Source organism: Dromaius novaehollandiae, chromosome 2, assembly GCF_036370855.1.
Source record: "Dromaius novaehollandiae isolate bDroNov1 chromosome 2, bDroNov1.hap1, whole genome shotgun sequence".
In the NCBI taxonomy this organism is placed as follows: Eukaryota; Metazoa; Chordata; class Aves; order Casuariiformes; family Dromaiidae; genus Dromaius; species Dromaius novaehollandiae.
Window position 1 is genome coordinate 120,603,542 of NC_088099.1, and position 144,179 is coordinate 120,747,720.

Below are 144,179 nucleotides of genomic sequence, written 5' to 3' on the forward strand. Positions count from 1 at the left end.
TACCAACAGCTAACACGCTCTTCCTAAGCCTGGCTTCAGACAAAGGATCATTTAACATTTTTATATTAACTCTAAACAATCTCAGTGCTCCTGGATGTGCTGAATCTTCTAGGCCATATTCTGCAGGATCAGATGACATCTGTTGCAATACAGGCAGCACACAGACCTATTTAGAGACTACTCATCTAGACATAATCTTCCTAGGCACTACGTATTTAACAAAAGACTCTCTTAAGTAGCACAGTGAAGGCAATCAGTGTTTTCTTGATTCTCACAACCATTCTTAGTTTTGTTTTGTCTTCCTCTCCCTCCCCCCAGACTTCAATGTTAGTTTATCGAAGTGATAGACAACATATTTCCTTTTCCTGTTTCCAAACATACTTATTTTGTACTAGTCCCTATTACTAGGCACTGCCATTGTTGACATGGCAAAGAAAAATGTTAAGTCATCATAATCTATTGAAATCATCATGAAAAAAACCAGTTCTGTTTGTTATATGTCAGCTAGAAAATTTAGAGAGGCTTTTTTACACTGTCTTTCCAGAAGCCATGCAACAGAGACTAGAGAGTTTCTAGTAGATCCTGACTGACTGGCAAAGGCGGCTTGACAAATCAAAATAAACTTTTGTGAGATGAAGCTCTAACAGAGGAGAAGCACTTATGTTTAGATGAGTCCTAGCAGACCTCCTACTTGAGACTCTTGGTGTGGTCTACGGAGGAGATGTGGATGTGGATGGATCCATGGATGGATCCATGGATCCATGGATGTGCCGACCCTTAGGCTCTGTTTGCCATCTACCTCTGACCACAGAGTAGGGTTAGAGGTTGACGCTTTCTGTGCAGGTTGAAGAGGCCAATACTCAGTAATACAGAGGTGATGTCCAGCAAATTTCCAGTGCATTCCCAAATTATCCATTGATAAAACATCATCTCATAAGTGGGGCAAGAAAGAATTTGAGTTGGAAGTAAAGTAATTGGCCACCATCTTGTCTAGAGACTCGTATAGGTATAGTCACTGAGGAATATAGTTTCCTGAGGCCAGCACAGATGACATTTCATTGGAATCATAAATCCGAATGAAAAATAGGTCCTATTTATAGGAGAATATAATATAAAACTGGGGGGAATTAAGTTCTCTTAGCTATTACCTGGCATTACTGAAGGTGAAAAACACAATGGTAGAAATATTTAACATTATTTTGAATAGAATATGAAATATAGATCCATGTAAAGTGGGTGACAAGAAGACCATTAGTGATGAGAAAATAAGATAACCTTCAGGCCACCTAAGAATTTAACTTATCTATGTCTCTGTTCTGCTCGGCCTCTTGAGAAGTGAGGTTTTGCTGAGGACATTTAATATCTTCTACATTTTACCCAGGTTTTGTTTTTGTTCATAATATTCTCAGGTGTGCAGAACCTGGCGGTTGTAACAACGGTTCTACGTGAGTTATAAAATGGTGGACCTTCATAAAAGAAGTCCTTCCTTCCTTCCTTTTCAAGAGCATATGCACTAGGACTCGAACGGGATCTCGTAGCACATATACCTGATATGACATCAGAGGTAGGGAGGTACATAAAACCCCGGATTTGTGGAATGTTGTAACAGTCTTCCTGATGGTCGGGGAGTGTCAGTGACATAAGCCTGTTTCTCATCCTCCTAACACCAGATGGAAATGCCAGAAGTAAACAAATATTTCAGTTCTGTTTAAAAGTCCTTGGGAAAGGCCAAGACAGATAAAATATTGGGGAGGAGGGAAGAAGCACAATGGAGAATGAACCAAACAATAAATGTGATCATGTGCACTGTGAACCACCTGACTAAACCAGATGCCTCAGGAGAGGAAACAGCAAAATACCTTTAAATCCCCTGGAGGCATCAAAGGAAGCCTGCAATGCAGGGCATTGGTGTTATCCTCTCAGGTTTAATATCTGATGCATTTGCATCTGTGATGGGGGAGCAAGTCAGAATTCCTGTTACAAGAATACAATAGTTATAGCCCTCCTACAAGCTAACACTGCCCAGGCCAGTAGTTATGCTGTAGTACACGTCTGACTCAGCTGCGTCAGGAGGAGACTTGGGATTTTTTTCCCCTTGGTGTTGGAAAAAGCAGTAAGTAGAATCAGACTAATTCTCTGTATCTGCTGTACCTTGAGAGAAAAGTTTCAGCCTTGTCTGAGACACATCACTGTTCATAAACAATGCTGTTAGTTCAATTTCATTCTCTTTATGGTTCATTGTTATTTTAATAACTCTTTTATTTATAGTATTATTTCAAGACAGCAGGGCAGCTGGTAGATAACTTGACAGTGTTCATTTAAACTTTCTGGATGTAGAAGGTTTCTAATAACTCTTATACAAAAAAGGACAGGAAACTCCCTCAAGGAATTTACTACAGACTGCTCCATCAGGAAGGCATTGCCTTCCCCTGTTCCTTTTGGAACAGGCAAGGCAGTTCAGTTCTGGGAACCAGGGTATCTCCAGGGATCTGCCAGAGGTCAGTCATTTCTGCCTAGAAACCCAAAGCCTCTGTGCTACTCATAGTCCCTGCGGCTCTTTCTTAGTCCTGGCAGTGTAGTTCCAGAATACAGCCAAGGCATGGAGAGAACTTCACACTCATGTCACTTATCATTGATTCTTTGTTAGTATCACTTCATATATTTGCAAGTGGTTACTTCATTAAACTTTGGTTTTCTGTGCCTCACGTCAGTGGGAAGGAGCTTTTGCAAGAAGGAAGCTCTGGAGAGGAACAAATGTTCTAAGGTGATTGTAAACTGTGGACACGTGGAGAAGTCAGTCAAAATAAAGGCAGCATAGTGGCTTGAAATGCCAAGACGGATGGACATCTTGTCTTTCTTCTGTGTGCTTTGCTTAGGGTCACGTAAGTAAGGAGCACAACATTTGTCCCTTGGTCATGGTAAAACTAGAGATTGCTCAAAAACCAAGAATGAGTGGATGAAGGGTCATATCATCAGAGGAAAAGGGATATGGCAAAGAGCTGAGGAATTTTCTTCCTCTCCAAACACAGCATTCTGTTTTCTTCAGGCTAGTCTGTCCTTCCTTCAACTTCATTTTCTTTTCTCACAGCAAAAGGCTGTCACAGACAACAGGTATCTTATCATCATATAAAATGCAAGAGAGAACAGTAAAAAAAAAAAAAGTTTGGGGATAAATAATTGATTACTTGAGGAAGTACTGACAAGGAACAAGTATTTTCTCTGTAAATACATTATATGTTAGAAAGGAAGAAGGAATTGCTCTGGAAGGGCAAGGACAAGAGAGAGTTCCCACCAGAGGGTTGGGGAGAGCACTTAATATTTAGCCTGAGGGACAAGAAGTTTCTCCCCATAGATGTTAATAGGAAAAGAGTATTTTCATGTGCTCTGTGATCCCCAGTCACGGTCTTGTCTGGCAGTTCTAGAACCATCAGCCAAGAAATCATGATGGGGACAGCACTCAATCTCCAGGCAGACAGCAGCTGGTGGACAACCTCTCTCTTGCAGTTTGGAGGACGCGATACACAACTGAACACTCCCTCTGTACCACCACAGCCATGGCAGGCAGAGTGACTGCAATCTGCCCCAGGAAAGGGGCAGAGCCCTCACAACCAGCACTGCAGGGGGAGGCAGGGCTGCTCAGGACATGCCTGGGACCACTGAGGCTAAAGTCCAGGCTTCAGAGTGGGATCTAGGGACAGGCACCTCCTGGGTCTGGTCCAGTACCAGCAGTCAGTAATTGAACTATTTATTTTTATCTTGTATCTCCTTTAAAGGAAAGCTTTGGGGGCAAACTTGCACATCTGTGAGGACAAGGCAATCACAGATTGCTACCCTCTCTCTCTCCTAATCTAAATAATTTATCTGCAGAGAAAAAGCTATAATCTCAACTACAATGTGCACTGTCATACAAATACTTCATTTTGAAAACAGGCAGATTCACAACTCACCTACAGTTTAGTTGAATTTCTTGAGAAAAAAATGACCAGAAATAAATTTTATGGGGCTTTTCTATACAGAGAGCCATTTTGTGACTACCTTCCTGCTCCAGAGCAAGAACATCTCATTTAGTTTCACATACTATATTATGATAAACTGGAATATTGAGGCCCCTGCTCCCCCCTTTTTGGGAATAATTACTCCAGTGAATTAAACTAAAAGGGAAGAGGATAGTCTACTGCCAAAACTAAGTGTCCACAACAGAGAACTATTCAAGAAAAAGCTTTTTTTTTCCAATAAACTGTTTATTTTGAATTAACTTGTTCCTTGACATGAAAAGGTAAGATACCTGACAAGCAGGATCAGAAAAAAAAAAAAATCAGAATCTGCCTCTTGTACCTGAGAAAGGCTCCTGGGACCAACGAATCCTATGAGCAACGTGTGTGTGCAGCCACAGAGCACAAGAAGAACTGCGTCCATCCTGCTCTGTGGGTGCTCCATGGTCGGAGCTGGGAGCGCTCCAGCATGCCTAACCGGGAGCAGTGGCATGAGTCCTTTAGACACACTGGGCTCTCTCTTTTTCCTCTCTCTTGCAGGGGTTTGTATTTTATTTGTTCCTTCTTGTTTGTTTTCTATAGTCAGTCATCAGCCTGAAAGTACTTGTTTTGATCTTGTTGTTACGTGAAACAGAACAGATTTAGGCTCTTGTGGTAGGTAGGGATTACTTACCTGAGTAAAAGGAAAAGTCTGGCTAGCTCAGGCTTGGATTCCCGAAGGAGAGGCTACTTGTCAAAATTAATGATAATGATACCTTTCAAATTAAGGTGACAGTCAATGAACATCCTCTTTTGTAGCAACTGTTTGCTATGTAAGGGCTTTATCAGACAAATGCCTTTGACTCCTATCTGGTCCTCTTTAATCCTTTTGTTTGGAAATGGGAATTTAGTAGAGGGCAGAATTCCTCTTGTTTCTCCTAACCTCTAAAGAATAGAAAGCCAAGACCAAGAAATCCCAGTGCTGAAACAAAATATTTCATCTTTTATTTTTTCCTGACCCAGCTTACAAAGTGTTTGGTGTCTTCTAATTGCATTTCTTACATGCAGAATTTTCATTGTTCGCTATAATTATGCTGTATCTGCTAAAAGTATTAAAAATCAATACAGTGCAATTGAAGTATAGACCATAAAAAAAGCTCTTTTGCTGTTCAGTCTTGAACATAGTATTGCTCCGGACTGCAAAGAGAATAGGAAAGCAGCTGAAATTCTTGCTTTGTATTCTGGCTAGAATAATAGCCAGATCTATTAATATTTTACATGATTATTGGCTTTTTCATTCTTAGATTAATATTCAAAATCAATTCTCATAAGGTTGGGCTGATATTGCTACTGAATGTAGTAAAATATCTGCAGCAGAAAAAAAGACACCTTTATCTTCTTTGAAAGTCATAGTTAAAGGTGCTGATAGCAAGAGGGTCTTTGGCAAAGTGGAAATCTCAGCTGCAGATGGGAGGTTTATTGCCTTCCTTTGCATTTTATAGCATATTCTGTAAGTCAGCTGGGGAAAGCAATGGACATTTGCCAAAGCAGAACCCCATTTGTCTAATCACCAAGTATACCCACAAGCTCCACAAGAGAATATACCCGTGAAGCTCTTTACATGACTGTTTGGAGTATAAAACAACAACAAAAAAAGAGTGAACACTGGAGTTACTCTAATTGTCTGGGTATTTCCACAAGTGTACTTTTTCATTTTTGATCTGAAATGATGCATAACACACTCATACTGTTAAGATCTCTGCACTCAGTTTACGTTTTCATTTACATAAAAAGCCTCAGATGATATTGGGGAAATGGTGAAAATCATACGGAAGGTCTTTCTTAAGATATCTAACCAAAATATACACAAAACGAACTCCCCCCTTCACTTCCTCACACCCCAGACAACCTCACCGAATTTAGCGGTGGGTAAATTTACCAGATTTGATGGCAGAGAGAGCAGAGCAGATTCTGCTCAGCAGAGCACACACGCAGTGGCAGAGCAAGCGTCCTCGCAACGCCCTGGACATCTTGAGCTGAAGAGCTCATCTCTAGGGGTGAAACAGTAGTTTGGTCTCTGTGCTAATTCAGTCCTTGTCCTCTCTGCTGTGACTGCCAACAACCGTATCAATTAGTCGTACCAATTGTGATGGTGATTTCTGTGATGTGAACACCTGTCCTCTAGGAACTGGGCTAAGACGACCAAACAGTTGTCAGATGGTAAGTGTAATGCTAATTGATCCAATCCATAGATCTGTCTCTATATTATGTTTAGTGCCAGAAAGTTACACAGCCAGACATCTGGCAACTAGATGACCGTCTAACTCTCTATCAGTTTGACTTTGGCAGGCAACAAAGTTGGTCTAGTTGTGCATGCTGCAGACAGCTTAAGAAAGTTAAAGTGTTGTTTTATGCCTGTTGAAAGCCTATCTCTGTCTTGGTCTTTGTTAAAATTATAATGCTAAAGTGACCTTTGGTCAGTACCATCCTGTCTCAGGTGTGAACTAATGACCTTAGAGGGAAAGGTTCCTTATCTAGTTAATCCAGTTGTGCTGTATCTGCTAAAATACTGAAAAATCAATGAAGAAGTGATAAAGCATGGACTGTAAAAAGAGCTGTTTCATTGTTTTTTGCCTTGAATACATTCACTGTTTTTCATGATTGTAAAGCAAATGGGGCAGTGATGAAGCCTTCTTATTACAGAGGGAATATTATTCGTAGGCAGCTTACTAGCATTGCACCTGCAGCTTAATGTTCACAAGACCTGTACTTGGAAGTGGAGCATTACTGATGTTAACTGTTGTCAGAGTAGTAGCATTTGCCTATTGAATTCAGTGCCGCATGCAGAAGTGGAGTGAGCATTGTCAATAAAAGGGAAAAATAAACATGATTTTTTCCACCTACAAGTTCTGCTCCTATTTTAAGTGCTGGCAGGTTTGTTGGAGCTCTAGATGGCAAAAATAAAGGTAGTTTCTGTCCCAAAGAATTTTGAAAGACCAGTGACACACGACTTTGCAACAGTCACAGGAAAGCCTATTATAACTTATTTTCTTTCATTCCTTCCTTTATGCTCTTGAAGTTGAGTGTGGGTTGGGATGAGTTTGTAGACCTTAAAAAAGAAGAGGCAGTATGAGGAGATGGTTTCATAGTTTGCATGTTGAACATACATCTCATGCATAGACCAGAACTTGAGAAGACAAATACGAATGCAGAAATGACACAAGGGATTATCAGACTACATGAGGGCATCATTAAGAAAGGAAATACAAAGTGTAGACCTGTACGGAGCTGTGAGAGCTCATGAAGGCAGGCATGAGAAATTGAAACTTGTGGTGCCCAAAGATACTATGGAGGAAGGTAACACGGTTTAAGAGAGGGGTTAACAAAGTAGAATTGGCAACTGAGTTTTGAATGAGATAATTGGAGAGATACAGGCTGGAGAGAGGGCAGAATGGAAGGGGTTACATGCAACAGGGATATAGTTATTGAGGCACACACAAAGTAACTTGATAATCTGGGGAAACAGTGGCAGAAAGTGTTGCTGAGAAGCTGGATGTCTGGAGAAAGAAAGGAGAAGTTTTGGAAATGGTCTTGCTAGCCAGGAACAATGGTTAGGGTCAACAGAATGAGTGGAAGACAGAAGCAGGAAGAAAACTTAGCAGCTTGGGTTTTAGTAACAAGTTTAATATAATGACTATTATCTACCAGAAAGACATGTATAGGGACCCTTGGGAAAAATGGAGAACTGAATTTGTGAGCTGTCAGCACTGAGAAAAATCTTAAAGATAGGCCACTCTGAAGTCACACAGATGTGTGTGCACATGCACAGAGTGCTTGGAGTAGGTGATAGGGCTTGCTGCCCCTTTTTCTCTAATGAGCAGCCCTGCATCTCCGTCCTTGTCTTATGATGCGTTCTGACTAATCGTAGGAATTGAGCACGAGATGATGCTTCCCAGAGATGAAAGGTAGAGTTGATTAACTGCTCCACACCAAGCACCCAGTCTCATTTCTATTCTGCCCCTGCAAGGGACAGTTGACTGACTGATAATGTCTTGCCTCTGTGTGAGGCATTGGGTTTTGGCTCTCACCAGCTCGAAACCATATCCTCAAATTGAACATTTAACACACACAAAGTTGAGAAGGAAATGATGGAGTCATGAAAGATTCAGTCAAAATGGGAGAGGAGAAGAGAAGGAGAAAATGTAGACCAGTGAATTTTCAGACAATCTACTATTAGCATTTCATCTCTACTTTCACTATCTTTACTAGTGTTTTAAGGATGGAAGAAGAGGTTTATTGCTTTGCCTGAATCAGTAATCCACAAATCAAGCCACAATCTACTGTTTCAGTGCACGCCAGGTTGACAGTCCTGTTTTGGGGATATGTTTTGGAGGCAGGGGATTTTCATTAAAGTTTAGCGGTTCATTTTCCTTCAGAGAATACCCAAAACTGCGGTGAGGCCAATGTCCTTTCCTCTCCTAACCACACACAGGGTATCATATACCAGTGAGCTTGGCCTGCAGAAGGCACTCAACGCCAACTGCTGGAAATCTCTTTTATTAGAAAGGGGATGATCCAAACAATGTCCTTTCTACTCACTGCAAAACACAGATAATTTGGGGGGAGAAGTGAGTAATCTTTAATGTACTCATCCAAACCAAATATTTGTCTCTGTGGCTTTGGAGGCTATCTCTCCTAGACCATCTGCTGAATAAGAGCACAGCAAAGCTTGTGCTGAAGGAGATGAGTAGCCTGGGGAAGAGGATTCCCTCTGGGTCTGCAGCCTCACACTTCATCAGCATTTTTGCTGTGAGACTGACACAAGACAGTAGTGGGGTCAGCCTGTCCACCATCTCCAGTCAAGAGCTTAGGGAATACAAAGGGAAAATGCAGTTTTGTTTAGACAAGGTTTGAAGGAGAAAAGGCAAAACAATTTTTAACACATCATTCTGCAATACTGCTCTGATACAGGAAGTGGCAGAGATGACCACCCTGAGTTTAAAGATCTGAAGATAATCTGACTTCCAAAATCTCTCACAGAGTAAGGAATTGACACTATAACAATTATGATCCTTCATTATGTCCTATGTCGGCATAGTTTCATGAAAATAAGATGCATTCAGACATGTCAAGGATAAGCTCCTACATTTACCATCAATATGTGAACAGGAAGGAAAATGACAGTATATATTTTGTTTACTCATTCAGGACTGATATAGGGAAATATTCTGCAGTCACAGTCACTGAAACTATTCCCCCTGAAGCTATGATCTCATCAGTTTAGACCACAAGCAAACTAGCAGGACTGGGCTGGGCCAGCCTTTACGTGGAAAACTACCAAGAAAGATCCCAAACGCTTCAAGATTCAGTAGGTAAACATTCTTCAGTGTTTACTAGTGAAGCATTCTGTTAAGTACATTTTTTTATGACCTCTGGAGATGTTTGCTACAATTCTGTGGTGCGTTTGAAGAAAGGAAGATGTTAACTTCAGGGCTATTACCCCATATTCATCTTTTGTCTGCTGCAATCCATCTCTTACAACTAAGTGAAGTTTTGATGCTTTGTTATCACGTCCTACCCTGTGTACAGCATGTCTGTATGCTTAAAATGGCAGCTACTGTTCCACATCAGAGACCGGGATTGTCACAGGCCACTGAAGATCTGTCAACTGACAATAATTTCCAGTCATTTCATTAGCCATTTAGGCTCAACTTCAGCCAATGCCTTGGATGTGACAGGTTTTGTAATACTGCACTAAGCTTTGGAACCATCTAGCCCCAGATACTTTGGAAGTGTGTTTATTACCACAGAAATATAAAATGTTGGACTCTTCCTCTGTGTGTTTGATCTATAAGGCATTGTTGTTGCATTTTTCTTGAAAATTTGAAATTACTTTGCAATAGAATAAGCAATAATATAGGAAGCATTTGGTGTCATCAAATTCTCTTCATTCTCTTTTCCACTTATAAAAGCTCCAGTGCAAAACCTTTTCCTCTTTAGCTTGGCTGAAGCTTAAACTTTGTTCACTATTTACAAATCATGTTGCTTACCTTTGTTCAATTTAAATTTAACAAACTTATTATGCCCTTCCTGTCTTCACACAGATCAAGTACTGTAGCCTCAGAAGTAGTCACATTGTAAGTTGTATTATTGGTGACATTTTTTGGTCTGGAATACAATGATTATTGTCACCTCCATTCTGCCAAGAGCCATGGAGAAACCTAACATACAGTTTTCTTCTCTTCTAAGCACTGGAATCAGTGTCTGAAATATAATGTGCACCTACTATATCTCAAGAAGGGTGGAAGGCCATCTTCTCCAGCAATCCCTGATGGTCATGTGTTTGTGTATTACACTAAGTTCAACATGATAGTAGCAATTCTCTTTCAGGTTCATCTGGACAATGATGATAAACGCAGGAGCTTCTGTATATAAACTGGACAGTAGAAACAGTCCAGGAGTAAGGGAGTGGGCAATCACTTGAGGGCTTTATACTGATCTTTGCAAGCACCTTTGTTCTGAGTCATTAACTTTTAAGCACTTGGCTGTATATCACACAGGTGGCCTAATTGCCACCTGCCCTATGGAGAGCCAGTCCCAACAAGATCAGTGTGTCAGGCTATTTTTCCCAGAGACCGAGTTTTCTTTCTCAGAGTAGAGCAACTCAGTAGTTAAAGCAGCCCTTCTGCCATGCCCAGAGGTAGCCTTCAAGAGCTCGTTGACTCACTGACTCACTTCCCTTGGCAGTCCTGGCGGGTGCTAGGAAGAGTCCTGCGGCACACGGGTGCTCCAACCGACTTCCTGCGCCATCGCAACACAGGAATGGCTGCGCTGAGTCAGACGAAGGGCCATTGTCTCTGGTAAGGGCCAAGACGGAATGTTTTAGGAAAGGGCAGAACAATGGGACAAGGATACAGTGATACTTAGTTAGCCTCATATCCCAGAACTGACCTCTTTACCTCATTATCTCTCATTAGCTCTCAGAAACTAAAGCAAACAGCTTGGTTTTTTTCTTGACTCACAGCTGTTCTTCATGCCCCTCATACCCTAGCAGGGCAGGCTCTGACTCACAGCTTCCTACAAAGGACTCCCTCCTTTCTTCTGGGAAGATGGACAGGGCCTGTCACTGAGTGCTACTGCATCCCGGACTCCAAAAGGTCTATTCATTTTGTGCCATTAAGTTTCAACAACCAAGGTCATGCATACATAAGGGATTACTTTTTTTTTTTTAAATTTCCCAGTGTTCCTGATTCTGGCTTTGTTCCACCAGCATTAGCAACATGAGGATCCCTGAGGTAAACCAGTTGCCAGCACAACTAATACCACATAATTTCATCCTACTCATAGCAGTTTAATCAATATAGCACTAAAAATTCTGGCAGCAGCCAAACTACAGTAGGGTCCCCATATTACTTACATTGACAGAGACAAACTTGTGGCAAGTAAGAAATACTTCGAGGATCCTGTGAACATAAACAGGGCCTATGAGACAATGCTAGTTTGTTTGAGGGAGCTGGAACTCTTTTATTGGGGTCTTCTTGTATTGAACATGGAGTATCTTAACCAAGCTTTGACAGGCAGGACAGCAAGATCACAGATAACTGTATCACAGAAGGGCTGGAATGTGAGTGTTGTGCTGCCTTCATTCCCTTAGTCTCCTTGAGCATTGCAGTGGATTTTTAAATCAGAAAAACAAATGCATGTATCTACAAAATGTTAAAAATTGACTGTTACAGGATGACATCTATTAAATGATAAGATACTGTATTAAGATGTGTTTGCACAAAGAGATACTAAAAAAAAAAGAAATAAAAAAGAGAGAGAAAGGAAATCAGTTTGGATAAAAAGGGAGACAAACAAACAAATGAAAGAACTCAAGAAAAAGTCCTGGTTGTTTTCTGTGTATCTCAAACTTCAGTAGTCCACACAGCATGTGTGATCAGCAAGTGGAAAGAAGACCATCCCACATGCCAGCTATTCACAGTACAATTCCAAAAGCAGTTTTTGTCTGAGAGCATTGATGTCCATTTTATTAGTACGAATAAAGGGAGTTCTTTCACATTTAGCTATATCCAGAAGGGCAATAGTCCATAAATCAATACATGGCATGGCTTTGCTTTTCCAGTCCATCAGTATAATTCTTTTGGCTGCCAGTGCTACTCTCAGGAGTCACCTCTTTTCCCATTTATTCAAATTATGCTAGTTGGTGAATTCCAATAGCAGCACTGCTGCAGCTTTGTCTAAATTGATTTCCAGGACTAACTCCATTTATCTAAGAACATCATTCTAGAAACTGGCTGCTCTATAGAGGTTCCACATCAAAAAAAAGAGAGTACTTTTGTCAGCACTGAATCTACTACTTTAAGCACAGATTAAAGTACATGGGTATCTGCAGATTTTGTAAATTGTTTTTCTTGTTAGGCCCTACCGTATTGGTCAACAGAGTTCTTTGGAGAGGTGGAAAGCAAATTATTCCAGTCTTACTGTTTTCTCTCTGGCTTTTGGAAACTAGGGTTTGGTTGGGGTTTCGGATCCAAACTTGAAGGCTGAATACAAGTAGCCAGCAGAATGAGAGCTCACTTGGTATCCGTTATGGTAAAAACATTACTACATCTCTAGGCAAGCAACTGATTATGTCACATCTGGTTGATCAGTTCTGGTGAGGACAATAAGAGTGCCAACTGAACAGAGATAATTTATTATAATAGACTGTCTGATCCACTTGCTGGCATATATTATTAATATAGACATTCACAGATCTGTAAATGTGTAGAACATACAACATAGGCATACACAAATGTATCTATAATATACTAGAAATATGATTTTTGTGACTGTGTGAGATTATTGCAACTTTAACTATTACCTTTCAATTTTTATTAGAACTATGAACTCTTCTAAACAGGTTCTAAGCGTAACCACTGTTGTTCCACTGTGGTAAGATTTCAGAAGCTAAGTTCAGGAATAAGTCTCCTGGACTCATCACAGCATATAGTAAACCAGGCAAATATTTTGAAGAGTTATTAAAAATGAGGTTTAATTTTGCTTGTAAGTCTAAAACCAATGAGGCTGTGAAAGCTCCATTACATAGCATATGATTCCATGCAAGCTTATGCTTGGTTTGCCTGGTTTACCGTACAGTGTTTGTCTAGTATTGTCATTGCAATTTTTATTGCATCTTGTGATGTGTGCAGATGTGCTTCATAAATATCCCATGAGGAAAAGATTCTCCACTCAGTATTGTTGCTCCCAAATGACATCTACCTTATAGAATAACTTTCTGGGCTATCTCCTCTGGGATCAGGTAACCATTTAAATTCTCTGGATTTTGGAGTTTTAACAGGGATTTAATTGCAAAGGTAAGTGTTTGCACCTGCTAAGGCAGTCCTAATTATTTGATAATGGGGCAATCTTTCTCAATACAACCAGGTTTTGTGGTGGCAAGCTACACTAATGAAGCACACTGAGAGAACAAATCCTCTCTATGTTAAAAAGCTTATTTAAATTAAAGAAATCTGTTAAGATTGAGAGGCTTTTTTTATCACAGATATCGACAGTTGTGGAGCTAACATTCATGGAGTACATCCATTACCACTGAAGGACACTTGGTATTATTTTTGCCTTATGTGGCTTCATTAAATAATATAGGGTATCATCCTTTAATGGTTGTTCCTGACATTTTCACCTCATCTGTTGCTTTTGAAAGCTGGTTTATATCTAGAGCTACTCAGTTGGAACCAATCAGTGCTAGTAACATTTTGACAATGCTACTGTATTTCCTTCATCCAGTACATCTGCTACAGGCCTGTGTGGTATGCACTGGGTCAGTATCACATTTCAGTTTTCAAAACCTCACACCTTATAGTTAGCCCTTTGCCAATTTACAGTTGCAGAAGCCAGAAGCTAAACTACAGTGTTACAAATTTATAATCTCAGGCTAATAAAAAAAGTGGGGGATCCATAAGCCAGATGGGTTCCAATGCCTCTGTCAGAAGCTGTGTTGATCATATACCACTTGTTTTTTTGTTTCTTAATAACCAAAAACATGTTAGCATTAAAAAAGCAAATGCACTTGACAGCATCAATTCCATTATGGTTCCCAGTCATCTGCTTTATTGGGTTTGAAGGAATTTAGCCAGAGCGCTCTATTTTCACTAGAATGTCATTAAAAACTTTGCAGCTTAGGCAAATGGTAAGCAATTTTGAGTGAAAATATTTTTTTTTAACTCTCTCATTTGGCAGGAGGATTTTCTTGTTTAATTTCCTTCTTTTTTTGTCTTTTTTCTTTGTTCTTTTTTTGCACTAAAAAACCATCACTTTTTAAAACTTCAGTGCTTTTCAGCAGTGAGATGAAAAATACTGACAAATTACAGATGATAAAAGATGGCCAAATGCTATTGTATTTGTTACTGAATGGTGGTTGGGCCTGCGTAGTGAATGAAAACAATTCGAAATTCTAACCCCGAGGCAGACTCCCAGATTATTGGAGCCTAGGCAGAAATTTCAGTATTTGGCCCATAAATATCAGAAGCTAAAAATCAATTAATGCCACTGGTTAGAAACTGTTTTCAAAATCCAAAGACTAAACCTTGGATCTCTATTCTTTGACTCTTCTTAGACAATGCCTCTACAGCAAGTCTTTAATCCACCCTCTTTTTGCCTATCTAAAAGCAAGAAATTGGTAAGATCCCACACACACGCTAAAGAGAAACAGGGAAGAAAAGGAACTTGTCTTCCTATGCAATCCAAGTGGCAGAGTGAATCTTTTCAGCCAATTCCTCAGTGTCCTACAGATCGCTGTTATTAATGTGGCTGGGGGTGCATGATGCTGATAATTACTGTTAGCTGGAATAATTAATAAGAATAATTGCCTGGTATGGTAAGAGAAGGGGAAGCTCTGGGAAGGGGAAGGAATAGGCTGGAAGAGAGATAGACTCCCTGAGCGCATTTTTATAGACAGGAAGTTCAGCAGAATGCATCCTGAGAATAGAAGAATTGTCTGGATGCCAAGGACAAAAGTTAAGACATACAAGGCTTAGATGAGACAGGCTTAGCTTGAAATGCTACAATAAGATCCTATCATGGGTGTGTGAGAGAAATGACAGGCTATAGTTTTTTAAGAGGTACAATGTATTAGGGATTGCGGAGTGGTCTAAAACTAGCAGAACAGGCTTTATTTCTCGTGCAAGACCAGTCGAGACAGCAAAAAGTCAGGCAGAATAAAGAGAGGTAGTGCCTACGAGAGAGTTCTTGGGTAGTTTATCCCAGCTAGAGAGAGGACAAACTAGTCATTAGAAACAGAATATAGGTGCCAGGGGTGTGTAGAATGACCGCAATTTTGGTATAACAGGCTAAATTTCCTGAGCATTTTACACATAGGGAACAATGTGGAGAGCTCTCAGCCCTGCCAAGGGAAGCAGTGTCTGTGAGCAGGGCTGGTCCAGCGATGGGGACAGGAAGCTGCCACGTGGTGTGACTTGTGCCCTGCTATTGCTGGGCCCACCGCTGCTGCCAGGCCCATGGGCAAGTGTGGGCTGTGCAAAACCAGCTGCCTGCTAACACCTGCCTGTGGCTTCTCCTACCCCAGCCTGGTCAACTAGACCTGCATGTGGCTGCTCTCCATCCAGGCTCCCAGTACCTGAGCTTCGAGGGTGGCTTGTCACAATCTGGATGCCTACCACGGAGGTGGGCTTAGGAGGTGTCTCAAGAGCTGGGGGGTCTGGAGGGCAGAGGGGGGCAGGAACCATCCCCAGCGTGATGGTGGCAAGACCCTGGGATGATAACCCCTTTGGCCAGTGCAGCTGGAACCAGGCTAGAAGAAAAGGCTCATCCCAGGTGCCACAGCATGGGCAGTGGCCAATGACTACCACTGAGGGGGGACACAAGCAGTGTAAACGTAAACGTGCAGTCATGGTTCCCAACCTCTCTCCTCACACCTGCCATCTACAGTCCAGCATCTTCCCAAGGCAGAGGAAGCCTGTGTGTTTGCTAACCCTCAAAGGACAAATATGAAAGCTAAAAATCTAGTTCCCTCATTTTTCTTTTTAATCCTTGTAAACACGAAGTTTCAAAGCTCTGCTATACTTTGTGTGAAGACGTCTTCTCCTTTTACCTGTGCTGAAAAACACCTGTGCTCTCCCTCTCATCCCTCACACTTTCCCGAGGAGCGTGGCCCTGTCTGTACACACATCCCACACATAAATATCCACCCTGCCCAGAAACACACTCAGAAGGATATAACTGTAGAAATCAATATAAGTAGGGAAAGAGGAAATGGAAGCTCCTATGTAGTGGCATAGGTTGTCTAGCAATCAGAGTAATGATAATGCCCTAAAGAACAAGTGTGCTCAGACTGACTTTTAGTTTGGTGTTAGTCACAGGGATATTACTGTTTGCTAGAGACAAAGTATAGCATTTAATTCTGTCACGAGAGATAAGAAAAGCATGTACGGACAAGGTGTGGCTGTGTATGATTTCACCTTCCTAATATAAATCTTTTAGGGAAGAGCAATTGAAACTGAAAAAGATAGATATAGTTAATTACCTCTGTCTGGCACAGGGCAAAATCCCATTACAAAGGCTTCAGTCTGGATCTTGCCTTCCCCATGGCACATACAATATAAATTAATTAGGGTCATATGACAAGAAGAGATGCTAGCCAACCAGAGCAGAAGAGTGGCATGCTATCCTTCCCCAAATAATATTGAAACTGCTGTTGTCACTGTGGGCCCCATCCTGTTCCCGTTCCTACTTTAGTGGCTTCTGAAGTCTGAGATCAGAAGGAACAATTTTAAAGGGATATTACCCAAGTCTGTGCAAACCTTTACCCATTCCTAGCAGCCAGCCTCCAGAAGAGGATAAAAGTTGTCAACAGAGCTTTTTCTTCAATCATGGTTAGTACAGTATCAGTAAAACTGAGTCTTGGTCTAGGATGGAGGTTCCTGGCTGCTACCCCAGTACAGATAAGGAATCTTATGACTACCACCAGCTGAAGGAATTCTCCTTTTAGCTTAAACAGACAAGTTTTCTGTGTACAATTTCAGACAAATAGAGAAGCCTCTAAACAGGTATGAACATGACTGATGTCAACCAGCCTCTATATAAAGAACTTTCAAGTCACATATTTTTGAGGAGCACCAAAATGACTTGTCCAGGGGAACTTCCAATATTTTCTTTCAGAGGTATCACATTTACTTAGTGATAGTAGTTTGGGCAGGTCTCAGAGAAAGCAGTGCTCTGAAGATTAATGGGCTTGCGAGACCACATGGAGCTGCCAGCTAGCTTTGCTACCAGCATGGCTAGAGCCAGATAGTTAAGCTGATACGGGAATCTACAATGCACAATTTTACAATGCAGTTTAATATTTTAAGATCGTATCTACTGGAGGAGCCTCTCCTGGGTGCTGCAACGCAGTGCTTTGTTTAGACTACCTTCTGAGCACCTAAAATGTCCTCCTTCTGACCAGGGGCACATGGCCTAGGAAAGGGGACTTGACCATAGTTCCCATTTTGTTCCCATGGTTTCAAGTGGTTGAAACAGCCCTGCTTTGAAGGTGGAAGCCCTTCTTTGTAGCGGGTATAAAATGGGGCAGGCAATGACATGCTGAATGCCTGAACAGCCTGACAGCTGAAGGCTGGGTCACCTTCCCACAGCAAAGAATGTGGGCAGCTATAAGAGGCAGGTTATATAAATAAATAAGACAAAGGTCTGATCCTGTAAGGTGCTGAATGCTTCCAGGCTCGGACTGAGCATGCAAGAGTCTTTCCGAAATCAGTGGGGGAAGATGGCGCAAGAAGCTGTATGTCCTTGCAAAATGGACCTGCGTGGATTTCTTTGTATTATCTTTCTTGTTTCATTTGTTTTGCTTCCTCTTCTCCTTGGCCTATGTCTGTATAATTTAAATTGCAGGCACCTGAAGACTGTAAGGCATCATGCATGCATTATATTAAAATCAGCAACTGAAAACACAGACATTCTCCTAAAACCTTTTGGAAAATTGGGCGCTGTAGAACTCTCCTCCCTCTGCTAAAACTCCTGCCTTTTGTCACGTCAAGCGCAGCAGCAGCACCAGCACCAGCCCACCAGTAACTCTGCGCAGCCTGTTGGTGAAGGAACTCCTGGGGGACTGTGCTCAGCAAGGCCAGCCAAACAAAGCACTTAATCATGTGCTTAACTTTAAGCACCTGACTAGTTCCATTGAGTTCAATACAACCACTCACGTGTCTGAAGTTAAGCACATGCTTAAGAGATTTGTTGGATTAGGGCCCAGAAGATTAGAGCTCTGTAAAAGTAGCTGTGATCTTTAAAATGACAAAATGGCTCTCTCAATGGTAAAGCAAAAAATATTAACAACTCCAGAGAAATCTGATTTTTTTTTTAAAAAAAAGCTCTTTAAGTCTTTCACATGTATGTTATGTATCAAGAGGTAAGGAAAAACTAACAAAAATTTTAAAGGAGCTATAGTAAAAAGAGAGAAATGAAAACAAATATGAAGAGATTTTTCTCATCACCTGCAAGAGAGTGGAAATCAGTCAGGGAGAAAGTTAGAATACAATGGCACAGGAAATGAAAACGAAGAAGCTAGTGAAGGCTTTCCTTCACTCCCACCTCCCCCCATCCTTTTTAAATGAGGTATTGACTGACTTCTTCAAACTGAATCTTGAAAAGGGAGACAAAGTTAACTACAGGTCAGCCTGTGTCAGGGTCACTAAGGCCAGTGGAGGAAATTACCTAAGGAAACTAAAATCTAGGACATATCCAGGACCAGGAGGAAATGATGCTAGATGTTAAAAGACATCTGGAAGGAAATCTTTGATTTATTGTCATAATTTGAGTGAGTTCTTAGAAAACAAGCAAATACAATATAAAACACAAGAGGGAGAAACTAAGCCTTTAAACCATCACCCTGCAACCTTGTGCCAGTAGGATTCAGTACAAGATATACTCGGAGCTTTTTCCCACTCGCCACTAAGGTGAGGCTGAAGGCAGAAAAACACAGCCGTAAGAGCAGGAAAGGCTTCCTCGCTAAACCCCTAAACTTTTGAACAGGTTGTGGTGCACGGTGAAGGGGCATGGTTACTGTGGCGTTTTGGACAGCCTATGATAAAGTGCCACATGACAGTCTACTACTGAAGTTAAAAGCAGCAGGAGCTCAGAACAGAAGAGGGGAGAAGATAAAAACACAGCTGAGAAACAATGTCACGCTGCAGAGAAGTGCTGAGTGGGGCCCCTGCAGGGACCGTTGCGTGGATCTTTAAGGATTTCATGTTCGCATGATTAACTAAGATGAAGAGGCCAGCTGCAAACTTTAATTTCCTGATGACACAAAGGGCCATGAACAATATATATATAGGGTTTGAATTTGTAATGGCAGTAGGCTAATACACAGCAAAAGCTATTCAATGTAGACAAAAAACAAACAAACAAAAAAAAAACCACAACACTCTTCAAGTTTGTTGGTGCTTCAGAACCAGTGTGGTTGTTTCCCAGATAATTTTACTTGTGGACAATCTTGGGGCAGAGCAGGAGGGGAAGAAACAATGAAAACTAAGGACAGAATGCAATTACCAACAAATCTTTTGTTACTATCAATCTCCAGAAATGATTAAAAATTATAAGTATTTCTCGAAACTGATCAGGAAAAGACGTTCATAATTAAAAAGTGGGGGCCACTATCAGACTATCTCCCTGTTTCGATTCATTGAATGAAGAAGTTGGATGAATGATTACATCTAGCAGCTTTACATAAAGCACATGCCTAAAAAGATACTAGGACAGATACTGGCTTCTACAATGACTCCTAAGCCCTACTCTGGTGGTTCAAAGATGCTGTAATTATGGGTTAGACATCTCTTTGGAGCTACAGTCTCCAGAGAGTACAGTAGGTCCTATGTCACTTAACCCAATAAATCAGAACTGGCATACAGGAATAGAAAACCTTGTTCTTTTATGAAAAAACAGGTCTCAAAGTACCCATATAATATACCATCAATGTCAAGCACTGTTTCCTTTTTAGATCCTCCTCCAAATTCAGTTAGCATTCATATTGCAAGGTTTGTTATAGTAACTTCATATGCAAAGTCCAAGTTTAGAGAGTCTGCTAAGAAAACCGGTTGTGGCTTTATTGGTAAAGGCTACATCTCTTGCGTATTTTCTGCATTTCACTACATGGACTTCTTTAAAACCCCAAGGAAAAAGCAAACTCCACCTTTTTTTACATAACTAACCTCAGTCAATTTAATATCATGTGGGAGGTGACAAGAAACAACTAACCTATTTTGAGAAAACATAGGAATTTACAGGAGCGACATAACCCATGGAGCAGTAATTTAAAACAGTCCTTCTAATGCACTTCACCTACCCAGAGATAAGCACTATGTAATCTTTCAAGCTATACAAGGGTCTTGCTTGATGTATATGGGTTGAAGAGCCAGATTAAAAGCATCTCAAAAAAATTCAAACCAGAGATATAAATATTCCTACTGTAGTTACTAATACATGAATAGCAAACTCTTGGCTGGAAATCTTTACAGGAAAAATGTTGGTTGATAAAAGGCAAACATTTTTGCAGATATCTGTTGATTTCAGTGAAATGTTAATTGGAAGAAATAACTGAAGCATTCCATTCAGCTTTTTCAGAATGTTATATTTCAATTTTCATCATCACGGCACATTTTCCCCCATTTGAAAATTCTCCCCAACAAAATTGCCCAAATCAAAATGTCATATCTCCATTAAGTCAATTTATGAAATGTTATTTTATAAGAAATTTTAGATCTTTTCATTTTCATTGTATATCAGAACATAAACAATGTACAATTGCCAATTTCTTCCATTAAATGAGGAGTTCTGGTTCTCAGATACGCCTAGCAGCGAGTGCAGGTTTTCAGCTCTCGTCAGCTGCATTCCCTGACCATCCCAGAGCTCCTGAAGATTGAGTGTAGGTTCCCTGCGTATGAATACAGTCTGCTTTCCTCTGCAAAGAAGGTTGCTTAGAGACTAAAGTATCCAAACAAGCTGGAAATGTAGTGGTTATTAAACCAGCAGCAATCTACAACAGAGAGCGGATACCTGTCAAACATTTCTTGAACAGTCCTTGAAAACATTCATCAGGTCCTTTCTGAAATTAGGCAATGGGTGGGTGCAGTAAATGAGAGACAGAAGCTCATCGTATACTGAAGCCCAGCATAACATTTTAATTGCCACTTAAATCACACTTAACCAAGTGCTGGGATTTGGGGCAGCAATCTTAGACTCTTAACCTATCCTCCTGACCAAATTATAAGATGAAAAACAAGAGCTCTCAGATATTTCCCTGGAAAGTATTAAGGATAAATAAAAGGTACCAAGAAGGGGAAAAATCTTATCTTTCTATCACAGGTTAATAATTGGCTGAAGATGTTTACCTGAGTTGTTTGTAATGATAGCCTCTGGCGCATCAATACAAGAGGAATACATGCTGTCTTGAAAGAAATACTGAAGAGAAACCTTTTATAGCTCCCTTCCACCCCCCAAAAAGAGAGGCCTGATAGCAAGAGGCTGTTAAAGGAGAAGTGCCTTCCTTGAGACGTTTACGTTTGAGTTGATCAGCCTTAGTGCCCCAAGCTTGGTGCCATGAAACTCTGTGCCCATGTTATTTACATTCACATTAAAAGTGTCAAATACCCAGATACTCAGGAGTAGCTGAGCAGAGAAGGAAGAGAGTGCACTCATATACATTTTATTTTCCCTGAGCCCCTGTGTAGGGCTTTGCCACTGTGTGTTTCCTTTGTTTGGAGGGGTATTTCCTTGCACACGGCATTCTGCCAAGGCACTTTGGTGTGAAGCTCAGAAGAAAATGGCCCATCAGGTCCTAAGTTCCTATCACTATCAATACTCTGTATATAATGGAAGTGACGGCAAGACTCCTAGAGTAACAGATGCTCCATATGTATACATAAAATTGCATCAAAGAAACTGTGCTGCTCTAGTCCTTCCTCACATCCACGGAGATTGAACTAATTGACGGGAATGAAAATAGCTGAACTGTGAATGTGAGCCAAGGAAGTGTTGGGGGTCCAAGAAAAACTGCTCTTGGCTTATGTCACTAGACAGCTTAAGTTTCAATTTTGAAAATTACTTCAGTTTTACTTAAATCGTTCTGTGTGCCAAGCAGCCAATTTGGGGAACTGATGAATGACAATGTCGTCCCATCTGCACTGAATACAATACCCATTTTATATGACCTGTAGCAAAAAGGGAGGAAAGCATTACATTCCAAGCTTCTCCCTGGCACTCTCTAGAAGACTAAATGGGGATAAGGTAGAGAATTAATAAAAGACTAGTTTGCTCACATGGGAAAGGAACAAAGGAAACTATTGCCTCCTGCACTGGAGCTGTGCTGAGTGCATCACTGTACAGCTTCTTTTATCTGCATGCTTTGGGACTAGCATGGCCATATGAAACTAGTTTGATACTTTTATTCCCTACAAACTTTATATAACACTAAAAGCACAGCAGATGAAGTATGAGAAGGCTACTAGTGACTGCTTGAAAGACCTAATTGAACCTACGTGCATGCAAGCAGGACAGGCAGTCCAGCAGCAGGTTATCAATATACAGTCATGCCAAAGCTGCAAGAGCTCAGGCTTTGCTTGTTTAAACCAAATATGCCAGATTCTGGATTGTCCCTTCCCATCTACCAAGACAGGGCATGAACCAGGTATTCCAATCCCAGACATTAAAAGTGAAATATAAATATCAAGGTGGCAGAGTGAAACACTTTTACTCTTATCTATGGGTTGCCTGGGCTGAGGTGGTACTACCAGCCTTCCACTCAGCATTCTGACATAATTTTTTTCTTTCTACTTTTCTTTTCCCTCTTCCCAAAGACATAAACATTTGAACATCAAGCCACCACCTGGGAGTGCAGACAAAGGCTTAGGCATCAGTACTTTTCATCCTGATTTCTGCATGTGGCCTCAATGCTGGTGTAGGAACACCATAGCTTTCCTTCCAACACACCAGTGCATGTCATCTTCTTGTCCATCTTTTTTTTTCTTTTTTTCCATTAAAAGAGTAAGGGTGCCAGCATTTTCTCACATGTCAGTATGACTGGTGCTTTGAGATGCTTTGCAAATATTTTGGGTTATACCCTTGACATTAAAATTTTAGTAGCAAAAACTTTAAAGCTTCTATGCTGAGATTTACAACACCATAAATTTACCCAAGGTCAAGGAAGACAAGCACCAGTTTTGGCCCAGGGACTATTGAGATGTATTCTTATTATAACTTTATTTGAGTGCAATAAGCAATGAGTGGAGAACTGCTCACTATGAAAAAGCGAACCCCATGTGTAAATCAGATGACCGCATTAAAAAGATTAAAATGTCAATGGCTGCTGAAGTCCAAAAAAGGAGTCTACAGAGACCTATAAAATTATAACTAACAGAGAAAGGTAGCCCTTAAACTTTTAACCAGATATTCTAGTGTATGAATGAGCACATTAGTTAATTTTCATCATGACAATCTAATTTTGTATTGATTATTTGCTTTTATTAGTTGGCTCTCCTAAGAGATTCATAAAGTCTAAAAAGGCACTTCCCTCCTTAGAATACTCTTTTTGAGAACCAAAGATTTGCTACTAAAAAAGCAGGAGGTCATACCGGTTTTCACAACATCGCGCTGACTAGCCTGGAGAGCACAGAGGGAATTATATCTGAGGGGTAGCCTTACACAGCTAAATCTCAAGGTTCTTACTTAGGCAACTGGGAGTTTTATGAGGAAGGATTGAGAGAGGACTTGAAGGATTGAGAGAGGACTTCAAGAATTGGCCTCTGGTGAAGAACCTTATACAACAAGAGCATTGTGCTACATGCACTGCCAAAGGCCCGCAGAGAGCTGTCTGAAACAGCAATAGACACTAGGATTTATGGCAAGAAGCAGCAATTGCAATATCTAGTGCTAAACATTTAATCTATGGTTACAGTTTTTACTTCAGATCAGAGCTGAAGTCAGCAGAATTAAATCTTCAAGTGTATTTCAGCAGCTCTAAATCCTTCTGATACTGTTAACAGTGGCAAACTTCCAAAATGCATTCTGTTAATAAGACAGTAAAGTATAAAACCGAGTTATCTTCTTCAAGGAGCAAAAAAATGAAAAGTAAGAAAGAGTCTTGTAAAACTGCATTTGTAGCGTCCTGGCCTTTTTGTAGCTGAATTTCTTTCCAAATTATTTTTTTAACCTACTGTCCTTGATGAATAAGAGAAAATTCTCCTAGGAGAGAAATTCTTCCCCCAAAGCTTCAATTTTTCCTCTTATTTTTTCAGGTTAGAAGAGGTTAAGAATTCACCAATCAGCTGGTAACATGCAGTACCAATTCTCCCTAGACTAGCAAAAGGGATTCAGCAGCTGTTACCTTCACTTTTGCACTTAACATAACTTTTTGTTCACCTGCAGCTAAAGAAGATTTATGCAGAGCACACTGGGAGGTTGTTCAACTCCCCAAGGCAACTCCATTAGCTTTCCCAGGAGCTACATTAAATGTGTATTAAACCACACACACACACACATACACACACACACATACGCACACAAAATCCCTTCAGCTGATGCACTGGGTTCAGCTTTAAACCTACAAAAGTGAGGAGACACACACTAAAGGCCCAGATACCATCCTTAAGTCCCCTCTTTGTGTCTCAGAATTACAGCATATATGGCAAATGGGAGCACCCACTGCTCTGAGGTCCCTGTGGGCACAACTAGGTGTTAGGCATTTCATTTCACTCTTTATTCTTCCCATCTTTGCTTATGTGAGTTTCGCTCAAATCCTTATTTGGTTTACCAATGTGGATCACCAAGGATATTTCAATTTCAAGACCTGAGGGCTGGGTTTAATAGACAGATTGAAGAAAAAAGAAAAGGATAATATCTCACATTCATATGAACCTTTAAAGCATCCATATGGCACTGAATGAAAGGAATTCCGGTACCTTGAGAGCTATGCACCTCAGTCTTTGAAAGCTATTTTATGGTCTCAATAGTAAATGGTCTAAAAAAAAAAAAAAAAAAAAAAAAAGCTGTGAAAATCAATGCCCCCAATGGCATTTGCTAGAGGCCTTCTCCCTCCACAGGGCTCAGGTAGGCAGAATGCCACTGGGAACACACACAGAGAAGGAACAGCTGCAACACTGACCCTGGTCCACCAGCACAGCAGTTCTGGTTTGCCAGCTGATGGAGAAGTCCTTGAAAAAGTCAGGTGGAATTTAATAGCAAACGCTAATCTCATCACTGCATTTTAAGCCTAGCATGTGGAATTCCTTACTGTGTTCTGTGGGATGATTGTAAAGTTTGCCAGAATGCACATCCTACTGAATTTATTATGTTCTGCAGAGCTGGGGAATAATTCTTTGTGCATTTCCATTTCTGAAGGATCCTACTGTGTCCAGACCAGGAAAAGTTGTTCACAAGTGGAAGCATCACTAAGTGAGGTCATGGTCATGAGTCAGGCATACAGTGTATGAATGCCTGGCAGTGTGAGCACTGGCTGACCAGCCAGGTAAGCTTATGCGATAGGATTTTGGTAAAGGAATGGAGATGGGGATTTCTCTGAGTTCTGATTCTCTCTTTGAAGAACCACGAAGATCAGTGAGAAGATGTATTTTATGCCAAAAATAATTCTAAGTACATTTCATTAAACTTGTAAAACTATTCAGTAAAAAATTAGGATAAGGGAGCCTGTCCAACCTTATTTCTGCTACCATGGCTGGGTGCCTGAACATGATATAGTCTTCAATCACATGGCCAGGCAAAATGTTTGCTAGTGGCACTCTCCTTCCCTTGATACTACCCTCCTGCCAAATACTAGGTCTTCTTCCTGCAGTATGGGGATGCTATACTCAAAGTGGAAGACATCAGAAACTCCTGTCAACTGAAATATGTATTTTGCTTTAACATATTGTAGAAAATGGCTTATTTATTCTAGATTAAATTTGCCCCTAATATTTCATTTGAAGCTAGCAGCTACCGTGGAAAATTTTGATCTACAATGTTAAAATTTGACAGATTTATAAAGAACTCAACATGAAGTTTTATAAAGTGAAGTGTTAGCCATTTACCAGCCTTATAATTTTAATAGTTCTTAATAGGAATTCATTGCCTGCAGAGAAATCATCAGAATCATGACAATGTCTTATAGATCTTCATGCCAAGCTTTTGATGGGAGCATGTTGCTATGATGGTGAGATTCAGATCATACAACAAAGCCTGTTTATCCAGATTTTAACTGAGCAATGTCACCTAGATTAGAGAATGTAGCCATGGCCGTTGGAGGATCGCCCCAGGACAGTGAAACTTATTGCTTGCAGTATTGCCTATCAGCTGGAGCAGTGGGAGACATGGGGCATGACATGAGGAAGGGTAAAATGGGTAGATGGTGATGTCCATTCAGCATAAGGTTCCTGGTGGCTCTAACTTGGGTTGATCAGGACAGGGAGCCACTGCAAACTTACTGGCACCACTTCTCTTCGCTGTGTGTACATGGACCTAGCAAATCTGCTCACTCATTTGTTTGACCAAGCGACTGGACTTCCTGGCTTATGCCAAATTTTCCTTAGAGAGGAACATACTCTTGTGTTTATTTTCCTAGGTCAGTTGAAGAGCGACCTGTAAAATTTGCAAATATTTCTGCAAACATTTTGTCTTACTCTTTTTCCATTTGACATTCAATGAAAACTTGTCAGAACTGAGTTTTCAATAACATGCTCTGCTATAGAAGCAAAACAAGATAATAGGAGAGGATGTGGAATAGCTGGAAAATTCTCTTTGTGTGATCCTATTTCTGTTCAAACAGTAAAAGATCAGTCCTGTAGAGCAACATGCATATCAAAAATAATTAAGACTGGGCTTAGGAAGGGAGAGGAGGGGAACACAGCAGGGGAGATCAGACACAAAAATCTGGATCTGTTTATCAAAATGTCCATTTTAGAGCAAAGATTTTAGATCTGTTATCACAGAGGCACAAGGAGCAGATTTCAACAAGAAGCTCTCGTTAATGGTTAGCAGGAGTTGCTTCAGCCTTTCTCTTTGAATCGTTTTGTGTTTCAGCACTCCAGTCCTGAGCTTCGTTTCTGAATAGCAGCCCTGAAGACCCTTAAATAGAACTAGGTCTGTGAGCATGGATATAATTTCTACAGCTGTGCAAACAGTAAAACAAAGATAGTATCTCTTCTGCTGCAACCCTGGCGATTGCTGAATGATAAAAAGGCAGACGATTTACAGTTGATTCAAGGTGCTTCTCCGCTCTGGAATTCCTTCTGACTTGTCAACGAGATGACAAACAAGTCCCTCATTCCTGAGGTGTCATGCACAACTTCGAGGAGCATAAATATCCAGTTGCATTCCCCATTTCAGCAGTTTACAGTGTGACATATTTCTGCTCACTTTAGCCACATTTGAAGCATACCATTCACTGCACCTTTCTCAGACCTATAGAAATGGTCCGGTTCTCTGGCAAGGGAAGTTCTGGGAAGTTCTTCCACATTCTGATGGACTTCAATTAAAAATGAGCTTTTCTAATGAATTAAATGAGTGGAAAATAATTCTGCAAAACCTGCAGTTATCCCTCTGTTTTTTATTTCCAAATGGGTTTCTGTAGGTCTGTCTCTTTTCTCTTTTTGACAGTAGTTCAACTTTCTTGTGTTAATAGAGTTACTTCTCAATGCTGTCTCAACATTTTTACTGTTCTGTATGTTACCAGTTTTATACTAAAAGAACCTCAGGGCATTTGTAGGAGTTGGCAACGGGAAAAACAAAGGTTTTGGCAGTTTCATGAGGTAGTTGAGTTTTGGCCCATAGGCAGGTCTGGTGATTTAGGACTGTTGAACAGGCACATTATTGAGACATTTCTACTACAGTTATAAGCAAGTAGTTAATAGTGCTGACATTTACACATCTGTAATAGCTGAAATCTATGTTTTAACAGCTAGAAAGAGATACTGACTTAGAGAGAGAGTCATAAAATAATGCCAGACTCACTTCCAAGGCTTTTTACTCTACATATTGCTGCCGTCTGTCTCTACAGATGACAGCATGCAAGGTCAGTGTAAGCCATTGGTGGAGAAGCCTGTTGTGTTAACACCGTGTTTCAAATGTTCCAGCTGTGGTGATGTCTGCAGTGGTCACAGCGTTTAGTAACAGGGAGGTCATGAATTTAGGTCTTAAGATACTGGTAGGTGCAGAGAGAAATGGGTGGGAGTTGGTTGATTTTCAGGGCTGCGAAGGTGGTGGACAAGCATTGACCTACAGATTTTTTTTACCCCTAATGCTATGCAGCCTCTTGTCTAAAAAGCAACCAGCTGAAAGGGTGTCTCATACAATGCTATAGATTTTATCTCACACTATGCTATAGCTTTCTAATTAAAGATTGAGCCACTAACTTACAATTAGGTAAACTCAAGTTTCTAACTAAAATAAGTTTGATTTCTCTTGGAAGAGTTATAAATAGAAGTATCAAAAAGAAATCACTATTACCAAAATGTAGATAGTTTAATTCAAATCAGCATGAGGAGAATTTTTGATAGTTTGTAAATTAAGAACAGACTATAGGATCTAAATGTTTTGAAATAAAAACAACCTATTGAAAGCACTGACTTCTATTAATCATGCTATGTAATGGGCTGAATTGAGATGCTATATTTATTTCACTCCAGAGGAAAGATCTCCATAACTCAACTGCATCTTTGCCACTCATGAATTATCAAGTCTCGCTTTGCTTGTGGGATAAATATATCTCAGTTATGTATGCTCTCTTTTCCTCTTAGTGTATCCATATATTTTTTGATGTCAATTTTTATTTATATGCACATACCTGCTATACTCACAGTGGAGATTGTTACTTTGCAATAAGTTCAAGCAAATCAATTTAGTCTGCAAACATAATTTATTTTCCTACTGCAGTATACTGCAGTATCATCATAGGAGATACCTTCTATATCTGTTAAAGCATGCCACATGGCAAAGATGTTAGGAGGTCTAGCATTTGATCAAGTTGACAAGGAATGTCAGGTTCCTGCTGTTACCTGAAATATCAACATGACGACATGTATTTGATGTCATTTCAATGTAGATCCTGACATAGGCCAATTTATGGCCCAATTTATGTCTTAACTCTCATACCAAGGCCAAGCAAGCTATAAAATGTAATAAGAATTTCTTCAATCAATGTCCAGAGGAAAAACAAATCACTCAGTTACTGACACAATACTGCATCAACACTCTGGAGAAGTTCTCACAAGTGTGTGACATGCCCCAAAGCTACAGTGAACATGTGGAGTAAAAGGTATAGCACGATAACATCACATCCCTGAAACGGGAGCTCCTAAACTTTACAGCCATTGCCAGGTCAGTTTTTTATCCTTGCAGCTCTCCAATTTGTTAGGAAGAAAATCCTCTTCTTGCTTCCTCCTCTCTTCCTTTTCTTTCAGCCTTTCCTCATCACTTTTACTGTCTTACATCCTGTACCTAGTTATCTAGCAAGCCTCAGCAGATAATACCTAAACAGCATTGTGATGATTAGACACTGATCACATCATCTTTGCGTGGACAGCAGGTTTATTAAAGGCTTCTATCTTTTCATTTTCAGATGCTCTCAAATCAGCTAGATAGAAACTTTTACCGTTGCTCTTCAGCTCTTCATAATCATGACATTAACCCTATGTCAGCTAGTAGTTAGAGGAACAGTCAGTAGGAAATAGTCGTATACAGCACATATTTTTTAATTGGATATGGGTTATGGGATGATGTGTTTTTTCAGAAGCTGAGTTACTGCCGCTATAATAAGGAACAAATGGGCTTGCCCTGTGGACAACATAAAACAGGTATGAGAAAATATGTGCATGGTCTACACTGTATACCTTCATTCCAATATTCTTCTGATTTTGTACATTTAGAGGTGGGAGTGTGAGTACTTTTGTTTTTCAGTACTGAACCAAAACAGCTGACTGGGGACTTACTTTATTTGTGAAGGTCTTTGTCCTGGTAATTTCAGGAAAGTTACTGTGCGGATAGGACTGACAGTTTAGGTGGGTAGGAAAGTGAAATGAGGGGGAAGGCACAGTACTCTGCACTGGTCATCCGAACATTTCTCAGCACAGAGCAAAAAGTTGCCCTTCTGAAGTTTGCCCAAATACACCAGAGATACATCTACACTGCTGTTACACAAAATGTCAGTGTATTCGCATCAAATGTCAACGTACTTGCATGTACTGTGCTTTGACCTGGCCTGATGAATGGCAAGACCTTGGGCTTCCTGCAGCTGTTCTGGCCCATTTCAGAATGGTGGTGGAGCAGGGGTCAGTGGCCATGTGTAGGAGGCTGAGGGGCGGTGGGCACTGCTCAACTTCTGCTGCCCTACTATTGTGACAGCCAGAGACAGAAGTGGTTTGGAGAGCTCTTAGACCTAGATGTATAAATTCTGCCAAAGCCTGTCCTCGGCATTGCAGCAGGGAGGTTATGTTGCTTGCATAAGGTTTAAGCATCTCATACTATGATTATTCACACCTCCTTAGGTCTGGTCATAATATCTGCAAAGTTTCTCTCTAATATTACCCTGGTACTACTACTAAAATGATTCTCTTTGGCCATAATTCAAGATATATTATCCTTCCACTGGCCTCCCTTTGGTCTTAAAGCTAGCTCTCGCTGCTCGATCTCATCTTTTCCTCTTTTCCCTGCTACTTACTTTACTGCACTTTGTTGTTCTACCCTCATCGCCTGTGCATGTCAATAGTAGCACCTCCCAGTAGTGCATTAAACAAAGTGAGCAACATCTGTCAAACATGGTTCAGTCTCTCTCAACTTCTCCCCAAGAAGAGAACTGTGACGAGGAATTTTGTTTTAATAGAGGTCTTTGTTTCATTTGCATTCTAGGAAGGGTTCACATTGTTTAGTGTTTTTGTTAGAAAAGGCAAGACTGTGTCTTATATTTGATGAACAAGTGAAAGGAACTATGCAAAGAGCAGAAATTCCTTTTTGTTGAAGATTTAAAAACATTGATATTTGATTTCGTTGCAATTGAGAACCTTCCAGTTTCGGAATTGCTTTCAAATGCAGATGCTCTGCTTTCAGAAAGATAATTCAAAATAGAAGTGTTTGTAATAATAATTGCAGATGGGTGATACAATAAACTTTTTCACAAAAAAAATCTATCAATAAGAAAGACTGAACCAAACATTCATGCTATTGCCAGAACTCTCTTGCCCCAACATAAATCCAAATGTTGGCAAAATCATGATGATCTCACATAGTATTTTGACGGGAAAAAGATTTGCCAAATACCATTCCATAGCAGTCTTTCTAATCACCTTGATGATCCCTAGGACTTGAAATGGCTCCTGGCATGTAACCCTGGCTGAACTCTTCTTCCTTGAATCCTACACAGACAAGCTCTTTTGGAAAAAGTGTTGCTGGGTCTGAGAGCAAAGAGGTTTCGTCTGCTTTGCTGCCTATCTCTTCCTTACCTCTATTTGCTACCATATTGTTGCACCTCTCTAGTTTGCACATTTCTTGACGAAGAGGCACCACAACATATCTGCTGTGGTGCCTAAGCTGAAGAAAACAGCAAGCGACTAGGACCATCTACAAACTGTACTGTCCCTAGAGTGAACTAGTCATGATACCCCAGCTAAGCATTTACCCTGGCTGCCTAACACCTCTCTGTCAAAAGGCTCAGGGAGACACAGTTTTCTTGGCCTAAAGTGGTCATTGCTCCTTTGAACTTGGGCAATGTTGTAAGCATCTAAGACTGTATTAGGCGTCACAATATGTCATTTGAATACATCTACCTGTGCTTTTATATGTTTTTATAATGAGTCTGTCACTGTGCCAAGTTCTTTTTCAGTACATTTTGGTCACAGTACAAATAATAAATGCTGGCAAAAATAGATATTTTTATATAACACAGTAAATCTTGCTGAATTAAGTGATACATGCACCAGTCAGGATGACTTTATAGAAGAAAGTTTTAATACAATAAATATACTTCTCAATGACCCCTCTACCCGTGGCTAAAAAACACCATGGCATGCGCAGTTCAGTGCAGTGCCACACCTGATGTCATTACATGCAGTTGTAACGGTGGGGATGCACAGAGAGCTCTTGCTCCAAAAGTCTTTCTTTTCTCTTCACTGCAGTTTCTAGTATTATTATACGGCACATGACTCTAAAAATCATATTTAAAACCTTGTGCCATGTCTATGTCCATGTCAGTGCCTGGCATCAAAGTGATTATCTACCCATGGAATATATCACTGTGAGACTTCAGTAACTGGGGTGATTGTGTAATTGGCACATTTCTTTTCCCACCATACAGTACCAATTTAGAGGACTCTCCTCTATACACTAACAGTGGGGACATGGCACATAGACACCATGAACAATATTCATTCCTAAGTGAACTCCAAGGAGGAATTTGCCTTGGGAATTAAGCTGTGCTGTCAGCGGTATCCATGGAACCCCAGTGAATGTAGGACTCCAGCAGCCTCCCTTAGAAAGTGGAATTAGTCCGATAAAAAATCAAATATAGATTCCCAAATCTACCTAAGAAAATCTGACAAAGCTCAATCTAAGGAGTTATTTCCCCTTTTTATAGCCTCTTCATTTATGCTGAGATAGGTCAGCTGAATTTAAATCTTTAAATCCTGAAGTGTCATGTATTATGCTAGCTTGCCAAAAAAAGTGGAAAAAAAAATCAACTAGAACTAGTTAAACTTTCCCTTCCAAGCATGAGGTCCTAACAATCTTTTCTAAAAGCACTCATAATTGGTATCCACTTCTATTCAAAATATAAATTAATCTCCTCTCTCTCTAGTGTACTGACACTCTGAATACTTCCATCAGAGAGTGGAAAACCGGAAGCTTGCTGTGTTTGCACAAAATATCTGCTGCACTGTGCTGAAAAATATCCAACCTGCACTTCCGCTCAAAGAGTATGTCATTTCATGCCCTATGGTCAATAAGCGTATGGATAATCAGGAAACTTGGCTCTCCTGTTACCCAGAGCTGTTTTTTCCTGAATCAAGAGGCCTCTGAATAAAAACATGAATTTACACTGAGATCCCAGTGTGATCTGATGCTATGGGAAGCTATTTGCCTTCTGGGATCAGATGAGAATTTTTCATGATATAAGGGACAGCACTATCAACCAAACTAAGTATGTAAGTACAAAACATACTAATAATGTGCAATGATAATTCTGTGACCTCCCATTCACTTCATTGAAAAAAGATTTGCAGGGAACTTCAAAGACAGTTCAGTTCCCTGTCAGATCGGGGTGGAGATTATGTGAAGAGTGCCTTCTCCAAACATGAAAGAAAAGGAAACAAACTGAACTAGTGGGAAAGTAAATTGCAAAACATGTACTGCACAATGTTAGACATTCTCACTGTTTGAAGGGTGATGTGCTAAACCAAAGATCTGCTGACCCTTAGGGATGAACACTGTCATGGTATTATGGGCTTTCCTGCCCCCAAAGTAGCAACCTCCCAGCTCAACGATAATTTATCAGAGCTAGAGGAGAAGCACTGGAGGAGAGAGTAAGAAGGGAGGAATGTCTTAGAGAGGAGTATTCACCACAAAGAAAGAGAGTCATGCATTCTGCAGCCACAGGGCTAATATGTAGGAAAAGAACAAAGATTTCCTTGCCCTGGGAGTCTTGCCAGACAGCCTGGCCCAACTTTTATTTGTTTTCCACACAGTGATGTTTGAAACTCTCTACTTGCTTGCATCCACCCTGAATGGTTCTTTCCTGGTAGCTAGCGTAAAGATGTTTCCTCATGGAATAAAGCCTTTTGAAAGTTTGCCTCATATTAAGCCTTCTTGGTCAGGTGAGGGAATAAGTTGGAAATCATTTTCTTCTACTTCATTTTCCTGGTTAGGTGATCCTTGAACTCAGTCTTGGCTGAGGAGGAACTAAAATAACAAGGGGAGAACTGAAGAAAAACACTGTGCCTTCAAATCATTTTGAGACACAAGAACGTAATGTCAGGGTAACATGCTCCTTGTTGCAAACTTGCTTATTTTGCATATACAGTCTCTTAAAAATGTCCAGATCTGGTTTTCTGTTCTGCTTGAAAGCACTCTTTGGAATCCCTCCCAGGTTGCTTGGAGGAGCTCCCCTGCAGCATCACAGACATCTTTGTCTGGGATTTTCCCTGAAAGGACACAGAATAATCTCAGTATTTTTCTGTGCTCACTGGACAATACATATGGCTTTGCCAAAATGTGTGTGCCAAGTGGACTTGATTTGTTGGGGTTACCTTGGCACTTATCTCTGAGACTGTGGCTCCCTTTGATGTGAACCGGATGCCCAGCTGGACCCTGTGTCTTCCCTTTGCTTGCTGGTTCCACAGGTTAAATTGCAATAAAAGCAAATCAGGATATTCCCATCAGATCTGCTTGCATGCTAAGTGCATCCACTCATTAAACCAAATAGGATCCCAGCTGTGGTTGCTTGGGCAGATCTCCCTGACTGTATCCACACTCTTCATTTTCATGTGGCCACTAGTAAAATAGGTTACAACACTGACAGGAAACTTATCATGAGGCTCCAGTGACAGCCTTTGAAAATGATTTGAGGGAGTCCACATCCTCAGGACCACTGTGTCAGACTGCCTGCTGACTCAGGAAGATAGTTCACATTTCAGGGTTATCCGGAGCTCCAAAAGACTTTTTCCTTTCACCTAGGGCATAGATTTTAGAGCAGAAGACTGTATCATTAAAAAAAAAAAAAAAGAAAGAAAGAAAGAAAAGAAAAGAAGAAAGAGACAGATTCATTGAATGTGATGCTTAGAAGTTTATTATACAGTTGAGCACATTATTCTGGAATGAGGGTCCCTGTGTAACCCATTTTCTACAGGAAATCACTAATGGTCTAATATAAGCATAGTATACAACATAGTATGTACAGATAGCCATGCAATGATCCAGTGATCCAAAGTGCTCGGGGCCTGAGTCCTCTTTGACTTACACTCATATCGATTCCATGAAAGTTTGTGGAATTATGCCAGTGTAAAATTAATCTGAGATCATAATCGGCTAGGGAGACTTTAATTAAGTTACATTCCAAATTAGTACTGAAATCTGTAATATGAATGTAGTTTTCTGCAAAGCCATTCCTTCATATCGCCACATACCTCCCTTTCTATAAATTTCTTAGGAACTTCAGTTTGATTTATATACTGTGTGAATCCTTGTGTACTACAGCTGTCCTATGCAGTATATAGTCTCATATTCTTGTGCTAAGGAGACAGGGGTTAGGGTCTGCTTTTCTGTCTCTGAGCAGTTTGTTACTTACAAGCTCTTGGCACATGAATGGATGTTACCTCCAACCCTAGATGAACATTAATTTTCTTGAACCTTTCTAGAGAAGATTGGTGTTTTGAGTGGAAAATCTTCAAGTAACAGAGAAATTGACTGAATTGTTAACACTTGATTTTTAGAAGCACAGATCCTGGAACTATCATTTAGTGTTATTATTTTTGAGGGGAAGGGGGATGAAGCAGCATAATTTAAAATGTGGTTGAGTTTCCTGATGCAGTTCACAGTATAGTCCCACAAGCAATTGTACCAAGACAACGGAAAAATGGCACCATCTGGAGTGGGGGTGAGAAATGACGGTTGGAGGTGAAGGGTGTGGGTTAAGCTAATATCAGTGCCAAATGCTTTTACACTGTAAAATGAGAGCCTGAGAGTCTCAGGGAGATGTTGCAGACACACAGGGACTTTGGGCAAAAAAAGGGTCAGAGGGACGTGCTTTCATAGGAGAGAGGTTTCTAATTCCAAAACTGTCTCAAGGAGAAGTAAACTGACTGCTAAGGAGAGAGACAGATTTCCATGACTTAGAAGGGTACCCATCCAAAAGAAAAGCAAAGAAATTGGTCTTAAATGACATCTAGTCTAAACCGAAAAGATACCCGAGAGGGGCCAGGAAACGAACAGTAGACATTATTTGTTTCATTAGAGTTGAACACTTCTCGTGTTAGGCAGAGTAAATAGTAATTAGTTTGTGAATCCTTTTGCAAAGTCTCTGGGTGATTCTGCTATCAGTGTAAGAGGTTAATTTCAAATCCAGAGTCCCCACAAAATTGGAGTTCTGGAAAAGGGGTCATTTTAGGTATGGGAAATTAGATGTGGCACTTCTACTCCTGGGACATAAGCTACATGAACTGTGAAGTCCTATTTTTTGAAAGGCTATAAAAAGATATTCTGGGCCCTCAATGTGTAGTAGAGAAGTTGAAGAAAGAGCGAAGGCTGTATCTACTCAAGCCACGACCCGCTGGGCCAACAACTCAGTGTCAGGAATTCTTAGCAGGGACACAAGTGACAGGTTCCTTTAGGAACATGTTTGAAAGCTACAGAACAATGCTGCATTAATAACAGAAAAACTGACAGATGTATTATGAAGAGTGAATTTATACAGAAACCCAGTATGTTACCACTGGCTCAAGTATCTGTGCTTGTGAGAAGATTATTTCATTCAATTTGCTTCAGACAACATCCATTCCTTTACATATCCTCCTGAATCAATGGAAGAACTATTTTTCACAGAAGAGCTTGAGAGAAACAAGAATCAGTTGTGGCCATTAATTTTATGAATGATTTGTTGGAAACTGCATTAAATGGCAACATCAGCCCACAAATGAGCTTTGAAATGTTCTTATTCTGAGTCTGTGCAGATCGGCAATTTGCTGTGTAATCGGTTTTCACAGTCACCCTTTCAATCAGAGTCACTTGTCTTATAGCCATGCACTTGTTTTGCAGGTTTGTATTTCACAATATCTCAGGAATGCTGTGTGTACCAGCCTAGTGACCAACAAACAGATAACTCAAAAAATACAGCAAGATCGTATTCATAGGCACTTTGAGCAGGGATTTCAACAAATATAATACTCTGGGAGTGTAAATAAAAGATAAAGATACAGCTGAAGAGGAGTTATCTAGAAACCAGCAAGTGACAAAGCTAGAGACTCTTATTTTAGCTACTCTGTGAAACTTGTGCTTGCGTAGTAACACAGGTAAATTACAGCAGCACTATTCTTTATGCAGTTAAAAAAAAAGTCTTATATAAAGGTAGAAGAGTGACATGGTAACTAAGTAAATGTAGGATGATGCCATCCAGAACACTTTATGGTCCTCCTAGTGTGTAAATAAGGCATTGGAGAACACACGGAGATTAACCACCAAAGTGATACAGAGATCAGAGCATAAAACATACGGGAAAATATCAGAGGAGCTGAATTTATACTGAGATCACTCACTGGGGACATTACCATTATGTAGAAGTACATTTAATGAAGTAAGGGAATTCTTCACATTAGTACAAGAAGGTAGAACAAGAAGCAGCAGCCTCAAACAAAGGAAGAAAAAGTTTAGGTTAGATACCATAATCTTTTTTTCCTTAAAACAGACCATCTGGGTATTAAAATCAGCTGCCCAGAGTGAGGATATCTGCCTTGGAGACATGAGCGAGAACAGATAAAACTTCACATGTGTACAAAGCGGAGGTATCAGGTTGAGCCTGGCCAGATCTCCTAAACTAATAAGCCACCTATGAAAAGAGTGGATAGCTGTGGGACACAGCACATGTACCACAGTGACCTACAGTGCAAGGAAACTCTGGCAATAGCTTGCAGGAGAGGAGTGACACTCACTCACCAAGTGTCTCCCCACCCTCTCCATGGGGTAAAGCTCTGGGGACAACCTGGCAGTGGCAAGCCGCATTTGTCCCTCTTGGCTCATTTATCTCACAGCCAGGACATGAGGCTGCCCAGCAACTTCTGCTGCCTCCATGTTGGTCAGGTAAGGCAGAGTCACACATTTATGAAGACTTAGATAACTCTGCAGTTTTCTTTCAGTCCTTTATCCTTGGTTCCCAGTGGTCTGTAAATTAAGTATCCTACTTAATATGTAAAGGCAATGATTACATGCTTATCAATTCAGCCTGTGATGCATAAAGCAACAAAAGACCAGGGGTTAAGGATAAAAAAAAAAAAAAGAAAAAAAAAAAAGAAAAGGAGAGCTGTATGTGACACTTACATTGAGCTTTCTCATGCAGAGAGTTGAAAATATATTAAAAATAGCATAGGAAATACTTGGCAATTATGTTTGAGGGTATCTTCACTGTAAGTTTAGGATGGTCAGATTAGTTACAAATAGTGAAATAACAAGGAAGTCATGCCAATAATCTCAAGAGAAGCAAGCAGATTTTTCCTAGTACAGTGTGCCATTGCCTGTTCCCTATACACTCATTTTGAAGAGATATTGTAGCTTTTTTGTTTCTTCGTATTAATGTCCATTCACTTACCAAGAGAGTTTCCGTTGCTTTGGTTTTCATGAGTCCAGTTGTTTGGAACTCAAAAGGCTGAAGAAACATAACTTCTGCCATTGTAGAAACCTCTACGAAACAGTATCATATTAAGATCTGATACTTCAGAACTAAAAGCTCGACTGTGTCCCATTAGAAATCTTCCATTTCCAATACATCGTTCAGCAGCCCTTTTGAACCCTGGTGGGCTGTAAAATACTGGGCCTTAAATGAGTCTCTGAGTGTATGTTGTTTATCCTGAGACTTGTGTTGGTTGTATTTTTTTGGAGGTGGTGAGGAGGAATGAGGCAGCTTCCACTTACGAAGGAGAAAAAGAAATGTTACTCTGCTAGTTGCCTTTTCTTTTGTTTTAATGGCAACCTTTTTGAAGCTACTCTCAGAGCTTCAGAACATTAGAACAAATCCAGGCAGAGAGATAAGCAGACAGGATAGTGCAGGTGAGGCACAGAAAGACACATGATAAATACAGTTTATCACATGAATCTAACCAGAGCTATAGGGTATCTCTCTGCAAAGCATGACTTGATTCATGTGGACACATACACATGTATGCATGCACACACAGAAGTGAGCGCATGCATGTGTGCATGAGGGAAATTTCTTCTGTGCTTTGTATTGAGGGTATTTACTGGAAATGATGTATGAAATGAAATCCCCATGCTCACGGCACGCAGGGAATATCAGACAGAACTCTGCAATCACTGCAGAGATGGGCTTTGCTATTGGCAGATCAAATGCAGCCAGAAGAGCAAACCAACCTGAAAGACTCTGGGGAAAACAAATATTTTTTTAAGTTATAAAATAACGTTCCCACCATTTTAATATCATTTCTCCCATTTTCTCTCCCTCTTGCATTCCCCTGGGCAGCGAGCTACATTAGCTGGAGCCTTAGAGAGATAAGAGCCCTCCCCACGCTGATTTCCCCTTAAAAGCCCTTCACAATGTGTTAAAATTACATTTTGAATAACACTTTCTAGCTTTTTTATTATTTTTTTAACGTGATTTTGCCATCTGAGAGTTCCTGTATTGCAATATTCGTGGGTGGTTGTATGGGTACAGGGGGTTGTGCTCTTTTCTCCTCCGTTCTCGTGAGGGCCACAGGCTCAATGTTGCCTTTCTGAGAATCTAAAGTAAATGAAACTGTCTCCCCGCCACGCCATGAATTGTAAGGGAAATCTGTGACAACTGGGGTGGCTTCTTCAGCCGCAAGAAGCCATCCCCAGGATGTGTTGGCTTCATGTTGGCTGATCCAGGGAGAGAGCGGGGACGGACAGCTGGAAGAACTCCCCCGTCTGGCCTCACCGGGAAGGAGCTGGAGTGGATGTGCCCTTTCTAGGACGGTGGGACTCCCTTCCGCCCATCGCTGATGTTCGAATGTGCCTTAGCATTTCCCGACTGCTCTGTTAGGTGTGAGATCATTTCGGCTTGGCTATAGATTGCTGAAGAAGGACGTTTATTTATAATACGCAGCATAGGAAATTAGGCCATTGTACTTCTGCACAGGGGAAAGATTCATAAAAAGTCACATAGAATTATTCTTATATAAGTGACAATGACATCGTTGTAAGGAGGAAGCAGAACTTTATTTGTCTTACTTAAAATGATATATAGAGCACTTGTCTGTTTATTCCACTGCAAACAGCTTCTGCAAAAACAGCGGTAATTCCCTAGGGGGTTCTGCTGATAGTTATAAGTTACTTGAGCAAAATCTCTCAAGTGAGCTACTGCCTTACAGGTAGCCATTATTCTAGATTCAAGGGGCTTTTTGTTGTTGTTTGTTTGTTTGTTTGTTTTTTAAAATTACATTCCATGTAATATTGCTTTTTAAAATATAAATTGTGTCATAACACTGCTACTTTTCAAGTAGGTAACTATGTGTATCTAAATCAAAGGATGTATTGCCAAAGGGGAAACCAGTCAATAAATTGGCTTCATAATCAAATCTGGCTCAGGTTAAAGCAAAGTTAGTTTGATGGATTCAGCTGAAACCTAGTAAATAGCAGCCTACATAATTAAGCTGCGGTACCTTAGTGTAGTCTCCCTGGAAGCTTATGGGCATCTCAAAGGCACTAGAGTGACAATCAGTAGCTAAGCCGAGGAAATGAGGAGGCAATATTGCCCACCCACACTTCATTCCTTACCCCCCATTACCATCGCCTCACCTCTCAGAAGGATTAGCAGAATTTGTCTTTGATTCTTTGATGGGACCACAACATCTTCCTCTAATTTAAGGGTGGATTCGGGGTCTGAAAATCAAATAACTCATATTATTCAATGGGCAAAAAGCAACACTAAAACTTAGTCTTGCTCTCCTTTTCTCATTTACACAAGCTTATGAGCCTATTGTCTACAAAGTCGCAGTCTTCAGCTGAACATTTAGAGTGTCTTTTTAAACAGATGACAGGAAGAAAAAAGAAGAATAGAGAAGCAGTGTGAAAACAAGTCTTGCAGTCCTCACAAACAGTTTGCATTTTTTTCAGGGAGGGAGGAAAGAGCGAGTAATAAACTCTCTGATGAGGCCAAAAGGAATGGGAATTGGCACTGAAGCTGACAGCGGTTTGCACCATATTCTTGTTATTAATCACAATCATCAAACTATTTCTTTGACTAACTCAGCTTTTCATACAGCATTTTCATTCTTGATTGAAATTTTACGATTGTTCAGCAAGAAACTGAAAAGTGCAAGCTCTGTAGTTGTTTTTTGGTGAAAGAGGTTTCAAAAGTTGAAAACGTATGATGTTTGGTTTAATTTATTCACTAGGAAAAAAGCAAAACCAATTTAATTTCCAGGAAATTAATACAATGTTTCTAATTTGCTTTGAGAAATAGACATCATTTTCTGACTAGTTTTGCTTCTCAGGTGACTCTGGGAAACTCTTTCACTATGACAAAGCTTCTTTTTCTGTAAAAAATGGTAATAATAATTAACTGCTTCACAGAAGTGCTATGAGATTTCGTTAATTAGTGTTTTCAAAGTGCTTTGAGATCCTTGGATGGAAGATGCAATAGAAATGCAAAGTATTATTATTATTCAGAGTTAACAACCAAATTTCAACCATTTGCACTTATCCATCTTAACAGCATGTACTCAAGGGAAGAAAACACATAACTTGTCAGCAGACAGTCCTCTTAATGTGGGTTATAAAACCACCTTCTTGATTACCATCTGGAGTAACATTCACAAGTGAGGGATAGCAGATGTGTCTGCATGGAGACATGCATCCCACTTTCTCAATCCATTGGACACATCAGCGTTGCCATACTGTATTCATCCAGGCTGGTATTATGCCTCTGGCACCAGCCAGCACTTGATGCTTAAGGGCAAACAAGAATGACTATTGCTTTTCCCTCCATCTCTTCAGGAAAAAAAATAAAATAAAGCAAACTCCCCCTTCCTCCTTCCACTTTCCTCTTTCATAATAACAATGCAGCAGCCAACTGTGCAATGCGCTACAGTGGATGAAAATGTCTTCCTGACCCCTGTGTGCAATTAGTTTCCTCCCAGGAGCATGAGATTTGATTATTTTTGTCGTTATCTTCGCTTGTACAGCCACAAGTGTTATTATCTCTTCTCCATTTTTCAGATAGGCTTTTTTTTCCCTTGAAGATTAGTCTGAACCTTCCAGAGTCCTTGCACTTTAAAGACAGTGCCTTCCCTCCATTTTATTTGCAGTGGAAGGTGGTGGTGTGGGACCTGCTCGGTGGCCCTCTATACTGAGATGACTTCTGCATGGTCGCCTTTCCAGAGGGTCCTGGGGCAGTTGTGCCAGGCAGTGCTGCAAGGAAGGTGCGTGGTAGTGGCAAGAGGCACAGCGAGGTACCCCACAGTGCCCCACAAGGGTGAGCTGGTTTTCTTACATGTGACTTGGGAGTTAGTCAGCCTTTGTGTCACTTTTGCTGTTCTGATGTTTCCAAGGTGTGGCGGGTGGTGGTGATGCTAGTAATTGCTATGAGGATGTGGAGGTAGAGAAACTTTGTGAATAATCTGCAGAAGAGAAATTTGCCTGGGCTTAATGAAAAGAAATGGATGGTGTGACTTAATTTAATTACATTCCATTCTATTGTCATCTTTTCCCCTTTAAGTTTAACATGATGAGAAAGCATGTATCTGAGTAAAGGGACTCTGCAACACTCCTCCGTGGAAACCTAGTATCCAAGCACACAGTTTAGTGGATTATTAAATATACAGATGTGGGTGAACCTTAGTTTCACTTTATTTACATGCTTTGGGTGGGAATAAATTGAAAAAATTGCCCTCTGTGTATGGAGATAATTGAAATGTAAAGCATGGGGCTTTGCTATTCCCCAGAGCCTGGAGGGCCATGAATTTCCATAGGCACTAAGAAGCTTCAGCCCTTCAAAGCATCACACAACATGTCAAAGGATCCACCCAAAGGACAACAAGGGTAGCAAGTGAGTGCGCCTGGCCAGTAAGGGTAATGCAGGCTGCATCATCGGAAAGGCTCATGTGTTGTTATCCAGAAGTCTGAGGAGGCACAGCAATTCCCAGAGGCACTATGTCCCAGATGCCATCCCTGTCTTCACTGCTTCCCGTGCTGCTCCGGGCTTTATAGGCAGGTGGGGCCAATAAAACACCTCACAAATTCAATGAGACTCTTTCTGCTCGTGTCAGTGGGCCTTGGATCAGGCCCATTACGGTCTGCTCTAAGTCAGATGCCGATATTTTCAAACTTCAGATGCTGAAGTGCTGAACAGCTTAACAGAGTGAGTATGAACTGCTGTAAATGGTAGAGCAAAATATCCAGCAAAATATCTATTAAATGAGCCACTGCCTTACTTTCAAACTGTATTAAAGAAAGAAGATTTATAAGTGGCAGAAAACAGTACTAAAGTTAACAAATCCACAAAAACCTCAGGATCCAGCTTTTGCTGTTTGGGGTGGTGACAGGCCATTTTAAGTCAGTGTATCTGCTTTGTTGCAATGGTCCCAGAAAAAAGGCAAAAGGCACATTCTGGCCTAGCAGGTCTCTTTGTCTTGCCATTTGGCTTTTTTTGGTGAGTTGGGGTTCAAAGCATCACAGTGAATCTATCACTGCCATAGTTAATCCTATCATTAGAAGATACAAACAACCTTCTCCCACATTAGCAATGTTTACCTCATATTGCTCTAGCATTCATTTTCACTAATATGATACAAAAGTGTAATGATGTATAAGTGTTTTTTAATGTTAAGTAAGTGAAAACAGGTGGGTAATTTACCACTTGCTCTACACAGATTGGGGCTGGCATTTCACAAAGAAGAAACCGGACTCTTTTTTCTTTCTTTTTTACATATAATTCTCATATTTTCCCGGTCTCAGCTGCTACTGTTTCTAGTTTATGCCACCTAGTCAAAGTCACAGGTATCAACATATTTTGGAGCCAACATAATGCAACATTTATTTAGAAAACTTTTAATTAGCCATGGGATGAGCAATTTTGATGTAGATGCCCATATTCTTTACTTATATTTGTATTTAGACTCAATGCTTTGTCCGTGTGAATTGGTTATGAGCAATTATGGGGTCTGGGCCATGATCACTTTTAGAAGAACAAACTCTGAAATGGAGGTGATAAAATCGGTGCTCACCAGTGATTTCTGTGTTGCAAGACAGGGGACATATGCAAGTTTCACATCAAAATTATTAGATACCTCATTTCTACTTTCACCAGAGAACACACTCTCATTCATTTATCCCTATTAACACAACAATGCCTGGAAGCCCTACGTGGCTGATACCTCACTGTGAAAGACACTTTAAAAATGTAGTCAGTGATAGTCTCGAACCGACAAGCAGACCATCTACATATGGGTGGTCATCTACGTGATGGATGGGAAAGGAATCAGAAAGAGCTGAAGTGACCTTTGCAGGGTCACACCGGTCAGACTCCACGAGGAGACACAGTGCTCCTACGTCCACTCCGTTACACACCATGGCTTCTCACGCAGAGTATTCTGATTAAAATTCAAGAGAGCTTTGACTCCTAAGCTAGTGTTGCAAGATTATTTCTTTCTATCTTTGTTCCTTTTTTTAGAATTCCTTTCTTTGAAGCATTTTGCTTAGTAGTAATTGCTGCTAAAATTTCACAGAACATTTGCAAAGTGACAGCCTAATTCTAGCAAATTTGAAACATTTAAAAGACATTTGTACAGAATTTTGGTGTTGAAAAGCTTTATCCGTGAAGTTTTGTTCACTAAGTTAGCTTTCTAATTTTTGCAAAGCAGAAGCCTTAAATTCCAATAAGCACTGCTTTCATGCGTTCCCTTGCTATATTTGGCATATCTGGAGGAAAATTTGTATATCAGAGAAACAGTTCTAAGGAACCAGAAAGGGATTTCAAAGACCTCAGAAATGGTGTGAAAAGTGTGCTGACAATTAAGAAATTTCCAGTGAAAACTCTAGGAAAAAGAAATATTTAGGAGTTTAAAACGGTTATTAACATTTGCTTTTACACTAAATCAGGGCACTAATTAGCTCTCACTGCTCCAAAACAAGCTGTGTTTTTCAGAGTCTCTCAGTTTCCTACCTGAAATAGAGCTAGAAGTTTCCATGTGGGCTGTTTCTGCATGGGAGACAAGTGTGATAGCAATCTGAGGAGTTCACCTGGGAGGTATTTCCCACAGTCTGCTCCTGTGAAGCCAAGGTGCCCTCAGCTGCTGCACACACATCCACTCCCAATAGTTTGGACATGAAAAGAGCAGCAAAACCAGCCACAGATGAGCCAGCGGAAGTGTGACTCTGTATGTTCAGAAGGTATTTCTCCTTCTGGGATAATAGAAAAGGATGCATAGCTCAGCAGGGTTAGTGGGGGCTGCAGATTTCCTCCCATTGCTTAGTCTGTGAGCAGATTTGTCTCAGAGCAAGGAGCACTGTTGCTGCTACAGCCCAGCCTAAAAGATCCATTCCGCTCTCAGCCCTTTCCTTCCTTTCCTTCAGTCTGCAGTCTTTCCTCGCTATTTTCCTTTGGGGCAGCAGTTTTTCCCAGTTAGCCACAGACAGTATATAAAACACATTTTACTAAAGTTCTTCCAACAAAAACTTCATTGAAACAACTTTTAAAGTTGTGAAAAAAATAACAGGAAATTCACACTTAGGCCCTTGAGGATGAAACATGACATATGTCTTCCAACACATAGGCACAATGGGGTGCGCTATAAAAGTAAATACGGATCACACCATGGTGCCTAGCTGTTGGAGGACATGCTTTTTGCCATTAAGTTATCATTTCCTTACTTTTTTGTCCAAACTCCCATGTACTTTTAATTGTTGACTCCAGTGACTAAATTAATCTTCTTTGTTTCTTTTATTTTAATAAAGCAACGTGTGACCTGCCTTAAGGTTACTGACTAAAAATTAGCACATGCATTAACATTTAATATGCCAACCAAAATGAAGATTTACATTGCAAACGGATAGGCAGTCTAAATTTAGGCTGCTCACAAAACGAGGCTATACACAAATGTATTTCATTAATTATATATGTCTAGGAGAACTTAAATATAGCCAACATTTATGCATGCCGAGTACATGTGCCAAAAATGTTACAGTCTTGTATGGTGAATGCAGTTTCAATTTGTATGTGTGTTTTTCCAATAAAAATGAAAAAAATTTCCCCAAATCTGCACATTCTTTCATTCTCCATTTAAAATATTGGTAAAACAGATCTTCATAGTAATAATCACAGGTTTCAATATTAATATCCAAAACATACTTCATTTCTTTGAAAGCAAGAGTATGTCACATTAAGGCTTCATTTGTCAAATATCAGTGCCCATTTGGACTTCATTTTCCAAAATGGTCAGCTCTTGGTGTTTCCTTCCTATTTGGGGGATCTAGTGTATTTTTAAGGCCAAGTCATTACTCAGAATATAATAACAAGGTAGAAATATCCATAACTATGGTGCCTCATTGGCTTCTTATTCCATATGACAAAAGAGGACATAGACCATTTTTGAAGTTATATTACTTATAATTGTAAAATGTTTGTGACTCTCATATTATGTGAAGCGTTTACAGATGAGAGTGCATACTACAGGAATCTCAGGCTTATGTAAGAAAGCCAATCCTGATACAAGAAGAGACTCCCTTTGTGTCCTGCAGAGGCTTTTTGCACTTGCAATTCTTGCAAACCCTTAACCTTTACAAAGGCCCATATTACCTCCATGTATTAAAACAGTGACTTACCCATGAGCTGCTGGAGGATGACAATCATTGTTAGATTAAAAATGGTATCTCTGAATTCCTACCTCACCATGCAAATTTTTCACCTTAGAAGTGGCTAGCTGTTGAACAAAAGACCTAGTAAACATCGCTAGTACTGAGGTACTAGCATGAGTCCCAGTCACGGTCCTTGCCATGACTGTCATATCCCAGCACCACTGATTGTCAGTGCGTGCTGGGCTGGCAATAGGGGTGTTGCGTTTGTAACCAATTTCCATGCCCAGATACCGACCTGCAAAGGGATCCATGCGGCCACCATGTAAGGTCCCACTCAGCAGTGGATTAAAGGGCTAGAAAGGCAGATAACTGACAACCTCGAGTAAAAGGGAACATAAATAAACCTATGAATTGTGGAGTAAACAGCTGCTGAGTGATTAAAAGCTAAGTAAAGCTGAACCACTTAATCAGTTTTTAAAGCTGTTTGTTGCAAGCATCCTGCAAAGTGACAGATTTTTTCTGCTATATAACAAAACATAAAATGAAAGGAGCCTTTCTTCCCTCATGACAGCTTAAAAGTGCTGTGCTGTCTCTTTTTCACTCAGACTCTGAAGCAGTGTCACTCCAGGAGAGTAGCTGTGCTGAGAAGGGACCAGTGTGTGCCGATCTGCTCCCCAGCACCGCGCTCCCTCTCACAGCGTCCCGTGCCCGTGGAACTGACCTTTCAGCCACAGTATTAAAAATGAAGTGACGATCACTTCTCAGGGTCAGGTCTTTTATGGGAAAACACATTGTGCAAGAGTGATCTGTGTCCAAAAAGAGGGATTCCCAGGCCAGCCTGGACAGTCCTTGCTTACAGCAATGAGCACACATTCCTGAAAGTTACCCTATCTGTGCATGTTGCTCCTAGGGCAAGTGTCTGCTATAATCAGCAGACTGCAGTCTAGCTCTGAATGTCAATAGTAAGCGTGTTTTCTGTATTAGCCAGAAAAATCCTAATACCCTTTCCACTCTTGATAGTGTATATAAAGGAACCATTGCAATCATTACTGCAGTACTATGAGGTAGAAGAAAGTTATTCATTAAAACAGAGAAATACTGAATAACAGCTTTGCCCTAAACAATCAGAGAGATGTTTATGTAGATGCAAACAAGGTTTCTAATCTATTTCCAGCACCCTTTCTATTATAAGCTCTTTTCATCCATTCTTTAGAAATTATGCAAGAAGGAGAGACTTATAGATGTGGTCCTTTGACTATGAGGCTAGTACAAAACACTATCCACCAAGTGAGCAGGAGTCATCTTCTGTCTTTGGAGGATAGCAGCACTTCCCAACAGGAAACAAATGATTCTACTGCTTTATAATTATGTTGACTGGAGAAAGTAAAAATCATCAGATAAGGAAGGAATCCTTCTTCCTCTCCACCCTGCAAGAGCAGTGCAGAGCCGTGCTCTGCGTCTCAACAGCATCTGCTTATTTTTCTGTAGAAACTCTCACATGATATCTGTAGAGGAAGCAAGTGTATCTAGGAAAGTGGCTAGATCTCTAAAGAAAAAGAACTTTCCTGTTCTCATGTGAGGTTTTTTCCTAGGAGCGAAATAAGCAGAACAGCAGAAACTTCAGAAAGAGGATATTGGGACACAAAGGATCATTTCTGGTATTACTTGGATATCAGCATGCTAGGAGCCAATTACTGAAATTTATTTCTTACTGCTAGCAGATGTGTAGTTTGACAGAGGCAAGAGCATGAGATGAAGTAGTGGGGAAACTGTCTAAAGGAAATTGAAGAGGCATTTGGAGCTGGGGTGACATGGCAGTTCCCATTTAAGAGGAGTTTTGGGTGGATTTGTATCTGAATCAGACTTTAGGTTGGAAGTTTTCTGCACTTTTGATTTAATCAGTTGCAGGTCTGAATGACTATACATCAAGAACTTTTAAACAGACAAGCTTTGCTGTGTTTCACGTTAAATTTGCAGCACTGCATGGCACCAGCACTTATTAACCTCTTTTTCATACTGTCTCTTAAACATACGACATCTTTCTGACTGACTGAGAAAGCTTCTGTGCTCTCTTTGAAGCCTCTGCTTAAGGCAAATCTCTACTTTGCACCTCCAAGAGTTAACAAATACCAAGGGCAGAAACAGGGAATATTCAACATATTTAATTGGACCTACCCCTCACACATACTTCTGAGAAATAATATGTTCCATCCTTTTCTACCAGACTTTTATGTATTACTCCTCTTCTTAAATTGTCTTACTTCTAGATGTTAGCATCTAGCTCAGTGACTAAGGGTTTTGTACTGATTTGTAGCAGCTGGATGTGAAGACTGTATTCAAAGAAAAGTACTTCACAGCAGTACTAACTTTTGACAAATGGCTCAAGATGGGGCTGGGCTCTGGGCCTCTCAGTCTCCCCAACTGGAAGAGTGGAATCCCTAAGCAGATGGTGAAAAAGGATACTTTTCCAAGATATTTTTGAAGAGTGGCATGAAGAACTGACTTGGAGGGGCAGAACTTACTTCTGCTTGTACTGTTGTGGGTTTGGCATGGAAAAGGCTCTACCACCCCTGCTGCCCACACACTTCTCATAACCAGCTGTCTCTGCTGGGATCTCCCTGTTTGCTCAGCATCTGTCCAGTTTATGCCTGGAGGAAAGGATGGGTCCCTCTATTTTTAGCTGCTTCACTTCTTTCTGTAGCATGGGAGTGGCTTCTTAATGCCCTTGCTGGAGCCCCGGAGTCTTTAATGCCTGGGCCTCTGCTTCCTCAGAGATGATTAATTACTTCACTTCACTGGCCTCTTCTTTCCACTCCTCTGCCTGGCTTTACAGCCGTCTCTCACACAGCTCCTGCCTCTGTGCTCTGCTGCCTCTCACAGACTCTTCTTCTGTCAGCTCTGTATTTTATCTCTTTCTCCGGGTGGCTGCTGGTTATGAAGAGTCCCTGCTGTTATTTCCTCCCCCAGAGATGGATTTTCTAGGGCATGTCCCTGACCTCAAGTTATTTGTGGGGAGAAGACTTGGTTCTGCTGGATGTTTGGCTTTGCTCCCAAGAAGACAGGCCTTCTCTGGGACTTTTTTCTAAAGAGTTATCAGTTTTTGCGCCAAACTACTGCTCTTATATTCTGAATCACTGGCCAGTTCCCCAAAGGATATAGGATTCTTCAGGTAGAGTGGGATGAGTACAGCAACCCTGCCAGTCTGACTCTGCCTCCCAACCATGGTAAGGTATCATTATGACTGCTCTTTAAAATTCCAAAATAAATAAGAGAAAGGGAAATGATACTGACTTCACATTCAATGTCCATTTCATGAACTGAGTCTATTGTTTTACGACCAAGTGCACAGCTTGTCCCTATAAATATCTCAGTGATACAGTATGAAAAAAGCATACATTCAGAGACGTGAGGATTTTGTCTTGTAGTTCACCAAGAAAGTATGATTTACAACTAGAACCGTATTGTTGTACATTTAAAGCAGGCAGTCTTTGTAGTCAGCAACTTGTGATGGTAAAATACGAGTGCTGTGTCCAAATTCTCTACGGTGCTAGCACGCAGACTGCAGTCCTTATCCATGCAGCAGGGATAGCAGGAGGGGAGCAGCACAGGATTACTGCATGTGTCATTGGCCTGGACTGGAGTCCACAAAGTCTTTCGCATTCTCTCCCCAGTCCCTGATAGTTGCTTGAAGCTTTAGGAGGGAGATGTTGGGACTGGTACGGTTGAAATGGTAGCTGCGTGTGCTGGGTGTTAACGCAATTGTTATCATAGATATCTTATGTGTTGTTGCTACAGTAAGTGCTCTTTCAGGGAGTATTATTGATGTTTACAGGTTTTTTTGCTGGCACTCTAAGAAGTGTGCCCTTACATACAGTGTTTTTGACCAGTGGTGGATGCTACGCTAGAAGAGAAAAAGAATGACTTGGAATAACAATAAATTATAACACTTTCATTCCTGTTTCAACTCTATGCTGGTTTGTCTATAGTCCACTGAGAGTCTCTGATAACAGCCTTTTAACTGCTTAAAAGTACACTGTTTTTTGGAGAGCTGCTTTCTGAAAATGTCTGTGTTGGTGGAGACCCTTAGCAGAAACCATGTAACTTCACTGTTGTCTTAGTTCATATTTGGACATCAGACTAAGAAGGCTAAACCATGCACAACCTATGAGATTTAAGACTGGAAAAAAAGTCCTTGACTCATTAAAAAGCTTATTTCAACTGCAGAAACGGAAGTGGAATATCTCATTTCTTTCTGGAACTCCTTTCTGAGCTCCCATGCAGATAAGGCAATTTGCTCACACACTGAAGCAGAGGTGAAAATTTGTACTTACTTGTAGCAGCTGGATGTGAGCTCTGTATTAGGAGTGCTGTGTTAAAAGTGCTCACACAGCAATGCTGGTCTTGGAGGGGAGCATAAGAGAGGGCTAGGCAGGCAAACTGCAGAGGACTGACATAAAGAGCAGAACACTCACCTAGAAATTTATGAAAGCTGTTTAACACTTTCAGAGTGCCATGCAGCTGGAAAGGTCGGAATAAGGGATCTTTCCTTTAGAAAGACACCTGGTCTCTCAGGAAAAAGATACTGAGAACTGCACAGCAATGCAGTTGGAGGAAGTTTGGTGCAGGGCAGCAGGCCAAGGGAAATGAATCTATCCCCTGCTAACAAGGATGCTGGTGCACTGAGCAGTTGAGTCACTCTTGTCTGGCAACAGTCTTATGGATTAATGCCAGCAATGGTACTTGAGATGAGACACCATCTCTTCAAATGCTCCCATTTTAGCTTGTGCTCTGGACCATTTTTACTTTGTGCTATTGAGAAACATGAAGAAAATGCATGAAGTACTTAAAACTTATTTTTGCTGAACTGTGGAAGAAAATGCTATTGCTAAACCATATTTGCTTTGCCTGTTTTGACTGTAGGAATCTTTGGAGCAAGTCCTACCTGCTAATCTATGCTGACAGTTCCTTGTAAAAAAAATTTTTTTTTCCACTGGATCTCAGACACCACCTTTACTACACACAGCTAGAAATGAAAAAGATAAAGCTGTGCTCACATAGCTTTTGGTCCAATGGGCATTATACAGGTATTTGTAAGATCAAAGTGAATTCAGTGTTCTTCCTTCAATTTTTTAGTCTGTTTCAGTATGGACCCTGCAATGTGAACAGGCATCAGTGTAGAACAGTGAAAACTTAAAGATGAGAGCTGTAAAGATAAACTCTGTCTTTGCAAAGAGGGTCTGAGGGAGTCTTTACTTACTCAGATATGGAGGGAAGAGTGGGATTCATCCCACCTGAATTTCAGCACTTACATTGCAGACATGTACTTAGCTATGTAGGCACGCTTTGGAGTTAGGGGGAGGAAACAGGGCTTTCTAAAGTACAACTCATTGCTCCTGTTTCAGCGATTAACCTAAGGAACAGCAATATGTTTTTTTTTTTCTCTCTCTTGTTACAAAGTGGGCCTAGACAGAATCAGAGAATCACAGAATTGCTGAGGTTTGAAGGGACCTATGAAGATCATCTGCTCCAACCCTCCTGCTGAGAGGAGGTTCAACTACAGCAGGTTCCTCTGGGCCTGACCTCCTGTCAGGTTTTGAATATCTCCAAGGACAGAGACTCCACAGCTGCTCTGGGCATCCTGTTCCAGTGTTCAACCACCTTCACAGTCCCTTCCTTATGGAAAAGGGACTTTGTGCCACTGATCACAACACTTTGAGCACCCGCAGTTCAGCCAGTATTCAATCCACCTCACTGTCTATTTACCTAGTCTATACTAACTCAGATCTAGATCTTGACACTGGTGACATCTAAAGCTGGACAGATAAGTGTCACTTAAGCAACATATGTGCCAGCCTCCATGTAAGCATAGGAGAAGCATGCATGGAGAAGCACTTATCTGTTGCAGGAGGGAAGAATTTGGAAGAGAAACCATGGTATCAACCTGTATGTCCACAGTGAGGATATTACAGTTGTGGCTGTTCAGTAAGTGGTTATATTAATAAAGAGACAGTTTATTTATACAGGCATGTAGTCCATATGGTACATGGATATGATGTCAGAAAGATCCACAGGACACAAGAGAATGCAGTTAACTGATAAACGCAATAACATAGGAGAGGAGCAGAAAAGCAGCACAATCCACTTTATGGAATTATTTTGGATTTCTTCTAATAACCCCCTTGCTATTTCATAGACCTAGACGACATCCATGATCTCGTGTAGTCTCCTTCTATCTGTGGCACATTATAGTTATTTGTGGTGGTCTTCTCTTGTTATGTCTGTAATTTGTCATAAGGTGAGGAAAACATTTTTTGGCCTGCAGTAGATGGGGATGGGTGATGCAGATGTTCTGTTGATCCTTCTGGGTGAGCTGTCGATTACATGGGTCACTGCCTGTGGAAAAGGCTGGACAGAACGATACCAGCAAGTTCTTTGAGTCTCACATTCCTAGCTCAAGAAGGAGAGGAGAGAGACCAACCAAACATTGCCCACATGGTCCAGTGTAAATACTGTGATAGGCAGTGCTCACACAAGGAAAATGCTCAGTCTCAAACAGCAGGAAAGGGAGAAATAACCATGTAATGTCTGAATGTCACAACTCTCAGGAGGGAAAAAAGTATCAATGCTTCTAGACGCTAAGGGCATGGAGCTGTCTGGTGAAGAGCAAGCTGTCTACCAACAGGCTATTTACAGATTCAGAGACTCAATTATCATGGCAGAAGGAAGAAGCTAGCCATCTACAGCTATGCTATTAGACTGATGACCGATCAGATCCCAGCGGGATTGTGTAACAGCTGCAAGATACTTCCAGCCACGCTGGCAAGCCATGATATCAGGCTGAAGAAGTATGACCAAGTGCTGGCAACATACAGTTTAAAGTATTTGGACACCAGTGGGAAATGCACATTGCTGATGAGAAGCTGATAAACATGAGTCATTATCACTTTGTGTTCTTAGAGTATGATACGCTGGTGGAAAAGGAAGGAGGTCACCCATTGCTGGGCAGTTGGTAGAGCAAAGCATAAGTTTAATCACAGCACAACACCAAAACACACTTGGGAGAGGAGGCATGGTCCAAGCCAGCATTCTAGCAACTGATAGGGACATATTTCTCAGATAAAGGGAGCTTGAGGGCAACAGGAAGGTAGAAATAGATCACAAAGTGCAGCCCTTGGAAAACACGAAAATGCAGTATCCCTTTGTATCTGGCAGAGCTTTTGAAGAAGGATGTGGCAAGCCTGCAAAGATGTTTCATTACAACCATTAAAATAAGCAGAGAGCAGATCAGCAGCCCAGGGACGATGCAGGCACTTAGAGGCAAACTGAAGGAGAACAGTGGAAAGAAGTCCCTCTCCATCACCAGCTGCTGAGGATAATAGTGTGAGTTACCAAGGGTAAAAACTGTAACCAGTGGTGCAGTGAGAAGCCTGCTGTGGCACACTCCTGAGGGCAGGAGAGTGAGGTGAGCCATTCACCTACCTGACCATCTATTGTCCACCTTTTGGCAGAGTACTACTATGCAGGAGCTCCAGAGGCAGGTAAATGGGCCTAGAGCAAGTCCAGTGGGATCTGCACATAAGAACCTAAGTTGCAAGAGGGAAGCGATTGAAGGAGGCTCCAGGAAATCAGTATGTGTCCATGTGGCCATAATGTTAACAGAAATTGCCCCATCTTTCTTAACAGGTCTCTTAATGAAGAACTGGTTTCATTTTAGAAGTGTGAACTCTTTACACGGTATTTCCTAGCTGGCAGTATGTGAAATATGCTAATATAATAGTGTTAAATGGGTGCAGACATTTTTTTCACTTCCAGTACAAAGGTTTCAAATTGTGGCATGCGGTAAAACTAACAGGTTACATTTTATTGGCTCTTCTCCCTTTCTTCAGCTGCTGAATTTCATTAAAAGACAGCTAAAATACATTAATTACTTCCCTAATATTCCTGTAATTGCTATTGCTTTGCCACAGGGAGGATACGTGATAGGAAGTGGAAGAGGAGGTGATGTCTTTAAACGGGAGAATGGGAAGGGAGGTGTTCATGAGTCAGTCCTTCTATTAAGATGTGATCCCAGATGATAACGAAGTTTAAGGACCCCTGCTGCTTTAGCACATCTCCGTGTTTTCATTACTGGAGCTAGAGAATGAACTACTGAGCTCACAGAGTGATCATGTTATCATTGATCTGGTCTCTGGCTAGTTTTACATCTTTGTAGCACTACTGATTTCAGCAGAACTATCCCTGATTTACACCAGTTTAAAGGAAGGGTGACTTCAGCTTTCACAGAAGTTAAAAACCCAGTAATACCTTGCACTTTTTTCAGATTTTATTTTTTCAGAAGGCAGTGACACAAAGAAATTGTAGCACAGTAGGTGACAACCTTCATCTGGCATCAGCCATCAGTATCAAATGTTTCCATCTGGCCTTACTAGTTTATACTCTCTCCACTCGTTCCTGAAGGAAGTGCCTTAGTCCTGACTAGGTGCTATGCTGTACAGTACAGGCCACCTAACAAAAAGCATGAAATGTGCTGCTCAGCATTAAGACAGCAGCTCACACTGCTGTCTCCTGACCTTTACAACCCCAACAAGAAGCGAAGCCTTCTTGTTCCATAAACAGCACTACTAGTGAATTGCAAGAGCCGCAGTTCTGAGATTTTTCACCTTCTTTTCATTTCAAAATTCATTCTTAACTGTGTATCTTGGACTACAGATTGGATGAACCAGCTCAGAAAAGTCTGAAGGGTCTCACTTTGGCTCGCGAGTGATCATTGTTACAATAAAAAGGTGGATTATCTGGAAGTTTAAAGCAATAATCCTCTATTAAACATTAATAGGAGGAAAAATCCTGCCTGTTTGGATTCTGTTTACTGAATATTCAGATAAGCAAATAAAAAATAAACCTTCACCTTCTCTTTAGTGTATGGATTTCTGATAGTGATATTGATTTCTGATGGTGATGAAGTACAGTTGATTATTGCTTTGTTTTGTCTATAAAAACTGCAATATAATTCTGTAGATGTGTTTAATCTACTCTGCTTACTTGCTTGACCAGCCTACTACATCTCTGTGCATTGTAAGCTCCCTGGAATAGGAACTCTGTGTATTTACAACTGTGTTGTGCCTAGTTAAAAAAGGAGTCACTAACTAGCACAGCTGTGATATAATAAGGGCAGGCTTTGGAGGCCTTAGACCTCTAGGGCTCTCCATTCAACCTGTGTTCAACCCACGACCTTAAATTGTCTGAGGCCTCACACATCTCCATAACTCTGAGGCTTAGCCTTGTTACCCATAAGCTGATTTATAGATCACAGCTATTTGAGTTGTAATATGAGAATATCAAAACTGCTTAAGAAATGCAGTCATATTGGGGAGTTATTGGGGAGTTTTGTTTGCTTTCTATATCCATGTGTCTTTTAATACCGACCTTTAAAAATATTGTACAACCTTCTACGGACATTACTGTAACTGTATGTGTGTACGGAACCCAATATAGTGGGCCCTGTTCTTGTTGAGAAATGCTGGGCATAGCTTAGCAACTAATAAGCATGAGAGAAATCATAATACCACTAAGTGGATGCCTACAGTCAGCTAATTCAGAGTAGTTCAGCTAGTATCCCTTAACTGAAGCCAAGACACTATTTTTAAAGCTGTGGCTTCAGAGGGGTCAGGGAAGTGCTTTTAGGGCACTAGGCTGAGCCAAAAGGGTGCACATCTCTTTCTGCTGGGTGAGCGTGGAGGTTTGGATCAGAAAGCAGCTGCCTTGATCAGGAGGTTTGGATCGGAAAGCAGCTACCCCAAACTGCCACCTGACCCTCACAGCTGAAAATGTGAGACCTTTAGAAATTTTTTAATATCACTTGTTTTAATATTTAGGTATGTTTTGATTCACTTCCAAATCAAAAGCATAATAATAATCTGGAAATTAATAAACACGAGATAGAAGAATGTTTCTTGGCAAAATACTGTGCATACCTATTGCATGGCATAAATAATGCATTGTGATAATTAATAATGATAAATAATAAATAATGCAGTCAGTTGCAGCACTGGTGACTGTAGATAGACCTACATTTATAAAAGCTGAAATTCTAAGATAAAAGGCTAACATCTCAAACACTGAGCTGGCTTTCTGTATTCATGCACAATTTAGACCATTCTGGCATTTAGTAAAAGTATTTGGTCACCTAATTCACTTCTAGCTGCCTAACACCTAATGACATCAATGACAGTTATATGCCTAAATACCTTTGAGCTTGAGGTTTACATATCTGCAAATTAATTCCAATGACCAAAACTGCTCCTGTGAAACAGGAGTGGACATAAAATTGCACCAATAATCATATATGCCCTTACGGGCATGGAAAGAGAAGACTGATGTAGCTGAAAAGCAGCCACCATGCACTTGAAACTTTGTTGTTACATGAGGCATACTTAATGTTTACCATTGTATACTATTCATAGCCCTATATTGTCTCTCCTCTTTCAGTGAAGCTCATTTATCCATCCAGCATATTAGCCCCCATTCTAGCACGAAGTTAGACAGTTGATTGACAGTTCATTGAACCAGATACTTCTTAAGGGAAAAATTGAAGAGGTTAATTATAATATCTGTTACTGCTTTAGTATTTCAGTGAGCCACAGTGTAAATATAATGAAAGCCTAGAATGGGAACCAATATTTTCCTGACACCTCCCCAAGCAGGCACTCCAGATTTTATGATGCTGAAGAGTCAGAGAATTCAGATCCCATTCCCCTGTATAGCAAAACAGGGACTTTCAAACAGAAAAATAAATTCCTTGGCTTTAACAATATATATTTTTGGTTAACTTAGCAGTTTCAAAAGTCCCTGCTTTCCCATGAATTCAAATGGGAGCTGAATTCTCTGAGTTCTGCTCTGCTGCAGACTGTCATGTTGGCAATCTGTAAGTTATTTATTTATTATTTTTCATTGTAAGTGCAGCACCTTTATCAGTGATTTGCTTTTTTGGTCAATTATATATAGTGGTTAGAACTGCTGTTGTATTCTGCTGCTGTTTCATTTAAAGATACATTGCTTGGGCCTCTGTTCAGCCAAGTACTTAGGCAGGTACACAACTTAAAGTGCATGACCATCACCATTGAGTCATCTGTTTTAAAGCAGGCACTCTAGCTGAACCAGGACTTGCCTTAATTAGGCAAGTATAGTTTTAAGAAGTCCTCTGTCTTTTGCCATGAGGCATACACACCATAATCAATGGAAAGTTTGCTTGAGTATGGACTTTGCCCCTGTATTTCTCAGGCACAGATCTCCCCAGTGATGCTGTTTTATCATGTGTTTTTATTACTAGATCCCTATCATCTTTCACTGTATAAGAAGGACAGAACAGAAAAGAAAAGAAAAATGTGGAGACAGGGAAGGTGGCAATTTAGTCACTGTGCATTTATGTGATGGACATCCTAAGGGAGAAGAAAGGCAAACATTTAGGAAGTTCTGCTCAACTACAAGACCACCCCACCGCAGGTAGGAAATGAGAAATTTTGAGGACTACTGAGCACTGACTCTTCACAGTGGATCAATGCTCAAAGTTATTTTGCACAGGTGTTTCTGTAATAGTGACACATTGATAAAATTCTATGTTCACTGGCCCTCAAGCACCTCCTTCCCACCTGTGCAGTGGTCTAGTATTAATATGGTAGCACTATAATAAAAACCATATTATCAGCTGGACTATGTCAAGCCCTGCATTTTTCTTGTCTTCTGCGCGCTTCTCTCCTTGTCTGGACATTTGTGCATTTATAGCATACACACGTATTTTGAAGGGGATCTGATGGTCATTACTGATATTTTTGTGTGGGTCTAGTATCTCTACAGAGCCAGTATATTTTTTTCCTTCATCTTATAGCATGAACCCGCTTTTTTCCATCTGCGCTCCACACTGGATTCCACGTGAATGGGTAGTGGATGGGTTTTGTGCAGGAGAAGATACAGAAGGCACTGACACTCCAGGCAGGTTTTCACACACACTCAGAACGCAGTCTGTCTGTAGAGAACAGAGGCTCAAATTTCTGTTTCTTTCATGTGACAACTGGCACAGCACCATTGCTTTCTGACTCAAGGTAGTACCCAGACATGAAGAAATGAAGGAAGGTAGGAAGGAAGGTAGGAAGGAAGGGAAAGAAAGAAGGAAAGAGAGAAGGAAAGAAAGAAGGAAGGAAGGAGGGAGGGAAGGAAAAAGAGAGAGAAAGAAAAAGAAAATGAGAAAGCAAGAGAGAAAGAAAGAAGGAAGGAAAGAAGCAAAGAAAGAAAGAAGGAAAGAAAGAAAGAAGGGAGGGAGGGAAGGAGGAAAAAAAGAAAAAAGAAAATGTAAAGAAAAGTGAAAGAATAAAAGAGGAAGGAAAAATTAGAAGAGAGAAAGAAAAAGGAAGGATGGAAGGAAGGAAGGAAGGAAGGAAAAGAAGGAAAGAGAGAGAGAAAGAAACAGAAAGAAAGAAGGAAAGAGAAATAAATAAAAAAAGAAAGAGAAAGAGAAAGAAAGAGAGAAAGAGGGAATCCGGGGAGGTGAGATTTGTAGGAGGTGGTTTTATGATAGCAGCTGATATCCTTGGGAAAAAGCTACAAGTGTCTGGTTACTTCGGGTCCAACACAGAAGCAGCAAACTTCAAACTAAATACTCATTGGGAACATTTGTCAGTTTAATTTAATTAAGTTAATCCATTAGACATGTTGAGAGAAAATGGTGGTTGGCACAAGTGGCACCAAGGGGACGTTCCCAAGTGGTTAAGGTTTCTTGCTTCTGTTCCAGCCTTGCAGAAAGGTTGGTGGCTACCCCTTGGCCAGAGGAGCAACCAGTCAGAAATTACCTGCTCTCTAACGCAGAGCTGACTGGTGAAAAGCCAAATAAGCCACCCTCACCCCGAACTGGAATTCCTGGAGGGAAGCAGGCAGAGACCCTGGCACAGGCTGTGCACCAGCCAGCTCAGCTCTGCCAGCCTCCCTGCTGCCTGCAGCAACGCGATGCTGTTGCACCTGCCTGGCCAGAGCCAGCCTGTGTGGAGGCGGCGGGGAGGTCTGCGAACCGCCCTGCCCGCGGTCCTGGTTCTGCTCTGACTCCACACAGCACGACGGTTGGTGTCCCTGCGGGCCCAGCTCAGTTAGTCTGATGCCTGGTTCATTGCCCTGTGGATACTCACGAGCTGACTGTAATACAATACCATCTTTATAAAACAAGATTTTCTTGCTTTTTTCCTTTTTGTAGCATGGGAGTGACGTATTTGTTCCATTTCTCTTAAGCATAGGAGTCTTAGCCTGCTGCACTCGAGTTTCTAATTTTTTCCCCATCCCTACCTATGAATCATAGGATTTTTCACCTCTTTTTCCACTTACACACAACACACAGCTGGGATACTTCTTCATTTACACTGTTATGCACGTCTTTAAGAAGTGCTGCCTATGCTACCAAGCCAACACACATGTCCCACACACATGTTAGAGCTCTTAAGACCCAGAGAGAACGTATCTGAAGAAATACAAAAGCAGGGCAGTGGAAGAGGCAATCTCTCTTCCCTTCACTCCTAAGGAGAATAACAGCAAGTACAGAAGCATAAAATTAAAACCAAAGCCAACATCCAGGGAAAAAAGAAAGTATCTAGCATTTGACAGATAGACAGGACTGACATATAGACAAGACAGACATGGTTATGGTATAGAAAGCGTTTGGATAAATAATATTTACTCCAGCACTTCATCATCACCATATCAGCCAGACACTTTGTTGGTGGGGAGAAGAGAAAAATAAAATTTATCTTGCCATTTTTGCTTTACTAGGGAATATGTAACAGTTGGCAGTGTAATACACTTTTTATTTTCATGAGTTATGGATGTGCATGGCCATCCCTAAAAAATTGAAATAAAAACTGTATTACACCGCCAAGTCTCATATATTATATTTATACCATACCGGAGGAGATGTCTGCAGAGCAACTATAGATATAAACTTTTATTATATCTATAGTTTCTCATGTTATTAGTATAGTTGTGAAAATAATAGGATTTACTGAAGGTTGTTATTCCCTCTAGCATCACCGATGTGGTATAAACAATATATTGACCTTTTGGATATTATTGAACCATTGCAATGGATTTGAAAATGTGGTCTCCTGACTTGAATAGCCTGAACCCTTGTTCCCAGTCTAAAGCACTGGGCTGATAATGCCTTTGTAGGGCAATATTCAGATTAGCCTCATAAGGTACACTCCAGTACTACTGACAGTCCTTCCCTCTTCTCCTTCTCAGGGTGCAGTGAGCACTAACCAAACTCCAGCCCATTATATAAGCACAGAGAGGGTGTGAAGGCCCCAAGCTGCAACAGATTGCCGTGTGATGTAGCTCTCCATCACTGTGTTTAGGTTCCTATAGAAGAGTGACACAGAAATTTGCCACTGGGATGGATAAAGCCCAAAGACCTTTCCAGGTTTTCCAGGTTTTCCAGATGGCATTCACACTTCTTGGCTGATTTCTCCGCTGTCTCCCTTCACTGCTGTAGGAGTGCATTGTCTTCTCCCTTTTCCTTAACCCTACAGAGAATAGCAGAAATGTTAGCAGGAGTGAGCACCTATTCAGTCCTGCTGTGAAGGGCTTGCTCACTTCAGCAAGGCTACAGAAAGGGATTCGCACAGGGAGATCCTCAGGGTATCAGAACCCAGCTCTGCAGACGACCACGAAGCTGTCAGGGGAGAACAGTGGGGAAGGAAGCTGCCACAGATGCTCCTTGTAAAGCTGGTATCCTCCACTGTCCTACGTACTCCATGAAAATGCATGTTCTGTCCAACGGACACCCACTGACAAGTTCAGCAATTGCTCGCCGCAGATGTACAAAGATATCTGCTCAAGTTTTCTGAAATCAAAGGCACAGAAGAAGCTAGGAGCACCTGTTTACTGATGGGAAATGCCATTAGAAATGGGTCTGGGAGTGCAGCATATTGATAGCCTCACACAGCACCATATGGTGCATGGTAGAAGAAATCTTCAGTTGAGATAGATGAGGGAATGCAGATTTCAGCTTAGGTTTGATTTTTTTGTATTGTTTTTAACAATCATTTTATTTGCTTTGCTCTCCTTGTCTCTGGCTGCTCAGGCTGACTTAGTTGTGTCTTGCCCCTTGTTTTCTGGAGAAGGTTGTAGGGGCTGTATAGCTTTAATTGTTTAAATAAGCCTATATCCACTGGAGCAAGGGGAGGAGGGAAGTGTGGAAGAAAAGATATGTCTGGGGATGACAGGCTGAGAAGCTAAAGTCAAAAGGATGCATAGCTCAGGCCCTTAGAACTGGAAAAGGAGCCCTCAGAAATTTAAGGTCATTTGGGCCTGAGGCAGAAACTGATTTTTTTTAAATCAAGTTTAATTGTTTATATTAGTACATGAATCTGTGCACAATGATTCAATGCACCTTTTTAGCAGATATTTAAAGGAAAAATTTTAAAACTAATTTTTTTGTCAAGTGTACTTCAAGGCCTAAGTCTGTAAATGATCTTTGGGTTTATAAAAGGCTGATGTAGTTCTTAGAAAATGCAGCAGTTACCTTGCTGTTAATGCACATGCAAGTCATCCCAGAAGATTCTTAATTTCCTACCCCGCTGCCCTTCCTATGTTCATTTATCTAAAACCTGTGCAGCTCAGGTCCTGCTCTTTTCAACAGTCACTACAAGTTCAGTTGTCTCAAAAGTGACTGCAGGTCACTGCCTTTTCTGCCAGGATGGAGCTCAGTCCTGGCTGGTTCAACCACATGCCACCAAAGTGTAAATATCCATTTAGTAACTCCTGCTAATGTGAAATCCTCTAAACTAGTAGCCTTACCTCATGAAGATGTAAACTATTTCCCACCTTTCTTTGCATGTTAGCACAAGAGGTGTCAGAAGATCGATGTGGAGAATGGACTTGTATCCCACAGTGGGACCGTACCTCTGGGTCAGAACAGAGGCATAGTAGGAGGCTCTGCAGTGATATCTGCAATTTTCCTTTGCTTCTTTGGTGAGCAAACAGCATCATCCAAAACCTGGCACTGCCGGTCTGGCATCACATCACACTGCCATCACAAGCCACATGCCAAAATTCAAAGGGCATTCTTTTGTTCATGTATTAAGGTAACTGATGTCTTACCAAGATACCTACATAATGATTATACTTTTACGGATTTATTAAGTGCCAATGGTGTTTTAATACTGTATGTGTTTCAGAAATAAAGATAGTCACTGCCCTGAAGGCTTACCGTCTAAAAGACAGATACATACAATACACAACTCTCTATGGATACTGTGAAGAAAGATTTTTTTTTTTTTTATCAAGGAGCTATTCTGATTTAATTTGCTTCTTTAACACAATATAGGAACAGTGAGGGGGGTCACTGTCAGCTGGTAGAAAATGTTCCTCAGTTGAGCTGCACAGAGTACAGGTGAGTATCAGCATTTTGAGAGAGAGAACATGCAGCCTGAACCTGACTGGATCAGAGCTTCAGGAAATTAATTTCTGGTGATTTACTCCATCACTAGCAAGCTCCATCAGCCTCTCAAATGCATCTGCTTACCAGTCATCCTTACTCATCAGCCTGAGCCAGGAAAGTTAGGCTCTAAGGAATGCGGTAAACTAAAACTTCACATTAAAGGGCATGACACCTGGGTAACAGGAATTTCTGGCTGTTCTACAGCAAAGTCATTTTAGCAGGGAGTGCATTTGTGGTGGGGAGGCAGTAGGGCTTAAGATTTTATAGGCTGCTTGAGGACAATGAATTTGGCATCCATCTAGAGTTTCTATTGTGCTCTGTGGTCAGGAGCCTTGTGACAGATGAAGCTGACAGAAAGGTAGTGATATTCACCCAACCTCTGTGGTTCAGAGACAGGCTTCCAAGTAACAGTAATCCACGAGGCAAAACAGCATGGATGATACTCTTGAAAAGCCTTATATCCTGATAGACACGCACCCATCCAGCCTTGCCTGCATAGGCGTGCGGATGTGTGTACAAACATGTGTGAGCATTTGTCACCCAATGCCGGAAATAAAGCGTTTGGAGAATCAGGATTTTAAGGAGCTGGCAACAGCTTCTGTGGTGTCATGCAAGATCAGCTCTCACAAAAGGCTAATTCAGTCAGGTGGCCCTCTCCAACATTTTCCAAAGCTGACAATGCTGCCTTTTGTTGAGCATACATGGGCTCCTCCACGGCAAGAGCCATGGAAGCGTATGCCGCTGGTTGCCTTTGATCGTGCTAAGGCCCCATGCTCTCACACAGAGAGCTATGGGAGAGAGACATTATTTCTTATTCTTTCACTTAAACCAATGCCAAAATCAATTTTGAAAAATTATCTCAAAGTTCTTTCAACTCGATCTGGGTGTTTCTTTACTGCTAGAATATCACCCCATACACTGGAATCTTTATTACATCACACTAATCTAATTTAAATGCATTTTTACTGTACTTGGTTTAATGAATGTGGAATGTGTCACTATGAAATTGCACCATTAATTTGATAAATAGGACTTGAAGGTATAATTTTTTCCAGCATTGCAGACTAATGAAGCTAAAATACATATATAATAAGAAGTGTAAATAATAAATTATTCTTAGGAGCAAAAAAATTAATTAGATCTTACCACAAATTGCATCTCAATGTCAAAGTTTTTTTACACTACTGACTTTCAAACTAGTTGGAACATGACTGTGATCCTTGAAAAGTTTCTCAAGTAATTATTGTATGTACACATATTTGGGAATATACTGTAAGAAACTGCTTTGTTCATACTGGTCCTTTAAATACTGCTTTCTCATATTCCCTACTGTTACATCTGAATTTAAATATAATTTTGTGGAATTCTTGTTATTATTTGTTCTAAATTTCAGTATTTTATTTATTTTTTAAGACTTGAGGAAACTTTCTTAAAATTTATGACACTGATGAGAGAGCAAAATTAGGACATACTGCATGCAAATTCTCTGCAGAAGCAAATGTAGCTTGCAGTTAGCTAGCTGCTTCTGCCGTTGAAATCAACGGGAGTTTTTGCCACTGACTTCAATAGGAGAAGAGACTACTGTACAAAGCACACTACTTTTCACCAGTAATGGAAATGTCACAGCAGTGCCATTCAGGAAGGAAACCAAGTGGAGGGAAATTAAAGAGGAAACTCCAGTCTTGTACAGTTTAGTTGCTGATAGCTCATCTCTCTCAGGCTACTGCACCCTCAGCCGGTTACATAGCGCTGCCTGGTTTAGCATTCGCTGCCTCTTTGTCATTTCTTATTGAGTCCACAAAGAAAGGTTTTTATCTCACTCCTCTGCAAAAGAAAGCACCCAAAGATTGAACAGATCGTGTGGCATTTCACCTCTAGTTTTCTTCATTCCCAGCTGCAGAGCTTTGAATACTGAGCACAGTCAACTATTCACTGACTATTCTTTCGCTAGATGAAGGACCATTGGCCAAAATGTCATCTTTAACCTTATTTTCTATTTCTAGTCTCTAGTTTAACAACCAATATTTTTACTTCCCATTGCTTGATTTGCAGCCAAAATTCTGACATGTTATCAGTTTTCTTGCCAGATAATACATTAAACCTTACTAAGGGGTAAACATAATGATCTTCATTAAACCTTCTATATGAACCCACCTCCTGCTTCTTCAGGTGGAGAAAGGCATTGACAAGCAATGCTGCTGAAGTGTCTTAGAGCTATTTTCTCCTTGCAAGCAGAAGGAGGGAGAGATGAGTGGCAGCTTTTAAAGGAGGAAAAAAGTTAGATAAACATGAAAGGCTTTGTAAGATTTCCTTTCCTAATGGCAAAGTTTTCCAGCAATAAATCACAATTCAGTCAATGCCATTAGTTTTGGGGGCATTATATCCCCTCATTAAAGTGCATAAACAATTATATTTATTGAAGGTAATGTACTGTGTAGTGCATTATAACGACACTCATTAACATATGTAATCATCATTTGAATGGGCTTTACTACAATGTAAACTGATAATGGCATGATTACCCACTGGGTTATTAACTTTTCAGTCCTAAGATAATAAAAGGTGATACAAGAAACAAAAGGCTCATGTGTATTGCCCTTCACATGTGATTTATGTGTTTCACTGTGGAGCTATGAACACAGGTACCCATCACTGGGGAGACTGACTCTTTACTGCACATTGTATTTGACAGAATAATAAATGTAGCTGAATGGTTCTTGGGTGGGTGTCTAGGGGAAAAAAAGTCCTACGAATAAGGCAGCCACTACTCCAGACTGCAAGACTGAGCAACAAAAATAATTTTGTCTGTCTCTGTCTCACTGGCACTCTGTGGCTTACAGATCTTCATATGCTATGTCAGACTCGCACAGATTAGGGGGAAAAAAATCTGTCTTTTTTATGTTTCTCCTCCTCCCTCCTTCTCAGCCCACCAGACGCTCTACTCTTCTTGGGCTATAATCACTGGTTATGAGAAAATGAAGGGATGTGCTATGCTAAGGCACCTATGTGCTAAGGTATTCATATTATGCTAAGTGTATGCTTGTATCAAACGGATGCTTCCAGGTATTGAAATGCAGTTTAGCTGCAGTATCAGAGAATAGATTTATCAGTTTGCTGGGGCTTCTCTTCTATAAATTACCTATTTGGAGGTTTTTGGAGGCATCAGAGGTATTATAAATACCGCTTATTTGTGTAATTTATCAGTCCTCCCTGGGGTTTGTCTCTGTGGAATCTTACTGCCTTAATTTTAATGAATGAATCTTAGTTTGTTTTAGGAGGGGACGAGTTAAGAAATATTAAAATAAAACAGACTCACGAGCAGCCATTCAAAAAGCAACAGTAACCAACAGACAGATCCTCTCCAACATTGTGGCACATATATGCTAAAGTGAAGAATGATGCACAAGTCTACAGTGCCTACAGTGAATTGAAATACATGGAATATGCCTGGTGAGACATTGTAGCAGTAATAGGACCCATTTCTCTGCTATACTTTGACTTACAGGCAAAGTACAGATATGTCAATAAATGATATGAGCCTGCTGTGATACAGCACCAATGCAGAAATGTATGAAGCCAGCAAATGGAGAGTTCACAAGCGGCAAAGAAACAGTATGATAGGGCTGAGCCAAATTTTTGACTGTTTTTAGTATAGAGGGTGTGACAAAGATAAGAGCACACCTGGGTCCTGCTGCTTTGCACACCTCTGGGACCACGCGCCACAAGGTGAGCAGCCTTGGAGTTGTGTTGGTTGACTTTAGCAGCCAAACTGACCTATCCACGAGGCCACAAAGGTTACATAAAAAAAAACTTGCCCAACAAAAAACCCAACCCTGAGTTTGGCGGCAAATGTGACCAAGCACAGGAATATAGGGCAACAGCACTGAAGAAGAGTTAATGCTAACAATAAAGCATATTCATGTCAGTATAGTCATCTCTTCCTTTGGAAATTGTTTGAAACTTCTATTCGTTTGGCATTCCTTTAAGGAGTCCTCTGTCAGTCCCTGGCCCTTGAAGAGCTAAATATCTGCACTTTCAGCTCTCCATGGAGTTCTAGAAAGCTCTGGGATGGTTTATGGTTTTCCATTAGCCTAGGGTCTAATAGAGCCCTGAGATCCGTTAAGTGGGAAATTCTTCTCATGGAAGGCAATATACCGTAATTCTTTGCTAAAATCTGAGCCCACACAAGAAATTTGAGCTTGTGGTAAAGACTAGGGTGCGATAAGTTTGCGCAGGAAATTACTTCATACTGTTTGTTATTGGACTATTTATCCATGACTTTTTAGACAACAGGCATGATGGACTTGATTCACTCTTGAACCAAATGGGGCAGATGCTCATTAGATGACTGGCCTTGCGGACAGGAGCTTTAAATCATGTCTTGGTACTGCGAACACCTCGTTAGTGATTTGGAAACTGCTCAGGGGCTAAGGAGAATGAGAACAACCTTCTCTGCCCTGGTGACAGCATTTTTCCAGATCAGCACTACTCATTTAGGGAGTCAGTGAGGGTTATGAACCTTGCACTGCTCTGACCTTTCCCTGGCTCAGGCAGACTTTCTGCCGCACTAGTTCCACAAACATCAGAGTCGAATCAAACCTATTGTTCTTTCCTGTTAACTTAACTTACTCTCATGACTGCACTGTTCATATAGCATGTGAAAATCCACAGTGAAAAATACAAAATGTGAAAAATATAGTGTATGAAAATGCACTCTACTATGCGAAAGCTCAGAGAATCAATGGCTACCTTTTGCCATTGTCCATTCCAGCTGATAACATCCATGTTTATTCCCACAGCTTTTCTTTCCTGTTTCCGTCTGCTCAAATTTATGTTTTAGCAAGGAGAAGATCAGAGATAAAAATCACCATGTTTGGTGGCATTTACAACAACTTGGAAGATTAAAGGTCTTGGTATATCCTTCAAAGCATTATCCAGTATCATGGGCTTTCAAATACTTCAACATTCAGTAAGTACTGCATGAAAACGATGGATGGTTTATTTGGAGAACTATTAAAGAGGGGAAAGTAGGGAGAATTATTGACCTTTCATGCAGTAGTTTGTCTGCCCTTCAGTCTTACCATCGCTCTTGGAGCACTAGACAGAGTCAACTGATTTCAAAGGTCTCACGCTCCCTGGGGCAGCATGCTTAGCCCCCCAGAGCAGAGGAAATACCTGGCATTGTTCTGGGGTACATTCTGCTTCTTAATATTCAAAGCAGGAATAATGGGTTTGGGCAGAGGGAGAGGAAATCCCTCCTCAGCTAGTTCGAAAGTTCTGTTAGCAGAGAGTAGTTCAGAATAGGTGAAGAAATGAAAATTGGGGAAGAGACTAATTCTTATGATATGTTAGTGGCACCACATTTATGTAGCCCAGCTTCAAGACCACCACAAATACTTAATTTAGTTGGTCCACGAATGCAAAACATGGGCAAGCATTTCTTGATGAGAAGGAGGTGGAAAAAGCCTGTCTCTGACCCAGCATCTGGTCTTTGCCCTCAGAGAATTACACAGTCCTTTGTTGTAGGAAATAACCGTCAAGCGACTTGGGGATTGTGGTTAACCCAGGGAATACTTGAAAATGAAAGAACGGAAGACCTCATGATAGTTTTTGCACTAAGGAGGTATTTTCTTTCCCCTTGTGCCATTGTTCCTCTTGTTTTCAAAGTCTCAACACAAATCTAAGAGCTCTGCATGAAAGTTACAGTAGTCTGGGTATAATTACCACAGCTGCCACAGATGGCTCATTTGAACAAGAGACCCTAGGTAAACCTAGTTGTTTAGCCTGCAGCATAAACAAAAAAAAATTGTACTTAAACAAGTGGATCTAGGTCTGCAGAGGTGAAGCTCAAATCTGCCTTGCTAAGTTCTGTCATTAAAGAAGTGAAAAAGATATTGAAGGAATATAGGTCAGTTCAAAGCTCAGTTTTAAAGGATTCCTGGGTAGACTCCTCCAAGAAGGTCTACTGCATTGGTGTCATGGGTGTTAGGATGCACTTCACCCTTGAGCAGAGCCTGAGGTTTGTTGGACTCTCCTGAGTATTGGCTGTGAAGGGCAAAGCACCATCTCTGTTCTCCTGTGTCCTGTGCAAGAGGAAGGGAAGGGAAATTGTCCATTTCTCCCTCTATTGTTCAGCAAAATTTTGAATCTTGTGATATTTTCTGGTGCTGTCTGCTCAGTCCCTCTAACTAATCTGAGTTCAGGAGAAATACTCCAAAGATCACATTCTGCTGTACACTGCTAGTTACACCCTGTTAGGATGTACATTATTACGTTTTGTGGAGGAAGAACAGGAAAGACTCTTTCTGCCTGGCAAAGCAGTACTCCAAATCAGGTCAAAGAAGATGGGAGTACGGGACACTCGCCAGAGAGGACATTAACACCTAAAACTGCTTTTCTTGCTGGAGAAAATAACAGAGAAGAAATGATTTTTAGCTTTCTATATCTGTTCATGTTTGTGAACTGGAGCCCTAAATCAATACACATATTGTTTCTGAATACCCACAAATTGGTATCTGCAGGATACCTTTATTCCTTCCAGCCCTGCATCTCAACCTGCATCAGAAAACTCCCCTTGCAGAAGTCCTGCTGGCACCACATCATTAGCACTGAGCTACTAATTTTCCCTTCCCAGACCTCTCTGCCTCTTGCTCTGTCTGATGATAATGTCATTAATCTTTCAGTCATTTAGACCTACACTGTAGCTGCCACTTTTATTTTCCCCTCTGGACTACCTCCAGAAACTGCTGCATGTGCCTTCATAGCATCTCCTAGTTAGCATGCTCTCCTAAGCCGATACTGTTGACCATTGCAACCTCTCGCTCTCTGTCCATCACCACTGTAGCCATTCTCTCAGGCCTCTCCAAATGCAGCTGCTACAACTGTCCGATCAGGCTCCTTGCTTCAGTCATTTTACCTGCTTCTGTGGCATGGCAGAGTTTTATGGACTTTTTATGGACTTACGAACTTTTAAAATACATTTCTTTAATGATCTACAGATGCAGAGGTGCACATTTCTGGTCTTAATACCTAGGCCCACTACAGATCATTTCTTTAACACTTCTCACTTTTTCCACAGTATTGTAAATCACAACCTGGCAGCCTCTGTCCCTCTGCACTTTTGTTGCAGAAGCAGCTTTTCCACATTACCCTGAATGCATATAGATAGCCACGTGCTTGGTCCTCCCTTAGATCCCATCTTATAACATACCTCTGTTATGACACTCCTGTTAACCTCACAGTAACACCTCTGCAGAAAGGTTACTAGCTCATGTCTCTCTTTTTTTTAAAAAAATAAAGAAATGACATCCTGTGATGATTTTGTAGCGCATAAGAGGTCTACATTATAGCAAGGAGTATGCAGGTTTATATTAAAGTGACAGTGCAGGAAGAAGTTGCCTCTGAAAGCCGTAGCCTTCACCACTGGAGATCATTAAGAGTAAGTTACAAAAAAGCCTATTAGTGATTAAATAATTATAAATGAACCGGCCTGAGGACAGAAGAATGGACTAGATAACATCTTAGGGCCCTTCAAACTCCATGATTTTGTGATATCTTGCAAATCTGTGCAACCCTGTGTGTCTCTATATATCACTCTCATTTTCTCCCTCCTCTACCCTTAGAGTGCTTTTTACCTTTTACTGTTCCCTGTTTCTCTCTTTAATAACCTTAGGACTTACAGCACCTAGCCCAAAAGGAGTCTTGGTCCCACTTGGGACGTCTGGGCATTACTGCAACAGAAATACTAAAATACAATAACATTAAAACTTTGATTCATTCCCTTTCCTAAACTGTTGTGCTAGTGTTGCTGTGTGCCACTGAAGCAGCTGCATTTTTCCTTGGTGAAGGGATTCATGCACATACAAATTTTGGAAAGCATTTTGGGGGTCCTTTGGGAAGAACAGCACTTAATAAATGTAAATTATTATTATTATTTCACCAACAGGAGTTGCAGAATCTTCACTGGTCTCTATGTTTTAAGAAAATATCCAAGTGGGAAATTAGTGGGATGTGGTCACACTGGGCCATGTGAAAATTAAATTCTAGCAAAATGAACTGAAATGAGATTGATCATTATACGCTAAGGCACCACAGTCCTGCCATACTGTAGCTGTCAGCACTAAGACAGGAGAGCGCTCTCTGACTTCAGCTACTCCTGTAAACAGAAAAAGCAACAAAAAGCTCATTCAGTCTGATTCACTGGAGACCTCTTGAGAAATCAGAAAGCCAGTAGGCTACAGTCTGAGTCATTTCTTTGTATCTTTCTTTATACAACTATTTTCTGAATTCTGCATAGCTGACCCTGCCATGACATCTAAGTCTGGTCTTCTCCTTATGCAGAATTTGAATTGCAAGAAGAGTTTATTTTTAGGAGTCCCTAGTTCTCCAAAGGTTTTAGATGCTCTCACAGATCTTCAGAGACCTGGGGTCCCTTGCACGTGCTACTTCCGAAAGGAGCTAGACCCAGCAAAGCTTTCAGAAAAAGCAATGGGCACAGGCAGCCCTGGTGGGACAAGTGACTGCACAAACCAGTGTGGGGGTCGGTGAGGGAGGCCTGCAGCATAAGCCTGGCCTTACGGGAGGGCTGAGGGGAGCAGTGCTGGAGGGAGTGTCAGACCAGGTTGTGCTCCTGGGGAAATAAAAATGCGGGGGACTCGTCAGGGGGCTGGGGAACGGGTTGAGCTCAGGAGGGCTGTGCAAGGTCAGTTGCTGGACTGAAGCCTCTTTGTAACACCTATATAATAACTATGGTTGGTGTGAGCGTGGGAAGAAAATCACAAAAATATGCTTAGTCTTCTCTGCAGCACTGGGGGTTGGGAGCATACCGGTTACCTTCCCAGTCCCTCACATGATTGGGGAAGACTGCTATCCCCAAACACAGAGCCCTGTCAAGGCATTCAGAGCCACCCTGTGTACACCGTGTGATCTTGAAGAAATCCAGCAAGAAGATTGTGAGAGAAGCAGAAAAGAGGAATGGGTTAAGCTGATATGCCAACAGGCCTCTTATCTGAGAAGGCCTTTTCTTTTTCTCTCTTTTTCTCTCTAAGTCCTTTTTTCCCAAAGATCCACAATTTGTAATACGGATATACATGTATATGGAAATATTAGATTTGGAAATGAAAATAAGGTCTGCAAAAGCCTGTGGACAATGCTCCCTTTTTAGTTGTTATAAAAATGAAAATAATTGTGAAAGCAGAGAGAAATCTGCAGCTGCTCCAGGCTATTCATACCATAAGAGATCCCATCAGGCCTTCTTTATTGTCGCAGTTTTGGCAAATTATTTTCTTATCACACACAACCTATTCACTTCTGTTCCTGGATAAGCACTTAGGCTCATAAAGCAGTGGGTCAGCAACAGTTTAGCATAGAGCACATGGAACTGCTGACCTTGGGGACCGCTGGTGTCTGCCCCTCCAAAAAGCAGCAACTGGAGTCAATAAAAAACTGGCCAGGCCAGTCCATTAGTGAGCCCAGCTCTGTCACTGCTCGCATGGATTACTCAGTGGCTGCACAGCCTCCTCCTCCTGCCATTGTGTCTCACCTTATGAAATGCAGTCACTGCTGTCTCCCCAGAAAAAGCAGGATGTGTGGCTGACTGCCTCCCTGCAGAAGTACATTTTCCTAGGGGAAGCAAAAGTACCTACAAGTGCATATATGCTTATATCCATTGCGTCATGATTGTGCCCAAGAAATGTGCAATATAGATTAGATCAGCAGCAGTGCTGCACTGTCTCCAGGCCAGGCAATGAGTTTATTGTGCCCAACACACATGTGCACTGGACAAATGCTCTGGCATCTTCAGCGTGGGCAGAGAGCACGCTGCTCCTATTATACTAGCCCATTAGGGAAGCAATTTGAAGAAAAATATTTAGCAATTTGGAAGGAAGCAAGGTTCCAGAATGGCTTGTTTCTGTGTGACAGCCTGCCATGTACAGATGAAAGGGAAGGCTTATAACAAATTTTCATTACCCGCAAATAAAAAAAAAAAAAAGCAACAGCAGGCAGAGCAAGTGCTTTCAGGCTGAGAGGTGTGGCCAGAAATCCACCCAGGAGACCACAAAGGAGCCTCAGCAAAATAAATCAATCAATCTATCAATCACTAACACTTGCATAGCGCCCTTTATGAAAATGGCAATCAGTGCCTGACAGCCTGTCAGATTTTGGCCTTCAAGTCTTTGCCTCTAAAGTAGTCATTAAGTTCACCAAAATACAACCTACAGCTCCCTGCTCTCGCTCAGTGTCCTTGCTCACCTTCCTGAAGCCACTGCGGTTTCTCCATAAAAAACATTTTTCACTCTGAGCAATTGTGACTTGGGTAGGTGGCAACATGCAGCGAGAAGTGTTCGTAAACAACACGAACATTTCAGATTTGCTTTGTTTCCATCCTCTGCTGCACATTTGGATCCAGCATTTAGCACCTGAGCGAGTTCTGCCAGGAACGGCGCCACAGGAAGTGAAGCACGTCGCTCTGGTGTGCATGGTGTCTTACGCTGCTCGCCTTCGCTCACGAATTTCTCTCTTAAGCAGAGTTCAGACAGCAAATAAAATACCTCTGTGGAAACAGATGTCCACCAACACACCATTGCTCTTCACAGTCATATGGAAGTCTGCCTGCTGTGTGTACAGATGAAGGTAGCCCTCTAGATACAACTTCTAGGTATGCCAGTCATTTAGCTCTTTCTTGCTAGTGTGTGGCGCAAACAGTTCATCTGCTAGTCCAGAGCTCCCAGAAAGGCTAACCGAAGTCACTGAGCTAAATCCACACACAAATATACCTCTCAAAGTACGGAAAATTATTTTTAGCAGGAGCACAAGAACTTTAGGCTCAGGGATCCTTGTGCTTTATCTTCATTGATAAAAATGGGATGCAGGTACAGACTCCAGCTTAGAAAGCCCCCAAGCTGGGAGCCTGCATTTTTGTATTGGATAGCCTTCCACAGGTGTTTCTGCTGTGAGTTTATCCTGTCACTTTTGGGACCTAGGTATACTTTTGGCTTCCTCAACATCCCTTGACTCTGAGTTCCTTCCTTTTGCTTGTTTTGGAGTTGCTGCCTGATAGTTTCATTTGACGAGGCCTTTTTCTTTCATTATGAGAAATAATGAAGAGTAACCTCCAGGGTCTCAGCAGCGTGTCCCTTTGGGACTCCACCGATGGCATCCTTCCTTTATGAAACTGATTATCTTTTCTCTCTAGTTTTTACTCTTTTCGTATATCCCACCAAAGAAAAATCCCCAGTATTGATTCCTTTTCTTTCTCAAGGGAACAACCACCTTTGTGCTTAAAAAAGAGCACACCGTCATGGTCATTTTCAAAGGCACCTGTCATCCCTACATACATGTTTTCATAGCTTGGTACAATATCACACCATCTCCAGTACCCCTCTCTTCTTCCCCAAATCCTCAAAATGACTGAGAACCACTATAGTTCACAGAGCTGGAAAATTCAGATTTGGGGAGGGAGTGAAAAGAGGACACTACCCAGCACCCTTCCCTCCTACTCATTATTTACCTCACAGAAAATATCCTTGTCCTTTGATGCACCATCTCTAAGATGAACCAGCATGGTAGCTTGAATTGGGTATAAGTGACAGACAGTCCTTATGAAGTGCTTAATGGATATTCTACTCTAGTACAAGCAACTATCTTGTGGACCTACTAAGACAGACCTATTATACTAGCACCTGTGCCCTGGAGTGTCTGCTTGCTTACCTTTTCCTAAGGAGACATACATAAAATAACACAAAATTTGGGCATGGAGAATTGGCTTTTATTTATGAAATGTCTATTAAGATTTACAAATACCTTCAATACTTCTGAAATGTCCTTGCAAGAAACATACAGACAGTCATAAACATGGGCCAGAGCACGCTTTCTTTCCAGCTCTGCACATTCCCTGAGTGTTTTCTACAATCGGATTTCTACTAGTGCACAAAAATGTTTCCACTTTGCTAGCCCCCTTCTCAGCAAGGCATGCCAGTAAGGATCACAGATGAAGATAATACGTAATGTGAGCAGCTTGAGGCAGAATTAGGGTCCCCATTACAGTTTTCGCATTTAACACCTCTATTCACTTTCCCTCTCCGGAGATTTTGGAAACTTCCATTAATGACTGAAAATTCCACTGAGATTTTTTTTTTCAAAAATCTTTTTTAAGTGAAGAGACAGAAGTCATTACTTTCTAATAGCTATCAATTAAACCTGAATCTTTTTTCCATTCCGCTAATATAATATTTTCTGATTATGTGAATTCTTGTTTTCTTCCTTCCCCCTTTTGGCCAGTGAGTTTTGGCTTCCTTTAATTTAAACAAGGTGAGAACTTAAAGCAATTAGTTTCAAGTTTTCCTGATGTTTCTCGCCTTCTCTGCTATTTTTCTAAGGGAGAGACACCTTGTCAATTATTATGGGGAAAATGATTAAAATAGTAGGGAGAAAAAACATTGCATATATATATTTGAATACCACGCAAAGAATCAGTTTTCGTGTGTGTATGTGTGTGTATGTGTGTGTGTGTATGTGTTTTTGCACGTGCGCACGCATGCACATGCAAGTGTGGATAGATAGGTAAGTAGAAAAATAGGTAAATAGGTAGGTGGGTAGGTAGGTAGATAGGTAGGTAGATAGACAGACAAACAGACAGATAGATAGACAGATATTCATGAGATCTTTTACTCTGCAAGGTGAAAACTCTAACAAAGCTAGGAGCCAAGGGAGTAAAGAACAGAAAATGAAAGAGAAGAGAAATAACAATAGCTGTAGGAAGAAGAAAGAGACACAAAATATCTTCAGAGCAAGTGACATAATATTTTTTTATTTGTCCTTTACTTCCAATTGCATTTGAAATTGCAGAGTTGCTAGAATTTAATCACCCATGTTCTCAAAATAACTGCAAGCATTTAAAGCTATGCACCTCCTGCCTCTCAAAGGAGGCTGACCCCTGCCTTTATCAGCTATTAAATAAGCTATTTTTAAAATATGTAGATTGCACTATAAAGCAGCTGTGTTGGATTTCAAGCCCTTCATAATGTAGACATTGACTGTATTCAGCTTTATCTTACTTCTGTGTGAGCTTGCACAGTATTTTGCACTGTAGATTTCTGGTCTTCACTGGGGGCTCTGGGCACTAAAACAACATGAATGTGTGTATACATCCATGTGTATAAAATATCCACCTTTTTTTTAGCTGTAAGGCCACATTTTCGAAGGCTTGCCTATACTATACTACATCCTCTGTACTTGCAGAAACATCTAGGTGTATATGCAAAAATGCTGGTCACACTACGGAATAAGCCAATGCCCTGTATTATGCTTATTATGTATGCAGCTTGTTGTTGGAAGATGAGGTGCTCCATAAGGGAAACAAGAGTGCAAATGTTCTGGCCAAGTCTAGAAAAGCAACATAGTTGTGTCACAGAGGAGGTTTCCTCCTGGCCTGGGAACTCTACAGACGTGTGCTGAAGAAAAGGAGGGAGGATTCTTGAAAAGGCTCATCACTGTCTTTGCTTTGCCATATACCACTGTTTCAAGGTTTCCTTCAAACTGAGCATTCATTCTTCTGAGTTTGTACTTATATACATATATAAGTATATACTTACATATGTAAAAATGCGTAAATATGAGCACAGAATATATACATACATATGTATACATATATGAATACATATATATGTGTGTGTATATATATATACTCTCATATATTGTCTTAGCGTATGATAACATATGTCTGAACAAACCAACAGAGACAACACATTCATATGTGAAGGTCACTCTTAATACTATAACACTAATTTTAATATTAACCTAGTGTATAGGAATCCAGGTCCCAGTCGAGGAGTCATGGTCCCAGGGAACAGAAAGACTCTCCTTCCTCTCAAGATTTGCAGCCTAAGTGCTGCCAGTGTGCTCTCAGTGAGCTAATTCTGGGTGTCAGTCCTTGAAAGGAAAAAATACAGTATTAGTGTGATGAACATATTTCTGGGAGAGGCTAAGTTTTAAATATATCTGGCTGTAAATATTAGGAGAAAATTTTCCAAAAAGGAGGGAATGTTGCCTATTTTTAACTTCTGTATTCTCTCAACACCTTGTCTAATTTGTCTTATACCTTCCTGAAAAACATCATTTTGCCATAAGATTTCAACAATGTTGAAATTTCATTTCTATGAACAGTGAAATGCAGCAGACGAGGGAAAATAAAAGTCTGGTTTCTATTAGAAGGGAAGGTTCATATGAGGCTTTACTGGTGCAGAGATTAGTGTCTCTGCATAGTATGTTTAGTATTTAAGGAATAGGAGATGTTTAAAAATGAGTGTGAGTTTTCTTCCTTTTTTGATTTTGAATTTTGGTTTATTCATTAAAAAAGCTAGTAGTTGAGGAAAATAGAGAAACCACCTCTGATAGAGGAAAGCGGAAAGTTGTTGTTGGAAGCATTGGGATTTGCTCAAATTTTTTTGAAAAAACAATTAAAAACGTATAATTTTTGTTACCATTTTCAACTGTATCATCCATTCAAATGATGAATTGCGCTTCCTATGTCTGTATTTACATCAGATGTTGATGTGCCACCTTCCTACATGATTTTTAATTATTTTTTATTATATTTTCAGCCATTTTCTCTGTAATTTTATGTTTTATGTTATACTTTAGCTTCAATGAACTGCCTATTAGCTTGCTGCTCTATATGGAAGCTGATGTATTCTAAGATCTCCTCCGGGTCCTTCATATAGCTCTGTTCCAGTGGTGGTGTTTTTATTTTATTTTTTTACAACAACTTTTGATTCATTCTGTACATCTAATTTTACCCACATAACATCAGTAAAAGAGAATATAGGAGGGGAATGGTCTTTTCCAAACAGGGGGTCTCCCTCTTGGCTTTGATTTGCTTGGCAATCAGAGATTTTGTGTACAATCTCTTGCAGCAAAAGGTGAGAAATGCAGAAGCACTGGCTTTTAACAAAAATACAGACGGCAGCAGGAAGTCTTCTCTGCCCAATTACAAGGTGATCTCAGTTCATTTTTATGGTTTGATTTTTTTTTTATCACATATGTTTCCAAACACAGTCCTGATATCCTGTGGGGATGCTTTTGTAAAGAGCCAGAGCTTCTGATTTAAGGAGCTTCAAAAATAGCTCTCTGCCTCTTCTGTCTGGAAAAGAGCAGTCATGTAACAACACATTTATTCTCTTTGAAAAATAGAAGGATGTCAAAAGAAAAGTTCACAGTGAAATTAGGCTGATTTGATTTGTGGTTCTGTGATTTTGGCTTTAGATGTAGGAGGGAAAAAACAACAGTTTGTTTAATAGGCAAAAATTAGTGTTAAAATGAATTCTGTGCTCAGAAAATTCCTTTGCCAAATAGGCAGCATCATCAATTATACAAGACCCCTGGAAAAAATATAAATAAAAAGGCAAACTAGATATCCATGGATGGATCTTTTTTCCCTGTAGTCAGCATACAACTCAGCCTTCATGTTCAAGTGAAGGAAAACCTCATTAATTTTGATATAAATGATCAGCATTTCCCACAGATTTCCTCTCTGTTGTGACGGATGCTAACTGGGAGTCTTCTAATATCACCCTTGCCTAGCGAGAAAGGCTCCTGCTGGTGCCAATCGGGAGGAGCTGCCATTTGGGACTTGGTGAGAAGCCATCAAGGCATTCCTTGGTGTGACTTTTCAGGCAGGACCACCCAAAAAAGTACTGCCCAGGGTACCAACAGAATTCACTCCGCAAATTTCGCACAGCTTCTTCCCATGGCATCATCTGAATAATTACATCCTGCAGATCGGTCTTAATGAATTCCCTCTCTGTGAAACTCATGGAATAAATTATCCAGATGGCAAAAAAGAATGGCGTGACCATCTTCCTCCTCAGCATGCTAAGTCAGCCCAACGTGCATATAATCATGTTAACACAGGTGGGAGGTGGACACCCAGATGATTCTGTGGCTCATCCTCAGCATTTCCACTCCTGAGGCAGGTGTGATTGTATATCCCCTAGAGGCATATTTCAGGTGCACAGGGTGCACGACGTAGTGCTTAATGACAGACAACTTTCTCCTAATGATGTGGCTTGCACCAATTTGTGTTTCTCCAGCCATATTTCTCTTTTAAGTAGGTTGGACACTTCTGTCCCTAGGTAGCATGCCATTCTTTCTCTCCCTCTCTCACGCACACAATGTCTCAAACCACCACATTACAAAGTACAAATCAACCAAAGATGAAAAGCAGTTTGAAGGTCCTGTTTGCTAAATTCAGACCCAGCCCAGAACATAAAGCATCAGCTGTGTCCAATTTCCCTATGGCAAGCGACCTATATTCTCAGCGCAGGAGTGGATATACAATCCCTCAAAGCAGTCAGTGCTCTGTAAGCTCCAAGATGGGATCGCGAACCAGGAAATATGAGTTCTGATTCTGGCTCCACAAACAAACCTTCTGCATGATTTTGGAAAGTCATTCACAATGTAACCTCACGTCTAACATCAGCAAGGTCCAAATTCCCACTAACTTTAGAGTCAAGGTTGAAATTCCTCCATGTTTCATCCTGCCTATCTGCAAAATGGAGATAATAATACCATATGTAGTAGTGTTGTTTGGGTTACTTCCTGGGAGCCTGTATCCATTTGAGATCTTCCAATAGAGGCTGGTAGAAAAAAGCCAAGTAAAAACAGTGATTTCTGATAGTACTGAAGACTTAAAAAACGTAAAAACAAACATAAAAGTCCACTCCCAAGAGCTCCCCGTTGTTCTTTCCCTTCAGCCTACTGATTTCTTCACACAGCATGTCCAAGAAAAGCACCATGAATATCTCCATAAATAATCAAAGACTCATAATGTAAATAGTTTCAGGATATGTGAAAAAGCCATTCAGAGCATAACCATTTACAGTGAAGAGTTAGTGCATTTGTTAACAGTGTGTTGAATTCTTAAATAGTATAGCTGGCTGGAAGTTTTGCAACCAAACTTGATTGAAAATACCAGCTCATTGTAACAGTTCATTGTGAAAAAAACGAATCTCTGAAATGTCACCTCAAAATGCAGATGGTTGTGCTGAGAGTCATACTGGGAGCACGTAGCTGAGCAACACTTAGCAGCTGGAGCAGTTGTATCAATTTTGGGGAAAAGAGAATGTCTAGCTGAGAAATGAGAAGTGAAGAAAAATATTCCACTATTTCAGTCGGAAATGGCATGGTTTAGTTTTCGTTGACATTTTATACACATTGCAGTCCCCCCTTCAGTCACGAGGTGGTGTGTAAAGAGCTTGTATAAGAAATTTTATAAATTGATACTCTTAGGAAATATGGAAGAGAAGCAGAGAGAGGTTTTGCTGCAAGGAAGAAGTGTTGGAGCTAATCCACTGAAATCTGTCGTTGTTTTGAAACACAGTTAGTCAGACAGCACAGTAAACAAATTCATTTATTCACATATGAAGGGAGGATGGGACCTTCTGTGTGCATCCTATGTAAAAGGATTCTATTACCTAAAGAAACAGGAGGGAACAGGGAAAAACACGGCTCTCTACAGTCAAGATTTGCACCTCTTTTTGTTCCTCTCATTGTTATGATATTAAATGTAATATATGGAAATACATAGGAAAAACAGAAAAATCTCTTCCATGGCTCCATCCTGCATGGTTCATGTACCATAAAATAATTGGTATGTATCTATTGGCTCTGCATGTGTACTCAAATGTCAACAGAGCAGTGAAAAGGAGACCTTTATGAAAAAAGGAATATTTAGGTCTGTGTCCTAGGGGGCTATCAGCCACCCCCTCCCTCGAATACACAAATAATATCATCATGTTCCTAGACCATTTCCATTTGAGAATGCAAACTAAAAGGAGATGTTCCTAATAACAATCAGAGAAGTAAAAACAGGGCAGATAGATAGTCAGCATCTTCCAGGGCACAGTGTGTCACACATCAAAGTGACTTCTAACTAATGTGGAAACATTCATTTTATGTTCATGGTGGATATACCATTATCTCCCATGGGATTTAATGAACTAATAATCCTGCCTTTTTCTGGGAATGTGGTGTCTTGTTTCTATGCAAGTGCAATCCTTTTTTCTCTCCGTTACCTGGTGCAAGATTCCAATATGCAGTCATCTCCTCTGGGAGGTTAACATAATCCAAACAGGAGAAGCAGTGATTTTGGAAATGTGTAACATATAAGTCACTGCTAGAGCTGCAATATGTGTCAGGAACGTATGATATGTTATAAAAGGCCCTGTTTGATATTTTTATGATTTTCAGAATTACACATGCCATACTGTGTCGCGGATCTTGTTGGAGAGATATGAATAAGTTCTAAGTGAAAAGACCTCCATTAAACCACTCTGTACCTTCTGTATATTTATACACTCCCTTGTTTAATTTTTGTTGCATAATAAAAAACTTACATTTCTCCTCTCTGATTTAGGCATTGCTCCAGCTCCTGCTAAAGTCCACGGAAAATTTCAGATTGCAGGATCAAGCTCACAAATGCTTGATTTTGTTAGCTGGTACAAAATCTTTATACATCACTTTAGCTAAACTTTCACAGATGTTGGAAACCAGATTTTTCTTAGTACCAGGCAAAGTACTGTAATGCCTAAAAGTGGCATGGATTTCACCTTTACCTTTATGCCTGTGATTAAACCATATGTGTGTGTGCTGTTAATCTGTATATAGCTAAAAGATGAAATATGAAACCTCTCTTTCAGCTGCTACATCAACTGACAATCTCCTTCTAAAGTGGAGTCCCTTATAGGTTAGAATTACAATACATGAATAATAACACTTACCACTCATACAGACCTTTTTATTTTCAAAGAGCCTTAGAAACATTAGCTGGCCTTTCCAGGCTCCCCAGTGAACTAGGTCAGTATCATTATTCCTATTTTACACAGAGAGAAACTGGGACAGAGAACCATGCCAGTGGCCTGCATTGCCCTTTCCCAGAGAAATATATATGGATGGAGGGATTCAGTAGGACATCCACACACATCTGTATTGCTTCTCTCTATCTCTCCTCAGGATCTCTGCTGCTGTGGTTTCAGAGAAATAAAACTTCCCCTCTGTATCTGAGCAGCCCACAGAAATGATGATGTGAGCACACAGGCAGGCAGAGCCTGCCCAGAGAAACCCATGTGCAATGGGTCTGCACGAGGGCCCCAGGAGGGAGGCAAGCTGGTACAACTAAATAAGGTGTGACGGTAGGAGGAGCCGGCACAGCCATTTTAGCTTTCCTATGGCCAGTCTGTGTAGCAACAACAGGAGAGTTATGGTAGCACAAATGCTAGTGAAGGACTTGCTGCCTGGGTGAGTAGCCATGGGTGTTGTTTCTTGTGCATCAATTTTGTGTGCAGACGCACCCAGCAGCTGAGCTGGGATAAAGCTCATTCATGCACTGATCCACTTGTTTGCCCTCTACTCCCAACAAGAAACTTGGCCAGAGTTCATCTGGTTCTCTGCACTTTGCTAGGACAACTCACGGAAAATCATCCAGACGTTGTGGCTTACTTAGATCATGGTAAGTTTTCCTAAATCCTAACAGACCTCCCTGGTGGAAGGTTTTCTGTGCTCAGCTTTTTGCAGTTTTCTGGAAGCGCTTTTCAGATTTTGTTCCACTGCTTATCTTGATATGTTTTAACTGTCCTTACCCACATCCCTCCCCATACGTGCATACCCACAAACTATTTCCTCATCTTATTTTACACAGCAGTACAAGTGGTTATGCTGTCCTCTTCCTTCATCCCATATATATTTAGCATATCGGTACCTGAATTTTTGGTAGAGGTTTTATGCATCTGCACCAAAGATCTTACTGCAACCAAGCACAAGTGAAACAAAGAAACCACATCACCGCCCTGCAATGGTATGTCTCTGTCTCAGATGACTGAGGCGACAGAGCCAGGGTAAGACTTCGAAATAATTTATATCCCATACCCTAGTGCGGTGCTCTGCCATATGTGTCCTGGGATGTTTCCTGCTGCTGTTGCAAGGCCACACCTGGTAGCTGGTGCTGTTCTTTTCCTGGGTCTTTTCTGGCAATGGGCTGCCATGGTTCAGCTCAGTCATGTGTTGCTGAACAGTGATTAAGGAGATGTTGCAGGCCCAAAGTGAGCAAAAGCAGAAGCCAAACTTCAGCATATTAAAAATTATTTTCTGTAAGGCTGTGCAGAGCTCACTTCACTGCTCAGTGACAGAAAATCTCCCAGGGAGCTCTTACCTGCAAGAGCACTGACTGTGAGTTAACAAGCTGGTGGATGAAATGCTGTAGTTACGGTAACTGAGTTGCATACTGCTGTCCAGAAGGTGCTGGTGCACTGGGTCATGAGGTCAGCCAGCATGAAGGGACTTGGGGCTCCTAGATTGCACTGCAGCCACTGATGAATCCATATATCTATTTTTTGCCTTCTTATGTCAGGAGTCAGAGTTCCTTGATTGAAATGAGTACTTGTTCCTGACCGTCTAAGACTTAGTAAATCACTATGGATCCCACCATGATCTATATGATCTTTCTAGTGGTCTAGGAAGACCTATAACCTAGGAAGGCACCTGGGCTGTTTTGCTCCAGTGGCTACGGTGGAGATCTTTAATCCCATCATTTTGGGAGACTATCCTGCACCCCAGCTACTCCAGCTTACGCATTAGGTGTTAGTGGGACAGAAGAACAGAAGTATTTCCTACACGCTGGCGATGACAGTTGCAGGATGATGGTAAAACAGGCACTTGGGAAGCTGGCCGGTAGGGGAGGGAGGTGGACTTCACAAGCTGGGGGCAGATGAGCAGTATCAGCCTTGCCATGTTTCATGCCCAGTTTTACATGGTCTTGGTAAAGCCAGGGAGCGGAATGTGGTGCACACAGGCCGGGAATGGGTCAGCCGAACTGGAGAATGTTTTACAGAGCCAGAGAGGAGTCCTCTGCAAATATAAAATTATGCAGAATCAGAGAGTCAGGGATATGTCTCGTTCCTGCTTTGCATTTTACACTGCTTGTGAAGACAGCATGTGCTTTCAGATAAGGCTTCATTCAGGATCACTGCGCATCTCTAATTCGTGTGAATGTGCAGCATAGTGGTGTACAGATTTTATCATGATTCATATGTCCATTTTATTATATTTTTTGTGGGGATTTTTACTGTACTACATGGCTGGATTTTATTACCTTCAGTGTGTGTATTTTATGACAGTGATGCCAAGCATTTCAATGAATTGTGCAAGACTCAGACCCACGAATGCAAAGACATCTTCAAAGATTTTTTAATAAATAACAATAAATACACTAAATTGAATACTGTGGACAATCATTGTCTTTTGCTGTTGCACAAACTACTATGCAAAATTAATAATCATTAAAAAAACTGCAATGAGACAAACAGTTGCATCCAGGCAGTCTTTGTTTCCAGGGTGCAGGTGTAGCTGCAGCATGGCTATTTATCTGTCCATTATTAACATCTTTGACACACTGGCCATTTCTCAAGTTTGTCTCCTCTTTTCATTAGGTTGGTGTGTGTGTTTGGGGAGGGCAGGCTGAAAAAGTACTGAAAAAATAAAACCAGATTATTTTGCAAATGATTGTCCTCAAGCAATTTAATGATGCTTTCACCTCTCTTCTGGAATTTCATTCCCACAGGTTCATCTCACCCTTGCATGAGCTTGGGGCAGCCTACACTTACCAGAGCTTCTGTGCGTTTGCCCTCCACAGCAATACATTTCCACTTCCTCTCCTGTGCCAGAACCAGCACTCATGTTCATGCATGCTGGGCCAGTTCAGGGAGCAGATCTGACTGAAAGCCAAATGCATTTTTTCTGGTCAAATAAGGACTGTGTAAGACATTTTCATAACGGATTTCTGTGGGATCTCCAGGCCTGCAGTGCTGAAAGGTGGTCACAGTGAGTGATTGCAGGGGCAATCTGCTGAAAGGATTAGTAAGTGCCTATGAACTGGAGTTGCTGCTGCTTGCCAAAACATTGCTCACCTAGAGCTGATAGGAGAGTAGAAACTGGGCAGGCAGTGTTGCTCTCTTCGGGTAATCTCTGACTCAAAGCAGAGCACCATCTTTGTATGAAACTCTCTTCTGTAATTCCTAGTGATCTGCAAAGTACAGTTCTGCGATGGGATCCTCGGGCTGGGTGCGAGAGAGCTTTAATTTTTTTTTTCAGCTTGGAGTCCTTGCAGGGTGTGAGACAGGTGATTTACTTCATATCTGTCTCCCTGTGGAGACTGGTGATGACACAACATGCTGGATACATGATTCTAGGATCTTTTCTGTTTCTGTCCCACCAGTAGAAGTGTCACCAGTCTCAAAATATCTCCTCGTTAACCCATTTGGTACTTCCATCTTGGGCAGAAGTGGCTCTCAGCCAGCTGGGAAGAGAGGTGGCTGCAAGCAGCACAGGAGGGACAGAGCGCGATGCACAACCACACACCACATCAGGGAGTGCTGGGCTGTTTAGAGAAGGAAAACAGGACACAGAAATTTGGAAACTCCCTAGTATGAATGCCATTTTGAGCAATGTATCAGCAGGGATCTCAAAAGATAAAAAGAAGATTGACCAATGTAGCAGCCCCATTGCACTACCCAAGTCACCTTATTGCTCAGTCCTTTGTACAATTCAGTTGTAATGCATCACATAATGCTCAGTAAGATGAAATTGTCTCTTTGGCCTGTGGCCTTGCTTCTGGGTAGGGTTTGAAGCAGGACTTCCATCTCCTCCTGATTCACTAACTGATGAGATTTTGTATTTCTGGATTAATCAGGGAATGCACAAAAGACAGTGAATGATGACTGGCTCTCTTACAAAAATATAATTCAACTCAGTGTTGTCTACAGAACCTGCTAACCAATAAGGTCCCACTGTCCTTATTTTGACAATGCCACCAGACCCACCATTTTGACACTGCCAGGGCCCACCAGCATGGGTCCTGTTTCATCCGTTTTTTCTTCTCTCCCTGCGATGGTCACTTGCAGAAAGGACTTCTTTTCAGGTGAGTCATCACACATTGCTCTTCTTAGAGAATAACACAGTCCAGGACCTGAGCAAAGGACCCTACTGAAGCACAAGTCAAGATGGCTCCAAACACAGAAGAAAGCCACAAATAAGTAACTCCTGGGAGTTGGAAGCACAATTGTAGCAGTTGCTTGTGCACTGGCATTCAACAGAGAGGTGACATCAGGCTTGGCTGACCCTGGAGTGCTAGAAGATGTGCAGGTAAACTGACAGGCTGGCATGGGAACAAGGCAAAGCAAAGCAAGATAACAGTGGATAGGCAAACAACAATGGTTTTGACCCAAGCATGCAGCCACCTCTTTTTTGTTGCAGGTTGACTCAACCCACTGATCAATAAACTCCCTTCTAAAGCAAGTTTAAGGACACTTATGAAACTGCTAAGGAATAAGTGAAGTAGGAAACAAGGCACCCTAGCATGAAATAATTTGAATGGGGTCAAAATGCATTTCACTTGCGTAAGGCCCTATCAATTAAATCTTTCTCAGGCAAGGGACTTTTCACAGTAGGAACCCAACCTCAGGCTGCACAGCCTCTGAACAACCACCAGCTGTTCCTGGAGCTGTGAGCATTTTATTAAGGTATCTCCTAAAGGCAGGGTCCTCTGGCCTTTGCAGGGATGCACGAAGTGAGGGAACGGAAAAGTCCTCCATAGGAAGACTGGACTTCAGCGTGGAGAGGGATAGGACATGCAACAGGAACAAATCCATGTAGCAGGGCTGTGGACAGAAAGAAACATATACACCATCTCTGTACAGGACTATGACTCCTCCCTGGCTCTCTTCAGCCAGCCCTCTCCACCCCCAGCTGTGCCTGTGTATCCGTCTCTGCCTTGCCTTACAATGGACAGAAGCACAATTCAAGGGAGAGTGCGAACTCCTCGATTTTAAGTCACCCAGGCATGCAAGTTACTTTAAATGGCAGGAAGGAGCACAGACCGTGGCTCATCTGCTTGGGATTGACTGCAGCAGAACAATGTGTTCCCCAAGCAATAGGGAAGCATTGGTCACTCTCATCAGGGGGACGGCAGTGTGGTCTCCCTTGTCTATTTAGTCCCAGAAGAGTCCACACATAAATTACAGACTCGCCCAAATCTTCCGCAATGCCATCTCTGCCACAGTGGTACTGCTGGAAGGCCTCTGCTCAGGTATTTCAAAATCAAGGCTGTAAACCCTTATGCCAGCACAACCGATGTACATCCGCTCAGACACTGACAAAACAAAAAGCAGGCCTTTTATTCCTTGCACTTTGGAATCTTTGGGGACTTGCCTGTCCAAAGTATTTTTGTTTCTGCTCCACCCTGCTATTTTTTTACAGTTTTTTTTTCCAAACCCATCCAGCCTTCTCCTTATTCTGAGATTTTGTTTTCTCTCTTCACGCTCCTACACTTGAGGCCAGACCTGCTGAGATACTGACTCTTGCTTTGACAATATGGTTTGCTTTTTATTTAAGACTCTGTGTTATGGGTCAATGATAGTACACCCAAGATGATAAATGCTCTGTTCTGAGATTACAGCATAGAGCTGCAATGTCCAATTGGAGCTGTACAAAAGGCCATCAAGTTTGTGGTTTTATCTTGTTTTGCGCTGGTTAAAGGGTTGTTTTTTTCGTGTGTGTGCAAAGTTAGCAAAGCTACAAGTTTGACAGCTTTGCTTTTCATGTAAAATGTTTTTTCTGCAGCTCTGGTAAGACTTCACAATGCATTAGCTAATGCAATGCAACTTATTCCAAGAAGTTTGCAGGGGTCAGGTGATTAACCTGTATATTTTATAGAACATTTAAAGACACTGTGGTCTGAGGCCTTATAAAATCATAAAACTACTACTCAGCTGTGAACCACAGGTTGAATCACAATGGTGAAATATTGCTGCATTGGAAATGGGAGGAAACAGAGTGAAATTTCCCTTTCTGATCTGCACAGCTGATAAAAGCTCCACAGAGCAGCCTTCTATCACATTTTCCACAAACAAGAGCTCACATTGGGCCTAGTTCCGCATATTTGCCAAAGGAAGAAGTCATCCTGCTGAGTACTGCTCCATTTACACAGTCTCGTTGGAAGAAATCATACCCACACTCAGGAGGAAAGGATGAGTAATTCCAGCATCCGCATGGGCAAGGGAGAAGGGGCTTGAGCTGGTGGGGTGTTCATAAGGCCTTTTACTGGCCATTGAGGCTGACTCCTGCGTTGTGCAACTGAAAAGGAATGACCAGCAGCAAGCAATCACAGAGGATAGCCTCAGTTCCCCAGTTAACTGAGCCTTTAACCCTCTCATACTCTTATCAGCAACACAATTTTCAACAGCAATTTCACTAAACCACAGTTCGCTAAACCGTCATCTTCCTTAGGGCAAGGATCTGTTTGCACTGCAGTGCACTGGGGCTCTCCTGCAAGGCTGGGGTTACTTTCAGCCACTTACAAATGAGAGTTAACCAGTTTTATTAAAGCACAGCTCTGCTGACCTAAGGAAGAAAATGAAGAAGATCTAAGAGAAACCACATTCTATGACAAAAAGCAGTTTCCACTCAAGTTGAATTTCCCAGGCAGTACCCATCTTCCCCAGGGAATCCCAGCCGGGCTAGCATGCAGGTTTCTTAGTTCTTCGTTGCAGGGTAAGTTTCTGTGTCATGGCCTTTTCTAGGAGATGCAAGCAAGCACTGCAGGGGCTCCGAGCTGATGGGAAGCTGAGTAGCCAAACCCAGCACCATGCTGAGCTGGGGCTGGGGAGTCCTGCTGGGCTGGCACAGTCATGCTTGTTCCCATCAGGTTGACAGGAGGGTTCCTGCCTGCAAAGACAACATTGACTGTGGGCTATACTCTGGCTTAGAGGCTTGTCCTACTGTTGCCAGTCCAGACTCCTTCAGCTGGAGCATCATACTTGCTACTTTTTCTGGCATGTGTGGTTGGAGAAGGGAGAAGAGTGTCTAGAAGATGGAAAGAGGAAGACTTCTTACCTACGTTAGGGATCAGGAATCTATCCCTGCCTTCCTCTACAAGTGATTTCAGTTTTACATCAAGGAGCATAAGCATGCAGATAAAATCTCTTCACTCAATAACCCTGATTTTTTTATCTTGGACCCATCTCAGTATTATAGTTTTCAAGAGCTCCATGCTTCCACACATCATCTGTGCCACATGGCTTACCAAATCCTCTGGCTGCAACTGCTGCTGGAGTACAGTGGTGGCAAATGAGGTAAAGTGTTGGACGCTGGAAAGTGCCCATGGCATGCAGAGGGCTCCACAGCACCTGTTCCCATTAGGAGCGCTGAGGGATGCTGTTTTGGCCAGGGGACAGTTGCCAGAAGTAGGACTGCAAGGCTCATTGCTATGCAATCCAGACATATGGTTACTATCAGTAGTAGGGTGGTGTAAATAATTGGTTCACTCCCTAAACCAAAAGAAAAAAAATGGGAAGAAAAAAATTTGGTTCAGATCTGACTGAAAAAATTTTTCCTAGCCAAATGAAAAGTGGAGAAAAGTGTAGTATCAGGCTGCAAGAAACATTTTAGTGCCTTTTGGGTAAGATCCAGCAAGACAGATATTTTCCACCTGTAAATAATTCAAGAGAAGAAAAGAGCTTTTGCAACTCACTTTTTCCAACAAGACCATCAAGTCAATTAGGAGAAGCTGGATAGTGTTGTAGCCCAAGAATAAGAAAGAGTAAAACATCAAGTCAGAATAGTAACTCACATTAACATTCTGGCGTTTTCATGTGTGTTGTGCATCCAGACAGTTTTCCATCATCCCTCTAGCACAGCCAACAGTGGTGAGCTGGACACATGTGCAGAAGTTCACCTACAACGAGCAGCTTCCAGGACTGAGGCCTAAATCATCATTTAGAATTCCTTAGCCTTTTTTTTCCCCCAGTATTTGATGTTTAACCCTTCTGCGATTTCCAGATGTCAGTCTGGATGGTTATCCTTAACTAAAACCCCTCTTATCTGTTTGTTCCCCCTCCCAGCCCTCAGGAGTCCCTTGAACACCTTACTTGTTTCCACCTTCCAGCGTTGAGGACTTCCTCATGTGCTCTTCCAGGGTCTCCTGCAAGGCAACGACTCCTAAGCTTTGTGCATAACAGCCTTTAATCTAGCTGCAAGTGCTGCTGGGCACTGTTAAAGAGCCACTAAATTTCCCTTCAGAGGTGACTGCATTTTTGCAGAAAGGGAAAGAGACCTACATATGCTTAATGGGATAGACTGAACTCTTACCTTGCTTCCTCAGCTCTGAAGGGAGGGAAGTGGAGCTGCTTTTCTTGCAGCAGTGGGAGGAGGGACTGCTTTTCCCTGCTGGGAAGAAGTGGCTGTGGGGATGTAGTGGTTAGAGGGTTGGGAGAAGGTGATCTGAACTCCTTCCCTTCAAGCCTAGGGAGAGAGGTTTTGGCTTTACTCACAGTAAAAAATGAATTCCTCCACCAGAGAGGCAAATGTAAGACAGGAGCAGGGAGTAAGGGAGCAGCCTTTCAGCTCCCAGTCACTAATCAGTCTCTAAAATACTCTGGGCCACGGAAGCTCCAAACAGAATGGGCTGGATCTTGTTCCAAAACCTGTTCTTCTGATCAGCTAAACCACCACGAGCATGGGGTTTTTAAGTGTTCTGGTATCAGCTTCCAGCATCTTCTCATAAAACTAGATCTGTCATGATCAGCACATCCAGGATTCAGAGAAGCAAAATGCCTGTGGGAAGGCTATATATTTTATAAACCTTTAATTTTATTTCTGTTGTATTCTACCAGAGCTATTACTACACTGTTTCTGAGTATCAGAATGATTTTAATAAATCTCATTCACAATACAGTTCTCCTTAACACTTGCAAACATACATTTTCTGAAAAATTTTCAGGATAAAAGAAAAAAATTGGGGATGTTTCCATCAAAAAAATGGAAATGTGCTGGAAATGCTCCTAGGTTTGTTTACAAAATGGCTGTATATCGTAAGTATAAATTTCTTATTTAAATGTGATGACAAATACACCTAGTAGGAGAGATGAGCTACACCAAGTATGAAAGTACTTGCATTTGATTTTTGCATGTTGATTTATTCTCTAAAATAAGAGAGTATTGAACAAAATGTGGAAAAAGAAAGCCTTGATATTATTGACTTGTAAATAAAAAGGATGATTATATTGGTAGAGCTCAGGAATCTCATGTAAATAGATACCCTTTGTTATAGTGCAGACACGGAAAAAGTCCAAGTTTCTAGAGAGAGAGCATGAAAAATGAACACATGGTCCCTAGATGTGCCCATTAAGATGCACCGCATACAGCACAATACAAAAGGCCAACAGAAATTGAACCCACTATGTGTAAATCTAGAGTATAATAGACTTATATTTCCCTAATATTGTATACTTCGAAATAAAATTACTTCGTCTGAAGTGGGCAGTGGTTGTAGAAAGCATTCTGAAGAAGTGAAGTTCAATTATAAAAAGCCCATTTTAAACATTATTCTAAAAACTAATTCATTGCTTCTTCTGAGAGAAAAAAAAATCCACACACAAGTTTATGATCAGGGTGTTCCTCCCCCCCCTCCCCCCCCCAGCCCCAGATTAGTCCTCAGGGTAAAATTGTTTTTCACTCTTACAAAATTTCAAGGTTTTTCTGGCCTCACCCCTCTCTAACCCACGGCAGAGAAAAATCATTATTCCCACTTTGCCGATCAGGAAATTGGAGAATGGAAAGATCCTGTGTGCAACTCACTTCCCACTGAAACTGATGGAAATCCCTGATTTCCATGGATGACTGAAGTCACTGGCCAGGCAGTGCAGGAGAACATAGAAAAAGAGCCAAACACAGTGTTGTTTCTCCATTTGTTTCTGTAGCCACAAAACCCATTCCTTTTTCTTCATTCTGGAGCTATTCCTTTATATGGTAGATAACTGTAGCCTCCTTTGTTTTTGTTTTTGGGTTTTTTTCCCCCCTTTTTTTTAACCCTGGTCTTTAACCATCAAGCGCTCTTCTCCTTTGAGTCAAGTCCTGTACCACAGGACTCAGTGAGGATAGGTTTTGTGATTGAGGCATTGAAAATGTCATGGGAGTAAGGCTGAGACCCAAAACCAAGAAGTATAAAAGGTCGACAAAGGCGAGCGAGTGGGAAAGGAAGGGCAAGGGTTAAAACAAATAAAACTGATGCAAGCCATATTATATGGTGAGTGAATCATATGGATTATGGACTGAGGACTACATAATTAAACATGTAAGGTATCAAGGTAAAGTACCAGAATACATAAAGAGGATAATTTCTTTAGTCAGCAAATGGGCAATAACAGGAAAGAATTTTTGTCTTGGGATAGTGAGCAGTTGTATAAACATATGATGCAAAGGCTTTTTCAAATAGACATAACATTGCCATATGTTCCATCAAAAAACTGCAGAGGGACTTGGGAAAATCAGAATGATTTAAGAGGGACTATACACATCTCTGCCACCACTTGGCTAGTTGAACGCAGGCAGCCAAAGGTAAGGAGTGCAGTTAAACAAGGATATGTTAAGAGACCAGAGTGTGCCCCAGAGATTCTTGCACTGAGATAATGAAAGCTCTCAAATGTCACCACAGAACTGCAGCTTTCCTTAAAACATGGCAGAGAAAATGTGCTTTCTCCAGGTGCTGGGGTCTGACGTTGCATATGGAATAGCTTCCTCTGATGGATACAAGAAGCCCATTAAAATGGCTAGATGTTATTGGGATTATAGTTATTACAGCAGCTGAGACACACCAAGGCGCAAACTGATTTGCAAAAAGGAGAAATGATGACTTGAAGGTCCAGGGAACAAATATACTGCATTTGCAGAATTTTGAAGTATAAGCAAAAACAAAGGAGAGAGCTGAAAGGGTAAGCTTACACTTCATTTCATTTGGAAGCTTGCATTTTGGCATAACGAAAGGGACCTGCAGGAGGTCCCTCGTTCTCAGGGGCAACACTGTCGTATAGTCCTTGGATAGATATGCCAAGTCCCCACTTAAAATTACGACAAATTTGCCCCTGCTATTCCTGTTGGGAGGGCTGCACCAGGACTTCCCTCCTCGGAGGGCTAGAGCTGCAGATCCAGGTATCCTTGATTTCTAAAGCAAGTCAAATGCAGCTGCAAAATGATATCAAAGAGGCTCAGTCTGAATCAAGAGCTGGCTTTGGAGATTACCTCTCAGGCATAAAACCTCATCTTTACCTGTAAATATAATATTGCACTAGTTAAAATCTGTGTCCTTTGATTGATTTTTGTCTAACAGATGTATGGTTGGAGCTTCCCAAATCCTTGGAGCTAATTTTATGTTTCAGAGGGACTGTTAAGACTGGAAAGAGAAAACTCAGGATTTTCCTCATTTCCTGGCCATATATTATACATATACCAGTCTGGCTAACAGGTGGCACAGACAGAACATGCTCCAAATACAGCTGCAAGAGAAACAGTCTGCAGCAGTGAACAAAAGTTACTCATTTGGGGAACAGGTTTTTTTCCTCTATTGAAACATTAATTGATTCTTTTATATTCAGAAGATATTTTCATTTATCCCAGACACTTAACAGAAAAATAAAAAAGAAATACTGAGGAATTTTGGTGTGAAAACACATTTTACCATAAAACAGGTTGATTAACTTGCAGACTTAAAAAAATTAATGTTTAATGGAAGGAACTGCAGACTGGTTAAATTAGATCCAGTTATGACACCATTACAACAAACTAAATTAATTTTAAGCTTTGGAATGAAAATTTTATTTTTCATTTTTGTGGGTTGTAGAGGTAGAGGGACTGGATGCTCAGGAAATAAAAAGTCCTCTATTTATCATAGGCCAGATGCAGTACAGCCAGCCATAATGCAGGTTTTTCACAATAGTCTGATTGGTAACTACCAAGAGCAATTCTATTATAATTCCAAAACTTTAGGAATTTTAGTTCAGCTATAAAAATTTGCAACTTCACAAAAATGAAGTCAGCTCAGATGTAAACATTTTTAAGCAAGATTACAGAAAAATATACAAGTCATTCTGAAATTATAGACAAGATTTTTGCACGCTCTTTGAAAAGCAGCTTTGGCTTTCAAATAGAAAGCTGGCCGAATATATTAGAATATCACCTCCAGCACCTATCTGTAGATACATGTAGAAAAGTCCAACCTTTGGAAACTGGTTGCAAACAACAAGGACAAATAAGGTTTATTCTGGTATAAACCATGAAAATATTAGATTTCTTCCTTCTTAATTCCTGAGCAGTTTTTTAGGAGAACAGAAAAGTTTTACTGAAAATGTCATTAAGACATCAAAATCAAGAAAGGAGTGATGGAAGGTTACATAAAGCTATGACAGATGACTTATCAATAGGGAGAGGCTCCATCTTCTGCCTGCATTTACAGAATGCAGTGGAGATCTCCTTGGGGAAGGTGTAGAAAGGGGAAGGGAGAAGAAGAGAGTGAGAACTGATCTGGAGCGGGTGAAATAAAATCCAGGGTCTGACAAGAAGACACATCTCCAGAACAACTGCAAAGACCTAAATTACTGCTGATGCCTTTGATCTCTCCTACCTTCTCCATGGGTTAATCTAGAGCCTTTGTAGCTTTTGATCTTTTGCCCAAAAGGCGTTTCTTTTGTTAGAGAGGTGTTATAAGGTTTATGAGGATGTGTTGTTGCAGAGCTGTGTGGAGCTGTTGTCACGTGGACTCTGTAGGGGCACAGCCTCAATGACCAAGGCGCTCTTTCAAGTCCTGTGCATTACCATCACTTGCCTTTACTGACTCCAAGCGAAATGGAGCTATTAAATGCTGGATCTTGAGCCTTTGCTGTGACTCTGTCTCTGAATCTTCACTAGATTTTTTTCCCCTTAATTAATATTTTAAGGGGTCCTGAATGTTCCCACATGCACAGCCCAAGAGAAAGCAAATATTCTGTTTTCTCACAGGTCAGATTCTGGAAAGAGGGTACCTGCTACACCTACTTCATGGACTGTGTGTGAGTTACCTTCAAAGGGATGGTAGTGGAGTTAGATCACTTCTTACACTCATTTAATGCTTAGCCTTCTGCTAGAAACACCAAGGGTGCCCCTGAATGACAGCTACGGCATGTCCTTTAAACACTTGCACGGGAATCAGAATGGGGTCAGGTATTTCCTTCCACAGCAGTTGCCTAATGTTAACAACTTCCGGTCACTATCTAATCAGGCCTGGAGCCAAACCTGTGACTGACAGTGTTTTAATTGCTAATCCTCTAAATCATGCAGTTCTTTCTCACTGGGAGGTGTTACCTTGAGCTCTTACTACAGTGACAAAACAGCAAATTCTATTCCGTTAATCTATTGATGTAGATATTTGAGGGGTTAGCTTGTTTCTTTGTTTTTTTTTAAATCTTTTTAAAGTGAGAAAGAAGGACATAGGATTATTGAAAGAACACATATTTTCAAAGGAAAAAGGAAAAAGAAATATATGTGTGTGTGCATAGATCTTTCTTTGAAATCATACTGTTTTTCCCTATTTTACTGCAAAAATAAAGAACATAAGAATGCAGGAACAGTCTATCATGCCTTACCTCTTTTGCTTTCCAGTTTCTATTTGCTCCTTTATTTTCCATACTTTAAAATCTCATTTAGCATTCTCTTGAGAAGGAGAGCACAAGATTACAATCTAACGATTGTAATGAGAATGGGTTACGTTTGTGCCATTTCCCATTTTCATTACAATCTTTGTGGCAAGAGTAATGTAACAGAATTTTTAATGTCTTATATATTGCATGAACATTTTTTTTTCCAGTGAGCTCCTGCTACGTTTCAATGGATGATGCTGTTGCAGAGTGTTGCAACTTTGATCTTTTTATAGCTTGCATTATGATCACACCGGCCATTTCACCCACTTCCCGAAAGTGGAAAATATTTTGATCTACAGCTTGCTGCTACAAAGGCCAGTCATCTACAGATACTATACATACCTAGAAAATTGTTTTCCTCCAAATCCCAGCTGTGGCTGAGTACAAGATACCAACAGCACCAAAACCGTGTATTTCTCTGAATGGTACTATGGGAATTGTAGTTTGCAGAATCTAAGCAGAAGAATAGAGAATTTTGTCTCTTAAAAAGTAGGGAAAGCTCCTGGAGAAGAGTGTGCTTCATATGTCTGGCATGGCCCTGACTGAAAGACAACTGAAAGAGTTCCCCAAAGATATAAACCTTCCTATAAAGCTTCCCATACTGATCAATGACCGAGGAAAAGAAGAGCTGTAGATACGGATGAAATCTCAACAAACAAGGGATCAAGACAGATTCAGTGAGAGAACTGACAGCTAAACTATATTATAGAAACTGCCGATGCAAACTAGCAGTTCGTTTGGATTTGCTAGTATAATAAATGATTAATGCAAGTGATTCTTAATACAGGAGCCCAACGCAGCATATGGGAAAAGAGAAGACTGAGACAGTTCAAGCGAGGCATCCCTGAGGGGATCTGTGCAGACTTTGTGTGACCAGCAATGCTTCAAAGCGAAAGACAGCTACAGCCAAGGGAGGTTTCCACCTCAGATGCTTTGGCTACCACAATGCAAGGCAGCAAGAGAACAATGACATCGGCAAAAAGCTGAAAAAGCTTCACGTCTTTGGATCATGGCAGTCTACAGAGTCAGAACAGCCCTGGAGTAGTGTGGTGGTGGAGGTGCAAGCTTGAGGTACTGCAAGGAGGACGCAAGCATGGATGGTGGGTGTTAGAACTGATTCTGCTGGTCATTGGTGGCTCATCACCTCACAGGCCAGAAGCACTTCTCTTATAAACAATACAGCTTGGTGAAAAAAATTGAGAGAAAATGTCAGGGAAAACAATGGGCTTGAATTTGAGCATAAAATCAGGCTCAGACCAATATCACAAATGCTGTTGATGTGTGTAACTTGTAGATTAACATAGACTAACGCCACTGAACTTCCAAAAAATATTTCAAGAGGCACACCTGCTTCCAAGATCAGAGGAGAAGACAATGTCAGCGTATCTCAATAAGACAGCTTGCACCTGACAGCTTCGTGTTCTTGGTTAGGAAGCTTTATTTCCTTGATGCATAGCATGGAATCTGGCATCCTTCAGAGCAGTGCCTACAGAGCTATCCACAGCTCAGGAAAGCAACGGGTGAGGGAGAATGACATCCTTATTATGATAACATTCAACAGATAACCTTCAGATTTTGAAACTGGGAAAAGTCATCCATGAAAAGGCACATGAGACTAGGTTTCACACTTTACAGACTGGAATCCAGTTTTAACTCTGCCAATTGTCTGTGCAATTTCTGCTGCGCTTGATATAAGTTGGGCACATCTATACAAAGTCTCGATCTTTTTTTCCCTTTGAGTCTAAATTTAGCACTGCAGACCCTGAGGGTAAAACCAGTTGAGCCCTTTGGAGGGAAAATGTTCATCCTCTTTATCAGAGTGGCTTTCCCGGTGGCTTTCACTTCAGCGAGAAGAGTGTCTGGGATAATTGCTCTTTCCACAGAGGATCAATACTGTGTAATTAATCAAGATGAAATCATTCTTTGCACTTCTCCAGGTTTCATCCTTGAGACATATTCTCAGATTCACTGGCTCCCAGAGATAGCGATGCTCTCCTACCACACTACCCCAAAACGCCCTGGGGGCAAAAGCATCACAATCCAGCTGTCCAGAGGCTAACCTGACATATCTTAATAGAACAAAAAAGACAAGAAGGCCCAGATGCCTCCGTATTAGGCACCATCCTCCCTGCAGAGACAACAAGGCCTCAAAATCTACCACTTTTAGAGTAACATTTGCATCAAGGGACTTTTTTTTCCCTCCCAAGAAACATGCCACCAAGCTTGCAGTGATTACAAAACAGGAGCATGCACTGTGGAAATGTATCTAACAGAACCCCAGGTCATCGTGAGAATAATTCAGTTAACATTTCTGTGGTTTGCAGAGTTTGCTTAGCTGGGATTGATCACATGCATCTCATATTTCTGTTTAATTTCTTTTACAAGATGAGCACAATTTTAATCCAGTGCCTGATATGAAATGGCATAGGAATTCATTCTAAAATGCACTTTGTATGAAGAAAAAAAATGTGAAAATTTAATATTAAAGTCGTTTTCATCTATAGCATGTCAGTTTTTTTTTTCAAATTTCAAAATGACAGAGGCGAAAACGAATAAAAAGACTATTGAATCAGTTTTAATGGATTTGAGACAAAATGAAACATTTCAAGCAGTTCATGTGACCTGGAAATGTTTCCTTTTTAATATATATGCTTCCATGTTTAGTCCTAATTTGGGCCAAAAATACTGGAATTTGTCAGAGTCAAATTTAAGTTATTCTTACTTCTGTTTGAGATTCTTCTTGACTGTCAGGCTGTCTATCCCTCTCTACCCAGCACAATCAAGACAAAATGCCTCCTAAAAGGATTGCTGATCATTCTGGCATCACTGAAATGAAGTAGCTGGTGGAGACAATTATAAATAATATATTTGGTTGTGTTTATTACAGAAAGATATTAATAGAATGACTGGAATTTTCCATCAGTTTGGGTAAGCAACGAGGATATTTCAGTAGATCTGGGCTTAGGAAACAGCTTTGGCTCAAATGATTGTGCTTTCATTCAGTTTACATTAAATGGAAGGATAAACAAAAGTAAGGCTGGAACTAATGTTCTCAATTTCAAGAGGGCAACCTTTGATGGACTAAGTGCTCTGAGCACCCTAGCCACTGAAGCCAATGCACTACCTCCAGGCTCCAGGCTCTCTAGGCCTTGAATGTGGAAGAGGCCTGAGGATACTTCAAATCGAAGGTGCTAAAAAGATCTCAAAGCTGTATGCCGAGGAAAAAGAAGGGTCTATGGACCAGTTGGATAAAGAGGCACTTAAAGAGCCATTAGCTCAAAGTTTAATAAGGATAATAACATTGAACAGAAGTGCGAGGGGAAGATAGATAATGGGAATGAGGTTTTACCGTGCTGGAAACAACAGCAAAAATCTAAGAGCTTAATCCACTCTAGTTGGAAGGAACCCGATAATCTCATTCAGAATTCAGACAGAACTGGCACATGAAACTGCAGGAACAGTAGCAGGTATTCATGACAAGCCTATCAACTCATGGGATTCAAAAATAGCAAATGCAGTACCTGCAGTTAAGGGGGAGAAGGAAAAAAGATCTGACAATTACAAGTTAGTCTGACCTCAACTGTCTGAAGGCTTTGGAACAAATTTTGAAAGAAAAAAGTAATTGAAGTCATAGAGATAAATGGGAAATGGACTAAAAATATTACCAAAGGGTTTGGGTTTGCTGAAGGTAGGTTGTTTTAAACTAACTTCATAGGACTTTTGTAAGATGAATGATTTTCTAGACAAAGAAAAGGTGTTAGGTCTAGCTTACCTGTGCTTCAGCAAAGTATTTAATAAGACACCAGATGGGAAATCATTTCTTAAACTGGAGAAGATAGGTATTCACAAAGGAACTGTTTAGTGGGAACCTGCTGAATGGAAGATGACCATTGGTAGTACTGAAAAGAGAACTGTTGGGCTGAAGGGAAGGCACGAATGAAGTTTCCCTGGGATCAGTTTGGGGATCTTCCTTTTTTCTCACTTTCCTGATGGCCTGGATATAAAAAGGGGAGTGTACTCAGTTTTGAGGCCCAGAGTGGGATACTAATGATTGTATATAGCTAAGGAATTCTGTCAATATGTAAGAGTATCAGAGCAGCAGACAGAAAGAATGGGTATATTTGAGGAATGGAATAAAAGAAAAGTAATTCAATAATACATAAGGTCATGCACGGAGGGACTGATACCATAGCTGCTGTAAATGGCTGAGATGCAGTTAAGCTGGTCTATCAGCTAATGACAGCATGAGTGACTCAGAGCTGCCAGTGGGACCCGTACCTGAAAAGGCAAAATCCAGCACATGACAGGCGAGATAGTCCCAGAAGAAACAGAAAAGTATTAAGATAACTGTACAAAGCAGTGCTGCAATGAGATCTGAAATACTGTCTACTGCTCTGGCTACCCACATTCAAAAGCCAGAAATTGAAACTGCAATTGGTGTAAGGAAGGCTATGAAGATTCTTGGGAAGTATAGAGTTAATCTTACTAAAAAGGCTGGAGTCTGGCTTATTCAGCTAGCAAAATGATATCTGAAAAGATACAGAACTGCTCTCTGCAGATACAGAGGAAGTAAATACATTCTGTAGAAGAAAATATAAAGATCTACTTAAGCCAAACACTGGGCAAGAACAACTAGATATAAACTGTCCTCAAATAAATTTGATCTGGAATTTAGGGGAAAAGCTTCCAACCCTGTAACATCCTTCCAAGTGGAAGAGCAATGTCAACCTGTCAACCTGATAACTTCTTTCAAAGATGGAGCTTGGTCACTGTATGACAGGATTTATGTGACATGGTGAATGCATAGGAAGGGGATTCCTAGCCCTCTGCCAGACTGATGTTCCTGTTTCCAGCTACACTTCAAAACAGAAAAGTATTTCCCTTTCCCTCTCCTCAAGTGAAGGATTGCGGTTTGGCATATACACAATCATATAAACTATAATATGCCGAAAATTTTCCTCATGATTGAGAAAGGAGAAGCAGGAATTCACATAGCTGGTGTGGGACAGGGTCACTGTGAAGGGCAGAGAAGGGATTTCAGAGACGGCAGCATTAGGGGACATAGGCTGAAATAGTGTTTGCCATTATTATCTTCTCTGCTCATGACCCCTCCTTACTGAAAGGAGTAAAATGCAGGTAATGGATGGTCCTATGGAAGTCTATTGAAACAAACCCTTTATTAACCACATTATTGTCCCTTTAAAGCATAAATTATTTTGTACTTCCAAATGCTAGAATTTAAACAGTCTGGAATGCAGGCAGGAGTGACATTTGATGTCATGAATATTGGAAACATCCTTAAAATTTGTTGGTTAGATGGCTGAAGAAAATAGGTGGGTGTGCTGGAGAAGCAAGAAAACAGCTTGGAAACAATCCTGCTATTAGGAAGAGGTAATAAAATAGGGAAGCCACTTAAGCAGGAAAAGGGCACAAAAATGCTGTAGGAAAAGGAAAAGATAAGCGGGAAAAAAAAGAAACGAGACCTTTGAGCAATGTCAAAGGTAATTCTAACATGAACTCTCCAATGAGCTGCCATGGGTGCTCTTGGGAGACCTGAGGGGGACCTGTCAGAGGTGAAAGGAGTTAGTGGAAGCTTGCTCGTCATTCAGCTGTGCCTGTTTACCCTGCTGGTGATTTAAGTTGAGATGCCAGGGTGGTGGCCGAGTTACAGGTATACATGCACTTCTGCTGGTGCCACTTCTAGGGCTGTTGCCTGTAGCAGAGGGACAGGACAGGTAGCTGGGGAGGAGAAGGGAGGTGTTAAAACTCTAGAGCAAGATGCGCTAAAAATGACCCAGCAGACCCTCAGAAGAACACACCAGGAATCAGGGAACTGCAGCATCACCATGAGAACAAGGGAGAAAAAGGATTTTGGAAGCTCCACAGAGAGTGAGGTAAACAACCAGTCAGCTGTGACAGAGAGCCGAAGCAATGAAGAGGCATAATAATATATAATGTTATTTCAAAACAACAGATGGGAATAGGGAATTGATAGTGAAACGATTAATACTAGCAATGAAAGAACTAAATACCTTTAAAATGCACAATATTTAATAAGAGTGAAGCCAAAGACTCAAAGCAATTCATAAATAACAAAGAAGACATATACAGTGGCAATAAGGGAGAAAGAGCAGCAAGGACCTAAATATATGACAAATGCCTGCTGATGAAAATGAGGATGGCTTCAAGGGGTATGGAAGGGGTAAGGCTGAGCCTCAGGGTAAGACTTGAAAGTGCAACCTGGGAGCTGTATCTCTCCGAGCTGGTTAGCAGCTAGGAAGTCCTTGCAACAGCATGGGAAAGAAAGGGTGACCTTCAGTGCTGCCCCGGTTGTACCAGGAGGTGCATCTAACAGCAGCTGTGGCTGCCCGAGACCTGGAAGGCAGCCCAAAATGTCAGTCTGGCATTACTTACGCGTGACCTGCTCTATGCCAGGCCACTGCCAGCCCACTCCCCTGAGGTCTCATTGAGCTTGGTCCCAGCAGCCCTCCTGCAAGGGCTGGCACCCCGCCACCCTCACCCCAGCTGTGGGAACAAGGCCCCCACACCAAGCAGCCCTGCTTTCTGTGGCCGCATCTTTAAAATGTGTTTTCTCGTAGGGGCTTCTGAGTCCTTCGGTTCTCAGAAGTTCCCTAGCATTCGTTTCTCCTCCACTGCAAGTTTTAGCCTACGTTTATGTTAGAGTTCCAGTAGCTAATGTTGATGCTATGAATTGCATATACAAATTCCCTGATTTCATACACAAATTAACTCATGGGTGTGCAGCTTTGTATATGTTGGTGCTTATTTACACAGTCTCTATAACTATTAGGGAGTTGACTGAAAGGAGGCAAGAACATTATGAGGGCAAGAAAGAAAGAGAGCTGCAGTTGTGCATTTCTGCCCAGCTCCTGGTGAAGCTGTGGGTGTCTCATAAGCTTTTGTGTGCTTATTTTTGAAAACTTACCTATAGAAAATTCTGAGCAAAATTGCCAGCCTATGTTCAGCAGAGAAACAGCGGTAAAGATGTGGAAGGTTGGAAGTCATACATATTGACAGCATCTTATTAGAAAGCCTAAGAATAAAGGGTGGTCATCGCAAGCAATTAAATTAGTGAGCTGAAGTTACCATTTCTCAGCTGAGATGCAGCAACTGCCCTTCTATTTCCCAGGCACTTCTAAATGTAAAGAAAAAGAGATTAATGTAAATCACCATCTCCTGCTGGTGCAGCTAGTGCAACTTCTAATTGGTTGAGGTATGCCTGCACTGGGACACCTGGGGAGCGGGAGGCAAAACTGAGGTGTTTCCCAGTGGTTTAGGGGGAAGACAGGTCTGGTTGGGTATGTTCTGCTTTTTTTCCCCCCTGCTATATAGCAAATTCTTTATCAGGTTGCCAAGATTTTGCATATGACAAGAGTCATTTTGTGTGGTTTTGCTTGTTGGATATGCTTTTAAATTGCTGTAATGGATCCTTTTGAGAAAACAATAGGGAGAAATTAAAAATATGTATTTAAAAAAGAATTAAAAATGAAAGAAACAGATGTGTACCATGCATGACATATGAACTTCCAAATGCTAAGTAAAATGCATACATTACAGTAAGTGGATAAGTAGTACATATACATCAGCATTTTCCATTTTTTTTCTTTAGACTTGCATTTTAAATATACATAAATTATTTTTCCTTTTGTTTTATCCCTTTTTTAAAATCAGAATATTCATACATCCTCTTTAAGAAGCAGAAGAGGATGAAAGATTGCATTTGGCAGGTCTCTTTTGTGCTATAATTTGTTTCTTTGTAGAAATGCAGCAAAGGGTGACTTTTATTATGTGTTAGGTAAGAATCTGCATAGAGCAACTTCCAGCTGTTGACCATGCGATTAGGCCATTAAAGTGCAAAAATCGCTGTTTACAAATACCCATAATTACTATAATTTTCATGCAAAAATCTACGCTCACCTAAAACCAGACCACATGCCAGTTCTTTCCTGGCCAAAATGGCTATTTCTTTCTGTCTTGAAGTCTCAGTCACATACTGAAAAAATATCTGCAGAATAGAATATATTTTGACTGCAGAAATAGATTTTGCATGAATAGACTCCTGAGGCATCCAACAGTTTCAATAATGTCTTCTATTCCAGGGGAGAAAAAAATATTTTTCCTTGATAGCATTTATTTTATATTCACTGCACTGGAATTACTTTTTCAAAATTCTGCCAGTGAAGACTTATCGTATGTGGGTGCCATTGCTGTAACATAAAGATAAGGATGGAGGCTTATTCCACTCCTAAGCTCATGAGTCTGTAAATTGGAACTATCCTTCATAGTACAATGCATTTTACCAGTCCAAATATTTTTCTTAAAGACAAGACAGGAGTTTTTTCTTGGAAGTATTTTCTTTCAGTGACTTAAGAAAGCATATTCATAGACTAGTTATGAAAGGAAAGACACAAACAATACGACACCACTGGCTTCTCTGGATCAGGGAAGAGTCTGCGTTATTTCAACAGCTTCAGAATCAGTCACTGGAGAAGCTGCCCTAAGCAGGAAAAATGCTGTCTGGGGAGCAGGAGATAAGATAAAATACAAGCAAGGACCTCAGAGGACAGAACCGCATCCTAATTTGATGATCCAGGTGCAAATAAATGGCTCCACTTATTTCAAAAATGGGGCAGGCTACATATCCAGATCTGAATTTGGATTAAATCATCGGAAATGTTCAGGCCTGTGATTTTGTTACTGGCCAAACGACTATGATTATTACAATCAAACGTGATAATACAATGACATTTTACCTAGGGGCAGGAGCGCAGGTGAGATTAAAATGAGAACTGACTCGAGCCTTCGCCAGGAAATTGAATCTAACCCTTTTTGAAGTTAAACATTTTGATATAAAATTTTTCATCGTAAGGCTGACCTGCATAAAATGACTGAATTCTCAGTGTACTGCTAACTCTTTGTATGCTACAGTTAAATAGTCCCAGAGATGGGAACCAGATTAACTTTGAAATTTCCATCCTCCCCTCACAAACAGCAGTTCAGCTCCTCTCACGGAAGCAGAAGTTTGCTGACAGCCCTCAGTATTTTGATCATGGTCCAGTCTAGATCTACTAGGAGCAGAAATAATGATACAGTGGTAAGAACCCTAGTGGTTGGCCTACGCTGGTTCCCTCTCCAATGCTATTAGTGATGAGGCTCAAACAATAGCAATAGCACTGGGGAATTCAAGGGAAGAAAAAGCTAGTGATGTCAAGACCCGTCTGGTTCTCTTCAAGCCATTGTGTTGTGCGTTGTAATATTAAACCCCTTCTACGTTATGGGCTAAATTGTGGGCTTCTCAGAACTCTTTGCCCAGCAAGGGACAACATATTGTTCCACAGATTTCAGGCCAAAGGGAACCATAAATCATCCAGTCTGATCTCCCCTATAATCATTAAGAAGCTTTTATGTTCCTTCCACACACCCCTGTATTAGCTCTAAAGACTTAAGTTAGACAAAAATATTTCAGCTTTTAGGAGACTAAACTATTGCCTGACACAGGTAGAGAATAAGAAATGTGAAAGTGCCACCAATGCACCAGGCTTCTGCTGGGGTAGATGTGCCTGGATTTCAACAGGAGTCCAAGGCTGCAACAGAAAATGAGGAAATCCAAAACTCCCAATTTGTCAGTATGCCCCAAAGGGAAATTTCCTACTGACTAATCTAATCCACTGTTGAATTCCCTTAAAACTGAACTGGAGACATATCCAGATGTCCTCTTTCTCCAGTGTGTTCTTAGACCAGCTCACCTGGCATGTCCCCATGTCCACAGTTTGGCAGTTTGCATTTTGATGTTCCCTGCCCATTACTGTAGCATCTTGCATGTGTTTCCCTCAATGGCTCTGCCCTTTTTTGGCTCTGCAACAGTCAGCTGTAGACTCCCAAGAGGATAGACGTGCTAGATATGGAAACATTTGTCTTCCGAAAGACCTGCCATTAATCTGTGCATGTGTCAGCACTCTTTCTAAAAGTTGTATCATCATTGCTTCTATAGGTCTCAGCATAGAATAGTCTCATTGCTGTAGACCTGAATCACTAAACCATCAGATCTGCCCCAAAGAGCTTACAGCAGACATAGGAGAGAGAAAAGAGATGATAAACCAGCAGGGGAAGCCCAAGGTCACAATGAGATGATAATGGCAGATGTAATAAACAGCGGTAACAACACACAAACTATTGTGTTCATTGCCCTTTGTTAGCTCACTTTTGAAACCTTGGCCTTTGCTAATTTTAATGACACTAAGAACTAAAAGGAGAAATTACCCACAAAAACGGACATTAACCACTTCGTCTCTACAGCCACACTGCATATTTTGTTCTTTGCTCTAATCGTACAGTGGAGGCTCCATTAAAGTCAATGGAAAGTCAGGGTGTCCCTGGTGGATTATGCTGCAGCAAAGTAGTTTAAATTTAATCTGGGGTTGGATTTAACACATTTAAAAGAAAGCAGTTTCACTGTTAAGTCTAACAGTCCAGTCAATACTTCAAGCTGTTGTTTCTTATTCTGGCTCTGTATTTTTATATTCTGACAGAAGGCAGAAATAATGTACATGATCATCCCATGATTACTGGCTCCATTCATAACCATTTTTTCTAAAAAACGAAAAGAGATCCAGATGCCCTGTGCTCAAAGAACTGCCAGAGAATTTTGGTGTTTCTTTGAAAACCCCACGTGTGCTCAGCAAAAGGTAGAAAAATACCAGGAAAATAATTTGCTATTAGGTATTATTGTAGAGTGGCACCTACTACCAAGTCTAAAATACTAACCAGTGATTCAAGCATTCCTTGAATAAACCAGTCAAGTTCCATCTTCAAAATATCTTTTCCTTCCACTACTCTAATTAGAAGGCCCTTTCTGAACTTCTCTGCTCTAATGTTTAGTAAGATGCACCCAATTTTGAGCCTTAATTGATTCAAGGCCAATTTATGCCCATTTACTCTCATGTGAATTTTGCCCTCTGCTTTCCTGGGTCTTCAGTTTTCCTGGTGCTGATCACCTGGAATCTTTATGGATGAATATCACTGGTGTGAATCTACCAGCAATATAGTAATAGTCTTCCCTTTAATACCAAACAGCAAAGAGGTTCCAGGGGAGGGAGCAGAAACTGGAGGGCAACAGCACTGTGGGAACTGGGCCGAGGCTAAGCAATGTCCCTGGGCTTCCCTGGGTAAGAGAAATTTGGGGAGAATGGGAATGAATCTACAAATTCCAAAGTGTTATGGGTATGGAGGGTGCTTCTGTCTTTGTCCTTCAAGATACTATCCTCCCCTACTGCAGTAGAGTACTCACTCCTAACTCGTCCAGCTTCCAAGATCCATCAGCCCATTTCCCTGCTCCTTTCCTCCCTGTAGCTGCCCACCTGGCTCTCCCTCCACTGAAATTTTCCTTTCAGCTGCCCCAAACAACCACAGCTGCCCCAAGTCACAGGCCTGCACCTCCATAGCATATAGTAAGAGGAAAGGAAGAGGAGGGCCAGAGAGCCTCTCTGAGAGGCCAGGCCCACAGGATGTGCTCTCCATCCTGCTTCCAAAGGCTAGAGAAAAGAGCAGTAAGTTTGGCAGTGAATTTGGTTGCACATCCATTTGCATCCTTCCTTCAGCAGCAGCCCCAAAAGCTTGAGCACATCTGAGGCTGTTGGTCCTGTTGTGACAGTCAGTCACTGCCTCCTCTGTCAAGGATGCAGTCTGTCGCCAAGGCCCGTGCCTGAAGGTTGCTCAGGCTTCCACCACCTGCCTCTGTTTTTCCTGACAAAATAAGCTACATTTCTTAGTTTCCTGTAATAAGACGGGCTACCCCTCCAGTCGTTCTGGCAGCTCTTCTCTTCACCAACTCAAGTCTGAGATCACTTTTTCCTTACACATATATCTGAGCCCTTCTCAGTGCCTGGTACCAGCACATGCCTGATGCATCCTGAAATCATGTTTGGTTTCTCTTCCCAACTACACCACATTGGTGAGCTGCGCTGGGTATGGACAGATGTGCTCCCTTTGCCTGTGCTCTGAGCTACACTCACCCGGATCCAGAAGCTGTTTGACTGCATGAGTGTTATATTATTCCTGAATTAACACTCTCTGCCTCCCAGTGGGCCTTATTAGCTGAGGCACAAACCTCTCTAACATGGTTGTGTGGTTTCTGTCCCAGAGAGGTCTCATATCTGGCCAGTTTGCAGTATCCATCCATCTGCCCCCTCCATATAGATATAGCATAGCACTCCTGTGATTAGCCAGGATACCTGGTCTCTTATCTTTTCAAAACTTTCCAACCGATTACTTTTGTCTTATAGTAGAAACGTGTATTATCAGACCCCGAAGTCTAAGACCCTGTACTGTGTAGGTATGCACTACACAATGCTGCATAACTCTATCCCCTTTTAATGTTCAGTTCTACCTGTAGATCATTTTTTCACCAGCTACACAGTTAGTCAGAAAGAAGCTTATTACAGAAAACCCCACCATTCATATAAAGCTATCCAATAAAAATCCCAGAACTTCCATCTGGGAACAAGAGACTTTTTCCTCCTTGCAGTGATGAGACCGCTAACTCCAAGGTATGTATGTACCACACATGACTGTACAAGGAAACCTCATTGATTAATGCCACAACCTGGAATTCATGCCAGATATTTCAAATCTCAGCCCCATCAGATCCTGGTTCACAGTCTCAGAGCTGTGTATTCAGCACAGAAAAAAAGACTTATGCTCTTGATATTTATACCTTGCTGCCCTTATGCATTTCTGTATCATTTCAGTCAATGTTTCGCTTTACCTGGGTTCAGATTCTCCCTCCCTCTTCTTACATATGGTCTAAGTGGCTGAAAATATCCATGAAATGGAGATATACCTCTTCATTTAAAACTGGAACCTTTCTAATGATTACATTAATACCCAGGGTTCTCTGGACACCTGAGACATCCTCTGTCCTGAGCAATACAGCCTTGAAGAGCCCACTAGTCAATAAAATAAAATACCCATTCTCTTTAATTAACATATGAAATAAACACAATCTGTGACACCTAGTGTGCAGCAGCAATTAAGAGGCATTGCTTAGTTAAACCTCCTAATACCTCATTTAAATATGCAATTAAGGGATAATTGCCTTCAATCAATAAAAAATTGAAATATTTTGCAGGGACCTCAATTATTTTTTGTGAGGCTTTCTACTTAGTACTTGGTCTGGGCTAAGCCTCCAAGTCTTATACCACTTGTTAAAAAAACATTATTCTTTACAGCATTCCATTGATTTATGGCTTTTATGCATCCTGCTAACATCAGAAGTATGTGATGCTAACACTAAGCCCATGCAAAGCATTTATTTTCGCATTTTCAATGATTTCCATTTTCTTCAAACTATCCATTCTAAGTTCTCCTTGGATCATCTCCCTTTCCTCGTCCACACAGAGTGGTTTGTGTCTTTTTGTGCAGATCTTTATGTGCAGAGCTCCCTTCACAGACATCTTGACAATTCTTTTGTAATGTAATTGTTTTCCCATTTTTCAGTATCTGCTTACAAACAAGGAGTACTTGACTTCAACACAAGTACTAGCAATTCAAACCATACATCCAGCCCCCCTCCCTGCCTACACACAAATCAATCCTCAGTAAAACAAGACAGATCTATGAAACAAACAAGGAACAAAGTCAACCATCGTCTTCCCTCTCAAGGCAGGAAATTAGCAATGCAAATATATAGGCTCATCTAAGAGGTCCTTGAGTGCACTCCATTATGGCACCTCACACCATCATCAGCCACGGAACAATCAGAATAAAGGGGAAAATATTTTCATGCTTAATAATTGAATTGTGTGGTTAAAGAAACAAGACCTGCAACAGTAAGTGAGATGAAAAAAAACAGCAGATAAATTCTGACAGGCATTTAGAAGCATCTAATAAGCACCAAAGAAAGCAGTGTACTGTACTGAAAGGGGAACCTCAGTGCAGGCTGGGATCCATGTAATTTTACAGCTAGCTAGCACTAATATTACATTATTTGAACGTGTTGTGGCAATCATCACTGAAATCAAAACCTCCATGCGGATTATTTCTGCAGAGGAGGGAGGTCAGTGAGGAAGAGTTCCTTAGGTTCAAGAGATGAGAGTCCAAATTTGGTCTGCTATGCAACTTTAATTAAATCATTTCACTTCTTCTTGCCTCTCTTTCCCATCACACTAGGTCTTCAGGCCTGAAAGCTAGCTGAGCTAGCTTCAAGCAAGGGCTACATCCTTATTGCTGCTTTCCACTTTTCTTATCTAAGTGATAAAACTGAGCCTGGATTTAAGACATGCCTTTAATTAACAAAACATATACCTAATAAAACAAGACTAGATGTGCTGCAGTGTCTCTCAGATGCATGTATTCCCTGTTGGAAGTCTTTGATGGTGTTCGTTTTAGAGACTGGGATAGTTAAATCAGTGTGGCTTGTATTGATATAAACATCAGATGCAAAGTGCTGCATAATGCAAGTGATAGAGCATGGTAGAAGTTTTTACGCCAGTTTTTGATAAAGCCTTGCTGAAGTGCTGTATTAATTTGTGCTTCCCTTCTTCTTGCTCTCTCTATTATAAAATGCTGTCACTGGCTGGTTCAGTGACATCTACTCACTGTGCTGAAAGTTGTAGATAAAAACAAAAAATTGGAAACTGTGTATATAATTCTGATAAACATAAAGATCATGCAATAGCACTGCATATTTCTGAAGAAGGAGGAGCTCCTTGATTGCAAGAAATCCAAATCTTGGTCATTAGGAGGACCTGGAAACCATTTAAGTAGTTACAAGCTTTATGACTTCCATCACTTTTGGAAAACCCATGCCTTTTTCTACTATTCGACTTGCTAAGGCATTCATCCCCTTTAGTGAGTAGGTGACTGCTAGATTTAGACTTAGTCAGATGGTGACTGCTCCTGCTCCCAAGATGTTTTTTTCAAGATAAACGACCAATTCGCTAGACTTAACAATAGTTTTTCTCCCTTCTTGGCTGTACACAATGGCTGTCAGTAGGCATCCACTGCAGTTCTCAGATTCTTATAACGGCAGATGTCTTGCAGAGAACCGCTGATGCTATGTTAGGTAAACGTCAGAGACAAAGTAAATGGGAATTATTTCTGGTTTACTGGAACAACGGGCCCATCATGAACTCGGCTAAAGAAGATCTCTGTGACTTAAGAGTGCCTAGGAGTTGATTTTTTTTACTGTGCTGTCCATTTTCTCAGTTATCCATTTCTCATCTATCCAGACCTTGAGAAACTGCAGCCTGTCAGCCTTTCTTAGTTATGTAAACAGGTTTAAATTCCTGGTAGTGATGAACATGTCTCTGCAGCAAGACTTCTTATAAAAAGAAATCTTTATGAAGACACTCCTCTGAATATCATGTTCAAAGAAAGCAGAAAGCTTCACTAAATATTAGGCAAGAATTAACTAATAAGATGCATACGTCATTTGCCCCTTCTTGGACTAATTTCTGATTTAATATTGTCCTGTTGGTTGTAGATGGGCTTAGCACAGTCTTCAAAAGGACTGTTTAACAGCCATAGAGGAAAATTCATCAGTGGACCTGGGACTGTTGCCTTCCTCACAGATTGACTCACTCCTTTTCCAGAGCCTCAGTAGCAGGAGAAATGAGAGGTTTAGCTCTCGAGCCCATCCAAGCTTAGAGCCTTGCTGATGAGACTGACGTGGGATGCTAGTGAACAGTACTTATCTTTTGTGACTTCAGATGTGGACACCTGCCTGACACAAATCCAAGAGTTATAACCATTGTCTAAGAACACAACACATATTCCAAACACCGCTGAAGAGCCATCATATGGTCACAACTTTTACCCACTGCTATCCCAGGTTTAACTTAGGCCAAGCCTGACCAGGATGGCTCATCAACCAGCTACCAATTATCCGAGCTGAGCTAGTCTCTCAAGGTAGCAATGAAATAGAAGCTGTTATATCATCACTGCAGTTACTTTATTATTATGAATGTACAGGCAACCAAGTCCTGTAGGATCTCATTCATTTCCATATAAGGTCACAGAGAAAAATCTGCTGCTCTCATTTACACCTGTCAACCCCAATGAAAGGACTGGAGTGGAATGGATATAACTGAGAGCAAAATTAGCCTACAATGCATAAATGTTGTCCTGTGCTACTTGCACACTGCTTTCCATGTACACATTGATACATCAGCTGGGTAAATGATGTATCGATTGGGACTGAGACACAGAAGAACATGTGTATTTTTGCTCTGTTAATCTGCTATCAGTTTGCATCAAAGGTAAAATGACTGACCTGAAATCAAACCAGTTTGCAGGAATCAAGCTTCAAAATGTCATTATCCAGCTCATCTCTCCAGGAAGATGCAGTAGCCTCAGAAAAACGGTTTTCCATCTGGTCCTAAATTTTCATAAAGAATCAAAGCAAACAGTATTCTGAGTAGAGTCAGAATGTACTGCTTGGTAACAATGAAAATGGTTATCATAGTGGAATTCTAAAGTATTGCCCATTCAGAACAGCACCAGCCTGGTATTTCCAATAGACATATGGGATAAGAAGCAGTCCAGGAGGGTGTGGGTCTTCCCTTGGTGACGTGTTACATCTGCCAGCCATGGTGGATACCTCAGACATCAAGGGGCATCTTAAACGGAAGTTGACCTCTCTGTTTAGGCACCTGAATTCAGTCCGTACAGTGTCTTAAATAACAGTTAAAATATAATGTTTATTCAAGGTTGGTCTTTATGGCAAAGCTAAATAACACTGCATTAAAAATCCAGGGGCTCACGGAGAGGGCCAGCAAAGATGACTGAGTTGGTCACAGAATTGGTCTTTTATTCAGGTTTGAAAGCATAGCTAGATTAGATGATTTTATGCCATAAACGTTTTGGCAAGGTACATTAATCCAATGTCCTGGCCAAATTCTGTTTGTACTTTGAAGCCAATTTGTGTTCAAAATTATTTGAACTAATTACTCTTCCTTTCTTAAACTGCTGGGAGGTATTTCTGTGCTCCTTTGAGTAGCTTTCTTTTGCAACTTAAGGAGTGTGAGACTATCCTCCTACGTTGATATTCTTACCATACCTCCTTCCATAGTAACTTCTCTTTCTGAGCGAAACATGCTACAAAACCAATGAATTATAATAGACAGGCTGATGGGTATGTATATTTTTTCCTTTAAGGTGAATCACAAATACTCAGTTTTCAGTCTGATGCCACTAATAGTATTAAAACATAGGAATGATACTTAGTAGTTTCGATGTACAGACGGGTGCTTTTGGAGCAAAAATAATCTGTTTTGGTCCCCAGCTATGATTAAGAAGTTTCACACATTCCCTGGTGTATAGCACAGTGGCAGGAAATAGCTCCTAAAGGACCACAGATTTGCTGTTTAATTTTTTTAATTACTGCTTATTTAGGAAACATAAATACTTTCACAAATCATTACCATATAAGTATGAAATAAACACTATTTTTAATTAAAAATGAAGCTATCACTTTTTCACTGAGAGAAATGTTGTGAGAGACACTAAGCCACTCTTTCTGTAAAGTCTTTGCAAGGAGAGATGTCTTTTTATCACCCAGGATGCCTCTATCCAGGGGTTTTCCTTGGGCTGAGAGGCTACAATGTTTGCAGTTCAGGAGCGCCTGAGCCATGGTACATGCTGTATGAATCTAAAGTATAGCAGAACAACAAAGGACTACCTGGCTTGTCTTCTCCAAAAGAAAGCCGACCTGGTGTTCAGAAAACAAAAGCTGCCATAACACTTAAATATCCCTTCAGAGAGTTGCAACCTCTGTGTGAAAGGACTTGATATTACTTGCTATTAAGATACGGCTGGACTTGTAGCCTTCCATGAGATGCACCTCAAGGACACTATTCAAGCAGTATTAATACACTGCCTGAAAATGTGGGTGTTTTTTTGGAACAGCAATGTATGGCTGAAACAGCCAAGTTCTCCCCACCCTTGGGTTTTCTTTTTGGAAGTGATTTTTCCATTCATTTTTATTTTTTTAATTTATTTTTTACCATTTGTGTTCAGCATAATTGATTGGAAAGGAATAATAAGAATGCTGGAGGATGTAAAACCCTGAGGAACCCCAAGCTGTATGTTAAGTTTGTGCCTACCAGCAGCTTTAATCTCAATTAGTCCAATTTCTGAATATTGTTTGTTTTTTCTTATTCACAGCCAATCTAAAAACAAAACTTAACTCTGAACAGTATTACTAAGAGGCACTTCAGCTCAATGGTTTATCTTTAAAGAGTTGCTCCATCTCAAATCATGGTTCTATTAAGGCATCAATCCCAGCATCAGCTGGGCTGCCCAGCAAGCTCTTGTTTTATAGAGTCCTAATTGAAATGGGATGAAAGAAAATAAAGGATAAAATTAGGGGCCAGGAGATCTCCAGGGCCATTCCCTGCTGTCACTGGCACCATGTTCTGTAAGGCTGTTCCTTAAAATTAGTTAGCTGTTGGGAAAAGCAGGGACACTTTCCTCTCTCTGCTCACCGAGGACCTCACTGCTCTGTAAGTAAATTTCCTCAGAAGGCTCTGCCATCCTGAAGGCACTGCTGCTCAGCACAGGCTCAAGGAGAATGAAACATCTCTCAAGATTTTATGTCCCACCCTACAAGTGCAGGAATCTGGAGGGCAAAATTCAACCTCTTCTTTGCAAAGACTACTTGACAGACTCTCCTGCACGGTCCTGTTTCGATTCTCCTTTGAGTGGTCCTTGCTGTTACTAATCCTGTCTCCATACATGCTGTACCACATAGGAGGGCCATCAGAGAGAACAAGGTGTGCGTGCCCCACAGCTACAATAGAAGAGGCCAGCTCTGAACTGCAGACGAGGTCCCACAGGAGGCCAGCTAGGGAGGATCACCAGTTCATGGGTACTCCTCAGCAGGCATTCGCCACTTCTGCCGCTGTATAAAGCCTGTCCCATACACTGGAAGAGCAAGGCTTGCAGCTGAAACAACCCTTTATAGCTGGATCATGTGCTAGCGAAGGTTTAATCAATGTACAGGAGCATAGCTCTGCCTTAGCACTTCTCACATATAGCAATGGTAAGTGCTAATTTTGGGGGTACTGATAAGGCAGATGTTTCTGCTCTTCCTTTGATTTGGAAAAAGTCCTTCTACGTCAGGTGAAATACCATTCAAACTGCTCTGCAGTAGAGCCAGATCAGCCCCCTGACTCTTAACATGCCTGGAATGCATGAAGAGAGATGGGAATGTGTGACTCCAACCTGGGGTTCACAGCTGCGCTGAACATTTAGTGGTCTGGGCAAAACACCCACCACAAAGGCTGCTGCCTCCTCCATGTCTCCATCCCCTTTCCAAGAAACTTAGCTGTTGCTTTCACTGCTCAAGCCACCACCATCCTCCTCTCCTAGCCCTGAATTAATGCTCCTCCTAAAGCTGCTACCTTCTGCAAATTCTGTCATTTTCAATGAGTCTTATGCTGTAATTTAAAAGATAACTTACTCCTGTTTCCAGCATTTTAATGCATTTTATTTTTTCTACAAGCAATATACGTGTGTAATTAATAAACAATTTAGTATGTTGAGGAACCTAGGAACTTGGCAAATGTTCTGGGGATATGAAATCTCAGGAAAAGCAGCACATTATAAGAAATAGTAAGTAATTACTTATGTAAGCTTTTCTTTTTAAATTCTAAGAACATTAGCTACTAATTACCTACTAATTACCAGTACTTCAGCAGGTGTTTGCACTTAACTGTAGGCTAAAGCCCCTGTGAAAAACAAACCCCTCACACTCCCTCTCAAGATTAAAGCAGAATCCCACTGGACTTCATAATACAGCATAGGTGTAGCAGAGCTGTTTACATGCCAGTCCTTTAACCACTTGGCTGCTTAAGGTGAAAACAGACCCCAGTTTCTTTTCCTTGCTTTTTCTGTCAGCGTCAAGCTGATTTACTGGAGTGCGTAACTGGAAAGGTCACAAACAAAATCTAAGGGTTAAATGTAAGCTATGATTAAGACCTCTCCATCATGTGCACATTTATCTCACTTCTGTAGTGACCTGGCAAAGGAATGCTCTACTTCTGTTTGTGAATAGAGCTGGCTGAATAGGGTGAGAATAAAACCCTTTCCGTGAACAGTTCCCTGAATTTAAAAAAACAGATGCAGAGCCCTCAGCTGGTGTAAAATGGTCTAGTACCACTGCTGTCAATGCCTGAGTCAATACTTACGCCACTTGAGGAACTGGCCGGCAACTTAGATTCATTCCATTCCTGCCTCTTTCAGAAGATTAATTCATACTGCCTAAATTTTACTCAGACATTTGTAAGCAATGGAGTTCAAGCTTATAAGCACATCTTCAAGTTCATATCCCTGACAACTTAAAATTCAGAAACTTGGTTTATTTGATTACTAAAAAATCAGTTTGCTTTTGATGGAAGAAAGAAGTAAGATGTAAGAAGTGCAGTTAGAGAACAGAAACGGCAGCAGGCGACTTCAGTAACCAGACACAGTGCACAGGTAGCACCTTCGGCAGAGCACCTCAGGGATGGATGAAGGCAATTGAGAGGAACACCTCAGAGCTATATTTTTCAACAAAATGGTTCACAGTGAATAATCCCAACAGTGCTACTAATATATTTTTACCTCCTGCTTTGCTTTTTATTCTCTCTGAGATTTGTAAGAACTGTTCAAAGTATATGGTTGCTTATTTCACTTGTGAAAAACTCACCTCTTTTTCACTCTAAAATAAGTCTCTAAAGCAGGCAGTGGATAAAGTTTAGATCATCACTGGTTTTCTGTGGATGCCAGTTAGACTACAGGTCCCCTCCAGGTCCATTTTCACTAATGTGATGGAAGTAGTGACTCTGCTGGAAAGTACTAGGGTGATGATAGCAGAAGTGCTCATACCTACAGTTGGGAACTAAGTTTCTGGAATGGCTCATCTCTATTAGAACAGTAGAAGGAACTGCAGGAAACTAGAAACAGTTGAAAATCTGACCCTTTCATTCAGATACTTAAAGGGCAGCTTCTGGCTGCCAAAACATTTTAAGCCTTGAGTTCCACATCTGAGAAATTAAAATCTATTTTGATGTATGACAGAACCAAATGAGACCATGAGTCTTCTGAGAAGATTATATATATATACATATGTATACATATACATATATATACAGCTCAGCCTTGGTGCCTTCCGTCTCAGGTTCTTAAAACCATTTACAGACATTAATGAAATAGCACACCTGGGAGGTAGGTCATTAATGTTTCACAGGTCAACAAACCTCAGCTTTGAGCAAAGAGCAAAATGTCTTGATGTCATTTAAAACAGGATTAAAATTTCATTTGGTTTTCATGTAAAAATATTTTCTGCTCCCTTTTTTCTCTGCTGGAGGTTTATGGTAAGACTTCTGGGGAACATGAATGGTGGGAATAGTAGCAGTACTCTGGTCACCAGGCTTTTCCACAGATATAAGTGAGACTATTTCAGTTCTGAGGAAGGGCTCGGATCCCTAAAAACTGAGCTATTTTTTTTCTATCTATTGTCTCAGGAGATCTAATAAAAGATACTGCTTCTCTCTCTGTAGGCTTAACCTCACTGAACGCTGAAATCACACAAATGTGGCAGGCTCATCATATACATTTATAAAAATCACCATTTATGTCCTCAAAGGGGGACCTTATCAAAACTCTTCATGAAACAGGGGAAACTAAGAACCTGTAACACCTTAGGCTAAGCCTGCTGACTAGTCAGCTGCTGCCAAAAGGTGAGCTCTCATTTCTGCCTTCCTCTTCCTCTGCTCTTCCCTCTTCTGCACCCGCTCATCTTCCCTCTTCTCTTGCTCCCAGGTCATGATCCTAATCTTTTGCTTGCATTGGCTTTGGAAATGTTTGGGCCCTTCAGAGACTTGTTTCAGCTTACTAACTGAGTAGAAAACTACCCTCTTTGGGGGAGGGAGGAATTAGTTTTATGCTCACAGGTGGGTTTGGCAAGTGCCAGAGCCAACCCAATGTAAGCGATGTCAGGGCCCTGGGGGTACCAAGAGACTCTGCAACCTCTTCCCCCTGCCCAGGCTTTAGCTGCTGGTGCTAGTGCATCTGTGGGACCTGGGATTGGGCAGCTATGCAAGAGCTGTGTGAGCTGAGCTGGGAGAAAATCTGCTGGGGCCTCCTCCTTGGCCCAAGAGCTGCGTTCAAGGCCAGGACTTCAGCTACATGACAGCTGTGCCTGTGCGCGTCCTGGTCCTGGTTTGATTTCCAGACTGTCCTCAAACCTGCCTCACTGCCATGGACTTGCCTGGTGATCTGATCCATTGGCTGACCCTGGTGGTTGTTACTGAACTCACTCTGCTCTTCCTGCTTGAGTCCCGTGGGACTGCATCCCTTGTCGGTGAGGGGGTTGCCCTGCAGGCCTTGCTGCCACCCTCACCTCCCAGCTCTCCTTCCCAGCCAAGAAGCCAGCTGTGCTGCTCCCTGACAAGCAGTGAGGAAAAGGAGTGAGATGGTGAGGTGAAAATATGACATCCCCTTCTGCCAGAAATGAGCTGTCTGGCCAACCCGTTAGACATCACTCAGACCTTGGGCACTGAGGATGCGGAGAGAAGTATCTATGACATCAGCAAGAAGCAAAGGAGTGTTTGAGGCATGTTCAGTTTCGTAGTCAGATTTGTTTTACTCATAATGAATTTTACTACTTTTTTTCACCAGTTTTGTCCTGTTCTCATTGTCTTCTGGGTGGTTTCCTTTGGTGGGATTTCACAGCCATAGCTGTGATTATATGAAGGCTGAGCATCCTTTCCTGCACACATCACGGGTACTGTAGATACCATGGCCCACTGAGATCATTTCAGGTGATACAGAAGCAAATTGTGGAGAGGGTTTTTCTCATCTCTTTTCTTTAGTCTCAAAGAGGAGAGGAAAAATTGCAGAGCCAGGATTTTAGCCCTTCATTTTATAATGTAACTGAAATGCCAAGAGACTGAAAAAATTCAATGTTGATGAAGAAACGGATGTTAGTGCAATGAAGAATAGCTCTGTCTTTGTCAGTCTGCAGTCTTTTATGTGTCACAGGCTGTCACTTTCTATTGCATTTCAACTGACTAATTACCCCAGTTTATTAAAAGTGAGTATGAATTCACATTTTTTACTTTGCCATGTTCCAAGTGTTAGTGTTATCAGGAGCTATTACTGAATGACAGATCCCACAGTTCTAGGCTTCCTCATGTGAGCAAGTACAGAGCAAATCTACCTCGATATCAATGAAAACCAGATATATTCATTTAAGGGGGAAATATGTACTCTGTGCAGTGTATATTCACATCCAAGCATTAATCACCCTGGTGTGTCCCACATGACTCAGTGTATTATTAGAACCTCACTCACAGAGCAGAAGAGTGTCTTTAAGTGATGGCGTTGGAAGGGTTGGACTTGACTTGAATTAAATGTACTCATCGCTTCCTAATGGGGAGGTATTTTCTGACAGCTCTAATGAAAACTGCTGCTCATCAAAAGATACTCTGTGTCCTAGCTCGCAAATCCAACCTCAGCTGCAAGTTGCACATTTAAATTTCAAAGTTTTTATGTCTAGCCACGCTGGAGTGCACTTATAAGTGCGGTGGAAGGGTCAAATTAGATGAAATCAAAGCCCTGCTTCTACTGAAGAGGCAATTTTAAGCTTTTGCAGTTGGATCTGTGTGTTGTTATAGGCTTTAAAAACCTCATCATCAAAAAACAGGGATTTCTAGAACACGGTAATTATCACTTTGATCTGCCCAACTCAGTTCCGGCAGTAACTAAAATGTTAGAATTTCCTCATTCTGTATAAAATAACACATTCAGATAAACAGGTGCATAGACTTCAACAGCTCTTGTAAAATCAGTATCCACATTTGTTAACGCTAGTCCCCTACCTTTGGGCAGTGTGTGGTAGGATTTGTTGTAAGCATGTCCAAACTGGCTTTGAAGGAACTGGATGCTGATATAAGCCTTCCATTTATTGGCAATATTAATCAATAAAAGGAATAACAATAGTTTAGGAAGCTATGCTAATAGCAAGTGCTGGGAAAGAACAGAGCATCAGGTCTTGGAGGGAAATGCTATTTTATCTGAAAATATAGGACATAAAATCAACAGGAAGAGGAAGAGGGTGGCATTCTTTTAGTATTTTCCTAGCGATTACCCATTGTTTACAGTAAAATGCAACTATTGTATGTTTTCCTACGATTTAAGATATTTACCATTTCACATACTAAATAAAATGTTCTTTCATTAGAATGTACAGGGAGAGAAAACAATGTCATAAGACTGACCACAGTAGCGGCATTGTTGTCTTGCACCTTTACAAAAACATGGCTGAAGTGTATTTTTCACAACATGTTCACAAGAATGGAGGCAGTGGGACACACAACCACGTTGTGGGGGCTCCCAGCAGGCCACCTGGATGAGCTAGCTGTGATGTGGAAGCCATATGGCTTCTCTATCATGGGTTTGTGCCCAGACTAATATACTGAAGATACCACAGTCAAGCATCTATCATATTCCCAGACATGGAACAAACAAAAGCAGTTCCCCACCTCTTAAATAAAGGATGGAGTGAGATCAAGCTGGCTGCACTTGTACATGAAGACAAGCTTTTATGCTGGTGGCAGCTAGGAGGGCCGTTTTAGGTGGGCACCCTCATCCTGGATGCCTCGGCCCTTGTATTGGGTTGGATTTACAAGGAACGTGAGCTCTGTTTCTGTTCCAGTGGGGAAGGGAAGAGGTACAGCAGGAGTGGTGCCTGTACTCAGGGCATCTCTTTGGCAGCAAGTCAGGGAGCTGAAGGAGAAGGGAGCCAGGGGGAGAGCCTGAGCACGCGGGGTGTGAGGACATCTTCAAGCACAAAGAAGCTGGCTAGCTAGAGCAGGGAGCAGCACCAGCAATGGAGAAGGAAGTGGCTTCTCTGCAGGTCGGGATGCAGGAGGAGGCTTGCTCCAGAAAAAATCTTCCCCAAAAATAAAAGAATAGCTGAGGAAGTGGATGACCCTTTTCTGATGGCAACAGAGGACTTACTTTGCTGGCTGCATCCGTTATTTAGGGGATGCAGGTAGGGAGGGAGGAAGGGGTACTGCATCCCATAACCTGAGGTACTATTGGAACGAGTTCAGGTTTTTCTGATGCACTGACTCCATCCTGTTCATCCAACAAATTGCTAACCTAGTTAGAAGGGCTTTAAAGTAGGATCGAGGGAGGGGTTTATTTAAAAAAAAAAAAAAAAGAGCATGAACAAGAGCAGCCTGACAAGGGCCTAAAATTTAGGATGATTTGGTATTCATAATAGGGTCACAGGAGAGACATGGAGGATAGTGAATCAATCCACTGAACACTTTAGATGTCTGTGTGCTGATGCAAGAAATATTTGGGATAAACAGGCGGAGCTGGAAGTCTTAATACAAGATCAAAATTATGACTTAATTGGCATAACAGAGTCTTGGTGGGATAATTCGCATGACTGGAATAATAATATGAAAGGAAGAACAGGCAGGGGGAAAACAGGAGGAATGTTGCCTCAGTCTGGATGCATTTACTTGCTGGAAGCCTGGCATGTAAAGAAGACTGAAAACTGCTGAAATTTTATAGGTAATAATTGCAGAGGAAAAGAGCACAGGTACTTACATGGTGGGAGGCCAACCACAACTGACCACAAAACTGATCAAGTGAGTGAAGCTTTTAGTGAGTAACAAGGAAAATAATACAAAAAGCAGTGGTAACGAGGGGGTTTTAATGAGGTAGCTTTATGCTGGAAATGGAGCAGTCTCTGCAGTGGAAGACAGACTGACCAGCAAGTTCTTGAGGTGTGCAGAAGTTCCTAGTATCATGTTCAGATAATAAGGACTGAGTATGAGGGATTACCAGGAGCATGTAAGGACAAAAAAGGAAAAGCTGGAACACAAAAAAAATACAATTGACCAAAGGGCACCAAGGGCAAGAAGAAATCATTCTGCCTGTACGTGAGGAGCAAGAGATACGCCAAAGGTAATGTTGACTGAATTATCAGAAGAAGCAGAAAACTCTTAAAAAGATTGCAGAGAAGGCCTATGTGTGGAATGGGGCTTCTATACCCTCATCATTTAAAAGGTCAGATGTGAGCATATAGTGTCAAGATTAAAATCATAAACCAAACAAAAAAGAAAAAATATTTTTGCCTAGAAAGTGAGAGAATAGGTAACAGGTATTTATTAAAATTCAATTTTTTCAAATCCTCTGAGTCTGATAAATTTTGTATAGGATACTTAAAGGACTGGCTGAAGCGATCCCAGAGTCATTGGTAGTTTTTCTGGGAACTTGTGGAGAGGGAATGAAGAACTAGATAACTAGAAAAGTGCAATATTGTCCTTCTATTTGAGGAAAAGGGGGAATTGAGGAGATATTGAAGAAGTCAAATTAACTTCCATCCTCAGAAAAAATCTGTGAGAAGTAAAGCATCTGGAAATCAATATTGATGTATCATATCATGTCAAATGAATCTTATTTCCTCTTCTGACTTTGTAATGGGCCTTGTGAGTAGTGAGAATTAGTAGGTACTATGCACCTTGACTTTAGCAAGGCTTTGACACTATTACCTGATACTCTCACAGGTGAATATAGGGCAGTTAGAAAATAGATTAAATTGTACTTACTGTGGCTCATGAACAAAATCGAAGTATTTATCATGAAATCCTGTAAGGGTCTGACCTGGGTCCAGTTCTGTTCAGTACAATGCTTTTTACAGTCACAAATGGCATTTGCAGGAACTGCAAGTAATACTTCAGTAAAACTTTAACCAATTGGAAGAACAGGATATAAAGGAAAGAGCCAAACATGAGGTACTCCATGTAGGAAGAGCTGACCAACTCAGGAGCAGGAACTGTCAGTTCAGAATAGGGAACAGCTATCTGGTTAGATAGCAGTTCCTTGAAAAGTCACCCTTGAAAAAGGATCACAAGCTGAAGGTGGAACAACAACAACATAAAAGAGAAAGCATCAAGGTTAGGTGTATAAACAAGTGCAGAGTTCGCAAGCTGCAGAAAGTAACCTTGCAGCTCTCCTTATTGCTGATAAGCCTCTGTTGAAGTCTTGTGTCCAGCTGGGACGTAGAGGAGGTAACATTCAGGAAAGAGTATAAAGGAGGAAAGGAATGACTAAAAGGTAACTTCTGAAGAAAGAGGTAGAAGTCTTGGATTGTTTAATCTGGAGAAGGTTATGGATAGACTTGATATCAGTCTTCAGGTATGTAAAAAGTTGTTGTCAAAGGGCACGGGAATACTCTGTTGGTCACATCCATGGCAAAGGATTTGAAAAGCAGAATCTGAGAGTTTCAGGCTTGACTTTAGGAAATCTTTCTAACAAGAAGGACAGTAATGAAATGGGAGAGGCTGCTTGTTGAGGCAGTAGTATTTCTTTCAATACAGTCCCTGAGTCCTTGTCCCTCCCTGGATGGCCTCTTGCCTTAAGTTAGAGAGAAGAAAATAGAGTAGAAATAGAATTAAAAAGGTGATTTCTTGAGATCCTTTCTTGTCAATTTTTATGGCTTTATTTTATTTTAGATTTTCAGTTATACAAGAGCAAAGTGTTCCATTTAGCTTCATTAAGCTCCTACAAAATCTTCAGTTGTACCTCAGATTGTAAAATATTTTCTCGGTTTGAGCTTAAAGTCAATGGCAGTTGATTTGCAGAGAGGTAGCACTTGAGTGTCTCGGTCATGAACCAGCATCAGATTGTGCTAGGAGCTATGAATTTTTGCAAGAGTAAAAGTTTTTAGACCCACTTTGAACATGACAGTCTGATCTCTTTTATCATTAAAAACCTACCAGGTACAAAAGGCAATTGGCTTATTGTGAAACCTGTGGTGACAGGGAACATAATCTAGAGCACTGAAGCATTAGCTTGGGCCATGGGAGCATGAGGTCCTGAATAAATTGTGTGGCAGTGTGCATTCATTTGTTCCCACTGAGCTATCAGTACTGCAGGAGTAGAGCATTACCTCCTCACAAGGAGTTATTCTGAGAATAAATACATGAGATGCCTAAACAGAGTAGTAACAGGGGTGTTATAAACCCCTAAGGTAGGTTTGGATGTGCAGATGCAAGAGGACCGTTTGGGCTTTCATTCATTTTAGTTTGGCGTGTTGACTGCTTTGTCAAAGTAGAAGCAAAGGTAGATATGTTAGTCTCACGGAGGCCCACATTTCTCCTTGAATGAAAGATTTGGTCTTTGATTAGGCAAAAGTACTTATTTTTGTGCTTAGCTTAACACCTGTGTGTCCCGGGACCTATTCAGCAAAGTACTTAAGCACAAGGGGTGAAATATTGCTCTACAGAAATCAGTGGAAGTTTCACCATGGGCTCCAGTGGGGCTGGGGTTTTCCCCAGCTTCTGCCCCATTGATCTCAGGGGCATGTAAATGCATGCTGCATTAGTGCTGCACTGAATCAGGATGCTTCTTCTGGACAGATTATTTGGAGAATCAACAGACAAGCACCTTGCCCCCAGCGCTTTGCCAGCTCTACTGCCCTTGGAGCACCCCAGCTGCACAATACTCCTCCCTGCTAGAGCAGAGTGCCCCTTCAGGTCTTCTGGTAGGGCTGTACGAGCTCTCCCTAGCCCAATTTAGTAATACTGAGCTGTGCTAGCAAAAACCTATGTAAAATGATGTTGGCCAACATGGTTCATCTTAACTGACACAAGTCAGGGAGCAGCTTCACTGATAGATCCTAAGGGGCAATAACTTTCAGGTCACAGTGATGAGTAGCTTGGAAAGGGGATGGGGCAGTACCCAGCACATCTGGAACCTGAAGAACATATGTCCACGGTTACACAGGTTTCCTTAAGTTCTTTGCTGAATTGCTGTCTTTGCAACTGAAACTGAAAATATTTTGGAATAATTCTCTTTAGAAGTCTTTGCTAAAACTGAGCAGTCTGCAACTCTAATTAAAATTTAGGACTGCCATGAGGGTATTGTTGGTATGTACCTCTCCAAGGGTATTGCCTAAACATACATATACTCCATGCAGGAGCTGGTTAGGAAGTTTCTGCTCTGTCTGAAAAACTGCAATATATCTCAAGTTTTATTCTTTGTTCTTCTGACTGCATTGAATACATACATTTTATGGTATGTATCTGTAACAGCAGTGCAGTTTTATCAGCCAGCAAGAATGTCACAGGAAACAACTAAGGCACTTTTCAGGCTACAGATTTACAATGGAGGGAAAAAACCCCCTGCTTTTAACATGCAGAAACTGAATATTGCTTGATTGCATAAGAGGTTTCTTTTTTTTTTCAGTTGAGAACTCTGGCAATGAACATGCAGCCTTAACCTTTACCAGAAACTGTATGAAACATACTTCTCTTGAGATGACACATTTCCAGAGAAGAACATAAACATTTGGCCAAATTTGCAAGAGTAGAAAGCAACATTTCTTAACATTTTCAGTTCACACCTCACTTCAGTTGATTAAAGATGTTTCTCACCTTGCACGGAAATGTGGCCCCTTTGTGCATTATTGACCTCTGTGCCCCTGAGCTCACTCCAGAATAGCAGTTCTTGGGGAAAGTGGGGCCTGGATATATCCAACTTTTCTTCACAAATAAAGTATTTCAGAGGACGTGTTAGTACTGTTCTATCAAAACCTGACGTTACACAAACATTTTTCTTGATATCAGTGCTTTAGTAAGCAGCTCCTGATCCTTCCTTCTCCATGTTGCTCCTTTCTTGAATATGTTTGCAGGTCCAGTGAGTTGATCTGGGTTAAAACCACCCTACAATACTGGGAATTGAGGCTGAGATAAATGCCCATGAAAGAACATCCTAATGTCGTGCACATCAAAAAGATGCTTGTGCACATAAAAATAAAGCAGTTGACAAGTTTAGACAAAGTATTTCTTCACTGGGATGCAGTTTGCTGTCAAAAAAAATACTATGTGGGGATGTATCAATTTTAGCAAAAATTAAGTGGGAAAGAGGGGAAGTAGAAAAGGAGAGCAAGAAAGAATATGTATGAGTCTGTATATCCATGCAACACAGTAAAGACTCTCATATATCACAAATCTCAAGTGAATGTCTTCACAACAAAATAATGTCTGATCTGAGTTGAAGTCACTCACAAAAAAAAGAGAAAAGCCTTATTTTCATTCCCATCAAATAAAAAATGAATTTGAAATCTTGACATTTTTCCCAAAATAGTTGTTTTCTAACCCACTTTAGAAAGTACAATAAAATGATCCAGGACATTACTCAGAAAAATCCTTCATGGCTTATTCACCTTCTCGGACCACAGTTTATACCTGTCAACTCCAGAAGTCTTTGATTAACTCTAAAACATCCCTAACATGATCAGCTGTAGTGAAGTCAATTTTATCTTTCAGTTGTGGGAGACTCATATAATGTGAGCTAGTTATAAAAGGCTGTTCTTTAAGCATGCTTCCTGTTTTGTATGACAGGTATCAATATTCAGAGCTTTTCCAGATTTTGTAATTTGATCATACAAGTGGGCACATTAAGCAATGTCTAAATATCAATTATTTGTAATAATATCCAGACTTGTACAGTATTTGGATGTTTAGTTTACACAGCATCATATGGTGTATCTGAAAATAATTTGAATAATTTGAAATAATTATGAATAATTTGAAAGATCTTTGTCCTTATAAGGTATTCTGACTTAAAAGGTGTTTCATATTCTACTGTACTGAGCTAAAATGTGTATTTGGTTGGTTGTTCCTTTTTAGATGAGGGGCAGTAATTAACACTTGGGATAGCAGGAGCTGGTGGGTTGTGACTAATGTGAGGAAGACAGCAGTTAAACAAAGTACAGTAACTTATAAAACTTCTTGAACTGCCACAGAAGTGTTCGTCTGATGATACCAAACATTCTCCAATATTTTTTGTTGTTACCTGTTTTATTGTTGTTTTGGGGAATTTTTTGAATTATTTAAGAGTTATTAATATTTTATTCATTCTTGTTTCTCGCACTCCCACTCTTTCTATTTCCATGAGCTGACTAACTTTTCCAGAGAAAAATTTCATTTAAGAATTCATTTCTGTAAAGATTCTTTCATATTGCCTCCTACCTGGAGATTATCATTTTCAGGGTCCCCTTGATTTGCCCGCATAATTAGGAAACGTACTTACTTGGTTTATTTTAACTTCTGGCAGAGGCCTTTAGAGACCTGCAGATTTTTTTTTTTCCTTTCCTTGGCAATCCTATTGCACGCTTTCCAAGCCCATTCCTTATCCTTTTCACTCTGTTTCTGTCACAATTTTACAGTTAGCCATTTAAAAATATATAATTAAGGTGCCAAAGCACCTGCTAGCCTCATGCATATGCATAAAGTAGAATTATGTCCCCTCTGGGACACTGGTGTTGTGACTCTGGGGAAATGGCTAAGTAACCATGACAACGTGTCTCCACCACATCTTACTTCCAGTGATAAAAGCATGATTTACCCTGTTAAACACACCACATTACAACTTGCCCACAGCAAGCAGTGTCAGCTTGCCGGTGGAGGCACCTGGTCAGGAGGGAGACCAGCCCAAAGACATCCGTCCGAGTGTCCCCCTCTTTGACTCTGCATCATGGCTGTGTTGATGGTAGGAGGCAGGATGAAATTCAACGTGCAGTATTTCACATTTCCATCTTCATAGGTGAGATGAAATGAGAGTAGGAAATGTGGTGTTTATTAGCTGCAAGCACCAGCCCAATCCCCAGTACTACAGTGACGGACGGCACAGGAGAACCCTAGAGTAGAACGTAAAGATTGAAAAAGCCAACAGCCAATGATTCAGATATTTGAGTCAGATAATTTTTGCATCCTCTTTCCTGCCAGTTTGCCCAGGCTGCCAATGCTTAGTGAATGCCATGGAAGGTTACCAGAAATGGTTTTTCAAAGGCTGCTGCCAGAACAAAAAGCTAAATATAATTTTTTTACCATCTTGCTTTTGTTACTGATTATATATTATCTTATTTAAAGTGATTTTTTTAAATAAAGTGCACTCTTCGTTACATATTTTTGTTTTACACTTTGTTTAATTAAAGAAGACACCTTAATATTGCATTTTCTATAATAATTCTATAGGAAAACACTCATCATTGGATCTTGTGCGCTAGCAAAATACAGCAATATTTGGATGGTAAGCACTTTGGAGAAATATTTAAATCAACCAAACTATTTAAATATTTTAAAGATTGCCATGAAAAAAATTGTGTTAACCCTCTTCTCCCCATCAAATACTTAAAGAGAAGTGTGAAACCTTAATTGGAGTTCTTAATCACTTGAGGGCACAATTTGATTAAGAACAATAAACAGAGAGGTGAAGAAATTAAAAATATGAAAGTCTCAGAGAGAAAACAGAACTGGTGTTTAAAGGTCAAGTACATACATGTAATTAGTTTTACTTACATGAAGAATGGCAATTAGCTTTATAGGGCCACATTTTAAAATTGCTGGGTCTTGTGAATCTTGACAGTTTCTTAAAGCATCAGCTCCTAGAGGCAGGTGATTAGATCAGGTTCTTAGCTAAGAATGAAAGAAAACTAAATTAAGCTTCTAGTCTGAACAACTGCAAAGGCAAGGCTGAAAATATTATCTGCGTTTACCCAAATATGACTAACAAATAATAACCTAACATTTATTACCTGATTTGGGGGCCTGACTTATAATGGTTAAGTGCTTGGGATTGGTCCTTTCCCAATTCCAAAAATATCCTGTACGATTCAGAGTACAAGAATTCTCAGTTTGCTATCTTTGCTCAGATTATTCTCTCTTCAAAAACACTCGGCACAGAGAAGGTCAGAGCCCTACTGATAAGAAATTATTCACAGAAGTAGTGTTCACAGATTTAAATTCTTTGCTGCTAAGTAATTCCAAATATCTGACTCCTTGAGCATGTCTTTCATCACTATTTTGGACCATTTTCATTAAAATACTAATGTATGCTCAATCACGCACACCTGACATTTGGAACATTCTCATATGAGACGAAGCAATGTTGGGGGTGCTCCACCGATAGCCACCTCACAGCACTCAGATTTCAGAACCCTTTCATTATTAGAAAATATAATAATTTAGTGGGTGCTCAGTGTATGAGTCTTGCCTTATTGTTCTGGTCTGTAATGGCAATAACATGTAGAAAACAAAGCAATCCCTCTTGCAGGTACAAGTTGAATGCTTTTAGTTCATAGCAATGTTCAGAACTCACAATTATGACCAAGGAAAAATAAAATGAACACACTAGTAGGTTGAAAGGAGAAGGCAATAGCTACTGAAAGCCATAAAGTTTGCTCCTGAAGAAGTCTGGTGGATTTGTAAATCCCAAGGCTTTCTAACTTATGTCAATGATATCATGTTTAAAAACATCTATGAATGTTCTTGACCTAGTAATGAAGCTTAGGAAACAAGGACTATGTCTCCAAGTGATAGCAAGCCCCCAAGGGTCATTCTCAAAAAGACGCAAGCCCGGTACAAATTGGGCTTCTGTCAGAACCTGAGTTCTCGTGACGAAAGCTGTATTCGGGCTTTAGAGCTACTCAAAATGACCTGCATGCTGAATGGTATGAGACATGGAAAACTTTCAGAATTAGCCCTGAGGATTCAGGCATCCCAGTGGCATCACAGGTCAACCCCATGGGAGAAGCATGACTCCCATTTCTGACAAGGCTCTCCAGTTGCCTCTCAGGCTGTAACTCTCCTCCTGGCCCAGGCACCCTGCTCAGGGCCGCTCTTCCGTCGCCCCAGGAAGTACTTCTGACAACACTAATCCATGCTCGTGGCAAGGCAACTTCCAGCAGGTATCTGTGTACGTAAGTTAGGCATACTGGTAAGGGTAAGGTCAAGAGGCACCGCTGTATCTGAAAGATAGCAAGGATGGCATCAACAGTAACAACACCACCACTACAGTCACAAATGCCATCTGCCCATTGGTTATCTCTTCAGTATTACCCCTAAGAAAGAAAACAGGAAATAAAACCCAAAAGTACAAAAGCGAATCTCTCAACAGAGCGCTTTCAGTAAAGATACTACCTTACGAGTGAATCTGCCTTGGGAGGGACGCTCTCCTCTCGGTAAGATGAGACCCAAGCATGTTATCCCCAAACAACTTATGTGTCTTGTCTCAGCTTTCTTTAAACATTGACAAGTCCTGTTTGTTTTATCATCACCACTTAAACAGTTTCTAGATGAGCACCAGTAAGTGATCTTCACTATAGAACTGACGAAAGTGATTAAATGGAGTTACTTGAATGAAATCAGCTGGGGAATTCATTTGAGACTGAGAAATCAACAAATAAAAATCTTATTCAAATTTAACCCCCTTATTTCTTTCTGATTAGGTTCTCTAATCTTCTTATGACATAGCTAACGTTCTCCAAATATCTTATTCTTAGTACCTCTTAAAATCAAGTTAAAGGCAGAGGTTGTTATTCCAAGACTTAGCATTCTAAGAATAAATCATAATAATAATTCTGTTAGTGACAGTTCAGCAGTATGGCACTTTCTCCTATTCAAGAGCTGTTATGTTATGTATCTAGCCTGTTTCTTGTGCTGTATGGCATACCTGTAGCGATGGAAGCAGAGCACCCAAATAAGTTACAAGTACTTCTGAAGAAGGACAGAGTTCTGTCAGAAAACAGGAATTGTTGCTTTGGATCTGGTTTGTCTGCTCTTTTCTTGTGATTGCTGCAACACGACAGCCTCCTCGCCATCCAGAAACAATGTGGTGTGTGGAGGAATGAGCAAGACACAGGGAATCAGAAGTTCAATTTTATGATACTGCCTAGGCCACCACCTTGAGTAGTGGCCTTGCACAAGTAACTTGCAGCAAACTGCGTTAGAGGGTGCCTGGAGCTTTACAGAATGCAGTAGAAAAATTAAAGGGGAAAACACTGCATCTCAGTTTTCCTATCTGTAACATGGGACTAATACTTACCAACCAACCCACCTCACAAGGGAGATGCAATAATTAATTAGCTAATGTTTGTACAGCACTTTAACTCTGTAAAGTGTAAAATAAATGTTAAGCATTATTGGCACTTAGATTCTACAGTGATTGGTGCCCTACAATTCCCTAAGCCAGGTAGCTGGTTATTGCTGCTCAGAGCAACAGTAGCTTACGATATATCCTGCATTATCAGCTAGTTTCTAGAGGGTTACATGTCAGTTGAGCTGTACCTACATCCTCCCACACATGCCAGCAGCCACACAGGGGAATTCTGACATGAAAGTCCAGGATGTGTCTAAGCAGCACGGGAAAGGGACTCTACAGCCACTCTGTAACTGAATGGCCCCATTTTGCTGTTTTTCCTTTTCTCTGCAGCAGGTTTTTTGGGGTACTAGCCATTACCTGCAACTCTTCCCCCCATACAAATACTATTTTATCTAATTTTGTCCAGTGACTTATTAGCATCACTGAAAATATCCAGAATTCCAATAAATTCAGTAGCAAAGAAACTAACTGGTAAGCTGTGTGGGAATTTGAGAGAAAAAAAAAAAAAAGAGTTCACCCCCTTGTAATCTGTTGCTTTATAAATCTTTGGTAGATTTTGTCATCAGTGAAAAAGATGGGTATGTAGGTGATACTGTTTAATATTAACTGCTATTACATAAGCTGATGAATTCCCATCAGTCATGGCTTTTATGGGGTTCCTTATGCTAAAGTGTTATGCAGACATGGTGGAAAGAGACTTGCTTGCAGCTCCAAGACAGATGCAGCTTTGCCATCTCAGGCTATGCCTACAACAGTGAGTAGCTTGGCACAATAGCAGTGGTTCAGGAGACTGAAGTGGTCAGTGTTGAAGTCTCTACATTTACACTATATACAGTTACAGGATTTTACATCAAATTAGATTTAGTCCAGTCCTCTGGATGAGCATCCCTATCATGCCTGTGGTTGAAAGCCATCCAAAGCACCAGTCAGTTATTTGTACCCTTATGATTCTGTATTTTGAGTGCATCAGATGCAAACCAGGAGCAGAGCTTCTTGTTTAGTTCCCTTTCAAAGAAATCTTGCTCATTTGGACCAGAGCCACTCTATGAACCAAACCAGCATATGCTAAATGGGTAAAACTAGAAAATCTTGTTAAAAAAACACTTATTTTAACTAAAACGGCAGTGTAGAAACAATCTCAGGGTGTTAGCTCCTATGGCATTCTGTCTTCTGGCTTTGCAGGAAACAGTCTGGACAATAATCAACACAAACAGATTTGAGAGTGTCCCAGTGGAAAGATCATTTCATTCTTGCCCTCTTTCTTACATTGTTTCCCTAAGCATCTCTTATTTTGTTTTGTCAATGATAGGCTATTGGTCTAGATAGACATTTGCTTTGAGCCAGTCAGGATGTTCTTATACTATATTCTTATGTTCTCAGACTTGCTTGATATGTCTAGCAACATATTCAAATGTTAATACATATTTAAACACTGCAGACAAATTCTAGCTATGTACCACTTTACTGTGGAATATTGTACACCAAGGTATTTAGCTAATAGAATGCATGGGAATTGTGATTAACCTCAGCAGGACCTGGTGAGACCTGGCTGGGAAATCAGAGTCCCAGATTTGACACTGGGATCCTAGGAGTTATATTTCATGTTGAGAAACTCTTGTAAGAAATATTTAAAACCTCATAAAGTGTGTTCCTGATGGAGGTGAAAAGAATCTGAATTAAATTATAATCACTCATCTTGTTAATTTAATTAGTGAACTTGATAAAATTGTCTCTTTTTGCGATCAATCCTGTGAAAGCAAGCAAAAGTGCTTAATGTGAGACTACCTGGCTATCATCAACACTGTATCATTCACCTTTGAAGTTTCTGAGAGTTAATGATCTAATGTATCCTTGTATGTCTGGTACTCAACCACTTGACAGCATCTAGAACAATGCAAAATAACAATATGAAATGCATTTCTGCTGGGGTAAAAATCAATCAGTCAGTAATTTTTTATATATATATATTTCAAATAAGCAGATATACAAACATATCTCTTCAAAGACTTACTGAACTTTAAGGCATGTCCTAAGCAATTTCTTGTCTTGGTTCTGCCCTGCCCAGGGAGAGGATGTTTATAAGGTGATACCATCTCTTTACAAAACCCTTCCCCTCATCAAAATCTATGATACTGATCTGTACAAATTTCTCTCAGAAATGTTGGCACTCTGTGTACATGTCTATTTTCTTGCACTTCAGGTTAATACTCATTTATGAAGTTTCAAGGTCAGGAAAAGCCAGAAGAGAGTTATACATACATTTTTGCTCTGCTCCTTTTTGCAAATCAGTGAAAGAATATCTGAAATATTTCTTGGGTGCTCAACAATATACCTTCTTGCCCAGTCCTATATGTTTTAACACAAATCTAGTTCTTTTTGCCTATATACTAAAAGCTTCTGTTCTCCATCTCTAGATAGCAAAGAAGTATGATAGAAAAGAGAGAGATATGTTTTTTTAGCCAATATTGTTCCAGTTGTAAATGGTGGTCTTGCATGTATGGGAGATGCACAGAGATCCATACAGTTTCTTCGCTGAAGACAAAAGCTTTGTATAGTCACATCTTCAAAAACTTTAACAGGGAGAAGGTAACCTATGCCAGACCAAATGCGTAAAAAGATACCATTGCTGGAAGGTGATATGAGAAAAGAAATCAATCTGGAAACGAGAAGTACATTTTTAATTATGAGGGTAATTACCCAATTAAAAAGATGGCAAAGCGGTGTGGAGACTTGCATTATAGAGATTGAAGATGTCCAGTAAAGGCTGAAATGTTTCTTTAACTCATCGGATTTCCATTATTGGTTCTTGCTTTCCATAGTGAGTCTTGCAATATGTATTATTTTCTGAAAACCATCTATGCCAAGGTGAAGTCATTACTGTAAGTTCTCAGTTTTCATTAAAAAGTAAGTTTAACTTACACTTAGAGGAAGCCCTGATGTGCAAATCATACATTTTCTAAGATTTGCATTGAATACATAAAAGGATCATGCCTTTATTACAATTGTTATTGTATTATTTATATATTTCAGGACTATAAAGTGAATGGCTAATGGCTTTTGAAAACTCAGGTAGGCAATATTGGCATTTTCCACTGAAAATGAAAATACAGGTAGAGGATCCTCTTGGAAGATCTTCATTTCATCCATCTTTCCTTAATTCTGGAATATATGGTGTGTGCTGGCAGGACTAGGAGTCACCCCTCACGTCTTACTGAAGTGGAGGTGTAGGAAAGAACACTCTTTTTTTACGCAATGAACATACTATGAATACAAGAAAGAAGCATTTCTGTATTTAGTATGTGGGAACTTGATATGTTATAATTCCTGCTCTTTATGTCTTGTGCAGTGACTGTAGCACAGTGGACATGGTCATGAACCTGGAAACAGGACACTTGATAAGGACTAGCAGTGTGGCACTGCACAAATTGCTTTATCTCTTTGCAAGCTCTGTTTGTTTCTTGAAACTTTCAGCTCTTCGGGGCCCTTGAGTTCAGTGTGCACTTGTTCGCTGCCTTGTGCAAAGGGTCTCTCATCTTGCTCAAATATTTAAGTCAAGCCTATAATGTGTATAATAAATATTAACAAGAACACATTTCCTCTTCCCATCCATTTATAGCCCCCTTTACAATTTAATTATCAACGCCAAATGATTAAAGTAATTAGAGACTTTTATTACTAATTTATGTCTGTAAATCAAAACTGGGCAATTTTAGAGTCTATTATCTCTAAATGAATGTAAGTGTTCAGCATAGTCCACCTTAAAAATTACAGTACCTCAGTGACTTCTTCCAGTACAGAACTGCCCCACTCTAACCGCAAACAATAAAAGCACACCAAAAAAATAAGCAGTGATTACATTGTTTATTCTTGTTTATCAACTTTAAGAAAGTTCTTAAAATCCATAACCAAGAAAAAAACACATAGATCTGTTACAGATAAAGACTTTGAATCAACTTCTGTGAAATTAAAGCTGGATCTAAAACGGGCTTGGAAGGGTACGCCAGTCCTTAGACTTGCTGGACCTTATTCTGTAGGCTCCGAACAACAGTTTTGTTTCATTTGCGTCTCACTGCCATTAGCAATAAGAAGACCAAATTCCTGTGAGCTGCTGCGAGTATCCTGAGCAGCATCAAGCAAGGCTTTCAGGCTGCTTGCCCATCCGCCGTCCCCCTTCCCTTCCTCTCAGCATGTGCGCACAGTCTGACATAGCAGATGATGGTTTTATGCTCTGTGGCATGTACTCCTTAAACTCCTTCATCACTGACTTCCGGCATCATAATGGGAATGCTTACAAATATGTTGGGGGACGACACACAAGATCGGAACAATTCAGTTGCTCTGTCAAAAGCTTAAGAAAAAATTTCCGGATTCAGCTACGGCAGGAAAACGAGTTGCTGAAACATCACCTAAAACAGGTGGTTCCAATTCATGGAGCTCAACATATTACATGCTTGAGCAGCTCCCGGAACAACAAAATGCTCTGCAAGATTTTGTAGACCATTGTCAGGCAAAGAAAGTAGATATTCTCCTAACCTTTACGCGGTGGCATCTTGACAGCTGCTCCGGTAACTGTCCTTGAGAAGCCAGTGCTGACACTCTATGTCTGCCATAAGGGCCCAGTACTGAAATCCTGACTGATTAGCAGATGCTTTTAACTTAAACAAGCCTTACTGAATTAAATGGAAGTTTTGTTCTAGGAAGAATAGAGGAACAAATTCTTAAGTCTCTAAGTCAACCATTGAGAACATTTGAAGTGAAGGAGATCATATTATTCTAATATCACTTACTTAAGATGTAGGCTAGCTCAGAAACAAATTAAGGGTTTCCAATAACAATTATTTTATATTTATAGTATGCTTTTTATTCTAAAGAATGAAAGCATAATAACTTAATAAAGAACTCTGCAAACAATAATCTGTTTTTCCCAAAACTAAAGGAAGCCGTCAGATGTACCAGCTGATTAATAACTACAGCAACAGAGAATGATTAAGGACTGGAGGCTTGGTTTTTTTTTTTTTTTTTTTTTTTTTTTTTTTTTTTTGACACTACTGTGGGGTGAATTTAGGGTCAGGGAAAATGTAGTTTCCCAAACTGGAATTTGGCCAGGACACATCCCTTACCCTTTGCTTGTGCTGCATCAAGTACAAAGGAAGAACAAGGAACAAACTACTTCAATACTTTGCAGTAAACTATATTCTAATGCTTATAATAGATCACTTTGTATCAGCTAGAAATGTAGTTTTGTTTGCACCACGCTGCTTCCTATTTGCCACTTAAAGTTTGGGTACCCTAATTTTAACATGCCTCCTTTGTCTTATGCAAAGAGTGGCCATAGTTAGAATTCACAGCAAAAAAAATACCTCGGTGACTTAGTGAGCTTTGGATAGCAGATTAATTTCATCTGATATCAATATTTCACAGATGTCGAAACTATAGATTGTTTATTTGAGTGATGTTTGCAGAGATTCCAGTCTAAGAACCAAGCAGATAGTAAAAAATTTCTTTATGTTAGTTACAAAACGTTTCACAGTTGAACATACATCAAAGTCAGTTGCTGAGGGCATTATATATAACATGTTAAATCTTTAACAGATGGGCCATACAAGAGGTTGAGTAAGTCCTTGATTAGTGCTGTGCCTCTATTACTCTACAAAACTTCCAGATGCCATCATGTTGTTAATAATCTGGGGATCTCTCTTGACCATATTGGACCTGCTTGTCAGCTCTGTCCAATTAACAAAGATAGCTCCAAGGTAAGTGCATAATTCCTAGGGCAGTGGTTTTCAACATTTTTCAATTTGTGGACCTTAAGGATTTATCAGTGGAGATGTGGATCTCCGCACAGCTAATGTAAATCTATTGGCAGTGGGCAGGCTGTTGTTGGTTACCTTTTGTGGACCCCATAGCAGTATTGCTGGAACCCACAGGAGTCTGCAAACACATCAGATTGAAAATGACTGTCATAGGATGACATGTTTCTAACAAGGAGAAATATACCTTTTTCTTGGGTTTTGGAAGCTAAGACTTGCAATTTTCTGTCACATACAAGTCACCAATCCTAAAAAATCGAAGCCTGAGAAAAAAGCAAAGTGAGCCCTCTCAAAATGTTTGGGAATAACATGTTCAAATAATAATTTGCACTTTTTTTGCTTGACCACAGGAAATGTATAGCTTCATTTAATATTTTGAAAACATTTTCAGAACATCTGTGAATTCAAAGTGAAATAAATATAAGTACCTCTGCAGAACTGCCATTTACATCAAATTAACTTTACTAATTAGAGGAAAAAAAGAAGGCCTCTCAATATCAGGCATAATTTGTGCTTATAGAACTTCACACTTCAGGTGATATACTCTGCCTGAGAGATAGCTCAGAGAGCAATGTACCCATCAAAATGGGAAATCAACCATGGCTACTAAATTTTTCAATTCGCAAAGATTAAAAAAAATATCCAATTTGCCCAGAGGAATTTTAAGTCTTTAGAAGAAACCAAAGCCATTATATCCAAATGAGTGAGCATACAGAGTTAGCCACTGATACCCAAATGATTTCTTGTTGGGTAGCTGGAAATAATAGATGGAAATGTGCTTGTCATAACATAGTGCCTGAGTGCTTCAGGTTTAATTCATATTTGCCTAGACTCTCATGTTTCTTCTCTTTTGACAGCTGAGACAGTGCTGGCTGCAGAAAATTTTCAAGCATCAGCTCATATGGGAACATCCACGGTGCTTGGACGCAACAGAGGCCTCTGGCACCCAGCCACATCACGGGGGCCACCCCAATCTGCAGGGGGGCTTCCCAACCCTCTTCCTGCTTGGTGGCATCATGTGCAAAGTGCGATGAGTTGGTGGCTCACTGTGACCTGCCAGCACATCCACATCAGGTCAGAGAGTTGGGGGACAGGTGGTTTGTGCTGCAGATATTCAAGGGATACGAGAGTAGTTAGAGGTAAGCATGAGTCTGTGTGAGTCTTGCACTCAGTGCATGGGACTGTATGTGGCTTATGGCTGTGCGATAGCATAATGATGTTGTAAATCATGCATAAAGAGCCTCTAGGGAATTTACCTTATGTAAGAGATTTCTCAGGCAGGGTAAAGACACTTCCACCAGGCTTTGGCATGTGCAACAAGAGAAAACAGGAGCAGCAGCGTTGTTGGTAAGCCACGGCCGATGGCTCTCATTGTTTGAATGAGTCCTCAAAGGTCTCTTGCAGTTAGAGCAGTACAGAGCCAGGCTCAAGATGAATTTTTGCCAAGGACCTTCAGTAGCCTGAGAATATGATGCAAAGGCAGCTTAAAGTGATTATTAACTTCCTCCTCATTATGCCCTTGGTTGCAGTGCTGAGTCCAGGAGAGGGGGGAAGGAGAATTAGGGAATCTCCGTTTCCATAAATGTGAGCTGATAATGATTTGTCCACAAGGTTAAACAACACAGGAAATAGCAATCAATATTGGATGGTGGTACCTTAAAGGTGCAAAGTCCAATTGTGTATTCTGGTCCGCCATGGAGTCAGTTACAGCACCATCAATAATTGATTCATAAACTGTGCCTACTTATTCCCAAATGCTACAGTAAGTAAATATATACCAAGGTTGAACTCTGTGGATAAGCAAAGTTATTACTTATCTTGCTGTTGCTTCACTCTGATATGTAGCTTATTTTGATTTTTATTTCTGACGGTTTGTTGCAACAGGGTTTCCTTTCTGCTCCTATATTACCTGCATATATGAGCTTTTATTAAGAAATTTATGTCCACAGTAAGATGTTTACTTGACTTCAGGCCGCAATGTGTCTGCAGATTACATATGCCATCCACCTGTGGCTGGCAGAACAGACCAGAGCACCTCACAGTAGCACTTCCAGCAAATGCAGCCTTTCTACTGGCACACCTTTAGAGCCTGGATTTCTTCTCCTTGTGCCAGTTACCAAATGTTTCATCATCATGTATCCAGTAAATGTGTTTCCAGTTTTAACCTTTGATATTAATACATCATGCTAACAAAATTTAACTTTTTTTAACAAAAGTGACGCTTGAGCCTGGCACAGAATTTCAGCTAATGATGCCTTTTTGGGGAGGGAAAGAGAGTTGAGTGTTGGTTACTTACTGAGCTATCCATCATTTTGATTGTGAGACCTGGCGTAAGTCTTTCTTCCTCAAGACATTAATTTTCCACCTCCCCTTTCTTGCTCAGAGCAGGCCCAATCCTGCTCTTGTGGAAATCAATGGCAAAAATCCCACTAATTTCAGTGGATTAGTTCCAGTATCTCAATTTACATGTGATTAACAGTAATTTTGTCTACTTAGTGCCTAAAAAATTCATAATCAAATTTACAATAAGCTGTACACTGACTTTATAGGGATCCCAGCTTTTTTTATAGACTTCTAATTTCTATGTTTAATCACTTTTGGTTCTAGCCCAATATGCAATCATCTGACCACAGAATGTATTCTTAAAAGCTTCCCACAAAGTTATTGGATTTGTAGCTGATGGAATGTTAATTTGTTGGATTTCTTTAATACTGAAGTGCAAATAGAATTGCTCTGCTCAACAGACAGACATTCATCCTCTGAACATCTACTATACTGAAAGCCTTTTTATATTTTATCTGCATTAGCTGAGGTGAATGGGCAGAGCAATTCTCTGTTATCTATTCAGCCCTAGGAATGAGGGGTAAGTGTGAAGCCTGTGTTTAAAGAATACGGAGCTGTCCTTGTGAAGGAGATGCATGCTTAAAATAAGAGGCAGCTTCCCTGAGTTGATCTAAAACTGTCTTACGGCCATCACTCTGGAGTGGTTATTGCCATTTTGAGTCATCCCAGGCCAAATGGTCAGTCAGCTCCATTATAAGAGCCATCTACCCCATGACAGATGGGGGACGCTCTCTTTGGAAAGGCCCAGTTTGGTGAAGTAGCCCCTGCAAACCATCAACATGAAGCCATAAAGGCACAGCCTGATCTCATAAGGTGCTCGGCACACCTGAGTGGTGCTGTGAGGCAATTTCTCACCAGTCTTGATGGTAGTGGAGGATTAGCATCACTTCAAAGGATAAAGTCACCAGGTGGTGATTAAAAAAAAGATGTGACTGATTCTGGTACTCATTAAAATGAGGGACTAATTGCAGTGGTTAGAGTTGAGTCACGTAATGCCCGAGCAGGTGTTGTGTGCTCTTCCCCAGACAGCTCAGGCAATGCCCCTGCAGCAGGACTACCACCTCAATCTCGCATCTCTCTAGATTTATTCTGTGGGAAAGATCACTAGCAAGTGTTCAGCATCTTTGAGGCTCCTCAGAGAGGTCTGTCTTTTTGGGAACAGCTGACATCCATTGTCCTATGACAGACTGTTTTCATTTATCGCTCCAAACATGATTAGGACTTAGGTTTCCATAAGTGAAAGGCTATTGCATAAGGATCAGCAGCAAGCTACTTCTTTAAAGGCCTATCGTGTTAACATGTCAAGGTGATTCATTTGTAACAGGGCTGGAGGGCCTGGCCTTCCACCTCAAATTAGGCATTTTCACCTTTCCTAGCCTAACCTCTTCTTCCTTCCTGTCTACTGGGGAGGTGCCGGGGGGAAACTCAGAGCAGCAGTTCCCAAGATGCACCATGGAAACAGTGAGAAACTTTTCAAATTGTATTTTTGCATATACTTGCCTGGCTAGATATATTATTTGATACTTATTCTTTAATTTATGGTAGTGAAAAAAATATAACAAGCCCTGCATAGCAGAGCTCATTGCTGTGACTCTTTCTGATCGCTTTATCAAATGGAACCCTTTCTTTAAGCTGTTAGCTAAATGTCGCGTGAAGTTCTGAGAACAAATTGTGCTGTTTTGGGACATTAACTTCACATTAATTTGGCTAATCACTTCTACTTGATAGAATTTTGTTTGAAAAACAGGATACTTTGGCTACAGTGAAACCTGTGCAAAGAGTCACTTAATAACAGCCATCACCTCTGGTAGTGGGCAGTGAAATCTCAGAATGAGCAAACATGCAGTTCGAGAAGAAAATACCCAGGGAAGTGGTATTTTTCTGGGTGGTCATGTGTAACTGAATGGAGATAGGGACCAGAAGGAATAAAAAAACACAATTCAACAGAAAGAAATGAAAGCTTCAGTTAGGCTCAACCCTTACTTGCCTGTTTTTTCTGCCCATGGACAAAAATATGTGCAGCATTGCCAAATTTTATCATCAATTGCACAACATTTATTGTTGTCTGCTTTCTTAGTGCCCCAGCCCTTGAGGTCAGAAAACCTGCACGAGATCACTTCCTTCCTCCTTTCCAGCAAATGTCTAAAGCTTGTGCTTGTGGAGAAAGCCTAGGGACCCTGACCCTTGGTGACTCTAGAACCAGAAGGCACATGGAATTTACCATTTTTAATATGCTGTGATTTTAAAGCCAATCCCATGATTATTAAGTGCCTGACTCATGACCTTTAACTGCTGAGGGTTGGCAGTACTGTGCATGGCTTCTATATCCAGCTGAGAGAGGAGCTGGGCAGGGGCATTAGCAACTGCAAACGTGGTATCCGATGGCTGTGGAGCTGGGCTTATGGGGAGCAACACCACCACTCAGCTCTCCATTACTGGCCCATTGGACAGGAGAGGACAGCTGGAAGGGCAGGGTGCATTTCACAGAGCTACATGCACGCATTTGGGCACCCTCCACACTTCCTACCTGGTGAGGCATCATGACAGTGGAGAGAGAGGGGCTACGGACAGGAGAGACTATCAACGGGAACAGACTATAAACATGAAAGAGGAGAAATCTGCTGCTACACCCAGCATTTTCTGCCTGCAGACAAAAGCAATGAATCCTGAAAGTGTGTGGGACTGACAGGTGACACTGCCTTGCTCTACTGCATTGGCAGCTGATGGGCAGCATGAAAGGAAAGGGCGACAACAGCATCTTTTCCGCTGAGTTGAAGGAATCTCCACTGGACTTCAACTCTCATGCTTAGCTCTTATGCTTACTGAACCATATTTCCTAATAGGAGAGACACTATGGGGTACAGCAGATGTATCCCAGGGAGGAATGATGAAGGGATCAGGCCAAACCTAACAAATGGTCTCCTCAGGACCATTGGTAACTAGTACCAGTTGGGACAGCCTTGAATCTCCAGGGAAAAAAGAAAATCAAGGGGCTGTGTGTGACTCCCTCTTTGTCCCGGAGGAGGACAGCCAAGGCACCCAGCTCAGCAAGCAAATCTTTCCCTTGCCCTCCCTCCAGAGATGCAGAGCAGCCGGCGCCATGTGCTCTCCATTCTGTGGTGGCCTGGCAGAAGGTGAACTGGGAGGAACTGTGTCCCTGCTGCAGCACGTGTAAGTGAAGCTGCGGAGGCTGTACCCTTAGGCAAATGAGTCAAGTACAAAATATTTTTAGAAGCGGGCAATGTGGAAGAAACTCAGGTTCAACATATTTTGTCCTTACTGATGGCACTTTGAAAGTCTGCAGTGTAGCTCTTCAACCACTGTGATGGTAGCTTGTCATTTTGCCTTTTTTCTGGTAATATCTTCTTGCTGAATGGACTAGAAATGTTGCTGTCATCTTTTTGTAAAGATCCACAGCTCTCCATCCATTTTTTGACTGGTTTCTTTTGCAGCTCACCGGGGGTTGCCCTTTGTGACTGGCCCTGAGGAATCTCATTTGCCCTGCTGCAACATGCTTTGTCTCAAAAAGCCTCTATTCTCAGTTGCTTTGGGTATCTCCTGGTTCAGCAGCCCTCTCCACAGAGGAAAATGCAGACTTCTCCTGGCAGCAAGTTTGGAGCCAGCCAGTCAGCCCAGACTGCTGCTAGAAGCAGGAACCGACGACCATAGCACAGCCGGTGCTAGCCAGCCTCTACAGAGTATCATCCAGCATCTTTTAAAAGTGCCAGGGTTAGGCTCAGGCATGTAATTAGCATATGCTAATGACTCATTATAATATGCAAATGACACACTAGGTCAGAACTGCACACCCATTCAAACTAATGAACTGTGCATTTTTTTTTAAGTGGCGCTAGTAATTGGGTGTATCATTTTTCTATCGCTGCTAGGCAGAGAATAAGGAAGCCATCTGTAACGACAGGCCCATGTTTGTGGCAATCCCGTTGAGAAGTAAAGGAAAGCACTGCTAATTTCCAAGTGTCCAGCAGGGAACCAGTATACATGCCTCCAGTCACCATCGTCACAATTCTTAGTATCTGAGCATGTAATTATATGGTCATATTTTTAGAAGACATCAGCATTTATGATAACTGTTGAAAATTTCTAGCCCGAGTAGCATGCAGAGATCTGTCTGAGCACCTACTGCCTTAAGTGCAGAACACCTGGGTTCTGAAAATGCAGTTGCATGTGACCCTGCTATAATGAAGAAAATATTAATACCTCATTTATGGGACCTGCTCTTCTCTTGTAAAAACGAATTTTCCTGTAAAGCTATACTGCTTGGAAACAGGTAAACCAGTCTCTCTGAAGCAGACTAATGCCCAGCTTGATGTCATTCCCTATGTCTGAATAGACTATGAAGACTTGCTAAAACTGATTTACTTCAACCCTCACAACTGGATTATTTACTTATTCTCTCTATTAGTTAAAATCGTTACTCAGAGTCTTTATCCAGAATTAATTGATAATCAAACAATGATTCAAATATCAGTTCAGACAGCTTTTTTAATTCAGATGATACATTTTACAAAGGGATATGATTATTCTTTTATCTCAAGTTTATATATGAAAACAAAGAACTGAAAAAAAAAACTGTGTTAAATGTTACATCGTCACCAGAATTTGTAATAGAATCGAAGTTGCCTGGGTCTCTCTCTCCAGCAGATATTGCCCAAAGTAACACCAGAAGTATGGTGGAGTGACGTGCTCAGACTCCAAAGCTGGCTATGTATCAGGCATTATTTATGTGACTCAGCTTCAGTGCAGTATGAGTGCAAGGAATCCCAAACCCAGACATGAGCAGATAACTCCCCACAACACTGCCCTGTGCCACATGGACTTACTTATTCAGATTTTTGATAGCTTGGGAATTGCTGCAGCAGGTTCTGGGGTTTGATATAAACATACATTATCCTCACCAAACAGTCCCATCCCATAGGGTTGTTACTTTTGGGATTAGCTCTCTAGTGCAGTGATTTTCAGATGTTTCTAGTTTGATGTCTCTCTTGTACAAATTCCTTATTTACGCATAGTCATTTGTATCCAGTCTTCATTCTTTTCCATCTTTTCCATGCTGGGGTAGCATTTTGGGGACATAGGCATGCTATAATGCTTTCTCTATTATGAACAATTTAGAAAATCATTAAAAATGTCTATTAATCCTAGTTCCTCTGTTCACATAGTCATTCTAATGGTGAAGGTATTTTCCCTCTGGCAATTTTATTAAGTGCAAGTAAGGCATCAGCTCTGAGTTTCACTGCTTATAAGCAGTCCTAGAACATATGAAGTGCATATAATCCTCAATAGCCTTGTGCTTTTTTGACTCAGATTGGTCACTCAGAGTCCCCTTGTGGATGGAAACTCAATAATGTGGCATGATGACGATTAAGGATACTCTGATGCAACTGATTTAGGGTTTAAAATCTGGAGTAGTGTTCCCAGAAAATCTTCATGAGAGGATGTCCAAACAGAACTTCAGGTAACACCAGTGAATGGAAAGGGTAGCAATTTAACTATTGTGATTTACTAAGTGAAAACATAGTCTTGTAACTAT